The 106,309-nt window shown below is 38.7% G+C and overlaps 4 protein-coding genes across 4 annotated transcripts; 1 reads left to right on the top strand and 3 right to left on the bottom strand.

Annotated features, from left to right (window-relative positions):
• Window positions 1-8,798: 8,798 nt before the first annotated feature.
• On the bottom strand, window positions 8,799-24,046 carry NDUFB5 (NADH:ubiquinone oxidoreductase subunit B5). The gene is made up of 6 exons (XM_054580895.1): window positions 23,835-24,046; window positions 18,654-18,742; window positions 17,466-17,532; window positions 16,598-16,659; window positions 14,578-14,684; window positions 8,799-9,057 (listed from the first exon to the last, which is right to left on the bottom strand). Exons 1-6 carry the CDS (start codon window positions 24,013-24,015, stop codon window positions 8,937-8,939), a joined length of 627 nt encoding a protein of 208 aa, XP_054436870.1. The 5' UTR covers window positions 24,016-24,046; the 3' UTR covers window positions 8,799-8,936.
• A 56-nt stretch (window positions 24,047-24,102) lies between these two features.
• On the top strand, window positions 24,103-36,704 carry MRPL47 (mitochondrial ribosomal protein L47). The gene is made up of 7 exons (XM_054580885.1): window positions 24,103-24,250; window positions 26,913-27,058; window positions 27,595-27,655; window positions 30,471-30,567; window positions 31,461-31,591; window positions 32,728-32,823; window positions 36,397-36,704. Exons 1-7 carry the CDS (start codon window positions 24,153-24,155, stop codon window positions 36,518-36,520), a joined length of 753 nt encoding a protein of 250 aa, XP_054436860.1. The 5' UTR covers window positions 24,103-24,152; the 3' UTR covers window positions 36,521-36,704.
• A 123-nt stretch (window positions 36,705-36,827) lies between these two features.
• ACTL6A (actin like 6A) lies at window positions 36,828-66,816 on the bottom strand. Its single transcript, XM_054580872.1, has 14 exons — window positions 66,612-66,816; window positions 58,595-58,671; window positions 58,253-58,427; window positions 53,686-53,786; window positions 52,462-52,559; window positions 46,742-46,836; window positions 46,347-46,453; window positions 46,109-46,198; window positions 44,723-44,784; window positions 43,737-43,851; window positions 43,509-43,589; window positions 41,769-41,864; window positions 38,988-39,074; window positions 36,828-37,402 (listed from the first exon to the last, which is right to left on the bottom strand). Exons 1-14 carry the CDS (start codon window positions 66,634-66,636, stop codon window positions 37,322-37,324), a joined length of 1,290 nt encoding a protein of 429 aa, XP_054436847.1. The 5' UTR covers window positions 66,637-66,816; the 3' UTR covers window positions 36,828-37,321.
• Window positions 66,817-74,009: 7,193 nt separating this feature from the next.
• Window positions 74,010-105,814, bottom strand: LOC129076708 (actin-like protein 6A). Its single transcript, XM_054580865.1, has 14 exons — window positions 105,655-105,814; window positions 97,323-97,399; window positions 96,981-97,155; window positions 92,479-92,579; window positions 91,328-91,425; window positions 86,504-86,598; window positions 86,111-86,217; window positions 85,873-85,962; window positions 83,908-83,969; window positions 83,490-83,604; window positions 83,261-83,341; window positions 81,523-81,618; window positions 75,830-75,916; window positions 74,010-74,415 (listed from the first exon to the last, which is right to left on the bottom strand). The coding sequence occupies exons 1-14, from the start codon at window positions 105,677-105,679 to the stop codon at window positions 74,335-74,337; spliced, it is 1,290 nt and encodes a 429-aa protein (XP_054436840.1). The 5' UTR covers window positions 105,680-105,814; the 3' UTR covers window positions 74,010-74,334.
• Between the last annotated feature and the right edge of the window lie 495 nt (window positions 105,815-106,309).

Below are 106,309 nucleotides of genomic sequence, written 5' to 3'. Positions count from 1 at the left end.
AAATTATTACACACGCACACACATATATGTAGATGTACAGATTACTGAAATAGTCTAGTAGGGCTGCCATAACAACGTACACAGACTGGGTGGCTCGAACAACAGTAATGAATTTTCTCATAGTTCTGGAGGCTAGAAATCCAAGACTGAGGTGTCAGTAGAGTTTTCTGTGTTTTGGGTTTTTTTTGGAGGTCTCTTTTCTTAACTTGTAGATGGCCATCTTCCCCCTGTGTCCTCTTGTGGTCTTCCGCCTGCGCATCTCTTTGTCCCAATCTCTTCTTCTTAAAAGACCACTCATATTGGATTAGGACCCTCCCTCAGCCACCTTAATTGCTTTAAGGGCTTTCTCTCCAAATACAATCATAGTCTAAGGTACCTGGGTTAGGACTTCAACATATATCAATTTTGGGGTGACACAATGCAGCCCATAACATACATATAAACATCTAAATATATATGTATACACACATACATATATATGTACCACATATAGGTAGAGATACACACATATGTATGTATTGGGTTGACCAAAAAGTCCACTTAGTTTTTTTCCATAAAATAAAATACACATTTTTCATTTTCACCAGTGACTTTACTTACTTAGATATTTTGAGTATGTTGGCTCTCTCCCACTATTGGCTTCTAGCGGGTAGAGGCCAGGGGTGCTGCTAACCATCTTCTGATGCATAAGACGGCCCCACAGCAAAGGATTATTTGGCCAAAGTGTCAACAGCAACAAGAAATTTTTCAGATCACTTTTAACACATTTGATCAGTCACAGCACTTTCTCCACACACTGCACAAATCTTTTTTTGTGCGTTTCAGTAGTGTTTTTACTTTTCTTGACATAATAAAGCACAATACACTGAAAATGTTGCATATTTTCTTCCATCTTCAGTATTAAAGTGGCTGCACAAGAATTCACCAATTTTGATAAGATTTTTTAAATGCTTGCTGATATGACAGCTGTCATGATACAATTTAACAAAATTGTTTCAAACGAAGTACTACTAGAGCCATCATACAGAAAAAAGTAGATGAGCTTTTTGACCAACCCAATATGTATAAAGATACCTGTGTGCCTATGAGTTTACACACATATATACATATAAATATTTTTCCTAAACGATTTGCAGGTAAGACACATACATCATATTACCTTACCTTTACCCCTAAATGTCTATTTTCTCCCCTTAAGTATGTCTATTTCCTAAGAACAGGGATATTCTCTTGCATAACCACAGGAAATTATTGACTTCTTCCATTCATTCTGATGCAACGCTTTTATAATGTCCTTTGCTGTTCCCTCTCTCCACCCCCTGCAGTGTGGTGTAGTGTCAGGTATTGCATTTAGTTGCATGTCTCTTCATCCTCTTTTTATTTGGAAGATTTCCACAGCCTTTCTTTGTCTTTTATGACATTCATATTTTTAATAAATACAGCCCAGCTTTTTTCTTTTAATGGAATGTTAACCATTATTTGTCTGATGTTTCCTTGTCCTTGGATTGAATTAGACTGAGGTTATCTGTTTTTATTTGGCACACTGCATAGGTTGTATTTTACTCAGGACATGTCCTCAGATGTCTCATGTGTAAGGTTAATTTTTTTTTTGTATGATGTTAATTCTGATCACCAGGTCAAGGTGTTGCCTGACTCCCCCATTGCACAATTGCCGTTTAATGTACAGTTACTTTTGTATCCTGGTTCTTTCACTCAATGCTGTTAAAGATTAGCAGAGATGGCTAATTTTCCCTCAGTATCTTTTTTCCAAAAGCTTTATCTGCACATTTCTTGAGGCTGGGTATGGTCATGTGACCAAGTCCTGTCTGGAGATATGGGAAGAGAAGTGACATGGATTTTAGAGGGAAGCGCCTGTCTCCCTTTTCTACTTTCTGCTTTTCATTGGCTGGGATTTGTTATGATCACAGGAATGGATCCAGATACTGGACCGCTCAATGGAAGCTTCATGCGGAGAACGGCAGGACAACAAGACAGAAGGAGCCTAAGATCCTGAGAATTTCATGGAGAGCCGCCATAGTAGTCGAGAGTTTTACAAAGATAAAAAAGTAAACTTCCATCTCATTTATGATATATTTTTGCTTCTGTACTTTTACCTTAACAGGTGTTTCCTCTCAATAATAATTATTTTCTTAAAGATTTTATTTATTTATTTTTAGAGAGAGGAAGAGAGCGAGAGAGGGAGAGAAACATCAATGTGTGGCTGCATTTCACATGCCTCCTGCTGGGGACCTGGCCTGCAACCCAGGCATGTGCCCTACCCTGGGAATCGAACCGGCGACCCTTGGGTTCGCAGGCCAGCACTCAATCCACTGAGCCACACCAGCTACGGGTCAATAACCTTTTTTTTTTTTTTTTTTTTTAATGGCTATATAATAGTGCCTCAAGTGATATAGTATTAATAATGAACAAAACATTCTCCTATTGTTAAGTACATACTGCTTATGCTTTTTCATTATTGTATATGATGTTATGCTTCAGAGTTTAATGTATATAGCTTTTTTATTTTTGTGGATTTTTTCCTTTAGATAAACCCCTGGATATGTGCTCATTAGGTTAAAAAGAGAAAAGAAATCATGACTCTAGACAAGCTCTGCTCAAATGTTTTCCATAAGGAAACACCGCGGCGCTGGCTGGTGTGGGGCGGTGGATTGAATGCCCGCCGCCCAGCTGTGAATCAAAGGGTCGCCAGTTTTATTCCCAGTCTGAGCCTGGGCTGCGCGCCAGGTCCCCAGTAGGGGGCGCGTGAGAGGCAACCACACACTGATGTTTCTCCCCTTCCCCTCTCTAAAAATAAATAAATTTAAAAAGAAAAAGAAACACTGTGGTTGGATTCTGATAGGAAATGCTTAATAACTTATGTTCCATGTTAAGTGATATGCTTTAACAATTAATATATAATTTAGAAAAACAAAAATATAAATTATGTAAGTAAAAACTATAACTGATACTTTAGAGGATGTTTATTTCCAAATTTTCTAATGTCAAACATATTGTCGTCTTAATGAAATATACAAAAGTTTCCCATAGTGTGGACAGTATGTAATTCATCACACCATGACCAAGTTACTGTCTTTTCAGTTCTCCATTTGATTACATGAAGAAAAATCTCCATTTGGTAATGTTTTAACACCACTAATCTTTTATTAACATTCTGCCTTTTTAACAGAGAGAGACAGACATTAGGCTTAGAGCCTTGGGGAGGCAACAGAATATAGACAGAACATAACAGTTATATTTGTGATTGCCTTTTAATTAGGACAAGGGACAGATTGTCTATTTTTTAAAATTTTATTGATTATACTATTAGAGTTGCCCCAATATTTCCCCCTTTGCCCCCCTCCATGCAGCAACCTTCCCTCTTCCTCCAGTGATCCCCCTCCTTTGTTCCTGTCCATGGGTCATGCATGTTAGTTCTTTGGCAACTCCATTTCTTATACTTGCTCTTAGCATCTTCCTGCCTATTCTGTAACTACCAATTTGTACTCAATCCCTTCACCTTTTCCCCTTTTCCCCCAGACCCACCTCCCCGCTGGCCACCATCCCAGTGTTCTCCATTTCTATGATTCTGTTCCTGTTCTGCTTGTTGGCTTAGTTTGTTTTTTAGATTCAATTGGTGATAGTTTGGGGTTTATTACCATTTTAATGTTCATAGTTTTGATCTTCTTTTTCTTAAATTAGTCCCCTTAACATTTCATGTACTAATGGTTTTGTGATGATGAACTCCTTTAGCTTTACCTTGTCTAGGAAAACCTTTATCTGCCCTTTGATTCTAAACGATAGCTTTGCTGGACAGAGTAATCTAAGTTGTAGGTCCTTGCTTTTCCTCACTTTGAAAACTTCTTGCCAGTCCCTTCTTGCCTGCAAAGTTTCTTTTGAGAAATCAGCTGACAGTCTTCTGGAAACTCCTTTGTAGGTAATTATCTGCTTTTCTCTTGATGCTTTTAAGATTCTCTCTTTATCTTTAACCTTTGGAATTTTAATTACGATGTGTCTTGGTGTGGTCCTCTTTGCATCCATCTCGTTTGGGACTCTCTGTACTTCCTGGACTTGTCTATTTCCTTCACTAAATTAGGGAAGTTTTCTTTCATTATTTCCTCAAATAGGTTCCTAGCTTATTGCTCTTTCTCTTATCCTTCTGGCACCCCTAGGATGGGAATGTTGGAACTCATGAAGTTGTCTTAGAGGCTCCTTAGACTATCCTCAATTTTTTTGGATTCTTTTTCCTTCTTGCTGTACTGATTGGATGTCTTTTGTTTCCTTATATTCCAACTCATTGATTTTGAGCTCAGCTTCATCCACTCCACTACTGATTCCTGATAAATTGTTCTTTATTTCAATCAATGTTTACTTCATTTCTGATTGGATCATTTTATGATGCTGAGGTCCTCACTAAGTTCCTTGAGCATCCTTATAACCAGTGTTTTGAACTCTGCATCTGAGAGATGGCTTATCTCCATTTTATTTAGCAATCTATGGAGTTTTGTTCTGTTCTTTCATTTGGGCCATATTTCTTTGTCTCTTCATTTTGATCACCTCTCTGTTTGTTTCTATGTGTTAGGTAGAGCTGTTTTGATCTTCTGTCTTGATAACGTGCCTAATGCAGGTGATGTCCTGTATGGGTCTGTGGCACAGCCTCCACTGTCCCCCAACCTCTCTACTCAAGGTATGTCCTCTGTGTGGGTTGAGTACTCCCTCCTCTTGTAGTTGAGTCTTGATTGCTGTCAGCAGGTCAATGGGAGGGATTTACCCTGTCCAGACAGCTGGTAGGACTGGCTGTGACCCCTGGCCAGCAACCGCCTCCCTCTGTGGCTTGTGGAGGGGGTCAGGTGGTGGTGCCCCAACATGGTCTGTAACTGTCCGCTGGGTGCACAGGCTCTGCAGTTTCCTGTGTGGCGCAGGCCAAGGTCAGCCTCCACCAGTGTTCTGTCTGGGGCCCCTTGGCATAAGCTTTAAAGTGACCTGCAGATGGCTGCTGCTATGCTGGGCATGGGGCCACTCAGCAAGAGGTATGGGGGCTGGGCTCAGCTACTAGTTGTTTGAATAGATTTAGGAAGGTCTGAAGTCTGAACCTAGCCCAGCCATTTATACGGAAAAGCCACTGTCATCAGCTTGGGTGGGCCCGTAAGTTGGATGGGGCAGAGCCTTGGGTAATCATCAGGGTGAGGCTAACCGTGTGAGCGAAGTTTATGGAGACGCATATGTGGTGCCCCCACACTGTGGGTCTGTGTTGGGGAGGGCTTAGAAAAGGAACGGTGGCCACTTTCTGCAATCCTGTCTGGGAGAAAGCTGTCCCCCAGCTCTCGCCCTGATGCGAGACACTTCAGGTCCTCCATGTATGTCCCTGGTACCTCTCAAGCTGAGCCCAGAGGGAATAAGCCTGTGTAAGTCTGTGTGCAGGGCCCTCCAAGAGGAGAGGCCTGAGAATCCCGTTTCCTCCACCGACTCAACCCCAACCAAAAGTTACATGTTCTTATGTTCCTGGCACTGAATCCCTGGGCTTATTGGTCTGGTGGGTGGCTGGGATCCCTTGTTTCCAAGATATCCCTCCATTTTATACCCACCACACGTGGGTTTTGGACCAGCCCGTTCCATGTCTCTGCCCCTCCACACCACCTGGATGAATGTGGTTTCTTTACTTCCTTAGTTGTCGGACACCCATACAGCTTGATTTTTTTCTGATAATTCTGAGTTATAGTTGTTCTATAGTTTAGCTGTAATTTTGCTGTGGTTGTTCTAGGAGGCAAGCCGAGTTTACCTATGCCTACATCTTAGATTTCCTATTTATAGGGTTAAAATCACATTTCTTTTTTAAAAAAATTGCATCTAAAACAGTTAAAATATTAATTGTATATCATATATGAAGGCAAAAAATAGAGATGGTTGAAATTGCAGACTGAAATTTGTGAAAGCAATGTAAAGAAAGAGATCAAGCCCTGGGAATTTCCTGCTAACTCCTTGTGATCTCCAGCAGAGTGTATTTGTTTTTAATGAGAACAGTATGGTTAATTCATGTTATAGAATTTGGTACACTTGATGTTTCCATGATTTCAGTGTTTTTAAAAACATTGCCCATTGGCTGTAGTCTACCTGTAACTCCAATACTCTGAAATCAATAAACTTGAAGCAGAGACAGCACAAAATACACAATTTTCTTGAAAAAAAATTGGACCTTTTCAATCTTAGTTGACAGAATGCAGTCTTCATTTATCACCTCTTACTTACCCGTGTATTATGCACTTAACATACATTGTGCCAGTCACCTTCACAACAGTACCGTGGAATGAAGGGCATAGTCCCATTTTAGAGACAGGTTCAAAACAGTGAAGGAACTTCTGTAATATGAGATAAAAAAAGGAAGATTAAATATAAAGTTCCTAGAGTAATGTCTGGCACATAGAGCAGGTACTAAATAAGTGGCATTTATTATCATTGTCATTAGCAGCTCAGGATTTAGTCTGAAGTCTGCTCAATTGAAGCCCATGCTTTTTTTTTTCTAAGATTTATTTTTTTTTAGACAGAGGGGTAATGATAGAGAAACATCAATGTGTGGTTGCCTCTTGCACGCCCCCTACTGGGGACCTGGCCTGCAAACAAGATATGTACCCTGACTCGGAATCAAACCTGAGACCTTTGGTTTGCAAGCTGGTGATCAATCCACTGAGTCACACCAGCCAGGGCCAAGCCCATGTTTTTTTTATAACACCATGCTAGGTCTTGTACAACTGCAGAAAAAGGAAAAATAATAATTTAAAGATAACCCCAAAGTTAAATCCAAAGTTAAAATGTACTCAACAGATCTTTACTGTCTACTGTGTTCTAGCTGTTATGAAATAATCTTAGTCATTGCATGTACCCTTAAGCTCACTTGAGATCTAACAGGCTGCTACACTGCCCTGTTCTTCACTTATCAAACCCAATGCATATACTTTCTGATTTAATATCTATCATTTGTGTTAAAGTAAAACTCTTTAGAGGAAACCTGTCTACTGTGATGATGACCACTTTATTCCGTGTGTATCATAGTGAACAATATATAACAAGCTTAAATATTTGCACCAGAAAGTTTGCATAAAAATCAGTATATCATGCTTGTTTCCCTCAAGAAGCACAAATTTTTAAAAAATTCTTGATTTTATTTATATGATCCCAGCTATATTAAAAAAGTAAGACTGAAGGAAATTCCTCAAATTTCTCTATGGGTGGTGGGATTGTCAGTATTCCTTATGCTGTTTTTCTTACATCTATACAGGTAGAAAGGAGAAAACAGTAAAACCTACTAATGGGGGAAGAAAAATCTCTGTAAAGTCTAAAGGGAAGGAATGTAAACACACAGGTGTTTACAGTCACCACTTACAAGACCTATCTGCTTTCATTCTCTTTACCCCGCCTTCTATAAAACTGAATGAATGGTTTGTGCAAGCAGAGACTTAGGGACAGCGTACCCTTCTCCCAAATCCTTTGGCAGAATTATGAAATGGTAATTAGATCGGATAGGGAATCCTCAGACCAAATCTGGAGGTAGCTCGGGGGAGGCAGCCCTCTGCTTGCAAAATAAGAGAATGCAACCACCCCAAAGGGCACTTAGGGCAGAGAGGGCACTCAAAAGGTATCCACTGAAAATAACACATTTTTGAAGCTAAAAGGTCATTTTGAAAGTTGAAGTGTAAATGTGTATTTTGATAAATCTTGAGTATGTGTTTAAAAGTTATGAGCCTCATCTCATCTGTAAAACACAGAAAGGTCACAAAATGACTTCATAGGGTCATTTTGAAAATGATGTGAAAAAAATGTGGTTTAGAACAGTGCTCAGCAGACAGTAATGCTTAATAAGTGACAGCCATTATTTTAGGTTTTATTCACATTTCATAATCTTTGCATTTTACCTTTTGGAATAACCTCTTCTGTTTGCAAAGGACTCTAAAGCATCTTAAGAGGTTGAATCTAAGAAAACTGCGCGCGCGCGCGTGTGTGTGTGTGTGTGTATTTAAAAAGAATGATAAATGGATAAGAAAACCGTGTGTGTGTGTGTGTGTGTTTGACAGTGTATATATTTAAAAAGAATAATAAATGGCTAAAAACCATGAAAACAAACTTTGAGATTTGTTCACTGAGAATGTTTATTTCAGGTGTTGGTATTCTATATAGTTGGTTCAATATTTGTATAACTTATAGCTCTGAGTTGCCCCTGTATAATCCAGGTGTCTATAATATAACTATTGAACATAAACTATTACACTTCCTGATAATTAACATGCTCAGATTTCTCTAACTTCCACTTATCAGACAAGCGAAACAATAACCTCTCACAGTTACACCTTTAAGGAGTTCACAAATTCCTATTTCTCCAAGTTTTTTAAATTTATTTTTAGAGAGAGGGGGAGGGAGAAATAGAGGGAGAGAAACATTGATGTGTGAGAGATATATCGATCAGTTGCCTCTTGCACACTGCCTACTGTGGCCCAGGCCCATAACCGGGCCAGGGACTAACTGGGAATCAAACCAGCAACCCTTGGTTCGCAGGCCTGTGCTCAATCCACTGAGCCACACCAGCCAGGGCCAAGTTGTTTTCTTCTGTTTTTGTGTTTTGTTTTGTTTTAAATTTTAAACCTTCTTAAAAGAGGAAGCTGAAACTCCCAAATGAAAAGCCTTAATCTGCCACTCACAATGTATACATATATCAAATCATCACAATGTTCACATTAGGTATCTTAAAATTTTTGTCAATTATACTTTGTAAAGATGAAAGAAATTAAAATCACACACACATACAAAAAAACCTTAGTCTGTACCAACATTGAGAATTAGACCAATGGAAGAGGATCTTTTATTCATCACTCTGAGCAAAAATACAGACTATATTTATTACTTTATTTTCCCATAAAGAGAATATACTTTATATTTAGAGACATAAAAAATTAGTTGTCGGGATTTGCTTTTGGAGAATAATCAATAAGCTCCTTATCAATGGTTGGATATTGAAACCAGGGACCGTCGCCTCTTGCCCGCATTAATCTTCGTACTTCCAGCTCCTTTAACCTGTAACAAATGAAACAGGAATAATGTGATTCTAACATTTCCAATTAAAAATTTAATTAATTACCACCACAGAAAACAACACTCAAGAGTCTTCTGCTTTATGTAAAGTATAATGTACCTCTGAAGATCCATGTGTATGCATGGAAAGGATATAATACCTACAAGCAAAATTTAGGACTTTTAAAAAAGTTTCTGCAAGATATTTATACTTTTAGGTGTACGTGTGTAATATACTCAGAAGAGCAAATGAGTTCATTCATACACATGCAACATTGGGACTCATATTATCCTGCTTTGGCTGCCACGTGTTAGAAAATAGAAGAAACATAGTTGATGGGCATCTGAGGCAAGGAATGCCTAGACAGCTTTCCCAAGGGCAGCTCTACGCTGGCTTTTTGACTTCAGCAGTCTGGCCAGGGAGTTTGGCGCTCAACTGCACAAAGCTGTGTGAGAAGAGGAGCATTTAATGAGCAAGGAATTTAGGACTTATTTTTGACTTATATTATATCTTGCTTATTAGGTAGCCAAGAAATACTGTTTTATGGGTTTTTTTCCATCCTCACCTGAGGACATGCCATTCATTTTTAGAGAGAGGGGAAGGGAGGGAGGGAGAGTGGGAGAGAAATACCAATTTGAGAGAGAAATGTCAATCGGCTGCATTTTGCACATGTCCTGACTGGGAATCAAACCCACAACCCAGACATGTGCCCCAACTGGGAGTTGAACCCACAACCCTTTGGCTTACAGGACAACACTCCAACTGAGCCATACCAGCCGGGCCAAATATTGTTTTTAATCACCAAAACATTACTTGAACTGATAATCAGTTTGCTCCTTCTGTCTCTGCTTTTTGTCTGGATAGATCACATTCACTTGAATAGTGGTAATGTATTTCCTGTCTTTGATGTCTACTATTATGGCCATATATTGTGTCAAGTGCTAGGAATTAAAAAATGAAGACATCTTCTTGGAGGAGCTCACATCCCCTTATTTATACCGGCTGCCCATCACCATTAGGACAGAAAACCTCTTCAGAGCAGGAATGGTATCTTATTCACCAGCAGCATTACAATGAGCCTGGTCAACATCAGACAGATAATCAATATTTGTAAAGAAAAGAAGAAAGAAAAAATCAGGATTAAGAAAAACATTCTCCAACTCTAAGATCTACTTACTTGTTCTCATCCTTCTTCACAAACTGAATAATCTCTATCTTATAAAGAGAATTTTCTCTTTTACAGCCAAGCCTTTGTATGAACTACTATGTATTCCTGAAATAGTCCCTCTCCATTAAACATCTTACTGTACATTTTTATAAACTATATATCAATTTTTTCATGACTAGAAGTTTATCACATTTAAATAATCCACTTCATTAATCTTAACCAGCTCACTAACTGTGTCTAAAAAAGCTTATATATATATATATACCTTTGTGATTGTGTATCTAGGAGAGCATATTTATCTTTTATTTAGTTTTAAATACCATTTTTTTTCTTTTCCTCTTTAGAATATAATTATCCAAAATCCAAGTAATTAAAATGTTCATAAAAGAGAATTGGTTAAATAAACTATGGTTAACCCATACAATGGACTACTATGCACCTGAGGAAAATCAATATATAGTAACATGGGAGATGACAGATATACTGTTAAGCTAAAAAAGCAAGGTAAGAAATAAGTGTGTAGCATCTTCCCATAAAAAAAAAAAAAAGAATATATGTTCACATGCACAAACTATTAAAACATCTGAAGGACCAAAAATAGTAGTTACAGCTGGGGGAGTTAATTATGGGAGATAGTTCCTTTCTATTTTATCTTTCTTTATGCTTCAGTTTTCAAATACCTAAACAAATACTTTTTAAAAACTGTAGGTACTCCTGATTGCATGCTCACAATGGCATCTCTCCTTTGTGGGGAGAAGTCAGGATTTTGTTTTTACTTTGTTTTATTTTGAAACTGTTTAGAACCTCTATATTTCTAAAGAATTCTGGGATCTGGTCTTTCAATTGGAACGCAAAGGTATAATGTCTGAAGTTCAAAAAAGTCCAGCGTTACTAAGTATGAGCCATATTGTTCTATGCTCTAAAATACTCAACGCTTCTATGGGATAACTATATATACATGGAATCCCATATCCAGAAAACAAGTCAATCATGTCCGTTTAATTATTTAGATATATTTAAATATCAAAATATCATAGTAATGTTTATCAACTACTAAGAGTAAAACAGGATGCACAGAAAGCAGACCAGCGGCAGTCTGGGGCCCAGAGCAGGGAAAGGGGATTGACTGGAAGGGACAGAAAAGAGGCTCGCTTGGCGATCAAAGTGGCCCTGACAGTGGCGGTTGCACAGCTGTCTACTCCTGTGGAGAACTCACTGAACTCACCGCATCAACAAAAGGAAAGATAAAAACCGTATGATCCTATCAACAGATGCAGAGAAAGCATTTGATAAAACCCGGCATCCATTTATTACAAAAACTCTCAGCAAAGTGGGAATACAGAGAACATACTTCAATTAATAAAGCCCGTATAAAACAAACCTACAGCCAGCGTCATACTCAATGGGCAAAAACTACATACTCAATGGGCAATAAGACTGGGAACAAGACAGGGATGTCCGCTTTCTCCACTATTAGTCAACACTGTATGGGAAGGCCTTGCCATGGCAATCAAAGAAGAAGAACAAATAAAAGGCATCCAAATTGGAAAGGAAGAAGTAAAATAGTCATTATTTGCAGATGACATGTTACTATATATAGAGAACCCCAAAGATTCCACCAAAAAAACCTGAACTGATAAATTCAGTAAAGTAGCAGGATACAAAATAAATACCCAGAAATCAGTTGCATTTTTATATGTCAATAATGAACTATCAGAAGGGGAAATTAAGGAAACAGTCCCATTCACAATTGCTTCAAAAAGAATAAAATACCTATGAGTAAATTTAACCAAAAATGTAAAAGACCTGTACTTGGAAAATTATAAGACACTGTAGAAGATACAAACAGATGGAAGACTTTCTGTGTTCATGGATAGCAAGGATTAACATCATTAAAATGTCCATACCATGCAAAGCAATCTACAGATTCAACGCAACTCATATCAAGATAGCAATGGCATGTTTCACAGAACTAGCACAAATATTCCAAAAATTTATATGGAACCACAAAAGACCCTGAATAGTAACAGTGATCTTGAGAAAGAAGAACAGAGTTGAAGGAATCACATTACCTAATATCAAACTATACCATAAGGCCATCATAAACAAAACTGCATGGTTCTGGCATAAAAACAGGCATATTGATGATTGAAGCAGAATAGACAGCCCAGAAATAAGCTCACACCTTTACAGTCAATTAATATTTGTGACCTGGAGAACATTATGTTAAGTGAAATAAACCAGTCAGAGAAAGACAAATACCATATGATTTCACTCATATGTGGAATCTAATGAACAAAATGAACTAAGAAGGAAAATAGAGACAGACTCACAGATGGAGAGCAGGATGACAGCTCTGGAGGGGGTTGGGGGAGTTAAGGGATCCAGAAAAATAGAGAAAAAAAAAAGCTCATGGACAGGAACAACAGTGAGGTGATGCAGGGGGCTGCGTTGGGGTGGAAGAGGGTATGACACAGGTAATTGGTAATGGGAAAAAAAATAATAAAAAAATAAATAAAACTCATTGAACTTAATATGTACGTTTGATTATGTAAACCTCTTTCCAAACACCAAAATAAATCTCAAATAGGATCAAATTTAAAAGCAACAAAAGGAAACATAAATTACCATTTAAAAAACATAATTTTGGTCCTGGCTTGTGTGCAGTGGACTGAGCGCAGGCTTGCAAACCGAAAGGTAGCCGGTGCAATTCCCAATCAGGGCACAAGCCTGGATTGTGGGCAGGGTCCCCAGTTGGGGGCATGTGAAAGGCAATAGATCACTGTACCTCTCACTCACTGATGTTTCTCTCCTGTTCTTTCTCCCTCCCTTCCTCCCTCTCTAAAAGTAAATAAAATCTTAAATGAAAACATAATTTTGGACATATATTTACTTATTTAGCTACTAGCAGAGACCTATGCCTAACACAAAATCCTAGAAGCTAAAGAAAAAGACTGACAATAATTAAATGAGTAAATACATATAAATTATAGCAACGTTATATAGCAGTGTTCAAAACATATTAGTTACTACTAACTTTTGTTATCTGAAACATAAAAACACTTTTATGTTGAAAAACATTCTACATTGTCAAAAGACAAATAACAAGCCAGGAAAACATATCTGCAAGCAAAATAAAAATTAACTTAATGTATAGATGAGTAGAAATATGGGCAATATATACAAAAAGAAATACAAGCAACCAGTAGATATATGAAAAAATATTCAACACTACAAACTGAAATGATGAGATAACACTTTTCAACTATCTCATCAAGAAAAATGTCTAGGTTTGATAAACTCCATTCCTGTGAAATGTACGGGGAAACAGGAATTATCATGTCCCAGTGACAGAAAAGACAACTGGTACAACTTTTTAGAAGAGTTTAGCAATACACATCAAAAATTTAAAACACATAACATTTGGCTTATCAATACCACTGCTAGAAATTTATATTCTAGATAATTTCAATAAATATGCAAAAGTATATATAGGAGATATTCACTACAGCACTTTGTAGAATATAAAAAAATTCAGAAAGAGCCCTGGCTGGTACAGCTCAGTGGACTAAGTACCGACCTGTGGACCAAATGGTTGCGGGTTCAACCCCCAATCAGGGCACATGCCTGGGTTGCAAGCCAGGTCTCCAGTAGGGGACACGTAGGAGGCAACCACACACTGATGTTTCTCATCCACTCTCCCTCCCTTCCCCTCCCTCTAATAATAAATAAATAAATAAAAATCTTAAAAAAAAATAAAATTCAGTAAGAATGTAAGTCCTGACAATAGGAGACTGGTTGAAAAATTAAGGGATATCCATCCAGTGAAATATATGATGCAGCCATTAAAAAGAATGAGGCATATATACTATTACAGAAATACCACTAAGATATAGTTAAGTGAAATGAAGACAAGGTACAGAACAGTGTTTATAAGGGGATTCCATTATGTTAATATATTTTTTTAATGATACATAAAATATATATTTTTAATGTAAAATATTTTTTTAGGAACATATATAAGAAATCACTAAACAGTGGTCACCTTTAAGTGACCACTTAATAGGCTGGGTACAAAAGGAAGAGATTGGGGGAGAGGAGGTGAGAGGAGAGGACTGCTCTTAAGAGAATTTTATTTTAAATTACTTGCAATCTGACAGATGTTGTCTCCTAATTGTTTCCTAGTCTCCAGCTCATAGATTCTACTCTAAACAAGCTAATTCTATCCTATCTTCATTCTTTTACATAGAGCAGTCTGTATATAGTGTTGAAATAGTTTTAATTTTTTCTTATGATTTGACCATGGTAAAGGATTTTCTTCCTCACCCACTGCCCGCCCCCCCTTTTTCTTTACCGTAAGTCAGCCTTCTCAGCTTCAATCTGAAGGATAGCCATTGTTCGTTCATAATTCTTTTCAGGACTATCATAGAAAGTTCGGGCAATCCATCTTGATATAGGATGCTATAAGAGAAAATTTGTGTAAAATTAGTTTCTGAACAGTATTTTGCTTTTCCAGCTTATTCTTCAAAATGATAATTTCAGGTAAACCATAACACTATGTGTCAACTATTTTATATCTATTTTAAATAATTTGAACCCATTAGGTGGATACTACTTTTGTCCCTATTTTATGGATAAGCAAATTGCACAAAAGTATATAGTTACTAAGCCACAGCATCTAGACTCAAACTAGTCTGTTTGACTCCAAAACCTGTGCTAAGTATCTAAAGGGTCAGATTTGGGAGCCAAACCCAGGGTCTTATGATCCAAAAACTGGAGCTCTTTCCACCAGTTAGGAAAAGATAAACTAAAAGTATGGTTTATTTTAAGATTTAATAATGAAGTACTTCTTCCCTAAATATAACTCATTCACATAATAAAACAGGATATACAAGGTCTGTTCAGAAGGTACCCAGCCATGTAATATGAAAAATAGAGACATTTATTGAAGAAGATGCAAGTTACGAGGAACCCTGCAGACGGGACAATGAGGCCTCAGTCCCCTCCAAAGCAAGCATCGGCACACAGCTCTCCCAGTCGCTGTCGGCTCCCCCGTCATCTTTTCCTGAATCATCGATGGTCTGAAATCTTTTCCCTTTCAAGGCTGATTTTAGTTTTGAGAAAAACCAGAAGTTGCAGGGCAACATATCTGGGTCGCTTGGGTGATTTGATGTGTCACCAAAAATTCGGCATGAGACGTGATGCATGAGCAGGCACGTTTCTGTGATGAAGCCGCCCATCCCCAGGTAGCTGCTCCTGGCTGTGGCCGTCTGAATCACCCCATGGCTTCCCTGGAGGAGTGTTCAAGCTGAACATAAAATTCAATGCAGACTCATAGCTCTACCAGCTCAGTCATTTTGAATGTGGTGGCCACACAGTACACACGGTCACTCAGTGGTATTTACCACCCCCATGACTAGTACAGCGAAGTTGTCATTATTTATACATGCACATTCCAGTCCACTCATCTTGGCTGCCAGGTTACACTGATGTTGTGCAAATGATTCTTGTTATGTTAACAACAGCCGGAGTTTTTTCATACAAAACTTGTATTCTAATAAGGCCACTCATTATAACACTTGTAAAGATAAGTAATAGAATTAATATTGGGTTTTAGTAGCAGTGACAGTATGATAAAATGCCTAATTAACAGTGGAGGCCCTAGAGTCAAGACTACCTGGGTTCAAATACTGGCCCTATCTCTTGAACAGACCACTTAATCTCTTTTAAGCTTCAAGTTTCCTCATCTCTAAAGTGGGAATAATAATAGTACCTTTTACATGGAATTAGATATTTACAAAACACCATAGTGCCTACTACACAGTAGGTGCTCAATAAATGACAGCTCATACTAGTATTAAGAAAAATCTTTCCTATGGCACTGAACTTGGGGTAAGTTGTGACTGTTATTCTGCTAGATTGAGAACACATTGCAGTTGTCCTTTAAAAAACCATAGAGTGCCTTGGCTGGTGTGGCTCAGTGGGCTGAGCGCCAGCCTGTGAACTGAACGGTTGCTGGTTCGATCCTCCCTCGGGGCACATGCCTGGGTTGTGGGCCAGGTACCCAGTCTGGGGCATGTAAGAGGCAACCGATTAATGTTTCTCTCACATATTGATGTTTCTTTCCCTCTCTTCCTTCCTTCCCCCTCTCTAAAAAATAAATAAAACCTAAAAAAAAAAATCCCATAAAGCTTAATAAAACAATGCAAAAAATTACCAAAAGAAGCTGTTTGTAAAAAGTGAGCACAAAATGTATTCATCTACTTGGTATCAAAACTGAATATAAAACTATGTCTTAATTGCTGAGTTAAGACATTAACCAGCACATTGGTAAGATACCTAACAGAAAGTAACTTCTGGTGACTTATACCAACCTTGTAATATTCCCAGTGTTCTGGTACATAGCCTTCTGGAATTTCTGCTAACTCAGCTTCACCTAATAGGAAAAAACACTGATGTTCAACTTCAGCACCAAGAGTGTATAATATTAAATCTTCATTATTTAAGTAAGAAACCAACTTCTTGTAGTTTTAAAGTGATCTTTTATTTGTATCAACAAAGATATATAATATTTTTAATTCACTTCAATCTGATTGACAATCCATTCATTAGGTATTTTTTAGATGTCTTCTATATGTAAGGCATTGTCTGTAGGATTATATGAGTTTCTCATTTTGTTTTTTATATAGTATAACAAGATATAATAAAAGACATATCCCTTCTGGTTTTCCTTATACCAACTAGCAAAACATTTTAGGATTCAAGATATTAGAAGTACTTTGAAAAAAAAAAAGTAGCACTTTAGCAGAATTTCCCATAAAAATCTAATGTTTACTGTTGTTTACAATTCATTTTTTAAAGAAGATTATACTTTCATGTGTTCTAAGATGGATAAAAACACTCTGCTGTCCCTCAGCCTTTCTTCCACCTATCTCTTTCTAGTTTCCTTATTGTCTTGTCAAAGCTGGGTTTGGGAAATAGGGAAGATGACAAGGCTTTCAAAAACCTTTTATGTGGCTGCTACAGAACTGATTGACCTAAAGCTTTTGGAAGAAAACCAAGATGTTTAAAAAAGTATCATTGTATACTATTATGGATTAACATTTGATTATTTTAAAATAAATGCCCATGCTTATGTTTACTTTATTATTTAAAGAGCTTTTCCTTATCCATAATTTCTTCTTTTATTAGTGAATACAGGTTTTTAAAATTTACCAATTTGGTCAGGAGGGAGGGACTTACCAATGAATACATTTATCAGAGTTATGCCAACTGCCACTGGAATCCCAGTCAACAAAAGGTAGAATTTCTGTTAAAGTTAAAAAAAAAAAGTTTTCACATAACCATTTCAGAACTCTCTTTCCCCACCCTAAAATTATCCTTATTACATGATTTCCTCATATTTCTTATAAAATAAACTCGCCAAATTGGAGATGCAATATCAAGTGATTTATTCCTGTGATTTTATTTTGCTCTAGTTTTTAGATGCCTAAATTTAACACTAAAAATGAAAGAAGAAAGGATTAATTGTACAAGTATAAAAAATATATATTTAGGTGATGTTTTTCATTTTTTGGTTAAAGCAATGTAATGAGAGTTAGAAATTTTTGTATTAAGAAGAAACATGTATATAGAATAGTATATCTGAAACCTATATAATTTTATTAACCAATGTCACCCCAATAAATTCAATAAAAAAGAAAAGAAAAGAAGAAAAGTGTAAAAACATCAGGGTGATTTTAAGCACTGTACAAAGTCAGAGTTGGTCACAACAAGAGAAGTGGGAGCTCAGCCAAGGGGATGTGAAGGGGCATTAAGCACAATGGCAGAGCAAGAGAAGGTCTAGGGGACAGTCCACGCTCCAATGGCGGGTCACAGCTCTAAGAACATGGCAGTGAGACCAGATAATCTCCCAGCCCCTAAGCCGCTGCTCTTCGTTACAGAACTCTGGGTTAATACTGTGCAGTCAGCGTCCTGCTTCACTCTCTGAATCGATGTTCCTGAACAACATAGAAGTAAAAATATCCTATCTCAAAACAACAGGGTTCCTTATTTAAAGAAATACTTCAATTAGTTCTTTGGTAATATAAAGAATATTTTAGTAATACAAATAATTATCGTCAAATAAATGTTTCTAAAATTCAGGCAACGCAGATTATTTTTCAAAACCCCATAATCTTAAGAAGAAAGGAATAGCTCAATTTTTACCTCCAATAAGCATAAATAATTTTTTTGAAGGAAAAAAGTTAACTAACTTAAAAGAAATCCAATAACAAATCAGACTTTACTACCCATCTCATTATCTTTTGAGAAAAGGAATATGAATTTACAAAATAAAATATTTCACAAAATGAAAGATGTTTTCTAAATAGGCAAAAATGTTCGTCCTATTTATATGAAGAGTTTAGTTCAACAAAATTTTTAACTTACCAGTAAACTCAAAAAACGCTTGTCATAGAATCCAGAAGGTTTGATAACAAACAGTCTTTTCCCATGGTCTCCACTGTGTCTCACAGGAGCTGGAAATATTAAAATACCCTGTTTTATGCAAGTTTCATATCAGTATACTGTTCTTTTCTGAGATAAAGTCAGATTATAAGATGTATTTGCATAATATTTGATATGAATTAAGATAAAAACGTATGTTTCTTTTTTAAGTGTTAAAGGCATGGCAGATAAGGTATCTTTAAACAGAAATTGATGTACTGTTCAAAATTATACTCTCCCTCATTTTTATTCAATGTTAAAAGATATCTAAGTAATTGTTTGAGTTTGTTTCAGCAACAGGTAGAAAGGTCAGATACTCTTGGTGGCTTTGTTTACCCTCTGCAATAAATATTTGCTAATGCTGCAAAAGAAATAAATGTAAATTATGCCATTCTATATGAGGCAATAACACTAGAACTTGCTAGAAAATAGATAGGTCGTGAGAGTGTAGGGGGCTCAGGGTGGGGTTGGGGAGGGCGTTGCAAGGACAGGCACATTATAAGCTGAGAGAAGCAGCAAGTTAAACGAATTTCAAATGGCTAATTGACTGGTGACACCCAAAGGGTACTGATTACTTAATGCAGTAACCTGCAAAAGAGTTGTCTCCATAGCCTGGTAGCATCAGGATTTCTTTGAATGGCCTACAAGATGGTATTCCCGGCAAGACATAAAGTTACGGCTACAAGAGAAGCTATGACACTGAAGATGCAATGGGATCCTCCAAAAGTTTTCATACACATTTACAAAGGGCTGAATCTAAAATGGTTAAATATAAGTGGGAGGTTCTGCCTGGACCACCTTCCCCCCAATAGTTTAGTGGCTCACAATCTTAAAATAAGAGCCATTGGTATAATGTGGTTACCAAGAAAAGCCAGGTAATGTGATCTTAAGTATTAGAAGTACAAGATCAAAACAGGAGGAACACCCCCTCCCCCCGCCCCAACCCAAATCTCCAGAAGTGTGTCTGTCCCAGAACACAAAGTTTTAGAGAGACAACCTGGGGCATGCCCCTACTTACCCAACCTAGATGGAAAACAACATGGAAACTGACATACTGAAGCTGAAAGAACTGAAGCTGATTGGTCTTAAAAAAGAAGTCCGGGGAGGGGGATAAGGGTGGAAAGAAAGGGAAGGGTCAAGTCAAGGAACTTGTCTAAAGGACCCATGGACAAGGACAACAGGGGGAGGTGAGAGGATTCAATGTGGGAGGTGGGGGGTGGGTAGGGCAGGGCAGAGTAATGGGGGGAAAATGGGGACAACTGTAATTGAACAATAATTAAAAAAATAAAGAAGTCTGGTTAGAGACCAGATGAATGTCTTTAAGGAGCTGGAGGGCCGTCCCATGACAAAGGGCATACATTATTCTGTGCTGAGCTGAAGGGAAGAACTAAAATCAATGTATGAAAGAGTAATGTATAACTTAGAGCTTAATACAGGGAAGAAGCTTCTAACAATTTCAGTGTCTGAAAATAAAACTGGACCAACCCCCCAACTCTCCATTAGGTAGTATCAATAGTAGGATTCAAGTATCAATAATGGGATGTTAACAAGGATTAGCATGCTACAGGAGATTGGCCTAGAGGATTTCTAAGGTCCTTTTCCTCAAAGAATCTGAATATATGGCCTCTCTTGGATAAGAAGGCCTACCATACCAACTCGGCATTCTCAATGGCTCCCTTCCCATTCCAAGAACTCTTTTTGGACTTACTTTCCCCTTTGCCTGGAAGCTTTCCGCCAGGCCCTTTGAATGGCTGCGTCCATGCATCTTCCAAGGCTTAAGATTAAATGTCACTTATTCAAAGGGGTCCTCTCTGGTTACATTATCCAAAGCGGGCCTGCCACTTACTCTCCTTAATTCCACCTGGTTACAGGCATACGTCATCTCATTGTGCTTTTGCACTTCACAGATCCTTCATGATTGAGGGTCTCACTTTACTGCAGTGGACTGGAATTGAACCCGCAATATCTCTGAGGTACACCTGTATTTCTTTTAGAACACTGAGCACTAAGCACAATTATTAAAGTCCATCAGGTCAGGAACTGTCTTACCCAGTATTGTATCTCCAGTACCCTCTAGTGTCTGCCATGTGGTAGGTGCTGTATAAATTGTTGAACTTACATTCCCTAAGTCAATTAAATGTTAGGAGGTCATCTTTCCCTAGTCCCTGAACATAAGTCTACTCAGAAGAGAAAGTATACTTCCAACTCTCCCTTTCAATCAGATACATGTGTGCATGTATGCCACACACAGAGAAAGACAAAAATTAAACTTGATGTGGTTTTAGAGAAAACTGATGAGGAATGACACTAAAAATAGACATGGAGAATGTCTATGTCTGAACAAAAAACTATGGGGGACTAGTCTAGCTGCATTCTAGCAATATCAATGCAGTTATCACTGTGACCTTCTTGTGTTTTCACTTACAATGACCCTATTAAACAACAATTATTCATGAAATTACATGGGCCAGAAAACTCATTACCATTAACTGTTCTAAAGTACATTTCACAGCATTAAACTACTTCCAAATATTCTGAGCCTTCATGACTTGTTTATGTATTGGGGCCATGTCATCACAATAAAAAAAAATACTAGGGTGAACATTGCTTACACAAAGGTAACTGCAGGATCTGCGCAACCCAGACCCTCCTGCCATGAAAATAGGCCTCTTCCGCCATTTTACAAAGTAGGAAATTCTTCAAGTATTCATTAATTACGTGCAGGTAGGTTTCAGTAACAAAATTTTTAAATGCAAAGAACCTCAGGAAAGTTAGATTTTTTGACAACTGTGGTCTTTGTGAGGATCAAATAAGATACCGTAGGATTTTTTCGTGTTTCTAACACACTAATCGAAAATAGGTCATTTTCTTTCCGTCACTCTCAGACTATTCCCAGTTAACGGCACCACCAACTCAATTAGCCGGACTTAAAATCTTGGTCACCTTCCTTGCACGTACCCCTCATTCATCAGCTGTCAAGGCCTCTGGATTTTAAGACTCAAACTCTCCATCTCTCTGCACGCTCTCTCTACTGCAATAGCTTAAGTAATGAACACCCTGCAGGAGCCATCCAATATTCAGAAGCACCTTCTTAAAACACACTACGGATGTTGCTCTTTTGCTAAAATATTCTCTGCTGACTACAAAATAGTTTAGATACTTTTGCTTTATATTGATTCCCTCCCCTCACCAATTTGGTCCCAACGTCTCTGTTAAGAAATATTTTATTTTATTTTTCAAGTATAGTCTACACTGAATACCACTAGTTTCAGGGGTAGAGCAGAGTGGCCAGAAAATCATGTCCTTTGCGGTCATCCCCCGATGCTCCCAGCACTCACCTGACTGACTATATCCCTCATCTGTAACCCCCATCTCCAGGACTATTTTCCAACTTCTTTTTTTTTAGGCTTATCTCTCAGCAACAGCTACATATGCCAAGAGCCCCATATTCACACGTATCGGAAAACACATGTATTACCCTTCTGCCTGTAACTGTATCTGTTAAAACTACCCCAGAATCCAGTTTAAATGCCCCATCTTTCATGTCTGAATTAACTCCACATTACTTGATTACATCATAATTTTAATACAGAATAGTATTTAAACTAAAAGAAAAAAAAACAAAAGCTGTGCGCATCAGTCTTTAACATTAAAGTTCACTGCAGCTAAGGGAAAAACTTAGGCTCATTTCTTGAATCTTTTGCTATTTGACTTTTAATATATAATTTAATTAAATAGAGAAAATACTTTAATCTGCTTGCTTTCTGAGAAAGGTTTTCAGTGAGGGTAAATAAAGACGACGTGACAGTACTAGATGTTTAGGAAAAATGTAGCCACTGGGCCGTGTAATGGGCAAATGCTAGTCACTCTACACAACTATCTTATAAGGTAGGTTAAAATTATCCCACCCCCCTTATTTTACAGTTCTTATGTAACAGTTCTTAAGAAACACGATCATTTCAAAATGAAATTTCCTCTAGAAATATACAAAATTATGCAGAGGTACATTTCAGGGTTATAAATGCTCGTCAATAGGAAAAAGATTACTTCTATTGTATTTCCCTGTCAAGTCAACGGAGCAAGCATACTTGTAATAAACACCCTCTTTTTTAGAGATGAAAAAGTACAGGTTTCAAGTGATTAAGTGCCTTCCACGTAACTTCTAAGATTTGATGACCCAAGGTTACACAGCTATTCAGCTGTGGAGCAGGACTGGAACCCAGGCAATCGAACTCCAGAGGAAACAAAACAAGATAAGGTTCTCTACTCTGCAGGAACTCACATTCGCATAGGGGCGGAAATAAACAATAATACAATAGATTAAAACATTTCATTTCAAAGTGACAGATAACGGTTCACACGCAAAATACCTTTCATAGCAGGTACTCAGCTTAAGCTCAGAACTGCTATTACATCTTTCCTGCTCCCAGTGGAAAGGGCGGATTACTTGTAATGATCCTTCCGGAACGCCAAGAATGTGGAAGTGTACGGAGGAGAGGGGGATTTTTACCTCGATTTATCTCCAGCTACGCAAGATGAAATACCTACCATCTTAGCGAGTATTTAAAGAGAAAGATATTTGTAATCAGCAATGGCTTACAAAGGGATTTTTATCAAGGAAGGTTAGCAAGGTAGGTTGTAACAGGTTCAAATTCCTGAAATTTACTGAATACTTTTCATCATTTCCTGCAAATCCCTATCATGAGCCCCTCCGCCTGCCTCCAAATCACTGAGCATCAGGGGGCACCTCAGTAACAGAACTTCCCATATTGTGGGATTAGAACCTGTTTCAGGGGGGAACTACAATCAACCAGGTACCTGGGAGACATGGGTTACCAGTTCTGTGCCTTCCCGACCTCAGTTTCATCCGCAAATTAGCACTAATTAGGATGGCTAAATGGATGAGTGTTTCACAAATATTAATAATTTAAATGCGATCGAGCTGATTACTTCAGGAAAGCCCCTCAAAATCCTCACAAGAGCACATCCTTCATCATTCATCTCAAGCGTAAGCCCACAATTTCTCCCGGCTCCCTCCAGCTCCCACCAAGGTCACCTGAGAAGAGTCCTCTATGTCTCACCCCGCTTCCCCTCAGAGCGCTTTCTCCCAAAGTCAGCACCCACCAGTAGTCTTCGGAAAGCCACGCGTGAGGAAGCCCCCGAACCCAAGTCGAGTGCCAAGGCAGCGGCTAGACAGAACGGTCACCGCAGTGACCGAAGCTCGCTGCAGTAAGCTCATAGCCGCCATGGCTACTACGGGCAATAGGAAAAACGGGGGGGAGTAACGGGAGCCGAGATAGCCCATTTACCATCGAGGGCAAAGCCGTACGGCGGCCATGTTGCGTAAGGGCAAAGGCTGTTTCGTTTCTCTCTTTCCGGTGGGAGTGAGACACAGGAAGTGATGTCATTAATGGCGAAAACGCGGTTTGCTTACGGGAAAAAATGGCTGCAGCCAGTTTAGTTAGTCTTTGCAGAAAAGCGTCAGTCATTTTGAAGACTTCCAGGTCCTTAATAAGTTCTCAGGTCCCTGCTGGCACAGGGTAAGTTATGTGAGCAGTAGATGTGTATACCTGTCCACCTTTGGGTCTTGTTTGTTTGCAGAGATGATAACAGCTCAAGGATGGAAAGGCCCCAGGGTTGGCTTGGGCATGAACCCAACTCTGTAAAGAATGAGTGACTTTGTACAGGTCGCTCACCGGCGACCTTTACGTCCCTAACTCATTTTGTTGCCACTTACTGCGGACTAGTCAGTACATGAGGTCTGTCGGTGCCCAGAATTTGTTGAATTCAAACTAGAGGTATAGAAGTATCCCGTTTGGCTGGGTGACTTGGGAAAACTTCATTGAAGAGCTTTTGGTTGTGCAACTGAAGGCTGTCCCGGGCTTGGATGGATAAAAAAGAAGAGCTTTATTGCTCATGGAATATGTCACAAAGAGATTGTTCAGTAAATGCTGAGTGAATAAATGAAAGTAGCCAAGTAAATGAAAAGTTGCTCTTGCAGGTGGGAGGAAGGAACATCCTATACATGGTGTTCATTATTTCCGGAAAGTCAGCTTATCATTTTTGACTTTAGAGTGGATAGTTTCCTCCCTTTTACTGGCTTTTGTCTGTAAAGATTTGAATTTTGTAGATAGTTGCATATGTCCAATTTTTTTTTTCATAAAAGGACGTAGTGTTTGTGCTCTTGAATCCAGCACCGTTATTGAGCTTCTCTTATGTTACAGAATTATTGCATACACTAACTGAAGAGATAAGCAGTGTTTTGTGTTTTGTTTTGTTATTTTTTCATTTTGCAGAGGCTTAGAGGTTGTAACCTGATCACAAGGTGGTAAACTTGAATCAGTTGTCTTTCCATTTAGTTTTACTTTTTCCTTAATTAATTTTAGATTTTATTATTATAATAAAATACGTTCATTTGCAGACAGTTTGGAAAGTAAGATATTTTGAAGAAGAAAGTAAAAGTCAATTATAATTCCACTACTCAGAGATAAACACATTTCTCTTTTTAACCTGCCATATATACACATACATGTAATTTTATTGATTGATTGATTGATTTGAGAGAGAGGGACAGTGATCTGTTGTTGTTTGTTTATGCATTCATTGGTTGATTCTTGTATGTACCCTGATCAGGGCTCAAACCCACCCACAACCTTGGCTAATTGGGTTGACCCTCTAACCAACTGAGCTACCTGGCCAGAGCCCACATAGATGTAATTTTAAAATAAAATCAGGACTGTATTTACATATATGCATTCTTGTGCTACCCTTGTTTCCTCAACTTTTTATTTTAAAAAATTTCAGATGAACAGAAAAGTTTTAGGAGTAGTACCTAGAATAACCATGTACTCTTTATCTATATTAATTAATTCTTAGCATTTTGTTACATTTTTCTTTATCTGCTTATACCCATAAGTGGTTTTTTTTTCCCCTGAACTTTTAAAAAAAATCCTCACCTGAAGATATGTTCATTGATTTTAGAAAGAGAGGAAGGGAGAGAGGAAGGAAGAGAGAGGAACAGAAACATTGATGTGCAAGAAAAACATAAATCAGTTGCCTTCGTACGCACCCTGACTGGGGATTGAATAGCATCCTAGGTATGTGCCTTGACAGGAGTTGAACCCACGACCTTTTGGTGTACCAGGCAATGCTCCAAAGAACTGAGCCACCTGGCCAGGGCTTTTTCTGAACTGTAAGAATTGCAAACATCATGACACTTCAGCTTTTGTCTCCTAAGAATAAGAACAGTGTCTTAACCACAATACTCCAGTAATCACATTGGGGAATTTAATATTGACATGCTACTATTACTCCACTGCTGTTATCTAGCATATAGCCCAAATTCAAATGTTGTCAATTTTCCTGGTAATTTTTTTCTTTATTAATTTTTTATTCAGGGTCCAAACAATGATTGTTTTTTGCATTTATTGTCATGTCTCTTTAGTCTTCTAAAATCCAGAGTGGTTCCTTTTTTTTCTTTCATAACATTGACATTTTTAATAAGATCAGCTTTTTTAGAATATCCCTCCATTTGGGTTTGCCTGAATGTTTACAAATGATTAGGTTCAGGTTAAATTTTTTTGGTAGGAATACAACAACACTTGGGACACACTTCACTATTGTATTTTAAATTATTTATCTAGGCCATTAAATATTTGAAAACCTAAGTTTAAAATTACTGCATAACATATTTTCATACAGACACGCAATTTTTTAAACCTTCCATGGTTGCATGGTTTACATTATCAACTTTTTTATATCATATACGAGTATAATGATAGTGCTTAATAGATATTTAAATTTATCAGTTCTCATTTATGTTCATTTCTTTAGTTGAAATTTCTAGATGTGGACTTAATGGGTTAAGGGAAGAAGCATTGCGGTCTCTAACACATGCTGAAGAATTAACCTTCAGAATATATTTAATCTACTCATAACCCACTAAAAGTTTATGAAAGACCTACAAATGTTACCTTGAAATATTATTATGTAAATATACTGCCTCTGAAATTACAGGGTAGCAACATCTACAATGCAATATTTTAAATAAATTCTAAAGTATTTTATAAGTTTATTGTTTCTTGTGCTGGAACCATGAGTACATTTTTTAACATTGTCGATGAGGAAATGATTCCATTTATTGCTTATAAAATTCAAATGTTGTAAAACTTAAATAACTTGTTTCTGTATGTTCTATTGTAGGTTTTCTCTTAATTTGTTACCCAAGAATACACCAAATGTCACATCCTTACACCAGTGTAGAATACTTCATACCACATTGTCAAGGAAAGGACTAGAAGAATTTTTTGATGACCCAAAGAATTGGGGGGAACAAAAAGTAAAATCTGGTGAGATATTTGGGTTGATTAGTAATAAATATATTTATTGAAGCATCCATCATTTTGGGATTATTTATCCAGTTTAGGAATTACTTGGGTGTTTCCATTTTCAGTTTCCTTTGGGAAAGTCTATCAGTGAAAATTAAAAGAACAATATAATAGACTTAATTGTTCCTTGGCAGCTTGGGAAAAGGTTTAGAAGAGGAGTGCGCTGAAATTTTTTACTGAATTCATGTGTGGGGTTTATTTTAGATCTTATTTTTTAGAGATAATTGAGAATTAATTTATAATGATATAAAGTATTTTGACATTAGACTATAAAGATACGTGCTATAGTTATTCTAACATTTTTGATTGCTATTGCCAGTCTTATTACTCATACACTCATATGTTATCTAATTTAATCCCAGTTATATTTTATACTGTAATATAATAAAGCTGTTACATATTTTACAGACAAGGAAACTGGTTTAGGGAGGTTAAATAATTTGCAAAAGGGCACATAGCTGGAAAACTTTTATGTTATGAATTTATCGTTTTAAAAGGAGCCGCATGGACCTGTCAGCAATTAAGGAACAAAAGTAATGAAGATTTACATAAACTTTGGTAAGTATACCAAGTTCATGAATATCTAGTGTCTGAAGCAGTTACAGTATAACAATGAGGTATAAACTTTATGTAATGGTAAGAAATTGAGTAAAGTAGTTTGTTTCAAAGGACTGTGAATGTTATATAGGACTATTAAAGATTTTATAAATATGACAGGTTAAACTATATTAAGACAAGTGTACCAGAGTTCTCAAGTAGTTGGGCATGTAGAAGTTTTACTATAGTTGCTACCAGTCATACTATACCTATACTAACAATTTCAGTAAACTAGTGAAATGGAGAAAAGTTGATCACATTTAGGCCTTCCTCCGTTTTACTACATTTTGCATGGTCTGAAATCTCTATCTTATTTGCTTTTGGGAAGTGTGTTGGAGGATGCATTTAATTGGGAGTTTAAGTAGATTGTCTGGCAGTTTCTCCTGATGAATTAGAGCGGGAAAGATTTAAGACAGGGTTTTATTTTTAATTGACACCATATATATATATATTTATTGAGGTAGATTTGATGTACTGTTATATTAGTTCCAGGTATACAATGTACTGATTCAATATTTGTATATATTGCAAAGTGATCATCACAATAAGTTCAGGTAACGTCCATCACCATGACATAGTTCGAATTTCCTTCCCCCCGTGATGAGAACTTTTGAGATCCACTTTCGCAGCTACTTTCAAATATGCAGTACAGTGTGATTAACTGTAGTCCCTGTGCTGCACGTTACATCCCTGTGACTTGCTGATTTTATAACTGGAAATTTGTATGTTTTCACCTCCTTCACCCATTTTGCCCACCCTCCCCCCAACATTAACTGACAATACTTAGTCAAAGATACGTTTCGTTTGGACTTTACTATGGTTTTTAAATTGGGTATTTCACACAAAAATAAAGCTGTCTGGCTCCTCTTTAAGAATCAGGCCTCTGATCTGGCAGCATTGGATCCACATTCCTCCGTCTGGCCGGCCTGCGTAGCCACTGCCTGATCCAGGTGGGTCAGCGCCCACCACTTCTGCCCCATCCTGTGGCTCTTTTACTAAGCCTACCTACCTTCCTCATAAGTGTGATTCTTTAATTATTTTAAATTAAATAACCACTGATAATACAGGTTTGTCCTGTGATACAGTAAGAAATATTTGGTCTTTCTCTCCATGCATTGACCCACAGCTTCTAAATCCCCTGGCATTTCCTGAATAATAGATCTTTTGTTCAAATCAGGCAACTCTTGGGTAAGGGGCACCTCAGAACGGAGCTTGGTCACCAGAAAGACCAAGGCATGATTAGAGGGTGGAACTTCCAGGCATGCCACCACCCTCACCTCTGGGGAGGGGTGGAGGTACAGGAGGCGGAGGTCAGTCACGAGAGGTCAGTGGTTCAATCGACTGTGTGTACATAACGAAGCCTCCAAGTTGGTGAACACGTGGAGGCGCTGGGAGGGTGGCATAGCCCCAGAAAGCACGGAAGCTCCGCAGCCCTTTGCGTGTGCCTTGCCCTGTGCAGCTCTTCTATTTGGCTGTTTCTGAGTGGTATCCCTTGTAACAAACCAGTAATAGTAAAATGCTTTCCTGCATTCTGTGAGCCATTCTATCAAGTTATCGAACCTAAGGAGGGGGTCACTGGAACTCCCACTTTGTAGCTGGCCAGTTGGATATATGGTAACCCTGGAACTTGCTCCTGACATCTCAACTGGGGGATAGTCTTGTGGGGCTGAACTCTTAAATCTGTGGGATCTGGTGCTAACTCCAGGTAGTTAGTGTCAAAGAGTTGGGGAAGCGGTATTGGAAAAGACAACACATTTGGTCTCATTTTGGTGCCAGAAATGTTATGTGTAAAACAGCACAAATTTATTGTAGAAAAAATAAGCTGTATTAAAAATAAGGTTTGTAAGTTGTGCCAAAAGCACTGTTACTGTGAGTTATTAGTAAAGGAGAGTTAGGGCTATTTCAATATAATGGCAAAAAACTAAGCACTTTATCTCTTGCCGCTGCTTTCCCCCAAATCGTCTCCTTCCATAGCATAAAGTACCTCCGTTCCTTTGTCTCCTGTTCAGTGCCCTCCATATTTATTTCCTTTCCTTTTTTCCAGCTCTACTTCTTAATCAAACAGTGATTCACAAAGCCTACCTTCACTTCAGCTTTGCCACTCAGTACCTTTGATTTGCTTTGCTTTGCTTTCCTTCCAGTCTGGCAAATCCCATCTCTGTGAAGCTTTTCTGGATCATCTTAACTAGAGGAAACATCTCCTCTCTCCCACTTAATTCTTCTGGTTCTTGTTGTCACTGCCACTCGGTATTCCGAATCATATTGCAGTTTTGGAGTCAACCTAGGAGAGTAAAAATAGAACAGGTTTTGTACTCAGGGAGTCCAGGATTTGAATCTTGAATTAGCTATGTGCTCCAGAGTGTCCTGCTTCTCTCAGCCTCAGTTGCTTCGTTTAGAAAGTAGAAATAATGCTAATCTCAAAGGGTTGTAGGAATTAAATGAAACTTACATAAAGTGTTTTGCACATTGCCTAGCATACAACAGGCACTGAATAAATGTTATTTTCCATGTTCTCTCTCCACTTGTAATGTAGGGATTATATTTTATACTTTTTTTTTTGTAATTGGCACGTAATACAATATATGGCACATGGAAAATTTATTTAACAAATGAATAAGAATAGATACAGCTCTGTTTAAAGGATTTTTCTTTGTAATGATACTCTATCAAGATTTCTACAAGACTTTTGAGAACAGATCATTAATTTTGATGTCAAAAATCACTTTATTAATGTTATCACAAGATAGCATCACAGGCTTTGTGTTCTTTGATATAGGTATGTCCTACTGAAAGAAAGAAATATGCTTCTGACCCTACAGCAGGAGGCCAAACGGCAGATATTACCAATGCCAAGTCCGGAGCGGTTAGAAAAGGTGAGGCCCTGCGAGGCTGTCATGCGGGGTACAGTTAACAGGAGTGAGGGTAGGGTTCCTGTATTTCCTGGCAACTAGATTTTTTCCGTTTCTGCTTCTGCTTGATTTTTAGTAAATTTACAGAGTTGTGTTGCCATCACTACTGTCTAATTTTAGAGCATTTCTGTCACCTCAAAAAGGAACCTCATGCCCATGTGCAGCCACTCCCCATTTCTACCTGCAGCCCCCAACGTATGTGTGGACGTGTGTTTTTGCTTCTGGATAGACACCTAGGAGTGAAATGGCTGAGTTGTATGGTAAATCTCTGTTTAATATTTTAGGGATCAGCAAAACTCTTTTCTAAAGTAGAAACCGTTTTACATTTCTAGTTCTAGCTTAGCCACTTCCTTGCCCACTATGTCAAATTTTATTTATGCATTTTTTTATTGTGGTAAAAACATAACATAAAATTTACTGTCTTACTCATTTTTAAGTGTATAGTAAAGCAGTTAAGTATATTTACATTGTTGTGAGAAGGTCACTTTTTTGTAAATTAGGGGTTTTTTTTTTCACCATTTAAAAAAAATCCCTTGGGTTCCTTATTTCTTTTCCCAGAGGTAGTCAGTCATATGTGTGTCCTATTTACCTACCAGAAGTTTTCTCTGCATCTAAAATCTGAGCTAAATAGGTTTTCATTTAAATGAAAGTAAACTTTTAAAAAATTACAAAAAGTAATATTACAGATACTCATGTATACCGGTACCAGCAAAGGTTTTTAGGAAATTTTTGACAGAATGATTCTTTGACAAAAATATTCATATAGGTTTTCTGTAGCATAATCTTTATATGTCCCCTTTCTTTGGAATTCTGTTGTAGGTGATTGTTGAAATTATATCTTTCTCTTCTCTTCTCAGGTAGTAGAGTCCATGGACGCATTAGATAAAGTCGTCCAGGAACGAGAAGATGCCCTAAGACTTCTTCAGACAGGTCAAGAAAAAGCTAGACCTGGTGCTTGGAGAAAAGACATCTTTGGAAGAATCATCTGGTACATAGTTTACACTGTGGCTTTTCTAAGGCTAGAGTGGAAGTCCCATACCTCTACCCCATCCATTATCTTTAAGAAAATGCTCATTGTATAAAGTGTATTAGATAGACTAGAGATATATCTAAAATAAACAGAGGTCCCAAAACCTTTTGGAATTCCAGGAGATGAACAAAGGTAGATTTAACCAGTAGTCCAGGGATCCCATTCCCATGATTCTATTATCTAAAAGTACTTGATAACAGTGGTTCTTAACCTCATGCGGATCATATGGTCTTTGAGGATTTGATGAAAGTTATAGATCCTTTCCCCAGGAAAAATGTATATGTGTACATGTAATTCATAGGGTTATAAATGCCATGAAGCCTATTCTAGGACACACACCTGTCTTCTTTGCCCGTTAAGAACGTGAGACTATTAAAAAGTTTTTGAGGATTAAGGCCACATGAACCAGGAGCAGCCCTAGTCCAAGTTATGAAACAATTTAATCTTGCCTCCTAAGTCCAGTTCCTGAAGTCCTACCAGAGCCTGGGAAAAGAGCTGATGATAAACATTTATAACGAGATATAAGTAACTGAGAAGACCCAGTGTCTTCTGTTTCTGCCAGGCGTTTATTTACATTCAGGTTGAGCTGCCAAAAGGAAACATCGTTAATGGAATTGTAAGCATTGGTCAGCAAAATGGAGAAGGCACTTTGGGTGGTTGGAGACCTTCTCTGTATTTTTGAAATTACATCACATCATAGCACTTACTCATTTGATGAGTTCTTTAATGGAGTTTGGGGTGATGGGCTGCTTGGAGCCACGTTGAGGGGACTAGCTGTGCTGTCTTTAACCATGAAATCCAATACAGAAAAGAGATAAATTGCTAAAACATCTGACTAAAAACTCTGACCTCTTTTATTTTCTACTAATTCTCATTTGGATTAACCCAACTGAGGTCAGTTAGGAAAGGTGGGGATAAGGAGGGACTCTGTCAATTTTAGAATTCTCTTATGAATGCTCTTCTCTTCAAAGGTTTTTTATTTTGCTTTTGATTCATTGACAACATATTTAGTCCAAAGAAGGCTAAAGCTCTGTATCTGTTTGAAAATGTTTAAATATTTTCTAAAAGATGATGCCTTTTTCCCTTCTTGGCAGGCACAAGTTCAAGCAGTGGCCTATACCTTGGCACCTAAATAAGAGATACAATAGGAAACGATTCTTTGCGATGCCCTATGTGGACCATTTTGACAGGTAAGCACAAGCGCCCTTTCTAATGAAACAGCTTTACATCAGATGACATCAAGCTTTTACATGAATAAATACGTGTTCATTGTAGGAAAAAAAACAAACCCAGAAAAACCAGTTAAGAGAGAAATTAGTCTTGAATAATCTCACCATCCAGAAATCGCTGTTAACTTTCTAGTGTATATCCTTTCAAAAGTTTTATTGCCTTTCTGTTCTTTGATCTATATGTTAAGTAGATGGTTAAGTTTTTTTGTAATGTTAAAAGGTCCAGATACTGTAGTTGCATAAAATGTGAGCTAATGTTACTGCAAGATTGATGAAATTAATCCCCAAAACTTCCACTGGAAGGGAAAAGAATTGCAAGTGTGTTGTTACCAGGGGAAGGGTGCCGCTCACCTCCATGGCTGTGGCTGCCAAAAGCACCAGCGTGGGGAATCTGCGTGGCATGGCCTAAAGGTTCCGGAGATCCGAATTCAAGGCAGGAAAACAGCTGGACATTTAAAGAGGAAATCCTAGCAGCACAAGAACCACAGCTTTTAATAACTGTCATAGATAATGTGTTTTACTTTTGTTAAAAGTTCTTTAAAAACTGACTTCCCTAAAGGCTTATTTCCATACCCCAAAATTAAAAACTTAAAAAAAAATTTAAACAGGAATATACATCTTTAAACTCATCTTTAAATTACTTTAGTATGCTTTATAATCACAGTTTAAATTTTTTATCTACCCCACCAAACCAGCAACTTCTTCTTATAGTTTTATCTGTTGTGGTGATGTTGTGATTTATAATAAGAAATATGTTTACTTTGCCCATTTCTGTCAGAACTCCGAAAACATTTAAGTAATGTCAGAAAAAATTAAAAAGAAAAGCTGTCTTTTATGTTAATGAATGACTTTTGGAAAGCACCTAGGGTTGGGAGCTGGTTGCCAAGGGAACCAACCTTGATCAGATGATTGAAATTTTCAATTGCACCCCCCAATTTCTGGGGAAGGGGAAAAGACTGGGGGTTGACTCAGTTGTCAATGGTCAATAATTTAACCAGCTGTGCTTATGTGATGGAGCCTCCATACAAAGAAAACCCCAAAAGGATAGGGTTTGGAGAGCTGGTTGGATGAACACTTGGAGATTTGGGGAGAATGGTGTGCCTCAAGAGGACATGGAAACTCAGCCCTTTCCCCAGACCTTGCCCTATGTTTGTCATTTGTCTGGCTGTTCCTGAGTTACATCCTTTTATAACAAATTGGTAATCTAGTGTGTAGATGGGTTGCCTGAGTTCTGTGATCTGCTCTGCTAATTAATCAAACCCATGGAGAAGGTTGTGGTAACCTTTGATTTATAGCCGGTCAGTCAGAAGTACAGGTAACAACCTGGACTTGGCTGATGTTTGAAGTCCAAGGAGGGAGTCAGCCAGAAGTTCAGGTGACAGCCTCTGACACGGCCTATGGGAAGGCCGTGTCAGAATTGCATTGAATTCTCAACACTCTGGTGGTTGTGGATTGCTTGGTGGTGGTGTGGGAAACCCCCATTCCCACTGGAATTGGATCCAGAACCCCTTTATTGACAGTACATCTATTATTGGCCTATATTAAATGTTATTCATCCTCTTCAACACCAGTGCTCTAGATTCAGTCCTTAATTTCATTCTTCCTGCAAAATGTCTCCAAGGATCTGTCTCTTAGTCCCACTCACTCCACCTCAGAGTACAGCCACTCTCCATCATGTTGAATTGTTGAACATCTTCCTTACTCGAGTCCATTCAGACATTGCTTCCTAATTTTCCTCAAACCTTTTTTTTTTAAGATTTTAAAAAATTTACTTATTTTTAGAGAGAAGGGAGAGCAGGGAGAAACATCTATTGGTTGCCTCTTGCATGCCCCCAACTGGGGACCAGGCCACAACTCGGGCATGTGCCCCGACTGGGAGTCAAACCAGGGACCTCTCTCTTTGGAAGGACAATGCCCAACCAACTGAGCCACACTGGTCAGGGCTTCCTCAACCCCTTTTATCACAGCAGTGCTGTTCAAAACCTTAAAACAGTAGCTTCTTGCTTACGGGATAAAATCCAAACATCTTCCCACTCAGTGTTCCCACAATTCAGTCTTAGCCTCTTCGTCATCAAACTTACACTTTTCTCCTGGTTGTCTAGACATAACTTGTTCATTTTCTCCCCTTTTGCTGTTCTTGTTCCCTCAGCTTTGAAATCTCTCCACATATATCCATTTTAAGACCCAGTGCAGATGCTAAGTGATTGAAGAAACCTAACTGCTCTAGCTCTTTTTTTCTCCAAGCCTAATGTTGTGCCATTTGACCCTTCTACCTCTTAGTCATTTAAGGTGAAGCTGTAACATTTAAAACAATTTATGAGAAACTATTAATCCAGTGTTACTTTTACAGGCTTTATACATATTCTAATTATTCTGTTTGAAACTGCCTTTTTTAGCCTTACCTTCAATGCATGCAGCATAATCTGAGTATTCTGAAGAATAGCAAACCTTTACTCTTTCAGATGTTTATTTCTTATAAATGGTCAAAGTATAGTTGGGGCAAAGATTAATGAATAGAATGGGTTATGTGATTTCAATTTTGTTTAGTTTTACATTATACTTAATTTACAGAGTAGCTTTTTTTTTGTATATATTGTTTTTACCCAAATATAACTACTATCTCCAATTTCTGTGACCTCTGCTAGCACTGGCATATTTTAGTTGTTCAGTACATGTCTTTTGTTACTAGATTTTATATGTTTATGCCTACTGACCTATAAAACATCCTCCAAAATATTAACTTCAGTACCGTAGAGGCTTGGCATCCATGAATTCATCATTTAGTTTTGACAATTCTTTTTCACCATAGAGGTCAACATAATTTAGCTGGGGCACAAATGCCCCATGCCCTGGATGCTGATGTGTACATGCAAACTCACTTAGGAGTTGTGAGTCTGTCCTGGCCAGTTGGCTCAATTGGCTGGAGTGTTATCCCACACACCAAAGGGCTGTGGATTTGATTCCTAGTCTGGGCACATACATGGGTTGAAGGTTCAGTCCCCAGTCAGTGCTCATGCAGGAGGTAACCAGTCGATGTTTCTCTCATGTTGATGTTTCTCTTCCTTCCTCTCCCTCTAAAATCAATCAGAACATATCTTCAAGGATTAAAAAAAAAAAAGTGGTGAGTCTAACCGGTACCTAAACATCATCTCTAAACAGGGCTTTATTCTGTCTGTTGTATGGGAATGGATATGCTAGTGTGGGTGCCATTTGAAATTAGGGAATTCCCTGAAGTCTCAGGATATATTTCAGGATGTAAAAACTGTAATGCATTCAGTAAAATTAGTGTTTTTACATAAGATAAAAAGACCATTCTTTTACAGGGTCAGGTCTGTTCTTTCATTCTAGACAGGAAATGAGAATTGCTGCAGGGTTACATATGCATTTGATTTCATGTACATCTTTGACTTGTGTAGGTTTACAGTGATTATCCAAGTTTAATAAAATACATGACACACCTAATACAGAAACTAGCATGATTCAGGTCTTAAATAAATCGGTACAAATTACTGTTATGCTTTTCTTATATTCTAGACTGAGACGTGAGAAACAAGCCCGTATCCAAGCAAGGAAGAAAAATTTAGAGAAAAAGCAAGCAAAACTTCTTCAGGAAAAGTTTCCACATCTTCCTGAAGCCCAGAAGTCAAGTCTTGCCTAAGATGTCTGAACTCTTAATTTACCATTTTGTTTTTCTTAGATAACAATCTGTCTAGAAAAGTAACTATATGTTAAGTGACTTATAAAGAAATTGTTTTAGTCAAACAGCTGTTTTGAGTGTTAATATGACATGCTAATTTGGAAGTGGTCATGCTTTTAAAAATCAGGTATAAAATTTTATAAATTATGACATCTGAGCAGACTTCAGTATCACTTACATCTTAGAGTGGGAAAGTAATGTCAACGTCTACAGCAAAGGCAATTCCGGTTACATTTTAACTACTATTATTAATAGGATATTAAGGCAATGTGGATACTGCTGTTAATAAACAATGAGTATTTTAACTGAAAGTACTGATAAATACATTAAGTACTTAAAGTAACAAGTCAACACAACAGTCCAGAAATGTATTTCTGGAATGACTAATAATTTTTATTTAAATTTGCAAGCCTAAGGTAAAAAGCATAGGCAATAATTTTTATTCGTCAATAAAAACCAGTTCTACCAACCCATTGGTAATTAATATACTAAGCAGAATTCAAAAGCATTTGACTGAAAGCAAAATATTTAGAGAAAATAGACATTTATACAAAATTATAAAATGCTTGTAATAAGAATAAGTACATTTCAAGGAAAGCACAACTTAATTTATACAGCCAGTTAAAGTCTTAAAAAATTTAAGTGGAAATTGAAAAATGCAAAAATATATAAACATTCTACAAAAGATGGTCATTCTTTTCCTGAGTGTACTAAAGCTATGAAACGTAAGGTGACAGGAAGGTGGAGCAGTGGGAACACTTTTCAAGGGCATTTCCTTTCTACACACTGCTTCCCTCCTTCTTCATATTCTTGTTTGGAAATCCACATCTGTTGAAAGGTGCCCTATAAAATGGAAAGAAAAAATATTTATATCATTGTGCCTTTTTTATTAGAAAATACTTTAATATCTTTATTTTCAAAAAATATCTAATTTTTTGAAAACTCTTAAACCCCCTCCCCCTAAATAGTTCTCCATTCCTCTCTCCTCATTTCTGCCTCCCCTGGAATACGCTCAGCACTACAAGGGTGAGCAGGGCGAGGGTGTCTGGTCAGCGCTGTTCACCTATGCTTGCATGGCCAGTGGTGACCAGTGGTTCTTGAGCAGGTTACTCTGCATTTACTGACGTGGATAGATGGCATTTACTGTGTTTACTGTGTTCACTGTGTGGCCACTACGCAATGTACTGCTCTGATGTCCCTGCCATGTGATTTAGGGCACACGGGACATTTCTGTGGGTTCTCAGGTCTAGGAGCAGAACTGCCGTTTGTGGTGGATGTCCTACGTTAGTGGTACTGCCTGTGTATCCTTCCAAAGGACCTAGGCCAGCCTCATCAGTCATTAATTTGACTTGCATTAAATCCATAAATGTTTTGGGGGGCAACTGACATCTTTATACATTAGTGAGGTTTGCATTCTAAGTGTATCATTTATTTCCACATTTGGTTTTTTACAGAGTCTTCATGAAGTGTTACTTTAATCACCGAGGTCTTAGGTACATATTTGGATAGGTTTATTTCTAGTAGTTTATTAATGCCTGACATTTTGGATGGTAGTTTAAAATCTGCCCTGTTTACTGGATTCCGTTGACACATAGTTATCAATTGATTCTATTTATTTTTAAGACCTGGCTCAAACTTAAAATTCTAGTAACTTTTCTAGACATTGTTTTGGGTTTGATAATATGCAAATTAATAAAGCACATGGTTATCATGTAAAAAAAACAAAGGGCTCATGAGAACTAGGATAAAGTTCTGCAAGGACACAAACAATAGTAACAACCACTTTTCCAAATTAACATAGAAAGTGAAAAGAGAAAAGAGACCAAAGGAGCAAGGAACCTGGGCCATATTAATAATAAAAAATGTAAGCAGGATAAGAAACCCATTCCATATGATTAACTAGTCAAGTGGATTCATACATGAATATATCTATGATCTGGTAAAAGATTGGAAACAAATACATGGACAGTTCCATATATTTAATTGCTTAAAAATGAGTAGTGTAAGTATCTGCCCTATGAACCAATTCCTGACTTCCTCTACCTCACCAACAGACCGGGGAGCATCCAGAACCTGAGCAGGAATGATTTCATTTTAAATATGCTGCACCTAAGCCCTAAACAGTGCCAATGAGCATATTTGAACTGGCGTGAATAAGGTAACAGATTCCCACCTGTCTGAGAGTGGAAACTTGAAGTTAGGCTGACAAATGTCCACTAGTAAGACAACAAAGCATTTTGTTATGTTAGAACATGTAAAACTGGTACTTTAGATCCTCCACTCATTTGATAGCTATTCAATGCAAAGGTAACTGGTGCGCTGGAATTATTTTTTGTCTTTTTACTAAATGTATTTTCAGTGGTATATTTAGGTAAAAATTATTCAATAAGAATTACAAATTATTTTTCAAAGTACTTTCTCCACTCACCAGAGAAGCTAGAATGGAGCCACCGATCCATGAACTGAACCTCCGTTCTACTGTTGTATTGTTTGCAATCAATTTCAACCGCATACTCTAAAATCCAGAGGGAACAATTAGTATTACTAGTATGATCAATTACAACAGATAACTCACACTAGGAAATTCCGTTTTGAGGACTTCTTAATGACTGGTTAAAACACTGATTACACATAATTATTTTGCAAAAGCTAGGTTTATAGCAGGCACAGACTGAAGTATCACATAGAAAGGTTTTTTTGAAGTGCTTTAACTATGGCTTTTAATGTGTAAAATTTAATAAGAAAATATACAAACCTTAGGAAACTGCACAGTATAGAGTATGGCATTTACCTTCTATGTCCTACAGCCAACCACAAACATAATGAACGCTTACTGTAGGGACGGTGCTGTGCTTCCTATCTTACCTCGTTTCTTCCAACAATTATCCCAACCCGCAGCCCCCTTCAGTCGTCCTCAATTTCCTCTCTACTACTTTTTTAGGCTTCATGCTATCCTATCCCTCCTATCATAGCTCACCCGTCCACACCCCACATCATCTACCACTTCCCACTTAGAAAACAAAGTGCAGACATCAGATCTCAGGTTAAGTTTTTTATTCATACTACTTTCCTTCCTAATTAGAATGTCTGTTTTGAGCTCATACTCTGTTGATACACACTGTTTTTGGCCTTGGTGCTATCCCTCTCACTTCTTGAACGAAGTTTTACCCCAACCTAGGAATTTGCTTCTGGGGACAGTTCTCAAAATGTTGATATAAACTTCCTTTATTCTAAATATGAACACATCCCGTGAGTCTTTTTTCACTGTGAAATAAATGTGTGGCATGGGGGGACTCTGTCATATGACTGGGGGACAGGTGGTGGGAACAGGAGGGATGAACGTGGTTTTCGTAGATAAGGAATTGGTTGGTATCTATTACAACGGTATTTTTCCCGTTATTTCATTAACTTTTAATTGCCTAATGAAAAGGATAATATCTAATGGGTATTAACAGCCCATGTCTATATTCACTATTCTGGAACTTTCTAAGAAATCTAATGATTAGCACTATAATTAAGGTATATTACAGATAAGACTACCTCCAAGAACTGTGTAAATGTAAGGCAAGAGTCAATCTTGTGCCTATTATCAATATTTAACACAATTACAAAAATATGGCATATGGAAAACATTCCTTTATATGAGAAACCAAAAAACTATCAAATAAACAATACTGTTAGGGTCTTACATAATGCCTAGCAAGTTTTTAAAAATAACATTAGTTTAGAATGCCTTACAAGAAACTACATGATTGAACTTTTAAAATCTAAAGCTTTATGACTACTACTCTGTTATCAATGTAGCATGTAAACAACCCTCTCCCCAAACCAGGTTCTTCTATCCTTTTAAAAGTTATCCCAGCCCTGGCTGATGTGGCTCAGTGGACTGAGCGTCAGCCTGCAAACCAAAAGGTTGCTAGTTCGATTCTCAGTCTAGGGCACATGCCTGGATTGCAGGCCAGGGCCAGGTCCCCAGTGCAGGGTGCACAGGAGCAACCACACGTTGCTGTTTCTCTCCCTCTCTTTTTCCCTCCATTCCCTATCTAAAAATAAATAAATAAAAATTTTTAAAAAAATTATCCCAATTCACACATGATCTTTTGAAAACAAACACCAGAATTCTTTGGTCCTCTGCCAAATATAATCCTTTAAATTTACTATTAATAAGCAACATACATGGCACATATCTGTGAGTTGTACTGTGTCCCCTGAAAGAGATATATTGAAGCTCTAATACTTGGTACCAGTGAATGAGATCTAATTTAGGTATAGTGTCTTCGCAGATGTAATTAAGAATAATTAAGATGCAGTCATACTGGAGGAAAATGCACCCTTAATCCGGTAAGAAAAAACAGACCCACAAGCGGGGGAACCCTGTGTGACATCCGAGATGGAGACTGAAGTGTAGCTGCAATCCAGGAAACACCAAGGATCAGTGACAAACCCTCGGTGCTAGGAAGAGGGAAGGAAGGAGTCTTTTCTGTAGTTTTCAGAGAAAGCGTGGCTCTGCTAGTATGAAATGTCAGACTTCTAGCTTCCAGAACTAAGAACACATTACTGTTGTTTTAAGCCACCCACCTGGTGGTACTTTGCTACGGCAGACCGAGGAACTAATACACCATCCACCTAACCAGTCACATCGCTCTCCCCACCTCTGCACGGAAGGCAAGCCAACTACTTTGAGATACTGGAATAGATCATCTTCCCTTCTTCCTGGGCGCATGGTTTTCCCTCCGCCTAGCTGTCCCTTCGTAAATTACCAGTCACTTAACTCCCATTCAAAAGCTGCTTCCCCAGGCTTTCCTCTGACACTCCTAGGGAGTTCAGTGCTGGCTCCTCAGTGTTCCCAAGAGCGCGTGGCTCATAAGGCACTGAACCACTGAGCTCATCACAGTCCTCAATTCTACCATGTCTATTCATTCTGACAGACTGAGCACTTGGTGGGCAGGGACTACAGTTTACATGCGCAGTGCCTGGCACACTATAGGCACTTAAGTTTAGAATCAATGAATAAAATGAGATTCAAATAGTGCATGTCATCTAGGAAAACTTGGTTAATAATGGAGGTTACCTTTATTGGAGTAATACTGTTCCAGGCGCACACACAATAGCATCAATTTATTGAAAAACAAACCTTATGTATAAAATTACACCGGTGGCGAGGATACCCGGCACTGAAGAACACGACTCAAGAACAGGCAAAACTTACTGGGGGAGTTTTCTGAGACAGTTCTCTGTTCAGCCTGTCCGTAAAGCTCTGTATTAGCGTGTTCCCTCCTGCCACGATCACGCTGCCGTAGAGACCCTAGGATACAAACAGAAGCAGATCAGTTCCAAAAGTTGCCAACAGGTGTTACACGCAACTACAAATAAACCATGTCTGCCACCACAATTTCCCTTTCTCTTTAAATTCCAGCACACTTCCATGCAGACTGACTAGCTTGCTCCAGTGGTTCCCACTACTGGCTGCACATTCCACTCATTTAGTCAGATTTTAAACCTCCAGCGACTGGGGCGGTTAAATAAAACCTCTGGGGATGGGGTTTTGAGGTAGCTGTTTACAATTCTCCAGCTGACTGTAATATGCATTAAAGTTTAAGGACCATGAACTTAAAAGCAATTATTCTAAAATCAACCACAATTTTTTGGCACATAGCTGCCAATCCTTAGTAAGAGGTGTGTTGTATAATGCCGTTATCTTAAAATGCTCCCCTAGAAGTTCCGGTATTTAAAATTAGACAATGTGATTCTTCAGTGATTGTGATGGACAACGCACAGCCTGACAGTATTCCCCGGAAAATTACTGCTGTCTTTCTCTTGCATGGGTGTGCATCAGAACCACATGGTGAACTTTTACAACACCCACATGCTCAGGCCTCTCCAAACAAAAATAAATTCTTACTTACAGGGAGTACATTTACCTCTAATCTGCAAGGATGTATCAGAAAGTTAAATGTCAGCCTGCTTTTTTAGCTGCTAAGTTCATATTACAAAAATTTATTCCAAATGCCTAAATCATCTCGCTTTTGAAAGAAAATGGAATACCAAAGAGTCTCCTCTGCAATCAACATTAGTTAAAAGAAGTTTCACTAAAAAGAGAAAGCTATCACACTCTTACAGTAAATGTACTTCTATTGCCTTTCCCCAAAAGTGGCCTTGACTTTGCACTAAGAAAGTCCACGCTTTTTACCCCTACTTTCTAGAAACAGCGCGTGCCCGCTAGGTGACTAGCTGAAATAAAGGACATTTTTTTATAGCACCCAAAGTCCTTTTTTTAACAACACGGTCTTTAAATCCACCCTTGGCATTTGCTTTAGGCAACAGAATTAACTCAAAGAAAATCGAGGCACTATATTGGCTTCAAACTAAAACCAGTGTTCTACTTTGAAATGATCAATCTAATAATCACTATGGTATTAGAATATGGAGTTAGTGTTTAAACGTGGAAAAGCAGAAAATTCTGAAGGAAATTATTTAAACTATACTCCTTATAGAAATTACATAATTTAAACCACACCTTATTTAAAAACAAAACGATAACTGTCCTGCACACAAGAAAAATCACCAATAATATATATTTTGGTTTGTCACATTTTATGAACTCTCTAGAACAGCACTGTCCACAAGAACTGCATGATGGTGGGAATGCTGTGTATCCGCACTGTCCTGCAGTGGCTACGCGCTACCTTTATAATGTGGCTAGGACAACTAAATTCCGTGGACTTGGAAATTCTTATTTTTTTATTTAGATCGCTGCATATGGCTGGTAGGTACCACGCTGGACACCACAGCTCTGGAGTTCTACATTTTTCCTTTTCTAGTACTTTGTATTTTTACACCTTCTGTTATAAAATGGACTCCAAAGTCCATGGCCGAAGATGCCACCTTAAATAATGATCTGGGGGTATCTCGGTGCCCTTCAAGTAACGAACAGGAGACTGGCACTTACTGGTCTGATATCAATATCGCACATTCCAACACTTGTAGTGACAACGTGACTGACTCCCAGCATTGTGTTTCCTGATAATCCCTACAACAAAGCAAAATCAGTAGTGACACAGAGAACCTCACACAGTAAAGCATCTAAAAAATTTTACTATTTCATACGTTCAATATTTACACAAGATCTCTAGATATATAGGAAAAGTGGGTTACTTTATGAAATAAACTTTCATACCTTTACATTGGAAGGGTCAAATAATCCTTCTGGAATCTTTAACCGTTCAGCTCCAAAATCACAGTTGTAGCCATTGGGGAATTCATAATGAACAGTGGGCATCTGTGCGGCTACTCTGAAAACATTAAACTTTATTAAACAAAAGACCAAAACATGAAATACTAATACCATATAATCTCACCTATATATAAGGTAAGGAATAGGTTCCACATATAAGTGGAACCAGGGTCGTGGAAATAAAGAACAAACTGAGCCCTGGCTGGTGGGGTGAGTGGACCGAGTACCTGCCTGTGAACCAAAGGGTCGTTGGGTCGATTCCCCATCAGGACACATGCCTGGGTTGTGGGCCAGGTCCCCAGTAGAGGGTGTGCAAGAGGCAATGAAACATGGATGTTTCTCTCCCTCTCTTTCTCCCTCCCTTTCCCTCACTCTAAAAATAAATAAATAAAATATTTAAAAATTTTTTTCTAAAAGAATAAAAAAGAACAAAGTGACAATTACCAGAGGAGGGGGTGGAGAGGGATAACAGAGAAAGAAGGGGAGGGGTTAAGTCAAAGAATAAGTATAAAGGACTCATGGACAAGGACAAGGCAGGGGGAGGGCAGTGAGGTTCTAATGTGGGGTTGGGGTGGAGGGGTGGGCAGGGCCAGTGGGGGTAATGGGGGAAAAATGGGGACAACTGCAATTGAACAATAAAAAATTTTTTAAAAAAAGACAAAAACAATCCTCTTAAAAAATGATAAACTACTAAGGAATCAACTTACATGAAAGCAGAGTGAGAATAACTGTTTTCTTTTAAAATGTTATTCCATATTGCTTAACATAACTTTTTACCTTTTGACCAGTTAAGCATAGTCTATGATTCCTTTTTACCTACACAAACCAATTCCTGTCCTCATTTAGGAAGTACAGTTTTCTAAAAGACTGGTATGAAGGCTTTTATGAGCTATTCAATCATGTCTTGTAAACAAAGTAAGAAAACATACTGTTCATCGTAAGTTGAATCTGATACTTGAAGTACTGAAGCTTGAAAATCCTGGATAACACACTACGGATGAAAACAAGAAAGTTTAAGAAGCAAGGTTATTGAGATTTACCCTTGTAATCTATACCTTTGTAGCATCATCTCTAAAATACTTTTCTTAAGTACTCACCCTGGGTGGGTAAGTACTTTGAAGGGTATAAATCTATCCACCAAGGACTCTTGAGTATCAAAGAAACCCAATTATAAGCATCTGAATTAGAAGCTAAAATGCAGAACATTTAAACCACCACAATTATGGAACAATGATGAGATAAAAACAACCAGGAACCCTTATGCCACAGTCCTGCATAACAAGACCAGTTTCAAAACATTTTGTACCATAAAAGTATGCTCAGACTTAGAAGCAAGATTTCATTAGCTAAATATATATATATATATGCATATACACTGCATCTGATGTAAATTTTAATGACTGCATTACTGTAAAACAATTTAAATTTGCTCTGAAATACACATGATGTCTGGCCTGCAAAGCATAAATCTTGTCTAATATTTAGTGAAAACTGGTAAGCCCTTTCACAATTTTTCCTTGTATTGAACACCTAGAAAACCTTTATTTTTAGGTACAAAATAAGTCAGATAGGCTATATCCTTGCTATGTGAATTATGACTTTCATATCCTTTTATCATGAGAAATTAGTGCATATCTGTGCTATGAGAGGTTATTTTACTAACCTCTCTCCCTGTCAGAAAGTCCTATATTCAGAAATGAATTTTTAAAAAAGAGAATCTCTCAGCTTCTTTACATGAACAGTAATAGATGTTTTAATATGGCTGATTGATGTTACAACAGAGAATATAACTGAGACATACCAGGAGACTGCCGTAGACAAAAACCATTCTCTCCAACAACAACAACAATGTCCATAATAACATAATGCTTGTTTTTATCCCCAAACCAAACTTCCTTCCAAGTCTAACTACAGTAATCCAAATGAATATATAATAGTTTGTTGATATATCTGTTTGGTAAGTATGAAAAGCAACACCATCCCCAAAAAAGCTTTAATTCTGTTTGTAAAATACCATTTAAAATGTAAAGATTGAAAATAGTGCTTAGGTTGTATTCATAAACTTAAGGCCTATAACTCTTTCACAAAGAGAATAAAGGTGCCCTGGCCAGGTGGCTCAGTTGGTTGGAGCATTGTCCCATACACCAAAAGGTTGCTGGTTTAATCACTGGATAGGGCACTACCCAAGGTAACCAATCGATGTTTCCCTCTCACATGGATGTTCTTGTTTCTCTTTCTCTCTCTCTCTTCCTCTTTCTCTAAAATCAGTGAACATATACTGAGATTAAAAAAAAAAAAAGATAACGGTTACTTACATTACACATGTAATTGTGCCAAGACCTTGTAACCTGCGGCAACTTCTCTTTTTTTTTCCAGTTCGCTGGAGAGCCTTCACGCACAGGTTCCTGTGTACCAAGAGCACGGGCTAGCTTAACAGAGCTCACAACATGAGGTGAAGAGGTGAAGGTAAATCCAAAAAGAAAACTGAGGAAAAGTACAATTAAAATTTTTTAAAATAAAAATATAACAAAAAATTCAGTAGTCATCACTTACTTTTGATGCAATCATATATGGAGGAATCAGTTCTATATTCATTTCCTGGAAGAGCTCTCTGCATTGCATAGTAATAAAGTCTCCAGCAAGAGGGGATTTCACGATACCTATGAAACAGAGTAAACAGGGCTAAGATATCATTAAGTCCAAACTCCTGGGGACAAATGTCCTCTGTGGATTTCTATGGCAGCAGTTCTTTTTAAGGAGAACTAACAGAGCATGCATGAAGCTATGCATCAGTTTTAAATCTACATTATACACCAAATTTTTAAAAAAATCTCTTTAGAAAAGACATTTTTTTGGAACTTGCTGTTTTGACAGTCCAGTCTCATTATCCGTGTCTTCCTGACAGCTGACACTGTCTCGGAACAGGCTGGTTGAATACGTTTATTCACCTTGCTGAAGGACATAGCCGTCGTGCACTGGAATTGCAGTGGTATGAGTGGCTCCACTGTCCAAAATAAGCCCAGTAGAACGCCCATTAGCAAATCTAGTTTAAAGCATTAAGGAAAAGTAAGAATTAAGTCTCCTAAAAATAATGTTTATTACAAAGGGAAGGTTTTATTAAGACATTTGTAAACACAGGCATTATGGCTTGAAATGTGTGAAAGTAAATCTAGGGCTTAAAATTGGTATCAAATAATGACCTTGGCTTAAAAACAAATGACAACAGGCAGTACTGGCATTCCTTAAGCACGGAAGAAACACAAAAATGAACCAACTGTCTCTGCCCTGAGGTATATCCTGTTTAGTGAAGTAGAAATCAGTAGGTGAAGCTGTAAAAAGGACAGCTCAGGATGCTCACCTAGGGGGTATTAAAGAGAGACCACCTGACCAATCCCTGGGAAATCCAAGAATTTACTACAGCCTGGAAAAAAAATGAAAAGAATGAGGAAGATGATTCTGGCTTAAAGCTGACTGGAAATTAACAAGATTATTAGAGCTGCAGTATGAAGAATGGGCAAGATAAGAGAAAGGGTTGCAGTAAACCTAATGTAAGGGTAGTGAAGAGAGAGAAATAAATGGAATTGAGAGATGGTTGGGGAAAAAAATACATAGGTCCTGATGACTGATAAAGGTTAAAGAGAAAGATTTCTGGTCTGGGCAAGTAGAAATATGATAACACACAGAAGGAGATGGGAAAAGAAGATAGTCAGTTTTGGACAACATGAGTTTAAAGTGCCCAAAGAGATTACTAACAGAAAATGTTCTAGTGGGTAGCTGGGAACTCACAAGAAAGATCTGGGATACAGATATGGAATGGAATTTTTCACTGAATGGAATTTTCACTCAAGTCAAGGAAATGGGTAAATTAAGCCAGAAAGAGTGGGTAGAGAGATTACGGCCTAAGGGCAGGAAACTAAGCAATGGGTAGGGATGATGAGAGAAAAGATGTTCGAGAAAAAATGGCCAGAAAGATAGGAGAGTGATTTATGTTTGCCATTACTGGTACCCTGTTGACCTCTGGTCAATTGTATAAACACTAAATTTATCACTATTAATACTAATTGATTCAGTAACACCATCTACAAAGTGGCATAAAGGTTTCTGGACCTTCCTATAGATGGCAATTATAAAATCTGGACACATTATTTTATTTATTTCATTTTTTTTAATCCTCATCTGAGGATATGTTTACTGATTTTAGAAAGAAAGGGAGCAAGAGAGAGAAACATTGATGTGGGAAAGAACATTGATCAGTTGCCTCCGGCACATAACTTTGACCAAGGACTGAACCTGCCACCTAGGTTATGTGCTGTGGCTGGGGATCAAACCCTCAACCTTTTGGTGTATGGGAAGACGCTCCACCCAACTGAGCTACCAAGTCAGGGCTGGACAAATTATTTATTTATTTATTTTAGTGGGAGAGGAACATAGGGAGAAAAAGGGGGGAAGAAACAATGATGCGAGAAAGACCGATTGGTTGCCTTCAATATGCACACTGACTGGGGACTGAACCTGTAACCCAGGCATGTACTCTGTTCGGGAATTGAACCTGTGATTTTTCGCTTTGTGGGATATGAGCCATACCGGTCAGGGCTGGACAAATTATTTTAAATGAACACTTTAAGATGCTGAAAACAGTTCAAAAGCAGTCAAATTTCAGCCAATATTTATTCTCATAAAGCTGTAACTCAAAGAAGTAAAAAATCACAAGTGTGCAACTCCCCTGCCTAAAAGTGCTTCCCAGTTCCATGGCTGTGCATTAGCAAAGCAGTGGCAGGAAAAAAAGGGTGAAGGCACAACCCTTGAAATCTAGAGAACTACAGAAAAAGGTGAAACCCAAAATCTGAGTATATCTACCGAAATCTTTCTGGCTGACTATTAAACTATGCAAGTACAGGACTTAAGGGGACTCAACAAAAATGGGAACAGGGAACAGGGAGTAATCCACTTTTAAAAAACAGATCTATACCTATGAGTTCTGTGATTCTGCTACATTTTAAACTAAATGCATTCTCCAACAGTATGTAGCTTAGGAAGCAGAAAATAAGCCTTCCTGACTAGCTTAAGAGATGACAAGAGGACAGAGCCTGTGGCTGCCAGATATGAGAACCCTGCTATCACCAATTAAGTAAGATAGAACAATGCTACTCTTCTCATTAATATTTTTGTTTGAGGAAGTTATTGTTTTCATAAAAATGTTATTTATGTTAATAAGTCTGTTTTGTTATTTTAAAATGAACCAATAAGGAAATGTTAAAGTTTTAATTTGTCAAACAATAATATTGATAGATATAACCCACATAAATAAACTCTTTGAAGTTTTTGGTAAATTTCAGTGTAAAGGAATCCTGAGGCTATAATATTTGAAGTCAAAACAATTTTAGAATAACATTAAGATGTTGTTTGTCTTTTTCACTATCATTCTCTCATAAGTGTATACAGGAGTATTCCAGAGAGTATGTCATTGTGGTATACAACGGACTGAATGCAAAAGCCAGATAGGACACTCCAATTTCTGCTATTAAGTCCAACATTAAAGAAATCTGAAAAATGTAATACTGTTCTCATTAATATTTTTGGTTTAAAAAAAGTATTTTTCATTAAACTATTTTATTTATATTAAAATATATTTAATACATATTAATTTACTTATATAATACTAAGCAAATATGATTTTAAAGTTTCTGTTTTAATTTCTAATATGGTAAATACTGCCATATACAATGCTGATATATAAAAGTTCCACATATAAAAATTTCAAGAAATGCTGGGCTAGAAATGACACTAGTCAGGAAAATTCACAAATGTGGAAAATTCTACGGAACAACCTACTTCCCTGAACAAAGAAATTTCAAAATGAAAAGAAAAGAGGGATAGGAGGGGGAGTGGAATCTACACATTTAAAAAGACCTAAGCCCTGCCTTGTGTGGCTCAGTTGGTTGGGCATCATCCCTTAAACAGAAAGCTCAAAGGCTGGATTCCAGGTCAGGGCACATGCCTTGGTTGCAGGTTTAGGCCCCAGTTAGGGCACACGGAAGAGGCAACCAATGATATTTCTCTCACATTAATGTTTTTCTCCCTTTCTCCCTCCCTTTCCCTCTATCTGGAAACAATAAAAGAAAAAAAATTTTTTTAAATAAAGATACCTAAGAGATACTGAATAAATACAATGTATGACCCCTGTTGTTTGGGTTCTGATTGAAATATACTAAACTTTTTTAAAATAAGAAAATAGCCCTGACTGGTGTGGCTCTGTTGGTTGTATGTTTTCACGCAAAGCGAAAGGTTACTGGTTCAATTCCCTGTCACAGCACATGCCTGGGTTGTAGGCCCAGTCCCTGGTTGGAGTACATGCAAGAGGCAATGCTACATTAATTCTTACCGTATGAACAAAAGAAACATACTATTTTTAAGGCAATATTTTCCTAAAATTAAATTATAAAAAAAATGGAATTAATGTTTATCTTCTATTATGTATGCTGGGAAATTTACATACATACATGATTTAATCCTCCCACTGAGCTTTATAGTAATCCACTTTCCATTCCATAAAATGTAGTTTCAAATCCAGGACTACTTAATTCCTAGGTTTATGCTTTTTTCCACATTCCCAACAGCTTTGCACAGAAAATTTTAAACCCTATAATGGATCTGGATACATCTGTTAAAAGCACAAAGTTCAGCCCTGGCTGGGTAGCTTAGTTGCTTAGAGCATCATCCTAATATGCCAAGGTTACAGATTCAATCGCTGATCAGGGCAAATACAAGAATCAACCAATGAATACATATATAAGTGGAACAACAAAGCAATCTCTCTCCCTATCAGTAAATCAAAAATTTTTTAAAAAGAACAAAATTCAACTGAGTAAATTTGAAGATCTAATTGGCATTATTAAATGATTCAGGACCGGACAGCATCCCATGTAGCAACTAGAAGGATGCTCTGATGAACAGTACAAAATGGAAGGTTTCTATAATCAGAAAGAGGATGGCGGCCCTGACTGGTGTGGCTCAGTTGGTTGCTGGTGGTCCTACAATGCCATGGGCACCTGCCTGGGTTGTGGGTTTGGTACCTGGCTGGGTGCACAAGGGGCAACTGATTGATCTTTCTTTCTCGCGTAAATGGTTCTCTCCCTCTTTCTCCCTCCCTTCCCCTCTCTCTAAAAATAAATAAATCATAAAAATCTTTTTAAAAATTGTGGTTATATCTTTTTTTGTTGTCATTTTTAGAGAACATTGTAAAATCCTTTACAGATATATACATGCTGAAGTTTCTATAAATAAAAATTATATAATGTCTAGGATTAACTTCAAAATCATTGTGGGAGGGAGAAAGTAGGGTTAGTGCTAGTGCAACTTGGCTATGCGTTGAAAATTATGGAACCTGGGTGATGAGCTTACTATGGAGGTTCAATATTCTAGTTTCTTTTGTTTGTGTTAGAAATTTCCTAAAATAAAAGGTTAAAAAATAAAACAACGCTAATTCTGTTTACACTTCCTTATAAATATGCAGCCAAAGACTTATGTTCAAACTGGAGACAGCCATCTTTAAATTATGGATTTGAACCAATTTGCTTATGTAGACTTCATTTTCTAATATGCTAAACATAAAAATTAAGTGAAATAACATATACAATGAGTCTGCCAGTGCTCTCAATCCTCTACTCCAAAACCTTCAATGGTTTTCTAAAGTTCACATTTTTTTATGTCTAATATTTTTTATATCTACACTCAGACCTAAACCTATTTACAACTCCTTCTAAGTATAACATAAATCTTCAACTATCACCAACACAAATGCTTTACTATTTATTTCAACACTTTTGCTAAAGTCATTTCCAAGACATGGCACTACAGACAAATATGAGATTAGTTACCATGATTCTCATGTTCACATAAAATTTACTTGTAGACTATAGCAATCGAGGAAGATACACAAGATAAGTGAGTAAAAGTGAAGTTTAGGTTTTAAATGCCTAATTCAAGATCACACAAATTAAGCACTGCACCTTGAACTCTAAATATAGGGCTCTTTCTCCCATTTCACACAACTATTTTTTAAAATATAAAAGGTTGTCAGGCTACTACACTACTCTGCTGAACTACCACAATTACTGTATAAAAATTTCAAATTAATCATGTACTTCTTTGTGACTTTTGCCAAGGGTATTTTGAACTACTATTTAAATCTGTTACTTGGCTTCTAACGAGAATATTACATTACAAATTTTTGAGGTGAGGGCATATTTCTGTATCTGTCCCTTAATACGCTTGCAATAACTATCTGGTGATTAAGTCTTAAGTGAAGTTATAGCCAATTTCTACTTTTCTATGGCGTGGGAGGGAGGGAGTAAATGGCAGTCTTCGAACTATATTCGCCCATTGGCTACAACACTGCCCTCTGCACGTTCTCCTTCAAAACACAAAATTCTTAAAAACCTTGTTAACAAGCAGGATTTCAGTGCATCTTTCCCTTCCCCCTCTCATATTTTCTGGTATATCAGTTCCAATAATAAATACTAAAAGATGGATGGCTAAGAAGCAAGAGAAAACACCCCAGAGTTTGGAACAAGCAAGAATTAGCTCACGTCTTCCTTCTGGGGCATCACCCTCAGGAGCACCGCACTACCTTTTAGAGAAAAGCTAAGCATTACTCTTTCAAGGATACGCAGTCAAAACTGCAGTTTTGCAGAGGAAGAACGCAGGGATGTTGTAGTGTTCAAACATCAGTTCTGTCAGTTTCTCTCTCTTGGCTCTAGTGTTCCACTGGATAAGAAAAAAAAAGCAAATCATGTGTTGTTTAAAACTAAAATGCTGATTTATCTCAAGGTTCATTGCAGCACTATATTAACAAATATGTAAAACATTAAAAACAGAATAAAATACTATCACAATCTTAACAGTTTTATTATATTTAATACATTTCTATTTATTTGTACATAGGTTTAATAAATTAAATACAAATTAAAATTGTTATTGTTTAGTATGTAAAATTGCTGCTATAAATTCTAGAGAATTAAGAAAAATTAAGATTCTATAATATATTATTAAATCTTAAGAGCATCATGGAATAGACTGACAGCTGTAAGAGGGTAGGGGGGAGGTGAGGACTGACTGAAATAAGGTGAAGGGATTAGAGAAAGAATATACATGAAGGACCCATGGACATGGACGATGATGTTGGGGCTGACTATGGAAGTGGGGGGTGGCTTGGTAGAGGGGTGCAAAGGGGAAAAAATGTGACAACTGTAATAGCGTAAATAATAAAACATTAAAAAAAGTAGGATATGTCAAAAAATGCTAAACACAGCTGAACTTCCCAAGTTCCATTAAAGAATGACAAATGAAACCCTCTTAAAAAAAAATCTTAAGAGTGAATCTAGTGATCAAATGCTAAGTATGAGTTTTAAACTACCGAATTCTCCCCCTTATAGCTGCTACTCATAAAAGAAACCAGAAGTTAACTGCAATAACACTGTATTGATAATTTAGGTATTTCACAAGAGACTTCAGTCTAGCAATTTGCAGCCTTCGTTCAACATCTGACTTCTCTCCTGGAGACCTGAGTATAAAGGCAGATGTGTCCTGCACTTGTGGCAGAAGGGTCAAGTCATAAGCCAAAATGGGAAGCGGCCCAAGGATTCTAGTGTTAAGTAAATCCCTGGAAAAACAATAGATAAATAACCATCAGAACCCATTTTGGTGCTTTGATATTATTCTTCGAATATTTTATTTATTGAAATAAAATAAAAGTTATATTATTTAAAAATTAGTGCCCCTTCCCCTAGTTTTCAAACATCAAAATATAAATTTCTATGCCTCTTTAAAGAAAAAACGTTTTTCAAATGAAGGTGGGAAAAAAGAGAAAAAAATTAGAAAGTTTTGTTCTTACCGGTGCTTCTGACATGAGGACAGGATGCAGGCTGGGCTCTGATTTGACGTGCATCTTGTAGGTATGATCCAAAATAGCCTGGAAACTATCCCAGTCTTCAACTAGAATATAAAATTAATACCTTAGAAACACTGCTTAGCTGGAGATCAGGACAGCCATCTTTGGAGAGACTGTTTCTATGACTTGCCATTAAATAATATACAGAAGCTACTTATTCTACAGATCTACTTCATAACATAGTACTTTATACAGACATCATCTTTGCTTCTAGGCAAAGAAGCTTTTCTTGGTTCCTGCAGCCCCAACAGTATTACGACCCCAAGACCTGTGCCAAATAATGTAAATAATGTATATAACAGACTTATAGTACCACGTAAGTATTACTCAGTGATACTTATTAGAGGCCCAGTATGCCTTACTGAAATGGTACGAGGAAAGAACTGCATGATATAGATCTGATATTCAAAACCTTACAATCTGGTCAGGATGGAGGCATAGGCAGACACACTTTGCCTCCTCTGGCAACCACAGGAAGAATTACACCTAAACCTCAAAAACAAGTAACACCCAGAACTCTAGAAAATTGAACTGTATGAGGTCCAACAACCAAGGACTTAAGGAATCCACATTTATCCAGGCAGGTAGGAGGGACAGATACGCGGAGGTACCCAGAAAGTCAAGAAGTGATGTGCGTGGAGAGGCAGCCGTGGTGGCAGAATGGGCAGTCCCACGTTCACAATGGTTGATAAAAATAGGAAGGGATACCTTGGCAGCGAGCTATCACAGCCCCAGTCCAGGCCACAGAGCCCAGAGTTCCAGCACCAGGAAGATAAATCCCCGTAACTTCTAGCTCTAAAAACCAGTAGGAGTTGGAGCATTGGAAGAAACTGCTGGATTTTCAGGAAATTCCACTTAAAGTGCCCGCACAGTCTTAGAACATATACAAACCCACCCACACTAGGATTCAGCACCAGGGAAACAACTAGAAGGGTGCCAGCCGCATACAGGGAGTGAGTGAAGTGACTAGAAACAGGGCGAGTATCCATCAAACCTCCAGAAGCCAGGCAGCGGCACTGTCCCCTCCCCAGGCCCTCCCTACAAACAGAGCCACAAGGTGGTGGGTTGCCCCACCCTGGTGATTACCTAAGGCTCTGCCCCACACAATTTACAGGTGCTTTTCCACAATAGACCATGCTACTAAAAGAGGGAGTCAAAGGAGCTCTACCTAATACACAGAAACAAACACAGGGAGGCTGCCAAATAGAGGAGACAGAGATATAGCCCAAAGAAAAGAACAGAAAAAAACCCCAGAAAAAGAACTAAACAAAATGTAGATAGCCAACTTATCAGATGCTGAGTTCAAAACACTGGTAATCAGGATGCTCAAAGAACTCACTGAGTACAGCAATAATATAAAGGAAGAAACGAAGGTTACACTAAGTGAAATAAAGAAAAATCTACAGGGAACCAGTAGTGAAGGAGAGGAAGCAGGGATTCAAATCAATGATTTGGAACATAAGATATAAACATTCAACCAGAACAACAAAAAGAAAAAAGAATTTTAAAAAATGAGGATAGTATAAGGAGCCTCTGGGACATCTCCAAATGTACCAATATCCAAATCATAGAGATGCCAGAAGAAGAGGAGGAGCAAGAAATTGAAAACGCATTTGAAAAAATAATGAAAGAAAAGTTTCCTAATTTGGCAAAGGAAATAGACAGAATTCCAGGGAGCAGAGTCCCAGACAAGTTGGACCTAGAGGATCACACCAAGACAAATCATAATTACAATGCCAAAGGTTAAAGATAAAGAGAGAATCTTAAAAAAATCTTAAAAAAATCTTAAAGCAGTAAGAGAAAAGCAGAGTTACCTACAAAGGAGTTTCCATAAGACTATCAGCTGACTTCTCAGAAGAAACTTTGCAGGCAAGAAGAGGCTGGGAAGAAGTATTCAAAGTGATGAAAAGCAAGGACCTACAACCTAGATTACTCTATCCAGCAAAGCTATCATTTAGAATGGAAGGACTGATAAAGCACTTCCCAGTCAAGGTAAAGCTAAAGGGGTTCATCATCACCATGTCATTATTACATGAAATGTTAAAAAGAATTTATTTAAGAAAAAGGTCAAAACTATAAACAGTAAAGTAACAATAAACTCAACTATCAACAACTGAAACTAACTAAACAAACACCAAAAAGTAACAGAATCATAGATATGGAGATCACTGGGAGGATTATCAGCTGGGAGGGGGAAGGAGGAGAACAGGAGAAAAGGTACAGACATTAAGAAACATAAATGGTAGGCACAAAATAGACAGGGAGATGTTAAGAATAGTATAGGAAATGGAGAAGCTGAAGAATTTATATGCACAATCCATGGACATGAACTATGGGGAGGGTTTGCTGGAGGGAACGGGGGGTACCAGGCAGAGGCGGACAAAGGGGGAAAAATTGAGACAACTGTATAATATAATCAATATAATGAATATAGTATTTTTTAAAAACCTTAGTCTATTTGAAAAAATAAAATTAAAGGATATAAAAAATTCAGATAACAATACGTCTCCAATTTTACTTCCACCTGAACATTCCATTAAAACTGTTAGCTTAAGTTACTTCTGACCTTTTAATGTGCAAATCCAGTGAATACTTCGTATTTGTAATTTTGCTTGACCTCTCTAAGTTATCTGGCACTACTGACTACTCAAGAGTTTACAAACTTCTGCCACAGTCCAAAGAGGGAATGTCATTACTTGTACAACACACTTCCACAGGCCTAGCAGGATATATTTTATAGTCAACAGACTTTGTTAGTTGTTTTAATTTCTCTCTCCCCTTCTTAGTGTAATTGTAAATGTCACAGCTGAAAACAATGAGAATTGCTGGACTTCTAAGTGTCCAGAGTTTTTCTTGTCCTCCTGAATTTTCTCCTACATCCCTAAGTTCCTTCACATTCACCTTCATGGGCACCTTTTCCTCCTCTTCTGGTTAAATACGAAACAAGTTGTCACAAGGAACCCCATCTTCAACCCTGTTCTCCTATTTCAAACTCTTCCTGAGTAATACAATACAGTTCCATGTCTTAAAATCTTTCTCACCTGCTTACAACAAACATCAGCAACTCTGTTCAAACACTTGGAACTCATAACAAATTCATTTACTTCCTCTGCAGAAAAGAGTTAACACAGTGGTCCTGAGAAAGACCTGCTACAAGGTTAATCCTTGGTTGGTGTCTGGGAACTTGACTGGTGAACAGTTTCCTACACTGACATAAAACTTTCCCTACATGGTAAGTAGCTCACCATGCCTAAACTGTACAAAGAATGTGGCTTATGATGAAAACCTTGTTTTCTTTTGGGAGTCTGGGATTTTTCAAGGCACAGGGTACCTACATAACCAACTTTCCGTAAAAACCTTGGGTAATGAATGTTTACTGAGCTCCCACAGTGGACAACACACATGTTGTTATAACTCGATGCTGGGGGAATTAAGCACATCCTGTATGAGTGCACTGTGTGAAGGCTCCTGCAAGTTTGTACGGCTTTCCTCTGGACTACACTCCATGCCCCCTTTTTCCCTTTACTGATTTTGTTTGTATCATTTCAGTGTAATAATCTTTGCCATAAGAACAACTCTACACTGAGTCCTGTAAGTCCTTCCAATCAATAACTGAATTTCAGACTGGTCTTGGATATTAGCAATATGTGCCTCTTAGACCGTAAAACTTGTTTTTTGCTTTCTATTCCAACCTCAATGGGACCTTAATTCAGTCACCCAATAAAAAACCTAGAAAATTATCTCAACTCTTCTTTTCATCGATCGAGTCAATCACATAAATAACTACGGTCTCCTGGATTATCTCTGAAAGCCATCTCATCATCCTGACATCAACATTACACTTTAATCCTCTTCATTTCTCCACTGGGTCTCTCACCATAACTGACCTTCCTGTCTCTAGTATCTCCTTTAGTTTACATATTGCTGGCAAATATGAATGTTTCACATCTCTGTTAAAATGCCTTTGGGGTTACCCTTATTACCAGCATAATGCAACCCTGGCATGGTTTACGAGCCCTTTTATGAGGGCTTGCAGCCTACCTTCCCTGCATCTGATCATAAGGCACCCAACGTTACAGCCATTTGTGCAGTAATTGATGACATTTCTAAACATGTAAGTTTCTTCCACAACTCCATGTCTTCACACACGCTGGTTGCTCTGCTTTAACTGTTCTTGTCGGTCAGGTTAATTCTTATTCACAGATCAAGATTCAGTACAAAAGTTACCACCGTTGTGAAAACCATCGCTGACCCCAATGACAGAGTTAATGACATTCCTCTCTAATCCCACTGATTATCAGACATAGCCGTATTATTACCTATGAATTTCTTCAGGAAAAGAAATGTGTTTTATGTACCTTTGCATTCTCAGTACCTGGCACATCAGTCGGTGGATGTTCCAACAAAAAAATTGCCCATGTTCCACTTTCAAGAAGCCGTTGCTTTACATCTAATATGTACCCAGTACACTCTGTGTTTATAATCAATTCCATAGAAAAACAAATCATACCCATCCCATTTTTCAATGGTGAAATGGCCTCCATGTTCTCCCTGGGCACGCGCAGGGCATTAGTATCTATGTAATAGGTGGGACCGCCTTGTTTGCCTTTATCACCGTCTATTTCCATCATTGTGCTTCCATCGTCTCTTTCTAACACCATGCCAATGGCTGTGGGGAAATCCACCTGTAAGGGTCAAAAACACGACACACTCGTTTCACCTGCTTTTATCAAGGACTCAGTTTCCTCCCCAGGCTGCTGCCTTTTATCATATTTGAGTCACTGTTTCTGCACAAATTTAATGCTACATGCATGGCCTTTACACAGCCAATTAACTCCCACCCAACACTTACCTTGGGACAGTCCTCGCCAGCATAACCAGCTCTCACAGTATAGGACCCAATGTCAAAAACAAGGGCTCCAACTTCATCTGAAAAGAGGAGAAAATAATTAACATTAAAAACTTACAAGTATCATAAGAAGATTTAAAAAGCATTTAACATGCTTAAAATGAGAATGTATATGAAAGCTCTTTAAAAATTAAAACAGGCATTGCATTCATACTAGTACTACCTTGAACCTAGCTTTATTTCAATTACACCTTAAACTAAAGATTCATTTAATTAAAATATAGTGCCATATATGGTATATCAGTAGAAGTTCAATCAGGAAAGAGATGCTCAACTAAAACTGGGTAATCTGAGGAGAGTTCACTTATTAAAGGGACGACTTACAAAGCTATAGGGCACAATGTAGGGTAACAAGCAAAAACAGTATGGCACCCTACGACTTACAGAATCAGAGATCTGCTGGCACCCTTAGCATTGAAGAAATGGAGAAGAAACTTACTCTAGAGCCCAGAGAGTTGTGTGTTTGGAGGGCTACCTGACAGGAGCTGTGACCTTCAGTTAAGGGGTGGCTGACGCCTAGAGGAGGGAAGGGGCTAATAAACATGCCAAGCTCTGTCCTTCCCTCCCCATGGGCTACGGTGTTCTTTTAACTTCTCATCCAAACTGGGCTACTTCTGAAAGTTGAAAGGGGTCCATATTAATAATGGTACCAGGACAGGAGACACAAAGCAGGAAGTATGGTTCCCTACCATCGGCCACACCAGACATCGAGGGAGCCCACTGATGTAGTCTGCGTGGGTCAGTGTTCAAGGGCACAGAGAAGGTGGAATTGTGTGGTAGGTGGATCTGGAGGGGCAAAGGGACGATATCCAGTACACTTAGGTACTGTTTTTCATACATTAAGGGAAATAATATTCCATGCAATTAGGAAAGAAACTCAGCAAGATCCTACATTGGGAACCTGATGAATAAGAATTTATGGTATAATAATAAAAGCTAAGGAAAAATCATTAAAATGAAAGTATCACCGAAGTTTACACATTTTAAAGACTTTTAGGAAAGAAGGTATAATGCTGAGGGAAAAAGTCAAACTCATAGAAAAGTCTCTAATTATACTTTAAAAGTGCTTCATCCCAATAGTATGGTTTCTATAACAAAGCACTTGGATTTTCCAGGCACCAATTTTTCAAAAAAGGAATTTTTTCAATTATAAAATATAATAAAGAAATAATATTTACCCCCAATAAACTTGAAAAAATCGGTAAGTCTGATAAGAACATGTTTGTCAAAAATGTAGGGAAAGAGGAGGTTTTATGCATCTGCTAGTAAAAACTGTAAACTGGAATAACCACTATGGGCAATTTATTCATTAAATTTGAAAATGTGCATACACAGAAATTACACATATCGTCTAGAAAGCAGCTCTCTCACATAGATTGTAAAAAATACTAATCAAAATATAATGTTCACTAGGTATGAGACTTTGGGTGATTTGCTAACCTCTTTGCCTCAGTTTCCTATCTCACAGGATGCTATAATGATACTAATGATATTAATGTGTTAATGCTTTAATGTATGCAAGTACTTAGAACAGTACCTAGCATGTAACAAACACTGTCACTATTAGCTGCTAAGATAACTATTATTGTCACACTGCTTGTCATGGGAAAAGGTAGAAATAATCTAATGGTCTCTCAGTAGGGAAACAGATAAACAACAGTTTATTCATATATTGAAAAAGTATACACTAGTTAAAAAAGAGATCTAGTTCTACATGTGTCAACATGGAAAAATCTCAAAAGAATTTTAAAAAGCTAGCTGCTATACACACACACATTATGATACTATTTAATTCACTATGGGTACGTACACACTTAGTAAAAGTATAAATACATAATGCATGGGGTGTGCAAATGTTGCATAGATCTAGGAGAAAGAAAGGAGGATCTATATTAATAACATTTTATTTCTTAAAATATCTGAGGCAAATGTGGCAAAATATTACAACTATTTAAGTAATAAGTACAGAAGTCTCACAAACTTACATATATATTTTATTTTTTAGTATGTTTGAGGTATTTCAAAAAAATTTTTAATAAAATTTAGAATGAAGAAAATCAATTACTACACTTCAGATACTCACTTTTTTTTTTTTTTAGATTTTATTTATTTACTTGTAGAGAGAGGGGTAGGGAGGGAAAGAAACATCAATGTGAGAGAGATATATTGATCTGTTGCCTCTCACATGCCCCCAGCTGGGGAACTGGAAAAAACCCAGGCATGTGTCCTGATTGGGAATCGAAATGGAGACCTTTCTGTTGGCAGGCTGGCATTCAATCAACTGAGCTACACGAGCCAGGGCAAGATATTCACTATTTAGAGATGGTGTCTTTATAGAATAATGATCTTATTTTCATTTAAAAATAATGAACAGCCACCTCTTTTTATTCCTAACTTGAAAGGAAGTTGCTATATTTCCCGATATAATTAACCTTCTCTACACACTTCTCACGTGACAACTATTTTGTCTGAAAGTAGGAGTCTACAAAAGCAAAACACTGCATTTATTTTCACTGTAGCATAGAAAGTCAAGTACAACTAGTAATTATACTTTACCAATAAGCATTTATTAGTAAACTTTAACACTTTGATTAACCAGAAATGCCTGGTAACAAAATATCCTAAATATATTAATTAACTGCCTGCTTAACCAAAAATTTCAACTCCTATTCTCAAGAATAAGTTTTTGCCCTGCGACAGGTCTCTTAACATTTTCTGTGCCCTGTACCACTTTGACAATGTTCTAGACTGAACTGTTTCCCCTAAAATTCATATGATGAAGTCTTAACCCCTAGTACCTCATTCTGTGACTATATTGGTATAAGGTCTTTCAAGGTGCGGTTAAAGTGAGATCATTTGGGTGGGCTCTAATCCAATATGACTAGTGTCCATTCTTATATGAAGAGGAAATTAGGACACAGATATGTATAGAGAAAAAAATCTATATATACATATAGAGATATGTATAGAGGAAAGACCATTTGGAAAAGGGAGAAGACAATTTAAACCAAGGAGAAAGACCTCAGAGAACATAATCCTAAAAACAGACTGACCTCAGATTCCTAGCCTCCAGAACTGTGAGAAAACTACTTTCTGTTGTTTAAGCCACTCAGTCTTTGGTACTTTGTTATGGCATCCCTAACAAACCAATGCACAGTTTGGGAAACTTACAAATCCCTTCTTAGATTGTTTTAAAAATAGATTACAAAATAAACCAATTACAATAAAATTTAATTCTATCCATGGAATCCTAGAGAACGCCAGGGACCCTGTTTAGGAGCCCTTTCCTTCATTTACCCTTTCCTAGGTCATCTGTGCCACTCCTGCAGCCTCAACTTCTACCTAAATACTAATAATTCCAATATCAAATCTCCCTTTCAAGACCGCACCTTCATCCAGGCCCACATCTTGAGCTTCTTACTGGACATCAACATCAATTCCTCCCGATGTCCCTGGATACCTCAAATCCAACATATCCAAAGCACTGTCTTTTCTCCATCCTGTCTAACCTAACAGAAGCACTGCTTATCACAAAAACCTCTGGATTTTTACAGAATCATCAACACCTTCATATTTCTTACCCTCCATCAATTTCTGCCAAATATTTGTTAAATACTTCTCAAATCCCTTTCTCGGTAATACCACTGCCCCTGCTTTGAGTCAAGCGCTCATCTCAACAGGGAATTACTACAGTTCAGTAAGGCACTGGGCCTCTATCTCTTCATCTTCTCAATCCTCCCTTCAAACTGCTACACTGTGATCTTTCAAAATTGTAACTCTGAACAGGAGGAGGGTCATTCTGCAGTTACTCATTATCTACAAGATAAAATTCTAATCAGTCTACCCAGCTGATTTGCCAGGCCCAGTATAACCTGGGGGCAGCCTCACTTCCCACCTCACACACTGGCATGACTGCTAATTGGTAGTCCCCAAGACGCCACGCACTCTCACTCAGCTAACCTTTGCATGTGCTGTTCCTCTCTTCTTTCATCATCCCCATAACCTTTCTTGTAAAGTTCCCTGACAGTGAGTTGATGACTTTATCTGTTACCTCTGTACCTTCTATATATGGTCATTATTGAACCAACTTCATTGAATGAGTTACCCTTTCTCATTAATAAGATGCTATGAACTAGAAGATACACCATCATTTCATGCACCACCAAGAAAAAACGTGCCGCCGATTAAACTCTGCCATGCCATCAATATTAAGAAATATTCTACTTTTTAAGGGTGGCAGAAAAAAAGTACAACTAAAAATAAAAGAAATTATGGTGTCTATTTACTTGACCAATTCACCTACAAAACTGACAGCTTCTTGAAGTCCAAGGCACATAGCAATCACTCAGATTTTTTATTTAAGTCAAAATATCTAACAAATCAGGGGTTTGTTTTTTTTTGTTTTTGTTTTAATTACAAGGGTATCCTGGACATAGTCAAATTTTGAGTAAGAGGCTAGATTTTAAAATTTTTTACCTACTCAGTTTCCCATTTTTCCCTTACCTTGTTTTGGCAAACATCAAGCACCAAGGAATCCGAAATAGGAGGGTGGCAAAGAGAGACAGAGGGCTTAAAATCAGAACCTTGGAAGTCTGGATATTTAAAAACTAGGATGCATTCTAAAGGTTAAAAACCCTCAAGGTGCCCTGATTGGTGTGGCTCAGTGGATTGCATGTCGGCCTGAATAAAAACAAACCAAAGGGTCGCCAGTTTAATTATCAGTCAGGGCACCCCCTGGTTTCCAGTGGGGTGTGTTCAAGAGGCAACCACACATTGATGTTTCTCTCCCTTTCTTTCTCTTTCCCCTTCCCCTCCCTCTAAAAATATAAAACCTTCAAAAAATTTTTTAAAAGACAGTAAAAAAACCCCTAAACAAACCCTTGAGGTTTTGCTCTCTTTTCTGCTACAAATACTGCTGTTTTCATGTTTTTGAAGATTTTTTATGTTTTCCTCACAGTAAATGGCTTCCAAGTTTAAGAGAGATTTCTATGGCAAAGCACAAAGCAATGATGGCAACCTTCTGGTCTTAAAACATTCTAATAAGATACTGAATGACTAAGTGGAGGTAGAGAGGCGCGTGCGCGCGTGTGTGTGTGTGTATTGTGTGTGTGTGTTTTGTATGGACAAGGGTGACCCAACTCATGAGGGAAGATGATTTTGAGAAAGTTTAAAGGATAGAGACTTAGGAGTGCAAAAGTGATGAAACTAGCAATTTGGGCTGGTGGTAGGTATACTGTTTATTTTTATTATGCTAGGGACTTTGAAGTAGGGCAGTACCATTAAAGATTATTGCAAGACCAATAAGTAGGCCCAGAAACCAGTTAAGAGTGTAGAAATCTGGATAAATTATGCATTGTGCCTAAAGCTAAAGATCGATGTCTAATCTGGTCAGAAGTTACAACTGAAAAAATGAAGACAGTAAATTTAAATTACAAAGATCTTATTATTGAGTACACAAGTTAAGAATACATTCTATTAAGTTAATTACAAAAAATTAAGTGGAAGGTTTGGTTACTCTTCACAGCAAACCCTTTGGAAAATGTGACTCACTATATAGCTTAAATACAAAATCATATACTAAATTTTGTGAGTTTTAAATAAGCCTATTTCACATAAAAACTGAAACAAAAACATAGCAAATTAAAAACAAGATGTTTATCCTGAATACCTAAACCATACACAAATATGTGATTATGTATTTGAAAAATTATTTATGGAAAAACAATCAGAAACTTTTTTGAATGGTAAAGGTTTCCACTGAAATGTCTCTTCTTCATCCCAGAGATTCTTACTCCCCATTTTCTAGGAAATATATAATTTTGGGCTGGTTACTTAAGCTTTTTTGAACCTCATTTTCATCTTCAATAAAATGGGGACAGTAGTACCAACTCCTATGGTTGTTAAGGATCAACTGAGTTAATGAAGGTATTAAATGCAATGCATGAGAAGCATCTGGAACAGATCTTGGTACACAGTACACACTCAATAAATGTTAGCTGCTGACATTATTGTATCCATTTCTACCTCACTCATATTAATCGATTCCTTTTAAGGAAATACCCAATGGACGGCCTCTAGATCCTTGGATCAGTGAACCTACAGGTCGACAGAGAGCCAGCAGCCTCCAGGAGGCAAAGGCTCCCAGATCCAGCTTTTCTGTCAGGACCGCATCTTCAGACAGGGACGAGGTAAATCATGAAGACCCACCTGGCTTTCTCCAAAGTAAAATGGGAGACTACTGGGGTTCACATTTGAGAAATCAAAACCAAGAAAATAAATACGGGAGGAGGGGAGCAGGGTCAGCATACCGCCTCAAGAGACACTCAAAAAACTGAACACCTTGAAAACTTTATTTTTATCCCTGCGAGTAAAATGCCATCCTCTTCAGAAACAGCGTCCTTACTAGACAACTAACAAGAGCAACACTTTGGTTCTGGCTCCTTGTTCTCTAACTCATCAAACAGAAACACAGAACAAGAATCATATACACCTGTGCTCTCTTTCGGTCTCTTGCAAAACTGAAGGCTCTGATTCAGCAGATTTACACTGGGGCTTGAGAGTCTGCATTTCTATAAGCTTGCAGGTGATGCTGAACTGTTGCTCCCTGGACCACAGCTTCGAGGGCAAGTGTAGCATCATCTCATTGGGTCTTCCCGACCACCCCAGGGGCCAGTGTGGGGGAGGAACCAACCTTCCCTCACCCTAAAGGTTCTTTTGGCTGGTCTAATAATCAAGACAGGACAGAGATTTTAGCAGGAGAAAATAAGCAAATTTAATACAAAGATATGTACGGGACCCCTGCAGACATAAGAGTCAGAGACCCCCACATGCACCAGGGGTTCAGACGCAGAAAGTGGCATCTACTTATAGAAGACTTTCTGAGCTAGGGTTGAGGTAATACATCTTGAGGGCTTTGAAGGGTCACTGCAGGATGACAGCAAGAGCAGGAGTTCAGTAAGTAAAAGTATGCTGTGCCATATAGGTGGGGCAAAAAGAGGTTACTGCTGATAGTCTCTTATCCTGGCCAAGGTCCCCAATTTAAGTTCTTCTGGGTAGTTACAGGGAGGGGAAGAAGTTTCTCTTGAGCCTGAAGTCACTAAAATGGACATTTGCTCTAAATAATCCGCATACTACTGAGGCACATCTTGGGCTGTCTGGTTCTGAACCCCTGCACTAGGAACTATCATTCTACCACCGGGGAGTCTGACGGTGAGAAAACTGAAGTCACTGCCCAAGGCCAAGGCGCCACAGGAATGGGGAGGCTGGTGTTACAACTCAGGTCCCTGGAACTCCCTGGCTCCGTATCTTCTACACCACTGTCTACCCAAGGAAAGCGTCCTTAAATTACAGGCGGTCCTAAATTAACACCGAGCACTGCCCCGCAGGAGTAACTTGGGGAACCCACGGTCAACAAACAGGCAGGGGTTACTGAAGGGCGTGCGGCAGCGCGAGCGCAAAGCGCGGACAGGAGGCTCCGTCTGAGCGGCCGGCACGCTGGCCATCAGATCTACCTCCTGCGCTCGCTGTGCCATCTACTGGACCGTGCGGAAACCCTGCGCCCACGCTCGCAAACTCCCAAGTTTAAACTCGCGCGCACAGCCGAGGTAAGGAGACACGAGAGAGAGGCGACCCTACGGCTGGTCATTCCGGCGGGGCTCGGCGGATAGGGCTTGACTCCCTGCCCGCGGGACCGACGCGCATTTCCCAAACACACTCCTCTACGGGCGAGGCTGGAAGGGGCCGCAGGAGCCGGAGACTCTAGGAGCCAAAGGCGCTGAGCGTGCCCGGCGGGCGCCCGCGGCACGCAGAGCTCGGGGCGGGGATGGGGCGGGGTGGCGGGAGTCCAGCGAGGGGGATACCGGAAGGGGCCGCCGCCGAGGGGAGGGGTAGGGTTGGCTGGGGCGGCGGATACAATCCCCACACTGAAAAGGCGCGCTGAGGTCCGGCCGCGCTCACTTACCTCCTCCATACACGCCGCCGCTCATGGTTGCTTGTGGGCGTGACTCCTACGCTGAAGGTACTGGGCGAAGTGACGGCGACGGCGACTGCAGGTCCAGGCAAGCGGTGGTCTCTGACCCTCTGAACTTCACCGCCACCCACCTCAGGCAACAAAGCGGTCCCTACACCCCCGGTGCGCAGTCACACTTGCTGCCTTCTCTTTTCAGCCAATCACGAGAGGTCCGGCTATTCTTTAGCCAATCATAACTGGGTTCTGGGGCATCCAGCCGCGGCACTGTCATGTTAGCCAATCGAAGACAGCCATCGGGAAGGGGCGAGGGAACAGCGACTAAGGGAGGGAAGGAATTGGGCCTAGGAGCTGAAAGGGGCGGAGCTATCCGAGTAGGCGGGGGATTGCGGCGGTGGGAGCGTGACTGGGAGGAGGAAAACTGTTGGGGGCGGGTCTGGGGCGGGTCTGGGGCGGGTCTGGGGCGGGGGTAGGAGGGTTGCTTCTGGGTGTGGAGAAACCACGGGAACTAGCTAGAGCCAGATGAACTTCTGGAAACGGTCCGTATATTTAAAGTGGTTCCATGCTTGATTCCGGGCTTTGGTGTGTGGCGAATGCAGACTTCCCCTGCCCTACCCCGAAAAAGCATTTTGAACTCACCTTTATGTTGAAATAATAAAAATGTTATGTTGAAATAATAAAAAATAAAAAATTGTTACCTCTTTGGGGTAAAAGAATCAGTAAACCGGGTAGTAAATAATACCATCCCAAATTTATGTGGCACTTTAAAAATTATTTTTCAAAGTGTTATCAATCTCTTTTCTCATGTGAGACAGATATAGAACAAAGTAATCAGTCCTCATCCAAATCCTAAATACATTCCAACTGTCTATTCTTAGTCTCTTCTTTCTGCCAGCCCAGTCGACATAGCCATTGTCTCTTCCCCGGATTACGGCAGCAACTTCTCGCTTTACAGCTTGGCCTCGTTGCAGGCAGCTTGATCTCTGAAAATCCAGTGCAATTGCATAAGTCCAACTGAAGCCCATAAGACAACAAAAAAAGAAAAAACAAAACAAAACAAAAACCCTTCAAGATCAGCTGTATATCCTTGTAGATGATATCAGTTCTTAACTTGGTTTGTCTAGAGACTAGACATAGCAACTGCTCTTGAAGGACAATTGAACAGAGTTCCCATTAGTCTCAGTGTCAGCTGTGTGACAGAAAGTGATTGATAGCAGGGTGGGGAACAAGACGCGGAGAAAACTCTTTCCCACTCACTTGACAGATAATCTCCATTTAGCTGACCATTTAGGTGGAAACCCCCACTAACCCAAAGAGATAATACAGAAGTCAGCAAATGGTAGGCCCAGGGCCAAGTTCAACCAGCTTTCTGTTTTTGTATGGCCTGTGAGCTAAGAATGACTTGCATTTCTCTTTTGGTTTTTAAAAATATTTTGATTAATATTTTGTGACATGTAAAAAGTATATGAAATTCACATTTCAATGACCATAAACTAAGTTTCATTGAAACACACCAAGTTTATTCACTTTTGAGGGTGGACCTAAAAAACACTTTTATTTATTTATTTATTAAAAATTGTGTATTTATTCTTACATGTTTAAACTTCAGTTGCCTTCAAAGTACTCTCCATTTAATGGAATACACCTATTGGGACGTTTTTTCCACTGTTCAAGACAGTTTTTGAACTGGTCAGTTTTAATGCTTTTTAGTGCTTCTGCTGTTTTTTGTATCACCTCTTCCACATTGGCAAAACATTTCTCTTTGAGGACTTTTTTCATGAAGGGAAACAAGAAAAAGTTCCTTGGGGTAAGATTGGGTGAATAGGAAGGGTGGGGCACAGGGGCCATCCCCCTTTTTGGTCAAAAACTGCTGAACACTGCATGATGTGAGCAGTTGTGCTCGTATATTACCCATCATGAAACAGGCAAATGGTTGAAAGAGTCTTCTAAAAAAAAAAAAATCTACTGAGGCTGAACACACCCTCTCACAACACCACCAACTGGTACACTGCTAAAGATGGGTTCCTAGAACAATCACCTAGCAGGGAAGCCTGTACTATAAGGGCCCGCACTCCAGAAGATCATCCTAGTTTTTTGTGGGTCCCCCTTCCTATGGCTGCTTTTGCTCTGTACGGGCAGAGTTGAGTAATTAAGACAGGCTCTGTGGCCAACTAAACTGGGAAACATTACTGAGACCCCTTTATAGAAAGAGCTTACTGACCCCTGAGATAATGCATGTAATATATCTAGTACTGTTCCCCTGGGTACTGCTACAATATGTTAACTTTTGCCACCTTAATACAGCTGTTACTGTGGATACTAAGAAAACAATTTAACCAATTAAATGTGAAAATCTAATTGGTTTTATTAAATGATTTATGAATCAGGATCTCCGAGGAGTTGTATAGAATGGGAGAATTATGTATAAAGGTGGGCAAGGGAACTATTTAGAATAGAAAATAAAGGATTATTTTTCAGCTATGACATCTTTTCTTTGGGGGAAGAGAAAGGGAAGGGTTTTTATTATGTAAAATTCCTCTTTCTATGGGGGATGGAGAGGGCCTATGTGATAGATTACCTTATGGAGCTTGACCAGAGAATTCTATACTAATTGATAAAGATTATGTTTCTGACAGAGGTTGAAGCTACAGTTAGATCAGGTATTAAATCTAGGTTTGGTATTTTGGACTTTTAGCAGGGATAAAATATTAACATATTACTGTCACTCTCAACTACCAATCTGCAGCTATATTGATCCTTGGAGTGGTGTGACATTTTTGCTTAATCTGTGACATTCACAGGTCATAGTACCAGGTTTGATTCCAGGTTTCATAATCCTTAAATTGGTTATTCTTGTCATGTAAAATCATCATTCATAAATTGGTCATTTTTGTTGATTGAAACGGCCAAACCTATAGAGAATTTTCTTAAGACTTTATTTTAGCCAAATTGATGACATTGCTAGGAAGCAAGATAGTAAATTCTCTGGAGAATGAGGGTTTTGCAGTTTCTTTTATGCATTTGAAATCACGGAGGGAAGGTAAGGAAGATTACCTGAAAGTGAGAGAAAGCAAGGCAAGAATTGGATTACAGGATAGTTAAGATTATGTGCTCTCCTGAAGGTGACTGTACTTCCTAGGGGCCTGAAAAAGAGACACTTCAAAGTTGTGTTGAACTAGATGCACAGAAGTAATGGACAAGGGTTGTTTAAAGCAAAGATTATAAACCTTTTACAAAAGAAGTTGTATGCCGGCCTTGGCAGGGTGCTGAGTAGGACAGAGTGTCATCCTGATCTACCAATGTTGTGGTTCAATCTCCCATTAGGGCACATACAATAAGCAACCAATGAATGCAGGAATAATTTGCTTGAAATGACAAACTGCTATTTCTCTCTCTCTCATTCAAAAAATAAAATAAGAACAACTATTTTTAATACTTCAAGGAATTGGGTGGCCTCCTAAACAATATCATACATTGATCCATTCATCTAAAACCTGTTTTTGAAGCATTGAGAGACCAATTTAATTGCTTTCCCTTCATTCTGCCTAATTTAAAGAAAAAATTTTAATTGTTGATTTTAGAATGAAAGAAGAAGGGGGAGAGACATCGATTTTTTGTCGTTCAGCTAATTTATGCATTCATCAATTGAGTCTTATATGTGCACTGACTGGGGATCAAGCCCACAATATTGGCGTTATCGGGACAATGCCCTGACCAACTAAGTTATCTGGCCAGGGCTCATTCTGCCTAATTTTATAACTGGCTTTTTCTAATTGTGCACGCAAAAAAAAAAAAAAATTGTTTTGGATATTCATGGCTGTGGTTCCATATAAATTTTAGAATTAGTTTTCCTAGTTCTGAGAAGAATGGCATTGGTATTTTGATAGGGTTTACATTGAATCTATAGATTGCTTTGGCAGTATGATCATTTTAATGATATAGTCCTTCCACTCCAAGAGCACGATATATCCTTCATTTTTGTTCTCTTCAATGTTTTTTCAGTCTTACACTGTTTGGAGTATTAGATCTTTCACCTCCTTGGTTAAATTTATTCCTAGGTATTTTATTCCTTTTTTAAAGATTTCATATATTTTTAGAGGGAGGGGAAATGAGGGAGAGAGGGAAAGAAACATCAATATGTGAGAGAAATATTGATCAGCTCAGTCTGGTTGGTTACTTCTCACACACCCCTAACCGGGAAACTGGCCCACAACCCAGGCATGTGCCCTGAGAGGGAATCATACCTGCGAGCTTTCGGTTGGCAGGATGATGCCCAACCCACCGAGCCACAACAGTCAGAGCAGCATTTTATTCTTTTTGATGCAATTGTAGATAGGATTGTCTTAATTCCTCCATCTTTTAAAAAAAAAATTTATTTTCACACAGAGGGGAAAGGAGGGAGAGAGGGAAGAGAAACATCAATGTGTAGTTGCCTCTCTTGCACCCCCTACTGGGGACCTGGCCCTCACCCAGGCATATGCCCTGACTGGGAATCCAACCGGTGACCCTGTGGTTTGCAGGCTGGCACTCAATCTGCTGAGCTATACCAGCCAGGGTTCTAATCATATGCTTTTTATCCTTGGTTTTATTAATATGATTAAACACATTGTTTTATGAATGTGTACTATAGTAAATTTTAAATTTTTTTAATCCTCACTGGAGGACATTTGAGATTTACTGATTATGTTTATTGATTTGAGAAACATTGATGTGAGAGAGAAATACTGATTGGTTGCCTCTCATTCATGCCCTGACCAGGATTGAACTCTCAACCTAAATATGTGCCCTAACTGGGAATTGAACCTGCAACCTTTTGGTGTACAGAATGACATTCCAATCAACTGAGCCACATGCCTAGAGCTAAATGATAGCTTTTCTGGGTGGAGCAATCTTGGCTGTAGGTCCTTTCTTTTCATCATTTTGAATACTTCTTGCCAACCCCTTCTGGCCTTCAAAGCTTCTGTTGAGAAATCAAATGGCAGTCTTGTGGGAGCCCCATCTTAGGTAACTGTTTTTCTCTTACAGCTTTTAAGGTTCTTTGTCTTTAAACTTTTGCATTTTAATTATGATGTGTGATGGGGTGGGCCTCTTTGGGTTCATCTTGTTTTGGACTCTTGGTGCTTCCTGGGTTTGCATGTCTATTTCCTTCTCTAAGTTAGGGAAGTTTTCTGTCAATATTTTTTCAAATAGGTCTTCAATTTCTTGCTCTCTTCTCCTTCCAGCACCCCTGATGTGAATATTGGTATGCTTGAAGTTATCCCAGGCACTTCTTATGCTATTCTCATTTTTTTTTATTTTTTCTTTTTGCTGTTCTGATTAGGTGTTTTTTTGCTTCCTAACATTCCAAATCGCTGATCTGATTCTTGGCTTCATCTACTCTACTGTTGATTTTCTGTAAATTATTTGTCATTTCAGTTCATGTATCCTTAGTTTCTGTCTGGTCCTTTTATATTGTTCATGTCCTAAGTGCCTTGAGCATCCTTATATAATCAGTGTTTTAAATTCTGCATCTAGCAGATTGCATGTCTCCCTTTTGTTTAGTTCTTATTCTGGAGTTTTTAAAATTCTTTCTTTAGGGATGTTTCTTTGTCTCCTCATTTTAGCAGCTTCCTTGTGTTTGTTTTTATGTATTAGGTAGAGCTGCTACGCTTCCCAGGCTTGGTGTAGTAGGTATTACGTAGGGCAGTGGCACAGCCTCTCCAGTCACTCAAGCTGGGCCCTTGAAGTGTTCCCTCTGAGAGGGCTGTGCACATACCCCTCAGTGATCAAGCTGAGCCTTGATCACTGTTGGCAGGTCAACAGGAAGGATTTAACCAGGCCAATCAGTTGCAAGGACTGGCTGTTACCACTGACCTCTGACCACTGTGGAGGATCAGCTGTGCCAAGGCCCTCCCCACAGAGCAGGTCTTACTTCAGCAGGGCTCTGATGTCCACAGAGTCTGCCCCTCAGTGTGTTGCACGTGGATGTGGTTGTGTGATGGCACTTACATGTGGTCTGAAGCTGTCCACAAGGTGTGCTGGCTCTGGGGTCTCCTGGGACGTGCAGGCCATGTCAGCCACTGCCTGTGTTCTGCCCAGGGTCACCTGACATAAGCTACAGAGTGATGTGCTGGGGTTGGAGGTGCTCAGACTAAGCTATGAATCAATGCCTGCTGCTACTAGAGCCCAGGCTGAGGCCACTAAGCAAGAGGTGCAGGACATGCCAAGGCCAGATGTTGCTTGTTTGAAAGATTTTAGGAAAGACTAAAGTATGAGCCAAGACAGGCCATTCCTATGGAAAAGCCACAGGAAACAGCTTGGGTGGGCCTGAACACTGAGTTGGGTAGGGTCACAAGAAATACTAGGGCTAGGCAAACAGTGTTAGCCAGGCTGATGGGGTCTCAGATATGGTGACCATCTGCCAGCTCTGTCCAGCGAGGGCTCATCAAAGGAACAATGGCCTCTGCCAGCACACTCTGGGATACAAAGATAGAAAGATAAATCATTCTTTTACTGGCTCACAAGATCTGTTCAATCTTTCTAGTCAGTAAATAGGAAGAATTGGTACAAGGTAACAGATGCTTTTGATTTCATATTTATCTTTGACTTGTAGGTTTACAGTGATTAAGTTTAATAATATACATGACATACCTAATACACAGACTGGGACGATAGAGGCCTTTAAGTCATTAATTTCAACATATTTTGATGGTTATTGTGTAACAAATAGTTTTGTACATAAATTACAGTTATGATTTTATTATTCTAGACTAAGATATGAGAAATAAGCCTATATCCAAGCAAGGAAGAAAAGAGAAAAAGAAAGCAAATCTTCAGAGTAAGTTCCTAAATTTTTCTGAAGCTGAGAAGTCAAGTTTTGTTTAAGATGTTAGAAGTCTTAACTTACCATTTTGTTTTTCTTAAGTAAACAGTGTGTATACAAAGGTACCTTTATGGTAATTGCTTTATAAAGAAATTGTATTTCTGGTCAAACAACTACCAACTGTTTTAAGTGTTAATATGGCATGCTAATTTGAAAGTGGTCATGCTTCTAACAAATTTTTTAAAAATCAGGTATAAAGGTCAGGTTAAATTCCTATTTTATAAATTATGACATATAAGCAGACTTCAGTATCATCTGTTTTGACGTGGGACTTTTGAGTGGGAAAGCAATGTTAACTGCTTTTAGCAAAGGCAATCTGGTAACATTTTTACTACTATTCACAATAGAATATGAGGTGGTATAGATACTGCTGATAATAAGTATTGAGTACTTTCATTGAAAATACTGATAAATAGATTTAGTATTTATATTAGCAAGTCACAAGACAACAGTCCAAAAACATATTTTTGAATGGCTAGCAATTTTTATTTAAATTTGCAAGCCTAAGGTAAAAAGCACAGGCAATAAATTTTATTCGTCAATAAAAACAAGTTCTACCAATCCACTGGTAATTAATATACTAAGCAGAATTCAAAAGCATTTGACTGAAGGCGTATTTAGAGAAAATAGACATTTATACAAAATTATAAAAAGCTTGTAATAAGAATAAGTGCATTCCAAGGAAAGCACAACTTATTTTAATTTTTAAAGCCAGTTAAAACCTTGAAAAATTTAAGTGTAAGTGGAAATATGCAAAATGTATAAATATTCTACAAAAGATGGTCATTCTTTTCCTGAGTGTACTAAAGCTATGAAACGTAAGGTGACAGGAAGGTGGAGCAGTGGGAACACTTTTCAAGGGCATTTCCTTTCTACACACTGCTTCCCTCCTTCTTCATATTCTTGTTTGGAAATCCACATCTGTTGAAAGGTACCCTGTAAAGTGGAAATAAAAATTATATATCTTTATTTTCACTACTCCTATTCTTTGAAGAACTCTCGAACCTCCTCCCCTTAAATAGTATACCATTACTCTCGTCTTATTTCTGCCCTCCTCCAGAACACCCACAGCACTACTGAGGACTGGAAAGGATATTAAATCCCTTTATACCTATTATACCGTCATGAGGATAGAAAAAGGCTGTGAAAGAAAGAGGGAGGGTTTAGCGATGATGGGGCTTGGTGCCAATCTAAGGCAACAATATAAACTGTTGAAAGGTGTGAACCTAGTACAGAATCGAAGAGACGTTTTAGGACTTGATTAATGTTAACATTTAGAACTGAAAAGTGCTCATCAGAACTAGAATAAAGTTTTGCAAGTACACACAGAAGACTACCTTAGCACCTCGCCAAATAAACATAGAAATGAAAGGAGGGGAGTGACCAAAGGAGGAAGGAGTCTGTGCCACATTAATAATAAAATATGTAAGCAGGAGAAACCTATTCCCTATGATTAACTCTACCCAAGTAAAATTCATATATCAAAGTTCTGCTAAACAATGACTCGCGTGGCTCAGCTGCTTGGGCTTTATCCCACAAAGTGAAAGGTTGCTGTGGGACACATGCCTGAGTTGTGGGTCTGGTCCCCACTTGGGGCATGTGTGAGACGCAACCAATTGATGCTTCTCTCACACACTGATGTATCTCTTACTCCTTTTCCCTCCCTAAATAAATGAATAAATAAAATCTTAAAAAAAAATCTGCTAAAAAATTGGAAATAGATAAGAAATACATGCATGGTCAGTTCCAAACATTTAATTGCTTAAATATGTATAGTGTAAGCAGTTGGTGATATTTATTTGGTTGCTCTGAGAAGGAAACATTCTCCAATCTAGGGTGCAGAGAAGTACAAAGACTTTTTCTTCTGATTCAAGGCAGGCACCAGTCTGAGCAACATGCAAACACCCAGCACTATGACTTCACCATTTGCCCCAAGAACGAATTCCTGACTTCCTCTACCTCACCAACAGACCGGGAAGCATCCAGAACCTGAGCAGGAATGATTTCATTTTAAATATGCTGCACCTAAGTCCTAAACAGTGCCAATGAGCGTATTATTGGAAGTGGCGTGAATAAGGTAACAGATTCCCACCTGTCTGAGAGTGGAAACTTGAAGTCAGGCTGACAAATGTCCACTAATAAGGCGACAAAGCATTTTGTTATGTTAGAACATGTAAAACTGGTACTTTAGGTCCTCCACTCATTTGATAGCTATTCAATGCAAAGGTAACTGGTGCGCTGGAATTATTTTTTGTCTTTTTTACTAAATTTAGTATTTTCAGTGGTATATTTAGGTAAAATCATTCAATAAGAATTGTAAATTATTTTTCAAAGTACTTTCTCCACTCACCAGAGAAGCTAGAATGGAGCCACCGATCCATGAACTGAACCTCCGTTCCACTGTCGTATTGTTTGCAATCAATTTCAACCGCATACTCTAAAATCCAGAGGGAACAATTAGTATTATTAGTATGATCAATTACAACAGATAACTCACACTAGGAAATTCTGTTTTGAGGACTTCTTAATGACTGGTTAAAACACTGATAAAACATAATTTTTTTTTTTGGTAAAAGCTAGCCTTATAGTAGGCACAGGTTCAACTACTGTATAGAAAGTTTTTTAAAAATTCTGTAACTATGGCTTTTAATATGTAATGTTTAATAAGAAAATAAATTATATAAACCTTCGGAAACTGCACAGTATAGAGTATGTCATTTACCTTCTATGTCCTACAGCCAACCACAAACATAATGAACGCTTACTGTAGGGACGGTGCTGTGCTTCCTATCTTACCTCGTTTCTTCCAACAATTATCCCAACCCGCAGCCCCCTTCAGTCGTCCTCCTCAATTTCCTCTCTACTACTTTTTTAGGCTTCATGCTATCCTATCCCTCCCTATGATAGTTCATCCCTCCATACCATCTACCATGTCCCACTTAGAAAGTGCAGACATCAGATCTCAGGTAAGTGTTTTTTTAAAAAGATTTTATTTATTTATTTTTAGAGAGAGGGGAAGGGAAGGAGAAAGAGAGGGAGAGAAATAGCGATGTGTGGTTGCCTCTCACGTGCCCCCTATTGGGAACCTGGCCCTCAGCCCAGGCATGTGCCCTGACTGGGAATTGATTGAACCAACAACCTTTCTGTTTGCAGGCCCGTGCTCAATCCACTGGGCTACACCAGCCAGGTCAAGTGAGTTTTTTATTCATACTGCTTTCCTTCCTAGTAAGTGTTTCTGTTTTGCACTCATACTCTCTCAATAAACATAGTTTTTGGTCTTGGTGCCAACCCTCTCACTTCCTGAATCATGAGGTTTTTATCCTGATTTAGGAAATTGCTCCTGGGGATAGTCCTCAAATTGTTGATACTCTTATTATTCCAAATATGAACACATCATGTGAGTCTTTTTTCACAGTGAAATAAATGCGTGGCAGAGGTGAACTATATTATATTGTGGGGGGTTGGTGCTGGAAACAGTAGGGATGAACCTGGCTTTTTGTAGGTGGGGAACGGGTTGATATCGATTACAATGGGATTTCCCCCTTTTATTTCATTAATCTTTAATTGCCTTCTAATGAATAAGAAGAGTATCTAATTGGTCTTGATAGCCCATGTCTATAATCACTATTCTGGAACTTTCTAAAAAATGATAATTAGCATCATAATTAGACTATATCTATAATCAGACTTTATCTCCAAGAATGGTATAAATATAAGGCAAGAGTCAATCTTGTGTCTGTATCAATATTAAATAACACATATACAAAAATTTGGCACATGTAAAATGTTCCTTTAGGTAAGAAACCAAAAGACTATGAAATACACAAATATGGTTAGGGTCTATGTAACCCCTAATAATTTTTTAAAAACAGCATTAGTTTAGAGTAATTTAGAAGAAACTATGTGATAGAAATTTAAAACTCTGAGGCTTAGAGTGCTACTGTTATCAATGAACTATATAAACTACCTTCTCCCCAAACCAGGTTCTTCTATTCTTTTAAAAGTTATCCCAGTACACACAGGGGTCAATGATCTTTTCATATTCAAAAATTTTTTTTGCCCTGGCCAGGTGGCTCAGTTGGTTGGAGTATTGTCCCTTACATCAAAAGGTTGCATGTTGAATTCCTGGTTGGGCACCTACCTAGATTGAGGGTTTAATCCCCAGTCTGGGAGCATTCAGGAGGCAATGAATCAAATGTTTCTTTCACTCTCTCTCTCCCTTCCTCTCTCTCTAAAATCAATTAAGATTTTATTACATCAGACATCTGGTCAAGACAGAAGCATAGTTAAACACAGCTTGTCTCCTTGTACAACCACAGCAAAATTACAACTAAACTATAGAACAAGCACCACTCAGAACTGTCAGAAATCGAGTTGAAGGGAAGTCCAACAACTATGGAATTAAACCACATCCATTCAGACTGGTAGGAGAGGCGAACATGTAGAATGGGCTGGTCCCACATCCATGTGTGGTAGATAAAAATTCAGAAAGGATATGCAGGAACAGGGAGTCCCAGCCCCACACCAGGCCCCCAGCCCAGGGTTCCAGTACCAGGAAGATAAGTCCTCATAACTTCTGGTGGCAAAAACCAGTGGGAATTGAGTTGGTGGAAGAAATTTCTGGAGTCTCAAGCAGTTCCTCTTAACCCACACATGGACTTACTATACGCACTCCCTCTGAGCTTCTATACCAGGGTAGCAGCTTGAAAGGCACCACTGGCATACAGGGAAGAACTGAAGCCATCAAGGTGAGGGCTGGAGGACAGCTTTCTCCCAGACAAAAAGGCAGGCAGGGGCCATGTTCCTCTTCCGTAGCCCCCCCACAGAGCCACAGAGTTGGCAGGCTGGTGCCATATCTGTGACTTCAGCAACCTGGCTAATACTGTTTGCCCTGCCCTAGAGATCCCTGAGGCTCAATCCCACCCAACTTGTGGGCCCACCCAAGCTGTAACAGTGGCTTTTCCATAAGAATGGTTGGTCTTGCTCATGCTTTACAACTTCCTAAATCCTCTCAAACAAGCAACAGTTGGCCTTAGAGAGCCCCTCCATCCCTGTACCTCTTGCTAGGTGGCCCTAGGCCTAGCACTAGCAGCAGGAGCACAGCTTGACTTTGAGTGGAACCTCCAAGCCCAGCACAGGTAGCAGCCATCTGTAGATTGTTTTATAGCTCATGCAGGGTAGCGCTGGGCAGAGCACAGGTTGGGGCGGGGGTGGGGGGGGCGGTGGCTAACCTAGGCCTGCACCATCCAGGAAACCCCAGAGCTTGTAGACCCAGTGGCCATCTATAGACCATGCTGGAACACCACCACTGTGCCCCTGCACAGCCAATTCTCCATGGAGGGCAAAGGCTGGTGTTCTGTGATCACAGCCAGTCCTTTCAGCTAATGGGCCTGGGTAAATCCCTGCCATTGACCTGCTAACAGCAATCAAGGCTCAACTACAAGGGGAGGGTGTACTCAGCCCACATGAAGGGCACACCTCAAGTCCCCAGCTTCGGTCATAGGGGAGGCTGTGCCATTGAACTCTACAGAACAACTACTACATTAGGCCACGCTACCAAGACAGGGAGTCATACAGCTCTACCTAACATGTAGAAAAAAAACACAGGGAGGCTACCAAAATGAGATGACAAAGAAACATGGCTCAAATGAAAGAACAGATCAAAACTCCAGAAAAAGAACTAAACAAAATGGAGATAAGCAATTTATCAGGTGCAGAGTTCAAAACTGTTTATAAGGATGCTCAAGGAGCTTAGTGAGAACCTCAGCAACACAAAAGAGATCCAGTCAAAAATGAAAGATACATACTGATCGAAATAAAGAACAATTTACAGGAAAACAATAGTAGAGTGGATAAAGCCAAGAATCAAATCAATGACTTGGAACGTATGGAAGCAAAAACCAATCAGAACAAGAAGAAAGAAGAATACAAAAAGATGAGGAGAGCGTAAGGAGCCTCTAGGACAACTATAAGCGTTCCAACATTTTCATCATAGGGGTACCAGAAGGAGAAGAAAAACAGCAAGAAACTGGAAATCTACTTTAAAGTATAATGAAAGGAAACCTCCCTAATTTGGTGAAAGAAATAGGCATCCAAGTCCAGGAAGCACAGAGAGTCCCAAACAAGATGGATGCAAAGAGGCCCGCTCCAAGACACATCATCATTAAAATGCCCAAGAATCTTAAAAGCAGCAAGAGAGAAGAAGTTAGTTAGCTGCAGGGGAGTTCCCCTAAGCCTGTCAGCCAATTTCTCAAAAGAAACTTTGCAGGTCAGAAGGAATTAGCAAGAAATACTTAAAGTCATGAAAACAGCCAAGATTGCTCTACCCAGCAAAGCTACCAATCATTTAGAATTGAAGGGCAGATTTAGAGCTTCCCAGATAAGAAAAAACTAAAGGAGTTCATCATCACCAAACCATTATTATATGAAATGTTGAAACAGTTGCCAGATGGGAGGGGGATGTGGAGCAAAGGGTGTATAGGTGAGGGGATTAAGAAATACAAATTGGTAGTTATTAACCATAGGGATATAAAATAAAGTACAGAAAATGGAGTAGCCGAAGAGCTTACACACATGACCCAGGGAGATGAACAAAGGGGTGCGGATTTCCTGAAACAGTGGGGAGCGCTGAGTGGAGGGGGGCAAAAGGGTAAAGACTGGAACTACTGTAATAGCATAATTAATAAAATATAATTTAATAAAATAGAATCAATTAAAAAAATCCTCAGATGACAAAATTTTTTTCTCTATTGAACAAGGGAAGGGAGGGAGAAAAAGGGAGGGAAACAACAATGTGAGAGAGAAATTTCCATTGGTTGCATTCCATATGTGCCCCAACAAGGACAAGGCCATATGCCCTACCAGGAATAGAACCAGTGACCTTTTGCTTTGCCAAACCAACTGAGCCACATCAGCCAGGCTACACACAGTGATCAATTCAAACAAACCTTGGAGCTGTTCAGCACACTGCCACACTTGATCCTTTAAGATTGCTCTTATTAAACAACAGGACATGGTACATGTGTGTGAGGGGTACTGTGTCCTCCAAAGAGATATATTGGAATTCTAATCCTTCGCACATGGGAATATGACCTGATTTAAAAATAGAATCTTTGCCGATGTAATTAAGATAAATTAAGATGCAGTCATACTGGAGGAAAATGCACCCTTAATCCAGTAAGAAAAAACAGACCCACAAGGGGGGAACCCTGTGTGACATCCGAGATGGAGACTGAAGTGTAGCTGCAATCCAGGAAACACCAAGGATCGGTGACAAACCCTCGGTGCTAGGAAGAGGGAAGGAAGGAGTCTTTTCTGTAGTTTTCAGAGAAAGCGTGGCTCTGCTAGTATGAAATGTCAGACTTCTAGCTTCCAGAACTAAGAACACATTACTGTTGTTTTAAGCCACCCACCTGGTGGTACTTTGCTACGGCAGACCGAGGAACTAATACACCATCCACCTAACCAGTCACACCGCTCTCCCCACCTCTGCACGGAAGGCAAGCCAACTACTTTGAGATACTGGAATAGATCATCTTCCCTTCTTCCTGGGCGCATGGTTTTCCCTCCACCTAGCTGTCCCTTCGTAAATTACCAGTCACTTAACTCCCATTCAAAAGCTGCTTCCCCAGGCTTTCCTCTGACACTCCTAGGGAGTTCAGTGCTGGCTCCTCGGTGTTCCCAAGAGCGCGTGGCTCATAAGGCACTGAACCACTGAGCTCATCACAGTCCTCAATTCTACCATGTCTATTCATTCTGACAGACTGAGCACTTGGTGGGCAGGGACTACAGTTTACATGCGCAGTGCCTGGCACACTATAGGCACTTAAGTTTAGAATCAATGAATAAAATGAGATTCAAATAGTACATGTCATCTAGGAAAACTTGGTTAATAATGGAGGTTACCTTTATTGAAGTAATACTGTTCCAGGCGCACACACAATAGCATCAATTTATTGAAAAACAAACCTTATGTATAAAATTACACCGGTGGCGAGGATACCCGGCACTGAAGAACACGACTCAAGAACAGGCAAAACTTACTGGGGGAGTTTTCTGAGACAGTTCTCTGTTCAGCCTGTCCGTAAAGCTCTGTATTAGCGTGTTCCCTCCTGCCACGATCACGCTGCCGTAGAGACCCTAGGATACAAACAGAAGCAGATCAGTTCCAAAAGTTGCCAACAGGTGTTACACGCAACTACAAATAAACCATGTCTGCCACCACAATTTCCCTTTCTCTTTAAATTCCAGCACACTTCCATGCAGACTGACTAGCTTGCTCCAGTGGTTCCCACTACTGGCTGCACATTCCACTCATTTAGTCAGATTTTAAACCACCAGCGACTGGGGCGGTTAAATAAAACCTCTGGGGATGGGGTTTTGAGGTAGCTGTTTACAATTCTCCAGCTGACTGTAATATGCATTAAAGTTTAAGGACCATGAACTTAAAAGCAATTATTCTAAAATCAACCACAATTTTTTGGCACATAGCTGCCAATCCTTAGTAAGAGGTGTGTTGTATAATGCCGTTATCTTAAAATGCTCCCCTAGAAGTTCCGGTATTTAAAATTAGACAATGTGATTCTTCAGTGATTGTGATGGACAACGCACAGCCTGACAGTATTCCCGGAAAATTACTGCTGTCTTTCTCTTGCATGGGTGTGCATCAGAACCACATGGTGAACTTTTACAACACCCACATGCTCAGGCCTCTCCAAACAAAAATAAATTCTTACTTACAGGGAGTACATTTACCTCTAATCTGCAAGGATGTATCAGAAAGTTAAATGTCAGCCTGCTTTTTTAGCTGCTAAGTTCATATTACAAAAATTTATTCCAAATGCCTAAATCATCTCGCTTTTGAAAGAAAATGGAATACCAAAGAGTCTCCTCTGCAATCAACATTAGTTAAAAGAAGTTTCACTAAAAAGAGAAAGCTATCACACTCTTACAGTAAATGTACTTCTATTGCCTTTCCCCAAAAGTGGCCTTGACTTTGCACTAAGAAAGTCCACGCTTTTTACCCCTACTTTCTAGAAACAGCGCGTGCCCGCTAGGTGACTAGCTGAAATAAAGGACATTTTTTTATAGCACCCAAAGTCCTTTTTTAACAACACGGTCTTTAAATCCACCCTTGGCATTTGCTTTAGGCAACAGAATTAACTCAAAGAAAATCGAGGCACTATATTGGCTTCAAACTAAAACCAGTGTTCTACTTTGAAATGATCAATCTAATAATCACTATGGTATTAGAATATGGAGTTAGTGTTTAAACGTGGAAAAGCAGAAAATTCTGAAGGAAATTATTTAAACTATACTCCTTATAGAAATTACATAATTCAAACCACACCTTATTTAAAAACAAAACGATAACTGTCCTGCACACAAGAAAAATCACCAATAATATATATTTTGGTTTGTCACATTTTATGAACTCTCTAGAACAGCACTGTCCACAAGAACTGCATGATGGTGGGAATGCTGTGTATCCGCACTGTCCTGCAGTGGCTACGCGCTACCTTTATAATGTGGCTAGGACAACTAAATTCCGTGGACTTGGAAATTCTTATTTTTTTATTGAGATCGCTGCATATGGCTGGTAGGTACCACGCTGGACACCACAGCTCTGGAGTTCTACATTTTTCCTTTTCTAGTACTTTGTAGTTTTACACCTTCTGTTATAAAATGGACTCCAAAGTCCATGGCTGAAGATGCCACCTTAAATAATGATCTGGGGGTATCTCGGTGCCCTTCAAGTAACGAACAGGAGACTGGCACTTACTGGTCTGATATCAATATCGCACATTCCAACACTTGTAGTGACAACGTGACTGACTCCCAGCATTGTGTTTCCTGATAATCCCTACAACAAAGCAAAATCAGTAGTGACACAGAGAACCTCGTACAGTAAAGCATCTAAAAAATTTTAGTAGTATATAGGATTTATAATTACACAAGATCTCTAGATATACAGGAAAAGCCAGGTTAACTTATGAAATAAATTTTCATACCTTTACATTGGAAGGGTCAAATAATCCTTCTGGAATCTTTAACCGTTCAGCTCCAAAATCACAGTTGTAGCCATTGGGGAATTCATAATGAACAGTGGGCATCTGTGCGGCTACTCTGAAAACACATTATACTTTATTAAACAAAAACAAAAACAATCCTCTTAAAAAATGGTAAACTACTAAAGAATAAACTTACATGAAAGTAGAGTGAAAATAACTGTTTTCTTTTAAAATGTTATTCCATATTGCTTAACATAACTTTTTACCTTTTGACCAGTTAAGCATAGTCTATGATTCCTTTTTACCTACACAAACCAATTCCTGTCCTCATTTAGGAAGTATAGTTTTCTAAAAGACTGGTATGAAGGCTTTTATGAGCTATTCAATCATGTCTTGTAAACAAAATAAGAAAACATACTGTTCATCATAAGTTGAATCTGATACTTGAAGTACTGAAGCTTGAAAATCCTGGATAACACACTACGGATAAAAACAAGAAAGTTTAAGAAGCAAGGTTATTGAGATTTACCCTTGTAATCTATACCTTCGTAGCATCATCTCTAAAATACTTTTCTTAAGTACTCACCCTGGGTGGGTAAGTACTTTGAAGGGTATAAATCTATCCACCAAGGACTCTTGAGTACCATAGAAACCCAATTATAAGCATCTGAATTAGAAGCTAAAATGCAGAACATTTAAACCACCACAATTATGGAACAATGATGAGATAAAAACAACCAGGAACCCTTATGCCACAGTCCTGCATAACAAGACCAGTTTCAAAACATTTTGTACCATAAAAGTATGCTCAGACTTAGAAGCAAGATTTCATTAGCTAAATATATATATATATATGCATATACACTGCATCTGATGTAAATTTTAATGACTGCATTAGTGTAAAATAATTTAAAAATTTCTCTGACAAACATGAGAGATCTCTTGGCTGCTAAGGATCTATCTTGTCTAATATCCTGGCAAATTTATTAACCATCTTTACAACTTTTCTGTCTACTGAACACCCACAAAAATTCTTTAACCACAAACATTCTTCATTATTTAGGCACAAAAACATTTAGATGGATATATCCCTCCTTTCATATCCTTTTCCTGGGAAAAATAAATGTATATCTGTGCTGTGAGAGGTTGTTTTACTAACATCGTCCTGTCAGTCAGTAAGTCACATATTCAGAAATGGTCTGTCACTGGTTGGCTAATCATTGGATTGAGCACCAGCCTGCAAACTGAAAGGCTGCGGTTCAGTTCCTGGACAGGGCACGTGCCTGGGTCACCAGACAGGTCCCCATTTGGAGGCGTACAAGAGGCAACCCATTGATGATTCTCTCACACATCAATGTCTCTCTCCCTCTCTTTCTCCGTCCCTTTCCCTCTCTCTAAAAATAAATTAAAAATTTTTTTAAAATGGAATTTTACTAAAAAGAAAAATTTTAGTAATTGGCTCCTTGCTATGAGCAATAACACTTTTTTTTTTTTAAACCTGGTCGAACACAGGAAAGAGAACATAACTGAGCCATACCAGCAGGTCACTACAGACGAAAATCATTTTCTCCACCAAAACATGTCTAGAATAGCATAATGCTTGTTTTTTCCCCACAAACCAAACTTCCTTTCAAGTCTCACCACAGTAATCCACATGAATATAGAGTTTGCTGATATACTGGGTTGGGCAAAAAGTTCATTCTGTTTTTTCTGTAAGATGACTCTAGTAGCACTTAGTTGTCTTTAACTTCCTTTGAAACAATTTTGTATTGTGACAGCTATCATATGTGTATTTAAAATAGCTTATCAAAATTGGTAAATGTCTGTGTAGCCATTTTAATATTGAAGATGGAAGAAAATACACAATATATTTGGCATATTATGCTTTATTATTTCAAGAAAGGTAAACTAACGGCAACTAAAGGCAACTAAAACACAAAGAAAGACTTGTGCAGTATATAGAGAAGGTGCTGCGACTGATCGAACATGTCAAAAATAGTTTGCAAAGTTTCCTACTGGAGATTTCTTGCTGGATGATGCTCCATGGTCAGGTAGACCAAATGAGGTTGATAGCAATCCAACTGAGACATTAATTGAGAATAATCAATGTTATACCACGTGGGAGCTAGCCAAAAAACTCAAAATATCAAAATCAATAAAGCTATTGATGAAAATGAAAAATGTGTCTTTTGTTCTTATGGAAAAAACTAAACAAACCTTTTGGCCAACCTATTTGTTTGGTGTGTATGAAACGCAACCTAACCCCCTAAAAATTCTGTTTGTAGAATATCATTCAAAATGTAAAGTTTGAAAACCATGCTTGCATTGTATTCTAACATTTACAGGCTATAATTCTTTCATAAAGAAGATAACGGTTACTTACATTACACATGTAATTGTGCCAAGACCTTGTAACCTGCGGCAACTTCTCTTTTTTTTTCCAGTTCGCTGGAGAGCCTTCACGCACAGGTTCCTGCGTACCAAGAGCACGGGCTAGCTTAACAGAGCTCACAACATGAGGTGAAGAGGTGAAGGTAAATCCAAAAAGAAAACTGAGGAAAAATACAATTAAAATTTTTTAAAATAAAAATATAACAAAAAATTCAGTAGTCATCACTTACTTTTGATGCAATCATATATGGAGGAATCAGTTCTATATTCATTTCCTGGAAGAGTTCTCTGCATTGCATAGTAATAAAGTCTCCAGCAAGAGGGGATTTCACGATACCTATGTAACAGAGTAAACAGGGCTAAGATATCATTAAGTCCAAACTCCTAGAGACAAATGTCCTCTGTGGATTTCTGTCAGTAATTCTTTTTAAGGAGAACTAACAGAGCATGCATGAAGCTATGCATCAGTTTTAAATCTACATTATACACCAAATTTTAAAAAAAAATCTCTTTAGAAAAGACATTTTTTGGAACTTGCTGTTTTGACAGTCCAGTCTCATTATCCGTGTCTTCCTGACAGCTGACGCTGTCTCGGAACAGGCTGGTTAAATACGTTTATTCACCTTGCTGAAGGACATAGCCGTCGTGCACTGGAATTGCAGTGGTATGAGTGGCTCCACTGTCCAAAATAAGCCCAGTAGAACGCCCATTAGCAAATCTAGTTTAAAGCATTAAGGAAAAGTTAAGGGTTAAGGCTCCTAAAACTATGTTTATTATTTAAAAAAAAAAGAAAGGTTTTATTAAGACATTTGTAAACACAGGCATTATGGCTTGAAATGTGTGAAAGTAAATCTAGTGCTTAAAATTGGTATCAAATGACGACTCTGGCTTAAAAACAAATGACAACAGTAGGACAGACTTCCAGGGTGGCAGTGTGAGGAACTTGGGGAAACCTCTCTCCCGCAGACAGACATCTGTTAAATTGGTCAAAATTATCACAATCATACACTCAGAGTCTCTGGAGATACAATAAAGGGTTTATAACAAATTGGGAAGCATTTATTTAACAAAATCCACAGAAACCTGGTAAGTACAGTGGGAGGCTGTGGACTTTGAGCCAGGAACTAAAGGCACTGTCAGCAAGAATGAAAGAAGTATTTCAGCAGGGCGGCAGCGGAGTGGCAGCGCCCACCCCGGGAGATTGAACGCCAGTGAATACTGGCAGATCCCCTTCTCCACAGCGCTGCCCGAAACATCTTAAACTGCTGTTTAGCAACAGGTCCATTTACTTGGTCATCAAATATTCACTATGCATCTACTATGTTCCTAGTGATGAGTCTCATGTTTAATAAAGGAGGAAAGGAAAGAGGTCAGTCTGGTACGGGCATTCATTCAACACAAAAGACAAAGGTGAACCAACTGTCTCTGCCCTGAAGTATATCCTGTCTGGTGAAGTAGAGATCAGTAGGTAAAACCGTCAAAAGGACAGGTCAGGATGCCCTAGCGGGTATTAAAGAGAGACCACCTGACCAACCCCTGGGAAATCCAAGTGTAAGCTGGGGAGGGAGACAAGAAGAGCAGGAACGTGAGAAAAGGATGGGAGGCAAGAGAGCAGGTGGGGTCAGGAAAATGCAATAGTTTACTACAGCCTGGAAGAGTGAAGAAAAGAATGAGGGAGATGAATCTGGCTTAAAGCTGGCTGGCAATTAACAAAGATTATTAGAGCTGCAGTGTGAAGAATGGGCAAGATAAGAAGGAGGGTGAAGGGTGGTAGAGGAGGGTATAGGGGCGATTCAATGGTGATGGATAGACTTGACTTGGGGTCTATATTGTGGTGAACGCACAATATAGAGATGATGTGTTGTAAAATTGTGCACCTGAAACCTGTATAATTTTGTTAACCAGTGTCACCCCAATAAATTCAGTAAGAGGGGGAAGAAAAATCCTAAGAGGAAGGGTTGCAGTAATCCTGGAAACAGTTTGCACCTAAGGCAAGGGTAGTAAATATAGAAAAATAAATGGATTTGACAGAAGTTTGGTGAAAAAATACATAGGTCTTGATGACTGATACATTTGAAGGGTTAAGGAGAAAGATTTCAGGTCTGGGCAACTGGGAGAAGGAATAAGTTTGAGGTGAGAGAAAATAAAGTCAGTTTTGGACAAAATGAGTTCAAAGTGCTTATACATATTACTAACAGAACATGTTCTAGTAGGCAGCTGAGCCTGGGCTCACAGGAAAGATCTAGAATACAGATATGGAATGGAATTTTTCACTGTGTAACTCGTGTCTGAAGCCAAGGAAATTCATAAGTGAAACCAGAAACAGCAGGCCAAGAGAGATGAAGGGCTAAGGGCAAAACAACAAGGGAGAAGTAGGGATGATCAGAGGAAAGAAGTCCGAGAATAAATGGCCGGAAAGATAGTGATTTATCTTTGTTATTACTGGTACTCTATTGACCTCTTGCTACCTTTTTGACTAAATTCATTCTCCAACAGTATGCAGCTTGGATAGCAGAAAACTGAAGCCTTTCTTCTAGTTTAAGGTGTCAAGAGGATAGAGCCTGTGGCCAGTAGACATGAGAATTCAGCTAACATCAATTAAGTCAGATAAAATAATGCTACTCTTTTCATTAATATTTTTGTTTTAGCCCTGACCAGTGTGGCTAAGTTGGCTGGGCATTGTCCCACAAAGTGAAGGTCGCTGGTTTGATTCCTGGTCAGGGCTGCAGGTTTAGCCCCTGGACAGGATGCACAAGAGGCATCCAATTGATGTTTCTCTCTTACATCAATGTTTCTCTCCCTCTTTTTCCCCTCCCTTCCTCTCTCTCTAAAAAATAAACAAACTCTTTAAAAATATTTTTGTTTTAGAAAATATAATTATTGTTTTCATGAAAATGTTGTGTTAACATTAACAGGTCTATTTCTGGTATTTTAAACTGAATTAATAAGTAAAAGTTAAATTCTTAGTTTTAATTTATCACACAGTAATATTGATAGACACTACTCACATAAACAAAAGCTCTTTGGGGTTTTCAGTAATTTTTAGAAGTATAAAGCAGTCCTGAAGCCATCATTTTGAGAAGTCAAGACCATTTTTAGAATAACACTAAGATGTTCTTTGTGTTTTTCACTGTCATTCTCTCTTGACTGTATAGGGGAGTTTTGCAGAGAGTATGTCATGTGTGGCACACAGCTGACTGAATGCAAAAGCCATATACAAAACTTCAATTTCCACTATTAAGTCCAACATTAAAAAGATCTGTAAAAATTTAAAATGAGGCCACTCTTCTCATTAATTTTTTTGGTTTTGGAAAACAGCAATTTTTCTTGAAAATATTTTAATTTATATTAACATAAATTTGTTATTAATTTAATTAAAATAGCATTAAGCAAATATAATTTTTCAGTTTCTGTTTTAATTTAAAATACGGTAAATACTGCCACATGCAACCCACATAAATAAAAGCTATAGATGGACAAAGTTTGAGAACTGCTAAGCTAAAAGACCACAGTCCAATGACACCAGTCAGGGAAATCCATGAATGTTGGAAATTCTACAGGGAAGACAAACAATCTACTTCCCTGAACAAAGAAATTTCAAAGGAAAAAAAAGGGGAGGAGGAGAAGAATGTATACATTAGAAGAGATCTAAGAGACACTGTACAAATAAAATATATGACCCTTGTTGTTTGGATCCTGATTCAAACATGCTAAACTTTTTTTAAAATAAGAAGATAAACTGTGGTTATATCTTTTTGTTGTTTTTAGAGAACATGGTAAAATGTTTAATAGATATATACATGCTCAAGTTTTCACGGATAAAATTAACGCTGTCTGGGATTTTCTTCAAAATTGTGGTGGTGGGGGGATGGGTGGGGTTGTAATTACTGCAAGTTAGCTATGCATGGAAACTTGTTCAGTCTGGGCCATGAACCTATGGAAGGTCAATACAATAGTCTATCTTCTTTTGTGTTGGAAATTTTCTATAATAAAAGGTTAAAAAAATAAAACAATGCCCAATTCTGCTTACGCACTCCCTGTAAGGAAGCAGCCAAACAGACATATGTTCAAATTCAGAACTGCCATATTCGAAACTGTAAACTTTGACCAATTTGCTTATTCCATTTCTTCTTCTTCTTCTTTTCTTTTTAAGATTTTATTTATTTATTTTTAGAGAGAGGGGAAGGAAGAGAGAAAGAGAGGGAGAGAAACATCGACGTGTGGTTGCCTCTTGTGCGTCCCTACTGGGGACCCAGCCTGCAACTCAGGCATGTGCCCTGACTGGGAGTTGACCTGGTGACCCGTTCATTCACAGGCCGTACTCAATCCACTGAGCCACACCAGCCAGGGTTTGACTTCATTTCCTGATATGGTTAACATAAAAATTAAATGAGACAAGGCACACAATGGGTTTGCTAGTTCTCTCCATCTTCAACTCAAAAACCTTCAATGGTTCCCTAGAGTCTAAGGTTCATTTTTTGTATCTTACAAGGCCCCTATCGTCAGACCTAAATCTATTTTTTACAACTCCTGAAGTCTAACATAGATCTTCAATGATAAAGTAAATCACTGTAACAAACAGTTATACTGGTTTTGGTAAGTCATCTCCAAGGCTTATAGACAAATGTTAGATTACAGTTACCATAGTGATCCTCGTGGTTACATAAAATTTACCTTAATATGACAGCACTCCAGGGAGGTACACAGGATAAATGAGTTGAAGTGAAGTTCAGATTTTAAATACCTAATTCAAGATCACACAAATGTAAGCACTGAAACTCGAACTTTAATTGCTGGGCTCTTTCTCCCATATCACACAACTAACTTTAAACAAAATAAATAAATAAAGGTTGTCAGGCTACTGTATTACCCTGCTGAACTACCACAATTGCTGTATAAAAACTTCAGATTAATCATGTACCTCTTTATGACTTTTTGCCAATGGTTATTTTGAAGTACTATTAAAATCTGTTACTTGGCTTCTAACGAGAATATTACATTACAAATTTTTGAGGTGAGGGCATATTTCTGTATCTGTCCCTTAATACACTTGCAATAACTATCCGGTGATTAAGTCTTAAGTGAAGTTATAGCCAATTTCTACTTTTCTATGGTATGGGAGGGGAGGGAGTAAATGGCAGTCTTCGAACTATATTCGCCCATTGGCTACAACACTGCCCTCTGTACATTCTCCTTCAAAGCACAAAATTCTTAAAAACCTTGTTAACAAGCAGGATTTCAGCGCATCTTTCCCTTCCCCTCTCACATTTTCTGGTATATCAGTTCCAATAATAAATACTAAAAGATGGATGGCTAAGAAGCAAGAGAAAACACCCCAGCGTTTGGAACAAGCAAGAATTAGCTCACGTCTTCCTTCTGGGGCATCACCCTCAGGAACACCGCACTACCTTTTAGAGAAAAGCTAAGCATTACTCTTTCAAGGATACGCAGTCAAAACTGCAGTTTTGCAGAGGAAGAACGCAGGGATGTTGTAGTGTTCAAACATCAGTTCTGTCAGTTTCTCTCTCTTGGCTCTAGTGTTCCACTGGATAAGAAGAAAAAAGAAATGCAAGTCAAGTGTTGTTTAAAAAGTAAAATGCTGATTTATCTCGAGATTCATTGCAGCACTATATTAACAAATATGTAAAATGTTAAAAATAGAATAAAATACCGGGCAAATAATCTTCATAACAATAATTTTATAATTTTAATTCATTTATATTGGTAAATGGATTTAATAAATACATATAAATTATAATTTTGTTATAATTTAATAAGAAGTAAAATTGCTGCAATGAATTCTAGAAATTACCGAGTTTTCATTTAAGGGAATTAGGATTGTTATAAACACAAAGTAGTATTAAATCTTAAGAGTGAATCTAGCCCTGTCTGGGTAGCTCAGCTGGTTGAAGCATCATCCTGACACATCATGGTTGCAGGTTCGATCCCCAGTCAGGGCACATACAATAATCAACCAATGAATGCATGAATAAGTGGAAAGACAAATCAATGTTTCTCTCTCTTCCTCTCTCTACCAAAAATTAATTAAAAAAATTTTTTTAAAAAGAATGAATCTAGTCATCATAATCCTAAGTATGACTTTTAAACCACCAAATTCTTCCCATTACCGCTGCTACTCATAAAAGAAACCAGAAGTTAACTGCAATAACACTGTATTGATAATTTAGGTATTTCACAAGAGACTTCAGTCTAGCAATTTGCAGCCCTTGTTCAACATCTGACTTCTCCTGGAGACCTGAGTATAAAGGCAGACGTGTCCTGCATTTGTGGCAGAAGGGTCAAGTCATAAGCCAAAACGGGAAGTAGCCCAAGGATTCTAGTGTTAAGTAAATCCTTGGAAAAACAATAGATAAATAACCATCAGAACCCATTTTGGTGCTTTGATATTATTTTTTGAATATTTTATTTATTGAAGTAATAAAATAAAAAGTAACAGTATTAAAAGATTAAACTCTTCCCTTAATTTTCAAACATCAAAATATAAATTTCTATGCCTCTTTAAAGGAAAAAAAATTTTTTTTCAAATAAATGAGAGGAAGTAAAGAGAAAAGATTAGAAAAGAAAGTCTTGTTCTTACCGGTGCTTCTGACATGAGGACAGGATGCAGGCTGGGCTCTGATTTGACGTGCATCTTGTAGGTATGGTCCAAAATAGCCTGGAAACTATCCCAGTCTTCAACTAGAATATAAAATTAATACCTTGGAAACACTGCTTAGCTGGAGATCAGGACAGCCATCTTTGGAGAGACTGTTTCTATGATTTGCCATTAAATACTTTAATATACAGAAGCTATTTATTCTACAGATCTACTTCATAACACAGTACTTTATATAGACATCTTCTTTGCTTCTAGGCATAGAAGCTTTTCTTGGTTCCTGCAGCCCCAACAGTATTACGACCCCAAGACCTGTGTCAAATGTAAATAATGTACATAATAGATGTACAGTACCATGTAAATCTTACTCCATAAGTACTTATTAGAAGTCCATTACACAATCAAAATGATAAGGGGACAGAACTGTATGATCTAGTCCTGACATTCAAAAACTTTATAATCTATTTGAAAAAAATAAAATAAAAAGACATAAAAAATATTCAGCAAATAATATATGTCTCCAATTTTGCTTCCACTTGAACATTCCATTAAACCTATTTGCCTAAGTCACTTCTGACCTTTTAATGGGTAAATCCAATAAATACTTTACATTTGTAATTTTGCTTAACCTCTTTAAATTATCTGACACTACTGACTCCCTAAGAGCTTACAAACTTTTTCTGCCACAGTCCAAAGAAGAGATGTCATTCCTATACTACATATTTCCACAGGACTAACAAGATATATTTTTCGGTCAATAGACTTTTGTCAGTTCTAATTTTTCTCCCCTTTTTAGTGTAAATCTAAATGTCACAGCTAAGAACAATGAGAATTGCTGGACTTTTAAGCATCCATAAATTTTCCTTTTCTTGTCCTCTCCTGAATTTTCTCCTATATCCCTAAGTTCCTTCATATTCACCTTCATGGGCATCTCTTCCTCTCCACTGATTAAATATAGAACAATTTTTTTTCCTTTTTAAAAAAGTTTTTATTGAATTTTTTGGGGTGACATTAGTTAACAAAATTATGTAAGTTTCAAGTGCACATTCTATAACAGATCATTTATATATTGTATTTTGTGTTCATCACCCAAAGTCAAGTCTCCTTTTGTCACCATTTATACCCCCATTATCCTCTTCTACCTTCTCTACCCCACTTTCCCACTGGTAATCACCATACTGTTGTCTGTGTCTGTGAGGCTTTTGTTTTTGGCTTTTGCTTTATCTTTTCACCTTTTTCATCCAGGCCCCCCACCCACCTTCCCCTCTGACACCTGTCAGCCTTCTCTGTATCTATTAGCCTGTTTCATTTTTTAATTTTTGAGGACCCTCCATACTGTTTTTCACAGTGGCTGCACTAATCTACATTCCCAATAACAACACACAAGGGTTCCCCTTTCTCCACATCCTCACCAACGCTTGTTGTTTGTTGATTTATTGATGATAGCCACTCTGCCAGGAGTGAGGTGGTATCTCACTGTGGTTTTAATTTGCATCTCTCTGATGGCTTGTGGTGTTGTACATTTTCTCATGTCTATGGGCGTTCTGTATGTCCTCTCTGGAGAAGTGTCTATTCAGGTCCTATATCCATTTCTTCATTGGATTGTTTGTCTTCCTGGTGTTGAGTCATATGAGCTCCTTATATATTTTGGAGATTACACCCTTGTCCAAGGTATCATTGGCAAATATGTTCTCCCATAGTCAGTCCCCTTTTCATTGATGTTGTCTTTAGCTGTGCAGAAGCTTTTTGATGTAGCTCTGTAGCCCCACTTGTTTATTTTCTCCTTTATTTCTCTTGCCCTAGAATGTATAGCAACGAAAATATTGCTACATGGGATATTTGAAATTTTACTGCCTATGTTTTCCACTAGGACTTTTATAGTATCATGACTTATATTTAAACCTTTCATCCATTTTGAGTTTATTCTGGGGTAGGGCGTAAGTTAGTGGTCTAGTTTCATTTTGCAAGTACCAGTCCAGTTCTCCCAACACCATTTATTGAAGAGACTATTTTTACTCCATTGTATGATCTTGCTTCCTTTGTCAAACATTAATTGACCATAGAGGCATGAGTTTATTTCTGGGCTCTCTATTCTTTTCCATTGATCTATGTGTCTGTTCTTATGCCAGTACCAGGCTGCTTTGATTACAGTGGCCTTGTAGTATAGTTTGATATTATTCTTCCAACTTTATTCTTCTTTCTCAAGATCACTGAGGCTATTTGGGTCTTTTTTGGTTCCACTTAAATTCTTGGAGTATTTTCTCTAGATAAGTGAAATATGCCATTGGTATTTTAATAGGGATGGGGTTGAATCTATAGGTTGCTTTTGACTGTCTGGACATTTTAATGATGTTAATTCTTGCAATCCATGAACATGGTAAATGTTTCCATTTATTTGTATCTTCCTTGATTTCTTTCTTTAGTGTTCTGTAGTTTTCTGAGTACAGGTCTTTTATCTCCTTGGTTAAACTTATTCCTAGGTACTTCATTTTTCTAGTTGCTATAGTAAATGGGATTTTTTCCTAGTTTCTCTAATAGTTTATTGTTCATTGGTGTACACCAATGCCATTTGTTTCTAAATATTGACTTTGTATCCTGCTATTTTGCCAAATTCACTAATTAGTTCAAGTCGTTTTTTGGTTGAGAACTTACAGGGTTTTCTCTGTACACTATCATGTCATTTGCAAATAAGGACCGTTTTACTTCTTCCTTCCCAATTTGGATGCCTTTTATTTCTTTTTCTTGTTTGATCACTGTGGCTAGAACTATGCCAAATTCCAGTACTATGCCAAGTAAGAGTGGTGAAGCAGACACCCTTATCTTGCTCCTGATCTTAAGAGATAAGCTTTTAGTTTTTGCCCATTGAGTATGGCGTCGGCAGTAGGTTTCTCATAAATACAGAACAAGTTTTCACATGGAACTGCATCTTTAACCCTGTTCTATTTCAAACTCTTTCTGAGTAATACAATGAAGCTCCATGTCTTAAAATCTTTCTCACCTGCCTACAACATCAGTACCTATGTTCAAATTCATTTGAACTCAGTAACAAATTCATTTACTTGCTGTGCAGAAAAGAATTAACACAGCAGTTCTGAGAAAGTCCTGCTACAAGGTTGATCATTTGCTGGCACCTGGGAACTTGATTGGCGAACAGTTCCCTACACTGACTTAAAACTTTCCCTACATGATAAGAGTAGCTTCTGTGCCTAAGTCATTTGTACGAAGAAATATGGCTTATGATTAACACCATCTTTCCTTCCGGGAGTCTAGGATTTTGGTACTTGCTAGGCATAGGGTACCTCTATGAGCAGCCCCCAGTAAAAACCCCAGTGGACAACACACATGTTGTTACGACTCGATGCTGGAGGAACTAGCACATCCTGTATGAGTGCACTGTGTGAAGGCTCCTGCAAGTTTGTATGGCTTTCCTCTGGACTACACACCATGCCCCCTTTTTTCCTTTATTGATTTTTTGGTATCATTTCAGTATAACAATCTTAGCCATAAGTACAGCTATACACTGATTTATTTGCATCCTTCTAGTGAATAACTGAATTTCAGGGTGATCTTGGGTATTAGCAACACATTTGCCTTTTGAGACTATAAAACTTCTTTTATGCCTTCTATTCCTACCTCAAATAATGGCACACTTAATTCGGTCACCCCAATAAAAATGTAGGAAACTTGCTCAACTCTTCTTATCACCAACCCAGTCAATCACTTAAATACCTATTGTCCTGGGTATCTCTGAAAGCCACCTACGGGTTATCATCATCATTGTTATAATTTAAATACTCATTTCTCCACTGGATTCCTACCTCTTTTAGCTAAACCTCGTCTATAGTACCTCCCTCCAGTCTAGCCTACATATTGCTCTTAGAATAAATTTTTCAGCTAACAAATAAGAACATTTCACACCTCTGTTAAAATGCCTTTGGGGTTACCCTTATTACCAGCTTAATGCAACCCTGGCATGGTTTACGAGCCCTTTTATGAGGGCTTGCAGCCTACCTTCCCTGCATCTGGTCATAAGGCACCCAATGTTACAGCCATTTGTGCAGTAATTGATGACATTTCTAAACATGTAAATTTCTTCCACAACTCCATGTCTTCACACACGCTGGTTGCTCTGCTTTAACTGTTCTTGTCGGTCAGGTTAATTCTTATTCACAGATCAAGATTCAGTACAAAAGTTACCACCTTTGTGAAAACCATCGCTGACCCCAATGACAGAGTTAATGACATTCCTCTCTAATCCCACTGATTATCAGACATAGCTGTATTATTACCTATGAACTTCTTCAGGAAGAGAAATGTGTTTTATGTACCTTTGCATTCTCAGTACCTGGCACATCAGTCGGTGGATGTTCCAACAAACAAAAAAATTGCCCATGTTCCACTTTCAAGAAGCCGTTGCTTTACATCTTATATGTACCCAGTACACTCTGTGTTTATAATCAATTTCATAGAAAAACAAATCATACCCATCCCATTTTTCAGTGGTGAAATGGCCTCCATGTTCTCCCTGGGCACGCGCAGGGCATTAGTATCTATGTAATAGGTGGGACCGCCTTGTTTGCCTTTATCACCGTCTATTTCCATCATTGTACTTCCATCGTCTCTTTCTAACACCATGCCAATGGCTGTGGGGAAATCCACCTGTAAGGGTCAAAAACACGACACACTCGTTTCACCTGCTTTTATCAAGGACTCAGTTTCCTCCCCAGGCTGCTGCCTTTTATCATATTTGAGTCACTGTTTCTGCACGAATTTAATGCTAGATGCATGGCCTTTACACAGCCAATTAACTCCCACCCGACACTTACCTTGGGACAGTCCTCGCCAGCATAACCAGCTCTCACAGTATAGGACCCAATGTCAAAAACAAGGGCTCCAACTTCATCTGAAAAGAGGAGAAAATAATTAACATTAAAAACTTACAAGTATCATAAGAAGATTTAAAAAGCATTTAACATGCTTAAAATGAGAATGTATATGAAAGCTCTTTAAAAATTAAAACAGGCATTGCATTCATACTAGTACTACCTTGAACCTAGCTTTATTTCAATTACACCTTAAACTAAAGATTCATTTAATTAAAATATAGTGCCATATATGGTATATCAGTAGAAGTTCAATCAGGAAAGAGATGCTCAACTAAAACTGGGTAATCTGAGGAGAGTTCACTTATTAAAGGGACGACTTACAAAGCTATAGGGCACAATGTAGGGTAACAAGCAAAAACAGTATGGCACCTTACGACTTACAGAATCAGAGATCTGCTGGCACTCTTAGCATTGAAGAAATGGAGAAGAAACTTACTCTAGAGCCCAGAGAGTTGTGTGTTCGGAGGGCTACCTGACAGGAGCTGCGACCTTCAGTTAAGGGGTGGCTGACGCCTAGAGGAGGGAAGGGGCTAATAAACATGCCAAGCTCTGTCCTTCCCTCCCCATGGGCTACGGTGTTCTTTTAACTTCTCATCCAAACTGGGCTACTTCTGAAAGTTGAAAGGGGTCCATATTAATAATGGTACCAGGACAGGAGACACAAAGCAGGAAGTATGGTTCCCTACCATCGGCCACACCAGACATCGAGGGAGCCCACTGATGTAGTCTGCGTGGGTCAGTGTTCAAGGGCACAGAGAAGGTGGAATTGTGTGGTAGGTGGATCTGGAGGGGCAAAGGGACGATATCCAGTACACTTAGGTACCGTTTTTCATACATTAAGGGAAATAATATTCCATGCAATTAGGAAAGAAACTCAGCAAGATCCCAAGTAGGGACCCTGAAGAATGAGTTAAAGGTGTATTAATAGAGGCCAAGGGAAAATCATTAAAATGAAGGTACCATCAAAGTTTGCATGTTTCAAAGATCTTTAGGCATAAAGTTTAATGCTAAGGGAGAAGGCTGGTATTATTTTTTACATTCAAATTCAGAGACTAGCCTCTAATTATACTTTAAAATTACCTCAGCCCAAACAGTATGCCTCCTTAAATAAAGCACTTGGACTTTCCAGGCACTGAGTTTTCAAAGGATTTTCTTTTTCATTAAAAATAATAAAGAAATACTATTTACCCTCAATAAATTGGCAAAAATTTATAAGTCTGATAAGATCACGACCAAGTGGTGTCAAAGATGTAGGGAAAGAGGAACTTTTATACATCTGCTACTTCAAGCTGTAAATTGACAGGAACACTAGTGGCAATTTACTCATAACTACTAAATTTGAAAACATGCATTCACAGAAATTATGCACACCTTCTCTAGAGAAACTCTCACGTATATTATAAAAAGACACCTACCAAATGTTCACTAGGTGTGTAGCCCTGGGTGATATTTACTAAATTCTCTGCTGCACTCTCCTATCTCCTAGGATACTATAATGATTAAATGTGTTGTTTTAATGTATGTAACTACTTAGAACAGTACTTGGCACATAGCAAGCACTGTCAGTGTAGTTGCTAAGATTATTATTATTGTCACTCTGCTTGACATGGGAAAAGATAGAAATTATCTAGTGGTCTCTCAGTAGGGAAACAGATAAGCTATAGTTTATTCATATATTGAAACACTATACACCAGTTAAAGGAGTGATCTAGACCTACATGTATCAACATGGATAAACCAAAAATATCAGGTCAAAAAGCTAGTGTGTATATATATACACATAATACACACACACAAATATTTGTATATATACACAAATATTTGTATATATACACAAATATTTATATGCAAACATTTGTGTATATATACTTATTTGTATATGTGTATACATGTATGCTTGTGTGTGTGTGTATATATATATATAGTTATCTGTATATCTGTATATGTGTGTGTGTTATCTATACACACCTTATTATTATACTATTTAATTCATTATGGATACATACACACTTACTAAAGAATGTTACATAACAACTTCAGTTCAGTGTTTACCTTTAAAGAGGGAGAGAGGGATCATTAGGGTGGGCTCTAATACAGTAAGACTGGTACCTGTCCTTATATGAAAAGTAAATTAGGACACAGATATGTATAGAGGAAAGATCCCTTGGAACAGGGAGAAGACAACCACTTCAGCCAGGGATAAATACCTCCGAGAATATAATCCTGCAGACAGTTTGACCTCAGATTCCTAGCCTCTAACCTTCAAGAAAATTACTTTCTGTTGTTTAAGCCACTCAGTCTGTGGTACTTGGCTAAGGCAGACTTAGCAAACGGATAAAGACAGCTTCGTAAACTTATGAATCCCTTTTTAGAATGTTTTAAAATATATTTTAAACACCAGTTTTAATAAATTGTAGATCTAGCCATGCACCCTTAGGAGAGGCCAGAAACCCCATGTCAGGAGCCCTTTCCTTCATTTACCCTTTCCTAGGTCATCTGTGCCACTCCTGCAGCCTCAACTTCTACCTAAATACTAATAATTCCAATATCAAATCTCCCTTTCAAGACCGCACCTTCATCCAGGCCCACATCTTGAGCTTCTTACTGGACATCAACATCAATTCCTCCCGATGTCCCTGGATACCTCAAATCCAACATATCCAAAGCACTGTCTTTTCTCCATCCTGTCTAACCTAACAGAAGCACTGCTTATCACAAAAACCTCTGGATTTTTACAGAATCATCAACACCTTCATATTTCTTACCCTCCATCAATTTCTGCCAAATATTTGTTAAATACTTCTCAAATCCCTTTCTCGGTAATACCACTGCCCCTGCTTTGAGTCAAGCGCTCATCTCAACAGGGAATTACTACAGTTCAGTAAGGCACTGGGCCTCTATCTCTTCATCTTCTCAATCCTCCCTTCAAACTGCTACACTGTGATCTTTCAAAATTGTAACTCTGAACAGGAGGAGGGTCATTCTGCAGTTACTCATTATCTACAAGATAAAATTCTAATCAGTCTACCCAGCTGATTTGCCAAGCCCAGTATAACCTGGGGGCAGCCTCACTTCCCACCTCACACACTGGCATGACTGCTAATCGGTAGTCCCCAAGACGCCACGCACTCTCACTCAGCTAACCTTTGCATGTGCTGTTCCTCTCTTCTTTCATCATCCCCATAACCTTTCTTGTAAAGTTCCCTGACAGTGAGTTGATGACTTTATCTGTTACCTCTGTACCTTCTATATATGGTCATTATTGAACCAACTTCATTGAGTGAGTTACCCTTTCTCATTAATAAGATGCTATAAACTAGAAGATACACCATCATTTCATGTACCACCAAGAAAAAAACGTGCCGCCGATTAAACTCTGCCATGCCATCAATATTAAGAAATATTCTACTTTTTAAGGGTGGCAGAAAAAAAGTACAACTAAAAATAAAAGAAATTATGGTGTCTATTTACTTTACTGACTCACAAAAGACTAAGTTTCTTAAAGTTAGAGACGCACAGCAAGCACTCAAAAAACTTTTGTTAAAATGAAAAATCTAAGAAATCAGTTATGTTCCTGTCTTAATTAGTATGGTATCCTGGACACACTGGTATTTTGAGTAAGATGCTTGATACTACTTAGAATTTTGCACCTGCTCATTTTCCCATTTTTCAAGGACCGGAGAAATGTCTATTTCATGTACCTTATTTTGTTAAATACCAAGCACCGAGGAACCCAGTACTGGAGAATGGCAAAGAGAAAGGAAAGGCTTAGTATCATAACCTCAGAAGCCTGGACATTTATAAATTAGGATAAATTCTAATGGATAAAAACTCTCAAAGATTTGAGCCCTTTTCTACTGAAAACACTACTATTTTGTTTTGTTTTGTTTTGTTTTAGGATTTTGATGTTTTTCCCCAGAATAAATGGCTTCCAAGTATAGAAATAATGTGATTTTTTTTTCTCCCTGAGAAAGCACAGAGCAATAGTGGCAGTCTTCTAACCTGGTCATAAAGCAGTCCAACAGGATACTGAATGTTAATAACTTTCGGGGAGAGGTTGGCTTATTTTTTTGTATAGACAAGTGTACCCCAACTCATAAGGAAGATAATTTTTGAAAAAGTCTTAAGGTTAGAGAATTAGGGGAGCAGAAGTAATGAAACTATCAAAATTGAACTGATAGTATATGTATTCATTTTTATTATGTAAAAGTTTAAAGTAGAGGAGTACCATTAAAGATGATCTCAAGATCAAGGAGTGGGTCCAGAAACCAGTTATGAAGTAAAGAAATCTGAATGAATTATGCATTATTCCTAAAGCTAAAGATCCAATCTGGTCAAAAGTTGTTTTTGGAATGAGACCATTGTAAATTAAAAAATTTAAACTACGAAGATTTTTTTTTTAATCTTCACCCAAGGACATGCTTACTGATTTTTCAAGAAAGGGGAAAAGAGGTAGGCAGGGAGGGGGGAACATCAATCGGTTGCAACCCAGGCATGTGCCCTGACTGGGAATTGAACCCATGACCTTTCAGTTTGCCAGCCAACTGAGCCACACTGCCCAGCCAAATGAGCCACACTGGCCATGGTGAAAGAGCTTTTTAAAAAACAAACAAGTCAAAAATACAATCTACAGCTAATTACACAAAATTTAGGTGAGAAGTTTGGTTGTTTTTCACAGTAAACCCTTTGGAAAAGTGACCCACTATAAATACTGGCCATACAGTGATAGCTCAAACAAAAAATCATATACTTACTTTTGTGAACTTCAAATACTTTTTACATAAAATAGGTTAAGACCTATTTATATAGCAAATAAAAAAAGACGTTTATCCTGAATACCCAAACCATATATGAATATGCAGTTATATATTTGAAAAAATGATTTATGAAAAAACCACCAAAAAAACCTCTTTTAAATGGTAATGGTTTTTACTGAAATGCCTTTTCTTCATCCCAGAGATTCTTGCTCCCCATTTTCTAGGAAGTTACGTAACTTTGGACTACTTCTTCAATAAAATGGGGACAGTAGTACCAACTCCTATGGTTGTTAAGGATCAACTGAGTTAATGAAGGTATTAAATGCAATGCATGAGAAGCATCTGGAACAGATCTTGGTACACAGTACACACTCAATAAATGTTAGCTGCTGACATTATTGTATCCATTTCTACCTCACTCATATTAATCGATTCCTTTTAAGGAAATACCCAATGGACGGCCTCTAGATCCTTGGATCAGTGAACCTACAGGTCGACAGAGAGCCAGCAGCCTCCAGGAGGCAAAGGCACCCAGATCCAGCTTTTCTGTCAGGACCGCATCTTCAGACAGGGACGAGGTAAATCATGAAGACCCACCTGGCTTTCTCCAAAGTAAAATGGGAGACTACTGGGGTTCACATTTGAGAAATCAAAACCAAGAAAATAAATACGGGAGGAGGGGAGGAGGGTCAGCATACCGCCTCAAGAGACACTCAAGCGACACTCAAAAAACTAAACGCTTTGAAAACTTTATTTTTATCCCTGCGAGTAAAATGCCATCCTCTTCAGAAACAGCGTCCTTACTAGACAACTAACAAGAGCAACACTTTGGTTCTGGCTCCTTGTTCTCTAACTCATCAAACAGAAACACAGAACAAGAATCATATACACCTGTGCTCTCTTTCGGTCTCTTGCAAAACTGAAGGCTCTGATTCAGCAGATTTACACTGGGGCTTGAGAGTCTGCATTTCTATAAGCTTGCAGGTGATGCTGAACTGTTGCTCCCTGGACCACAGCTTCGAGGGCAAGTGTAGCATCATCTCATTGGATCTTCACGACCACCCCAGGGGCCAGTGTGGGGGAGGAACCAACCTTCCCTCACCCTAAAGGTTCTTTTGGCTGGTCTAATAATCAAGACAGGACAGAGATTTTAGCAGGAGAAAATAAGCAAATTTAATACAAAGATATGTACGGGACCCCTGCAGATATGAGTCAGAGACCCCCACATGCACCAGGGGTTCAGACGCAGAAAGTGGCATCTACTTATAGAAGACTTTCTGAGCTAGGGTTGAGGTAAGGCATGTTGGGAGCCCTGAAGGGTCACTGCCAGATGATAACAAGAGCAGGTGTTTAGTACAGGGGGACCCAAAAAAACTGTCATTTATTTTTTTTTAAATGTGTATTTATTCTTACATGTTTAAACTTCACTCACCTTCAAAGTACTCTCCGTATGATGCAATACACCTATCAAGACTGTTTCTTACTGTTAAAAACGATTTTTTAACTCAATTTTGATTACTTTACGTGCTTCTGCCATTTTTGGTTTCACCTCTTCCATATCAGCAAAATGTTTTCCTTTGAGGACATTTTTTTTTAATTTGGGGAAACCAGAAAAAGTCTCTTGGGGCCAGATCAGATGAATAGGGAGGGTGGGGCACAGGGATCATGCTGCTTTTTGTCAAAAACTGCTGAACACTCAGCCCAGAGTGGCCAGGTGCACTCATAAGTCACCCATCATGAAATGCTGGTGGAGTGTTGAAGAGTCCTCAAAAAACTGTACGCAGCCTCTCAGAACGCCAGCTGGTACACTGATAAATTAGGGGCACGGGGAAGCCTGTACTACAAGGGGCTCGTCCTCTGGAAGATAATTCCAGGTTTTTGGGGGGTCACCCCTCCTGAATAAAAGTTTGCTGTGCCATATAGTTGGGTCATAAAGAGGTTATTGCTGATAGTCTCTTATTATGGGCAAGATCCCCAATTTAAGTTCTTCTGGGTAGTTAAATGGAGGGGAAGAAGTTTCCTCTGGGGGGTTCTACACCCCAGAGTCCTCCAATGCACACCGGATGAAATAAAGAGTCATTCCAGGCACCCTTTGTCTGTCGAGGAAAGGGGAAGACGATTCTCTCTAGAGGAGAATGCTCCGAGCCCGTGTCCAAAGGCTTTTATTGTGAGGGTTACAGGTGGGGGATAGGTAGCAGGAATATATAGTTTAATCTTATTACATAAGTAGTTTAAACGTACAGAGAACAGATGTTGTTTAAAGATGAAAATGGCAGGAACACACCAAACTGCTTCAGGTCTGGGTTGAGCAAACATTATGGTGCCAGGTGGGATTTGGGTCAGGGTCCAGGAGTTTTGTAAATTTCTTTCCCAGCTTTGAGCTGGTTATCTGATATAAGATTAACAGTTTGAGGGAGAAACAAGCATGCTTCAAGGAGGGTAATTTACTTCTCAGTCAGACTTCCCCTGGGGGCTGCCGGAGTTATTATCGGGTCTTGCTTGCCTCTGGTGTTACAAGCATTCTGGCCAAGACTTCGGGGTCCTTTCCCAGGCCTAAGCTTGAGTCAGGGCTACAGTTCCAGATATCACTCAAAGCCAGCCCCCTACAGTTCCCCTCCAGCCTGAAGCTAAAATGGACATTTGCTCTAAATAATCCGCATACTACTGAGGCACATCTTGGGCTGTCTGGTTCTGAACCCCTGCACTAGGAACTATCATTCTACCACCGGGGCGCTTGACGGTGGGAAAACTGAAGTCACTGCCCAAGGCCAAGGCGCCACAGGAATGCGGAGGCTGGTGTTACAACTCAGGTCCCTGGAACTCCCTGGCTTCGGTATCTTCTACACCACTGTCTACCCAAGGAAAGCGTCCTTAAATTACAGGCGGTCCTAAATTAACACCGAGCACTGCCCCGCAGGAGTAACTTGGGGAACCCACGGTCAACAAACAGGCAGGGGTTACTGAAGGGCGTGCGGCAGCGCGAGCGCAAAGCGCGGACAGGAGGCTCCGTCTGAGTGGCCGGCACGCTGGCCATCAGATCTACCTCCTGCGCTCGCTGTGCCATCTACTGGACCATGCGGAAACCCTGCGCCCACGCTCGCAAACTGCACTGAACTCCGAAGTTTAAACTCGCGCGCACAGCCGAGACAGCAGAGTCAGCCGAATCAGCCGAGATATGGAGACACTGGAGAGAGGCGACCCTGCGGCTGGTCAATCTGGCGCGAACTCGACGGGCCGACCCCTGCACGGAGGTTCACTCTCTGCCTCGATGGATCTAGCGTCACTCCCCGCCGCGAGGCCGGCGCGTATACCCCTTGCTCGCTCCTCCGGGGACCGAGGCTGGAGGGGGCCGCAGGCGGCGGTGACTCTGGGTGCCCGAGACGCTGGGCGGGGATGGGGCGGAGAGTCGGGTGTCTAAAGACGGAGAGACCGGAAGGGGCCGCAGCCGAGGGGAGGGGTGAGGAGGGCTTGGGCGGGGGTTGTAAACCCCGTACTGAAACGGCGCGCTCACTCACCTCCCCCGTACACGCCGCCGCTCATGGCTGCTTGTGGGCGCGATTCCTACACTGAAGGCGACCGGGCGACGTGACGGCAACGACAGCGACTGCGAGTCGCGGCAAGCAGTAGCCTCTGACCCCCTTAACTTCCACCGCCACCCCCCTCGGGCAACAAAGCGATACCCACACCCCCGGTGCGCAGTCACACTTGCTGCTTTCTCTTTTCAGCCAATCACGAGAAGTCCGGCTATTCTTTAGCCAATCATAACTGGATTATGGGGCATCCTGCCGCGGCACTATCATGTTAGCCAATCGAAGGCAGACATGGGGGCGGGGCGAGGGAAAAGCGACAAAATGAAGGAAGGAATTGGCCCGCGGAGCTGGAGATAGTGGCGGTAGAAGCAGGATAGGGGAGAGGAAAGTGTCGAGACGGGTCGGGAGGGTTACTTGGCGAATGGGGGTGGCCATGGGAATCCACTAAAGCCAGGTACATTTCTAGAAATTGGGAGAAAATGTTTCCACGTGGTGATTGCTGGTTTGGGAGTGTGGTGAATGGAGATGTGTTGTTTTTTTTTAATTAAAAGTATTTTCAACTAACTTTTATGTTGAAATAATGAAAATGTTACGCTCCACTTTGGGGTAGGGGAATCAATAATTAGAGAAACCGATAGAA

The sequence above is a fragment of the Pteronotus mesoamericanus genome, unplaced genomic scaffold, assembly GCF_021234165.1.
Source record: "Pteronotus mesoamericanus isolate MK-2021 breed Mesoamerican mustached bat unplaced genomic scaffold, CSHL_Meso_final contig_116, whole genome shotgun sequence".
In the NCBI taxonomy this organism is placed as follows: Eukaryota; Metazoa; Chordata; class Mammalia; order Chiroptera; family Mormoopidae; genus Pteronotus; species Pteronotus mesoamericanus.
Note: the sequence above shows the minus strand (reverse complement) of the source record. Positions and strands in the feature narration are given on the sequence as shown.

Excerpts from the sequence above, each read along its gene's own strand:
- LOC129076708 (XM_054580865.1), bottom strand. The coding sequence starts at position 105,679 with ATGAGCGGCGGCGTGTACGGGGGAG. Across the intron at positions 85,963-86,110 it reads CATATATGATTGCATCAAAA|GAACCTGTGCGTGAAGGCTC; the intron begins GTAAGTGATGAC and ends CTTGGTACGCAG. Across the intron at positions 83,970-85,872 it reads GGCACAATTACATGTGTAAT|TGTGTTATCCAGGATTTTCA; the intron begins GTAAGTAACCGT and ends TTTTATCCGTAG.
- MRPL47 (XM_054580885.1), top strand. The coding sequence starts at position 24,153 with ATGGCTGCAGCCAGTTTAGTTAGTCTTTGCAGAAAAGCGTCAGTCATT. Across the intron at positions 24,251-26,912 it reads CAGGTCCCTGCTGGCACAGG|GTTTTCTCTTAATTTGTTAC; the intron begins GTAAGTTATGTG and ends GTTCTATTGTAG. Across the intron at positions 27,656-30,470 it reads GAAGATTTACATAAACTTTG|GTATGTCCTACTGAAAGAAA; the intron begins GTAAGTATACCA and ends TCTTTGATATAG.
- NDUFB5 (XM_054580895.1), bottom strand. The coding sequence starts at position 24,015 with ATGGGCTATCTCGGCTCCCGTTACTCCCCCCCGTTTTTCCTATTGCCC. Across the intron at positions 17,533-18,653 it reads AGCGTTTTTTGAGTTTACTG|AAATTCTACCTTTTGTTGAC; the intron begins GTAAGTTAAAAA and ends TAACTTTAACAG. Across the intron at positions 16,660-17,465 it reads TCTGATAAATGTATTCATTG|GTGAAGCTGAGTTAGCAGAA; the intron begins GTAAGTCCCTCC and ends TTTTCCTATTAG.
- ACTL6A (XM_054580872.1), bottom strand. The coding sequence starts at position 66,636 with ATGAGCGGCGGCGTGTATGGAGGAG. Across the intron at positions 46,454-46,741 it reads CGGCTATGTCCTTCAGCAAG|GTATCGTGAAATCCCCTCTT; the intron begins GTGAATAAACGT and ends TCTGTTTCATAG. Across the intron at positions 41,865-43,508 it reads GCGATATTGATATCAGACCA|GGTCTCTACGGCAGCGTGAT; the intron begins GTAAGTGCCAGT and ends TTTGTATCCTAG.